This window comes from Natrix helvetica (genome assembly GCF_964273705.1).
Source record: "Natrix helvetica genome assembly, chromosome: 6".
Classification (NCBI taxonomy): Eukaryota; Metazoa; Chordata; class Lepidosauria; order Squamata; family Natricidae; genus Natrix; species Natrix helvetica.
In genome coordinates this window covers 83,837,695-83,980,095 of record NC_138553.1, presented here as the reverse complement: position 1 = coordinate 83,980,095, position 142,401 = coordinate 83,837,695, and the positions used below count along the sequence as shown (strand labels likewise).

General features: G+C 43.8%; 5 protein-coding genes across 8 annotated transcripts in view; 1 reads left to right on the top strand and 4 right to left on the bottom strand.

The window, feature by feature from the left end:
* Positions 1-46,811, bottom strand: part of CAMK1D (calcium/calmodulin dependent protein kinase ID) — a 130,167-nt gene extending 83,356 nt beyond the window's left edge. The window contains exon 1 of one of the 2 annotated variants that reach the window (XM_081957576.1): positions 46,177-46,811. In XM_081957576.1, the coding sequence (XP_081813702.1) occupies positions 46,177-46,271 (95 nt within the window). In that variant the 5' untranslated portion in view covers positions 46,272-46,811. Of the gene's footprint in view, positions 1-7,305; positions 7,481-46,176 lie in introns of those variants that run through there. The other variant, XM_081957577.1, reaches the window with a different exon arrangement.
* A 9,174-nt stretch (positions 46,812-55,985) lies between these two features.
* On the bottom strand, positions 55,986-74,825 carry CDC123 (cell division cycle 123). Of its 2 annotated transcripts, none has more exons than XM_081957571.1 (14): positions 74,684-74,825; positions 73,011-73,112; positions 72,625-72,696; positions 71,590-71,650; positions 71,054-71,086; positions 69,287-69,424; positions 66,745-66,851; positions 65,412-65,460; positions 64,656-64,731; positions 62,518-62,640; positions 62,391-62,419; positions 61,432-61,560; positions 60,547-60,684; positions 55,986-56,169 (listed from the first exon to the last, which is right to left on the bottom strand). In XM_081957571.1, the coding sequence occupies exons 2-14, from the start codon at positions 73,082-73,084 to the stop codon at positions 56,137-56,139; spliced, it is 1,062 nt and encodes a 353-aa protein (XP_081813697.1). In that variant the 5' UTR covers positions 73,085-73,112; positions 74,684-74,825; the 3' UTR covers positions 55,986-56,136. The 2 variants fall into 2 exon arrangements, with proteins under 2 accessions (XP_081813697.1, XP_081813698.1); XM_081957572.1 differs by having other exon boundaries at positions 69,287-69,382; positions 74,684-74,815.
* Positions 74,826-75,225: 400 nt separating this feature from the next.
* NUDT5 (nudix hydrolase 5) lies at positions 75,226-91,249 on the top strand. Its single transcript, XM_081957580.1, has 9 exons — positions 75,226-75,366; positions 80,514-80,622; positions 83,786-83,853; positions 84,288-84,340; positions 85,357-85,464; positions 86,262-86,357; positions 88,051-88,163; positions 90,713-90,764; positions 90,997-91,249. The coding sequence occupies exons 2-9, from the start codon at positions 80,560-80,562 to the stop codon at positions 91,104-91,106; spliced, it is 663 nt and encodes a 220-aa protein (XP_081813706.1). The 5' UTR covers positions 75,226-75,366; positions 80,514-80,559; the 3' UTR covers positions 91,107-91,249.
* Positions 91,250-93,000: 1,751 nt separating this feature from the next.
* SEC61A2 (SEC61 translocon subunit alpha 2) lies at positions 93,001-110,072 on the bottom strand. The gene is made up of 12 exons (XM_081958420.1): positions 109,950-110,072; positions 107,395-107,462; positions 106,205-106,270; positions 104,930-105,008; positions 103,670-103,801; positions 102,713-102,822; positions 100,808-100,961; positions 98,011-98,171; positions 97,542-97,739; positions 95,440-95,631; positions 95,271-95,347; positions 93,001-94,550 (listed from the first exon to the last, which is right to left on the bottom strand). Exons 1-12 carry the CDS (start codon positions 109,954-109,956, stop codon positions 94,364-94,366), a joined length of 1,431 nt encoding a protein of 476 aa, XP_081814546.1. The 5' UTR covers positions 109,957-110,072; the 3' UTR covers positions 93,001-94,363.
* A 2,452-nt stretch (positions 110,073-112,524) lies between these two features.
* On the bottom strand, positions 112,525-135,709 carry DHTKD1 (dehydrogenase E1 and transketolase domain containing 1). Of its 2 annotated transcripts, XM_081957536.1 has the most exons (18): positions 135,502-135,709; positions 133,709-133,864; positions 132,211-132,422; positions 130,198-130,392; positions 129,214-129,483; positions 127,899-128,070; positions 127,052-127,250; positions 125,562-125,874; positions 123,847-123,931; positions 122,824-122,963; positions 121,840-121,990; positions 120,782-120,888; positions 119,384-119,548; positions 117,683-117,765; positions 116,164-116,333; positions 115,643-115,728; positions 114,044-114,186; positions 112,525-113,904 (listed from the first exon to the last, which is right to left on the bottom strand). In XM_081957536.1, the coding sequence occupies exons 1-17, from the start codon at positions 135,671-135,673 to the stop codon at positions 114,085-114,087; spliced, it is 2,778 nt and encodes a 925-aa protein (XP_081813662.1). In that variant the 5' UTR covers positions 135,674-135,709; the 3' UTR covers positions 112,525-113,904; positions 114,044-114,084. The 2 variants fall into 2 exon arrangements, with proteins under 2 accessions (XP_081813662.1, XP_081813661.1); XM_081957535.1 differs by having other exon boundaries at positions 112,525-114,186.
* Positions 135,710-142,401: the final 6,692 nt, after the last annotated feature.

Below are 142,401 nucleotides of genomic sequence, written 5' to 3'. Positions count from 1 at the left end.
TACCATTGTAACTTTCAATAGTCACTAAATTGATGTTATAGAATAACAGAGTTGGAAGGGGACCTTGGAGGTCTTCTAGTCCAACCCCCTGCTTACGCAGGAAACCCTACATTATTTCAGACAAATGGTTGTCCAATCTCTTCTTAAAAACTTCCAGTGTTGGAATAATCCATAACTTCTGGAGGCAAGTAGTTCCACTGTTTAATTGCTCTCACTGCCAGGAAATTTCTCCTTAGTTTTAAGTTGCTTCTCTCCTTGATTAGTTTCCACCCATTGCTTCTTGTTCTGCCCTCAGGTGCCTTGGAGAATAGTTTGACTCCCTCTTCTTTGGGGAAGCCCCTGAGATATTGGAAGACTGCTATCATGTCTCCCCTAATCCTTCTTTTCATTAAACTAGACATACCCAGTTCCTGCAACCATGTTTTAACACTTCATGTGATCCTGATTCTATCCCATTCTTCATATGTTTGTAAGTTGAGAACTATTTGTAAATAAAAAGTGAAAGAGGGGAACTAAAATTACCATCACCTTCTCTAGTATAAGTCTGGGCCAGGAAAAAAAATGTTGAAGGTTTTGTTATTATACATTTATTTCTGGAATCTTTGCACATCTCTTTGCTGGCCTATTTTGAAACCTCGACAGCTGGGCAGCCTAAGCAGCTGGACACGGGCATATTGTGGAGTTTTTCTGATGCCCATCATCTGTTTCGCCCCTCAATTCCAGGTCACCAGCCCAGTCCAGAGAAAGTTTAATAAGCAGATGGGTGTTAGCACCCTTCGCACCCTGAACCACTTCAGAGTATTTGGGACAGCCAAAGTCCAAATCTGTTGAGCATCAAGCTGTTGAAGGAGAGCACCGAAGATCTGATGAAGGAGGGACGGGAAAGGAAAATAGGCAGTGTACCGATACAAAGGGATTGTAAACACCAGAGAAAGTAAGGGGAAAAAATGAACAGAAATGAAGTAAATCCCTCATTCTTTTGGGACACACCTTAGTTAAGTTGTTGAACCAATGCAGTCCGTCATGTAATAGAATAACAGAATTGGAAGGGACCTTGGAGATCTTCTAGTCTAAGCCCTTGCTCAGGCAGGAGACCCTATGCCATTCCAGGCAGATGTTTGTCCAATCTCTTCTTGAAAACCTCCAGTGATGGAGCATTCACAACTTCTGGAGGCAAGAAGTTCCACTGGTTCATTATTCTAACCGTCAGGAAATTTCTCCTTAGTTCTATGTTTACTGACTAACTTTGAGATAAAGAAGATCTACCAGTTCAATCATTGTTAGCAAGCTAGTTGGGGAATGCTGGGAGCTGAAGTCCACCCATCTTAAAGTGGCCAGGTTTGGTAGCCACCGGTCAAGAGGGCTCCCTTCATAATCCCTATTTAAATCCCACCCCAGTCTGGCCTCTCCATGCTATTGATGAAGGATGCTCAAAAGCATCTGCCTTTTAACAAAAGTTGTTATGAGAAATTGTGGCTTTCTTGCAAATGTAATCAGGGCTAGCACTGATGATGTTCCCTAGTTGGGTCATGAAACGTCTGCAAGAAAACCACCAAGCTCAGAGAGCACCAAGGAACCTCACAGCCATTCTCCTCCTCCTCCTCCTCCTCCTCCTCCTCCTCCTCCTCCTCCTCCTCCTCCTCCTCCTCCTCCTCCTCCTCCTCCTCCTCCTCTCCACACACTCCTCTCCACACACCCCTCTCCACACACCTCTCTCCCTTCTAGCACTGATGATGTTCCCCAGTTGGGTCATGAAACGTCTGCAAGAAAACCACCAAGCTCAGAGAGCACCAAAGTCCTTTCATTTCAACCCGGAGCTACAAATATCCTCCTTTATCGGTCGAATTCGGTAGTCAGGCAAAGTGCTACCAGATTCCTTCTGCGGGATCACTTTGGAGCTCCTCCGAAGCGGGGATTGTTCTGCGTCTAATTTTAGGCTTATGTAGCAAAGCTCTCTGTGAAAAGCTCAGGCCAAATCCGCTCGCTGAAATGTAGGCCATCTCACACTATCAGAAGCAGAGGAAGTAACACCAGGAGGAAAACACTACAAAGAGGAGCCAAAAAGTCTTGCCTGCAGCTGTAAAGTCCTAATTTCCTACTGTTGTAGCCCACAAAGGTTGTCCTTAAAGTTGTCGCTCAGCCAAACACAAATGCTCCCAGTGCTTTCTCTCCTCATCGGGTTCGGAAATATTTGGCCCGAGAAAAGGTATCGCCTGATCTATATTTTTATTCGGATATTCATTTATTTCATTCAAGCTTTACAAAGCGTCTGTGGCAGGGTGATAAGAGGGTGACTCAGCCACTTAGAATAAAATTAGCCCTGCTTTTCTTTCCTGGTTCTTCGAATAGGGTTCCAAGCGTAAAAACAAAAAATGGGGGGAAAGTGTAGTTTTGGGAACCTGGATTTTTGGGTGTTTTGAGAGGAGGAGGAAGAGGAAGAGGAATGATGAATTAGAAGGAGAAGGACGAGGAGATGAATTAGAAGGACCAAATGAAGGAGGAGGGAGGAGAGGAATGATGAAGGAGGAGGAGGAGGAGAGGAGTGATGAGGGAGGAGGAGGAGAACTGATGAATTAGAACAGTGGTGGGCAACCTTTTTTTTCAACTGAGCCAAATCTCGCCAAAACCACAATTGAAATTTACTTTGAGAGCCACATTTTTAAAACCGAAAATACATAGGATGGTACACTGTTTTTAGTTTCAATAAGTTTTTATTGAGAATATTCTGCATGCAAGTATCCACATAGGTCGGGAGGATACAAATAACACAACTAATAAAACAAAAACTTTAGAACGATATTATTTATCGATAACGTTAAATTCCGTAAAATTTGCCTTACAATGTAGAGAAAATTACATCCTGACATTGACTGACAAAGTCACAACCACTAATGTGAACATTGGCCTTGCATTTCCTTGGATAGTTTGAGTAAGTCAGGTTTGTATGTTGTTGTTTTTAATTTCATCTCTCTCTTCCACTTTCTTTCTTTTTTTCTTTTTCTTTTTCTTTCTCTCTCTCTCTCTGGCTCTTTGTCTCTCTCTCCCTCCCTCCCCCATCTCTGTCACTCTGGGTGTGTGTGTGTCTGTCTGTCTCTCACTCACTCTGTGTGTGTGTGTGTGTCTGTCTCTGTCTCTCCCTCTGTCTCTCTCCCCTCCCTTCCTCTCTCTCTGTCACTCTGTGTATGTGGGTGTGTCTGTCTCTCACTCATTCACTTAATCACTCACTCTGTGTGTGTCTCTCTCTCTGTCTATCTTTCTCTCCCTCCCTCCCCCTCTCTGTCTCTCTCTGTCTGTGTGTGTGTGTCTGTCTGTCTGTCTGTCTCTCTCTGATTCCCTCCCTCACTCCCTCTCTCTGTTCCTCTCTCTGTCTGTCTTTCTCACACACACACACACACACACACACACACACACACACACACACTGTGGTCACCTTGTTGAGTGTTTCAATCACATTTGAAACACTCAACAACTGGCCTGCATTTATGGTATTTTGCAGCATTCTGCAGTCATAGGACCAAAATTGGTTGTCACTCGCCCGGGCTTTTGCAGAAGCTTCCCTCTGAAGCCCGAGAGGAGGGAGGGGAGCGGACACCCGGCACACAGAAGAGCCGCATTAAAGGGTGTAAAGAGCCGCATGTGGCTCCCGAGCCGCGGGTTGCCCACCACTGAATTAGAAGGATAAAGAGATGAAAGAGGAGGACCAAATGGAGGAGGGAGGAGAAGGAGGACGGAGGAGCAGAGGAATGATGAAGGGGAGGAGGAGAAATGATGAATTAGAAGGAAAAGGATGAGGAGATGAATTAGAACGACCAAATGAAGGAGGAGGAAGAGAGGAATGATGAAGGAGGAGGGAGTGATGAGGAGAAATTATGAATTAGAAGGAGAAGGAGATGAAGGAGGAGGTCCAAATGGAGGAGGAGGAAGAGGAGGAGAGGAATGATGAAGGAGGAGGAGGAGGAGGAGGAGGAGGAGAAGTTACCTGACTATTCAAAGTTACAACGACACTGATGAAAGTGACTTATGACCATATTCCAAATTTACAACCATTGTAGCATCCCTGTGGTCACATGATCAAAATTCAGACACTTGGCAACAGACTCATACTTATGACGGTCGCTGTGTGATCCCTTTTTGCGACCTTCTGACAAGCCAAGTCCATGAGAAAGCCAGATTCACTTAACAACCGTGTGACTGGCTTAACAGCTGCAGTGATTCACCTAACAACTGTGGCAAGAAAGGTCCTAAAATGGGACAAAACTCATTTTGGAAGCCTTTCAAATGGGGCAAAGCAAATGTCTCACTTAGCAACAGAAACTGTGGGCTCAATTATGGCCATAAGTCAAGGATTGCCTGTATTATGTAGCTCTTAGTAAATCCAAGAGGGATTGGACATAAATGTGTGTGTGTATTGGAGAGAGAGAGAAAGAGAAAGAAAGAGAGAGAGAAAGAGAGAAAGAACGATAGAAAAACAGAAAGAAAGAGAGAAAGAGAGAGAGAGAAAGAAAAAAGAAAGAGAAAAAGAGAGAGAGTGAAATAGAAAGAAAGAAAGAAAGAGAGAGAGAAAGAGAGAGAAAGAAAGAAAGAAAGAAAAAGAAAGAGAGAAAGAGAGAGAGAGAGGGAAAGAGAGAGAGGGAAAGAGAAAAGAGAGAGGGAAAGAGAGAATGCATCTTTGACTGCAATTAAAATATCAGATAATATTTTTCAGCCGTTACTCTTCTGCTCTTCAGTCACAATTGCTCTCCTATGCCAGACTGTAAATGTGATGCTTCTGCTACAAGTGAAAAGGCCAAGAATGAGGTAATTATCTGTTTACAGTTCCAGAATCAGGGCTGTAAAAGCAGAATGAAGTTGTTTAGTCTGCGGGAAACAGGGCTGTGTATTCCACTGAAATATTATCCCATCCAATTTGTACTGCAATTGTATTTTTTATGAAACAAGCATGCAGAACTGACTTGGCAACAGGAAAAAATAATAATTAAAGATGTGTAAATGCAAAATACGACCTTATGGAGAAATGTAGAGCTCTTAATCACCCACATATGTTACCCGTTTAAATCAACATCTGTGCTGCCAGGATAATAATAATCTATAGTAGAAAAAAATATTATTAACCTAGGCAACATAGAGCAAACAGATTTGATTGAATATATCCATTGTTGGACGATTTGCACAATTCCTTGTGGCTGCATTAAGTCATTTCCGATGGTGTTACCGACCACAGTTGATAACCCTGGACAGAATGCACGTTAAAGGTTCTACAGCTAGTCCTCAGTTTACGACCAGAATTGGGGCTAGAATTCATAAGTCATAATTCATTGCAATCGTAAGTCGAGCAACGCCTAACCAGACCTAACATTTTATACTGCTTTTTACGGCAGTGGTTAAAGAGAATCTCGCAAATCAACTCTCCCAAATGGGCATTTTATTCCCCCCGTGATTAAACAATAAATTGAGGGTGAGTGTGTATTCTGCTCTTTAACTATGAAATAAGGAACAATATATTCAGTCCTTAAGTCATTACACTCCAGCTACGTCATAACTGATGGATAATAAAAGAACCTCTCTTCGTGTCTTATCCCAAAGGTGCTTTTTTCAGGAGGCAACTGGACTTTCTGTTTTTTTTTCTTTTGAAGACGTTTTGCTTCTTATCCAAGAAGCTTCTTCAGCTCTGACTGGATAGTGGGGAATGTCAGAAGCTTTTTGGATGAGAAGCGAAACGTCTTCAAAAAGAAAAAAACAAGAAAATTCAGTTGCCTCCTGAACAAAGAACCCTTGGGACAAGCCTGACCTGGATGACGGAGAATCTCTACTGACTTTTAGCTATGCAATTTGGGATGGACACCCTCGGAATATTGTGTGAGTAGGAATGGATTTCCAAAGGAAAAAATTGCAGATTACAGGAACCATTTGCACCACTCAGGGGACCCCCAAGGACACAGATAAAACCTCCAGGCGGCCTCAACGACCCTCTAAAAGGATGCAAATGACCAGCTGTCTGCAAGGAGCATAAATCCTTCCCTTCCCCACCATCCAGCCAGAGCTGAAGAAGCTTCTTGAATGAGAAGTGAAAAGTCTTCAAAAAGAAAAAAAAACAAGAAAGTCCAGCTGCCTCCTGAACAAAGCACCCTTGGGACAAGCTTGACCTGGGTGATGGAGAATCTCTACAGACTTCATGTTTTTGATCCATGTTTTTGGATCTACACTTTAAATTCATTTATATAGCTGTACATTTAGAACTCATCTGCACAAATCTCGCTTACAAATCCATTTTAAATCACCAACTGCTTACAATCATCTCTCTCCCCCAACCCAAAAAAATTATACTGAGCCCAAGAGACTACTAGACTATTCCCTTTCCTTCTGAATTCCTTTGCCCCCACACACAGTACGTGCGCGTATATTAAAATCTCGTTTTAACAGATTAATTAGGAGTAGAGTCTATTAGGGTTCCCGAAAGGCTTTTGATTCAGATACATCATCCAGCCAGTGCAAATGACACAAAGGCAGACAAATGATGAGCTTGGTTTATTTGCATAACTGTCATTATGCAAATGCAGCCCTTCCCTTAATGACACGATGACACAACAATATAAATCACGGAAGAATTCGTTCTGTTGCATATGAAATTCATTTTTGATCCCAATGTCTTGAGCTTTTCCTGTCCTGCATCTGAAATATTTTTTCTCCCTTCTTCACCTCGCTAAAGGTTTATTAAATGAATTAAAAGGAATGATAGTGCAAAAACCCAGAAAAATTGTATTTCCAGCTGCCGTAATATCCTGCCGCAATGCATTTAGGAAAATTGCTACTAAAAAGGGGGAAAAAGATGTTTTAAAGCCCTCCAGATTAGGTATAAGTGGATAATTCTTTTGTAATTAATTTTTAGGTAAGCTGAATCATTAGTCAATCGATGTCAATCACCAAATTAATAACCTTAGAAACAAAAGCCCAACATTGTTGAAGTATTTTGAATACACTTGACATAGAAAGGAAGGATTGCTATGCGAGCATATAACCATCTTTTCTGGGAGTTCAAGCCTACATATCTTAAAATTGCTGAGGTGGAGAAATATTATTTTGGTCCACACAAAAACCGTGTCTGAATTTTGTGCTTGAAATGGAAAAGAATGAAACTTTGATTTTGGGTTTTACCAATTAGATTGATAGAATAGAATAACGGAGTTGGAAGGGACCTTGGAGGTCTTCTAGTCCAACCCCTTTTTCAGACAGGAAACCCTATACCATTTCAGACAAATGGTTATCTAATCTCTTCTTCAAAACCTCCAGTGATGGAGCACCCCTTACTTCTGGAGGCAACTTCTGTTCCACTGGTTGATTGTCCTCACTCTTAGGAAGTTTCTCCTTAATTCAGGTTGCTTCTCTCCTTGATTAGTTTCCATCTGTTGCTTCTTGTCCTGCCCTCAAGGAAGCTTCCAGTCACGTATGAGGATTCTCTCAGTTTTTCCTCACAATTATCCAACCAAACAGGTTTGGTAAAAGAATGATTGATTGGCCCAAGGTCATCCAAAGAGCTCCTCTAGCCCATGATGGGCAGGAGAGTGGACCTTTTGTTCCTACTCCCATTTTAACCCCTACACCACAGTGGTTCTCCTATCTGATCCCTCTGCCGTAGCTTCCATTGGAGGACATTTGTCGCTCTGGCTACATACGTGTGTAACTCCCTGTCTTAAAAATGATTGATGGATAAAGGACCTAAAAACAGCCCAGAGAGTTAAATATTAAAACTTGGAAGTTATGTGGGAAAGGCCCAGATGCGATTTGCTCGTGACAAACATTCTCTCCAAATGCAAGCAAATTCAGCAAGGACCTTCAGATTGTGTTCCTTAGCCTCGTAAGCCCCTCTGCTGAACTTCTAAATGTAACACAAACAAATAGCCTTCAGACTAACACAACTGCGGGAGGGAGGGGAGGGAGGAAGGAAGAACGGAAGGAAGCGAAGAATGAAACAAAGATAAAGAAAGAAGGAAAGGAAAGAAAGAGGGAGAGAGAAAGAAAGAGAGAGAAAAAGAAAGAAAAAAGAAAAGAAGGAGAGTGTGTGTGAGAGAGAAAGAAAGAAAGAAAGAAAGAAAGAAAGAAAGAAAAAGAAAAGAGAAAGAGGAAGAAAGAGAGAGAAAGAAAGAAAGAGAAAGAATGAGTGAGAAAGTGTGTGAGAAAGAAAGTGAAAGAAAGGAAGATTAAGAAATAAATAAAAAGAGAAAGAAAGAGAATGAGAGTGAGAAAGTGTGTGAGAAAGAAAGAAAGAAAAAGAGAGAAAGAAAGAGAAAGTGAGAGAGAAAAGAAGAAAAAGAGAAAGAATGAAAAGTAAGTGTGAGAGAGAAAGCATAAGAAAGAAAGAAGAAAGAGAATGAGAGAGAAAGAAAGAGTGTGTGAGAAAGAAACTGCTGGAGGGAGGGGAGGGAGGAAGGAAGGGAAGAATGAGAAAGAGAAAGTGAGAGAGAGAGAGAGAGAGAAATAAGTGTGTGAGAGAAAGCATGAGAAAGAAAGAAAGAAAGAAAGAGAATGAGAGAGAGAAAGAGTGTGTGAGAAAGAAAGAAAAAAGAGAGAAAGAAAAAGTGAGAGATAGAGAAAGAGAGAGAATGAAAAAGTGTGAGAGAGAAAGCATGAGAAAGAAAGAAAGAAAGAAAGAAAGAAAGAAAGAAAGAAAGAAAGAAAGAAAGTCAAAATAACTCCCTGCCCCTAAACTGTCCAGAACCTAAGCCCACATACATCATAATACAACTTGACTTGTTCTGCATATTAACTCAGAAAAAAGCCCCCCCCCCGGTGTCTCGTGGGCCTCGTCTTCGTAACTGCGCATAGAAACATTTCCTCAATTAGCAATTGCCAAATGGATCTGAAACTGTGGAAAAAAGGGGTTTTTCAAAAGCGTCTGGGAGACCCGTCTAACGAAGTACATTTTTCATCCCAGCTCATGAAGTTGCCTCCCTCGGTGAAAGCCATCAATTACGATGATGACAGAAGACGCAAAACCCCAATATCCCCCCTGGTCTCTTTAGCTCCCCTTCTCACTGCAACTTCATAACTTCCAAGAAGGCAGAGCACAAAACAATTAAAACCTTCCCAAAGAGCTCCAGCCTTGAAAAACACTCTGTGACATGTTTCTCTCTCTCTCTCTCTCTCTTTTTATTATTTCTTTCATTTTTCAAATAAAATCATTGTTCCCCAAACTGCATCTGAACCTCTACCAAACAGGGTTTTTTCCCCACCATGCTTTTCATATAGATCACTTTTTAATTAAAGATACTATTTTATTCAGGTTTAAAATGTTGCAAATTTTAGGGAACGAGGCAAAGAAAAAAAAGGGAATTGATAATGTAAGACGAACGAGAGAGAAAGTAGGGAAAAGGTTATAAACTGCAATGGAGCCCAAAATTTATGTTGTCAAGTGAGACATTTGTGAGGTGGGTTTTGCCCCATTTTATGACCTCTCTTGCCACACTTGTTAAGTGAATCATTACAGTTCTTAAGTTAGTAACACAGTTCTTAAGTGAATCTGCATCAGAATCAGAATACAGCTGGAAGGGACCTTGGAGGTCTTCTAGTCCAGCCCACTGCTCAAGCAGGAGATATCATCTAAACCATTCCGGACAAGTGTACAGTCTCTTCTTAAAAGCCTCCAGTGATGAAGCACCCACAACTTCTGGTAGCAAGCTGTTCCATTGATTCTTTGATCTGGGATTACAGAATTACAGAATTGGATGCGACCTTGGAGGTCTTCTAGTCCAACCCTCTGCTCAGGCAGGAAGCCATATATACCATGCCAGACAGATGGCTGTCCAATCTCTTCCAGTGTTGGAGCATTCACATCTTCTGGTGGCAAGTTGTTCCACTGATTAATTGTTCTAACTGTCAGGAAATTTCTCCCCAGTTCTAGGTTGCTTCTCTTCTTGAACTCCAGAAGTTGTGGGTGCTCCATCCCTGAAGGTTTTTAAGAAGAGACTGGACAGCCACCTGGTATAATGTCTCCTGCTTGAGCAGTGGGTTGGACTAGAAGACCTCCAAGGTCCCATCAGGACTCGCCGCCCTGAGTCCTTTTGGAGAAGGGCGGCATATAAATCCAAACAAACAAACAAACAAACAAACAAACAAACAAACAAACAAACATCAAACTCTGTTATTCTGTTATGCTATTATCCTTCCTTCCTTCCTTCCTTCCTTCCTTCCTTCCTTCCTTCCTTCCTTCCTTCCTTCCTTTTCTCCTCCCTCCCACCCTTCTCCATCACTGGAGGGTTTTTTTAGAAGAGATTGGAGAACCATTTGTCTGAAATGGTATAGTGTCTCCTGCTTGAGCAGTGGTTTGGACTGGAAGACCTCCAAGATCCCTTCCAACTCTGTTATGCTATTTTCCTTCCTTCCTTCCTTCCTTCCTCCCTCCCTCCCTCCCTCCCTCCCTTCTCCACCACTGGAGGTTTTTAAGAAGAGATTGGACAACCATCTGTCTGAAATAATATAGGGTTGCCTGCCTGAGCAGAAGGTTGGGCTAGAAGACCTCCAAGGTCCCTTCCAGCTCCATCCTGATTGATAAATGCCATAAACTCTAACTCTTACTTTCAGCGTCCGCTGCATTAAACTGACCTTAGCAAATCTGTCTAAATAAAGAAGAGCTTACATAAAAGAGATCTATAAATGATTCCTGCTTACTTCTCTAAAAGGGAGAAGTCCTTGTGTGAGTGGGCAGCGATTTTAGGACAGCGCCCACAATCCGTTTCAGGGGGGAAATCTTCAACTGGGCTCTTGAATCAGCCTCCTCTAATACCAGCATTGCAAAAAATTAAATATAAAATTAAACAATTAAGAGCATCTCTGGAAATTTAAAGGCAGAAGATTCTCCTGGGGAGGGGGGGGAGCCCAAAACAAAAAATAAACTCACGCTTGAGCAATTTCTCTGGGTGATGCTGGATATTAATAGCACCCTTTTTTAAAGATAGTAAATCGCACCTCCCAACACCCACCTCTTCTTTGAAACCCTGCTAGTCTTCACAAAGATTTTACTCTCCTTGGGAAAGTTTGTGAAAAGGTGTTGGGAGATTGTCCAAGACTGCTGAATATAAACTCGGATAGGTTTTGTATAGCCACGTCTCAGAATAGAATAGAATAGAATAGAATAGAATAGAATAGAATAGAATAGAATAGAATAGAATAGAATAGAATAGGGTTTACATACTAGCTTCATCTACCGTGGTTTCCACCAAGGTCCTCTGTTCCGGCGGGAACAGAGGTTTAATCCTATTGGTCGAAGGGTCTGACAGCTCCCTATAAAAGGGCTGTTGTCAAACTCAACTTTCGCTGGAAGGTTTTCACTTGTTGTACTTCATAAAGAGCTGTTGTTACCATTAAGCCTTTGTGTGCCTATCCATTACCCAATCTAACAAATACAATAGAATAGAACAGAGATATAGATTAGAATAAAATAAAATAAAATAGAATAGAGATATAAAGTAGAATAAAATAGAATAGAGATATAGAGTAGAATAAAATAGAATAGAATGGAATAGAATGGAATGGAATATATAGAATAGAATAGAATAGAATAGAATAGAATAGAATAGAATATAGAGTAGAGTAGAGTAGAATAGAATAAAATAGAATAGAATAGAATAGAATAACAGAGTTCGAAGGGACCTTGGAGGTCTTCTAGTCCAACCCTCCAGGAGTGGGTTGCTATTGGCATTACTGCCTGTTAGGTGCACAAAAAATTATGTTTGGTCCGTACATTTCCCCCCTATAAATAAATACCTGGGCAATGCCAGGTTATCGGCTTGGCTAGTATGGTATAAATAAACGTGTGATCTGGAGAACCTCCAATGTCTTATTCCAAAAGTGACTGATGTTGAACTGATGGGAGGAACTAAAACAATGTTAACCTCAGACAGGGCGAGAGATTCATCCCAGTGGCTGATTTTTGAAGGTCAGGGAAGGCCACAGACTATTAGTCATTTAATTTATCTTCCACGGATTCTTTCTCCCAGAGAGAGAAGAAACCAGACAGATATCTTGGAGGGTTCAGAGCACCATGCAATTTTGGCTGCAGAGAAAGGCACCGTTTGCTGACTTCTCTTGAGTCAGCAAAAGATTTTAGGATGTCCGATTAGGAGGGAAAAATCCTCCCACGCCTGCATGCCAGGAGTCTATTTTTGAAAATGGAGTAAGATGGGGTGGGTAACGAGCACAGGAGTGTGAAAAGCCCTTGGAAGGGGGCAAAAAAGTCAGTCACAAGTAAATGTCACTGCTGAATCAGCTCAGGACCCAGGAATCTAAGCACCGATCTTTAAAAGAAAAGTAATTAGAAAACGGTTGAGATGAAAAACCCACCAGAATAGAATAGAATAGAGAAGAGAAGAGTGAATAGAATAGTAAGTAGAGTAGAGTAGAATAGAATAGAGAAGAATGAATAGAATAGTGAGTAGAGTAGAGTAGAGTAGAGTAGAGTAGAGTAGAGTAGAGTAGAGTAGAGTAGAGTAGAGTAGAGAAGAGTGAATATAATAGTGAGTAGAGTGGAGTAGAATAGAATAGAATGGAAAAGAAAAGAGAAGAGTGAATATAATAGTGAGTAGAGTAGAGTAGAGTAGAATAGAGAAGAGAAGAGTGAATAGAATAGTGAGTAGAATAGAGTAGAGTAGAGTAGAGTAGAGTAGAGTAGAGTAGAATAGAATAGAATAGAATATGGAAGAGAAGAGTGAATAGAATAGTGAGTAGAGTAGAATAGAATAGAATAGAATAGAGAAGAGTGAATAGAATAGTGAGTAGAATAGAGTAGAATAGAATAGAATATGGAAGAGAAGAGTGAATAGAATAGTGAGACCAGTGAGGCGCGTCTCAACGTGAATGACATCGAGCTGGCCATGCCCACCCAGTCACATGACCATCTAACCACGCCCACCCAGCCGCTCGTTAGGCAGATCCTATTAGTGGTCCGCGGGCTTTAAAATTATGAATTTAGTGGTCCCGGAGGTCCAAATGGTTGGTGACCCCTGCTATAAACCAACCTTCATATAGAAGGACAGAAATACACATATTTTTATGGTCTGGGAATGAAAGAGACTGGGAGAAACCATAAAAATAATATTAGCTTCAAGGGAATTTGACATTCTACCAGTTCATTTGGAACAGGGAGCTAAGAATGTGAGGCTGGCTTTCCTGAATTGAAACTAAAAAGAAACTTCGTTGTTGTTGTTGTTTTTTTGGGGGGGAACAAACACCAAAATTAATGTATCCGCCTCAAAAGAGGCCAAATACTCCATTGCTTCTTTTTGCTTGCAAATAACAATTAAATTGAGAGAAAACATTAAAATGTTGCCTTTTCCTTTTAGAGCCATATTCAATAGCTACCAAGGTAGCTGTAGTGGGAAAAATAAGAGGTATTAAGTAAGACTAACAGTTTGTAACCATAATAGACTGGGATGGGAACTTGGAGGTCACCTAATCCAACCCCCTCCTCTCACAGGAGACCTATACTATTTCTGATAGATGGCTGTTCAGTCTCTTGTTAAAAGCCTCCAGTGATGGGGCATTCACAACTTCTGGAGGCAAGTTGCTCCACTGATTAATTGTTCTAACTGTCAGGAAGTTTCTCCTCAGTTCTAGTTGCTTCTCTCCTTGATTAGTTTCCACCCATTGCTTCTTGTTCTACCCTCAGGTGCCTTGGAGAATAGTTTGACTCCCTCTTCTTTGTGGCAACCCCTGAGATATTGGAACAATGCTATCATGTCTCCCCTAGTCCTTCTCTTCATTAGACCAGACATATCCAGTTCCTGCAACCGTTCTTCATATGTTTGAGTCTCCAGTCCCCTAATCCTCTTTCTTGCTCTTCTCTGCACTCTTTCTAGAGTCTCCGCATCTTTTCTACATCGTGGCGACCAAAACTGAATGCGGGATTCCAAGTGTGGCCTTACCAAGGCATTATAAAGTGGTATTAACCCTTCACGTGATCTTGATTCTATCCCTCTGTTGATGCAGCCTAGAACTGGGTTGGCTTTTTTGGATGCTGTCCCACATTGTTAACTCATCTCGTTGTTGTCTCATTCACGGCTTTGAGTTATTTGTTAAAAATAATAAAGGCGGGATAAAATTCTTTTTTTAAAAAAGTTTGAAGATCTATGCGAATAAAGAAGAGACAGAGTCCTCTAGTTATGACCTTGGGAAATCATCCACTCCAATTGTTCTAAGGAAGCCCAATGCCTTTTTCAACCTCTCTTTTAACTGTTTCAAAAGACACACGGACAGTTTAATGCAAATCAGAAACCAGGATGCGCTCCGTCCCTCTTTCAAAAGGAAATGAAATCAACTGTAAAACAGCACCAGTTTTGCATTCAAAAGACACACACCGAAAAAACAACAACCCAAAATAACCTTTTTGCAAATTCATTTTCCTGAGCCGGGAGCGTTTCCTGTCCCACTTAGGACATGAAAATCTTGTTTTCATTGCACAACTGTACTTCCTCTTTCGCAGAATTTTAGAAGGGGAACTAGGCGACAACCTCTTCCATGGGTCAACCTCTCTCTGTCCTTTCCCACATAGGTCCCCTGATGTAGTTTTATTTCCAGGAAACATCCATTCTGCTGGAAAAACGTGGGAAGCTGCACAATTTATTTACACGCAAAACCTTTGCACGAGTTATGCAAAAGACTTTCAAACCAAGCAAAGACCTCATATTAATTGAGCAGGAGGTGTGAACCCACAAAGGAGAAACAGAGGGGTTTCCCCCCCCCCAGGCTTACAATTCCCCCTTTGTAAATTCTACTTCCAGTTGTGGTTGTTGTTGTTGTTGTTTACTTCCAACTAGGCTCGGAGACAAGTCCAACATGGAGAAGCAATCGATGGGATTTTCAGAGGAGAAAAAAATGAAGACCCAAAACATCAAAGCAAAGTGTGTGGGAAGTATAACCACCACATAATCCAAGTTTTTATGTGAATAACCTATGTGATTGTTGAAGGGAAGATGTAGGGGAAGGAGTTGGCAGAAACTGGGGTCGGAGTCAAAAGAGGAAGCAGCCGAGAATCCCTATGTAGCCACAAGCAAACCAATTCCAACTTCCCTTGAATTCCACAGATCCTTCTCTTAACTCCTAACACAAGGCTGTTAAACTCATGGCCCGCGGGCCGGATCCGGCCCGCAATGTGGTCAGATCCAGCCCGCAGGGCCATCCTGGTCTACCCAATGCGAAAAGGAAAGATCAGGCCAGTGTAGCTTCGGCCTGTTCTACTCTGCGCGAAGAGGAAACATGCCAGCAGTGCCATCAAGGTGGCCACGTCCACCCAGGGCCATGCCTACCCAGTTGACCCCCTCCCCCACCAAGGTCAACCACAACCCTGATGTGGCCCTCAATGAAATTGAGTTTGACACCCCTGTCCTAGCAGGTGAGCTGAAAAGATACCTGTGCAAGTAGATTTTTAGAAGTAAATCCGCTTAATTGGGCCTTCTGGGGGGACCTGGTCTTTAACGCCTAACAGCGATACACACAGGGGTGGGATTCAGGCGGTTCGGAGTGGTTTGGATACTAATTTTGCACCTGGTTCGCCGAACTGGTTGAGGATGGACTCACTGGGTCCATCTACCCTTTCCCTCCCATCCCAGGAGTCGCCACGTACCCCGTTAATCATGCCGGGTAAGTACAGGGCCTGCCCGGGGACTCTGGGAGGCTGAAAAATGGGCCTACTGGAAGTTCCGTAAGTCCGGAAACAGGTCCGTTCCCGGCTTCTGGAGGGTCTCCGTAGCCCAGGGGAGGCTGCTTTCATCCTCCGGGAGGCTCAGGGAAAGCCTCCGGAGCAGGGGTGGGTCCTGGCTGTGGCTACTGCCAACTCGCTCAGGGACGTTCCCCGCGCGCGCATGAGCATTACTTTAAAAAAATACTTCTGTGCATGCGCAGAAGCAAAAAACAAGATGGCGGCATCTATGATGCCGCCAAGAGAACCGGTTTGGGGGCATGGCAGGCTGAATTGCTACCTATCAAACCGGTAGGAACCCACCTCTGCTCCGGAGCCTAGGGAGAGTGAAAACTACCCCCTCCCCGTTGTGGTCCAGGAGGCCAAGTAGGCCGTGGCAGAGAACCGGTTGCTAACATTTTTGAATCCCACCCCTGGATACACACTTACATACACACTCACGCAGAGATCGAACTAACGGCAGAGGTTAGAGCTATTGTGATATCTCTCCTAGCAATCCATCCTTCACTTCTAGACTCAGTTCTCCCTGGATTTTTTTTCTTAGCCTACACAGGGATCTTAATTCAGAGTTTATTTCTACCCCGTGATTCGTCTCTTCTAGTTCTTAAAAGCCAGGCTGATTTTTCAGGTTCTTCGGTGGGGGGGGGGGGAGTCCTAACGCATAGCATTGGGCAAGAAAGCGGGGGGGGGGGGGAAACCACACAAAGGGGACTTTGATCAATTCTTCTGGCAGGAAGGTGTCTTGTCAGGAAGGCTTTTATTTTTATCAACGTTAACAAAACAAGGACCTGGGGATTTAAGGCAGCCAAACAATGTCAGAGTAAGGCTATCATCATTAATCAGCAAGCAGACAGGCAGACAGGAACAGGGAGCAAAAAGGAAACTGCAAAACGGAGTTAAGCAGCACTAAAGGGATATGTCTGTGTGTGTGTGTCTGTGTGTTGTATTTGTGTGTTGTATTTGTGCTGATAAATAAATAAAGGGAGACTAGTATAGATCTATTTCAAGCTATTTAGCTCTCATCAGCTAGCTTGAAATAGATCTATACTACTCTCCCTTTATTTATTTATCAGCACAAATACAACACAAATACAACAAAGGCAACATTAAAAATATGGTTTTCTGCCTGGATGGTCTCCTGGAGTGAGCCAAAAGACAAAAAGAGGAAGCAGTGTGTTCCCTCCCATATTTGGGCATACCAGGGGTTGTGACACAATACACACACACAAACACGTATGTATATGTATATATTTCCCTGACAGCGTTATCCTAGTGACTTCAGTGCCCCCAAAATTATTGAGTGCTGGAGAGGAGTAAATAGAAATAGAATAACAGAGTTGGGACCTTGGAGGTCTTCTAGTCCAACTCACTGCCTAGGCAGGAAACCCTGCAGCACTTCAGACAAATGGTTATCCAACATCTTCTTAAAGACTCCCAGTGTTGGAACATTCACAACTTCTGAAGGCAAGTTGTTCCACTGATTCATTGTTCTCACTGTCAGGAAATTTCTCCTCAGTTCTAGGTTGCTTCTCTCCTTCATTAGTTTCCACCCATTGCTTCTTGTCCTGCCTTCAATAACTTGACTCCCTCTTCTTTGTGGTAGCCCCTCATATCTTGGAAGACTGCTCTCATGTCTCACCTAGTCCTCCCACCTGCCCGGACACTTCTGCACATGTGCAGTAGTGTCGCACAGGCAAAGAAGAAAGTACGGGAGGATACCCAAACCGGTAGTAAAAGAATTAGAACCCACCTTCACCTGGGAGGGCGGGGTGGGTGGGTAACCAGTGCGAACTGGCTGAATCCCACCCCTGCCTGAGTCTCCCCTGATTAATTTAAGCAACGTCCAGCCTCCAACAACGCAACCGTTGACCCATGGAGATTAGTTAAAAATAGTCAGCCAGGCACGGAGAAAGCTGCTCTTAAATCCTTTATGCAACTGAAGTTAAAACTCTGACCTAGATGGCCAGATAACGTAAACGACAAAGTATATAATTCAGCCAAACTTGTCCTGATCTGTTAAAAGAAAGCTGCAAAAATTGTAATGGGAGACCCCCCAGCAGGAAATCTTTGCCACTGAACATGGAGACAAAAAACCTGGCACTTTACTTGCATTTGGAAAGGGAATTTAATCACTTCTGTACATTATCCCCCCCCCCCCCCAATATGTCAAGGAACTGAATGCTTCTGCAAAACGTTGGTTAATAAATTTATTACCTAATCTCAGGGAGGCTTGCGAGATTCTTCCAAACGCAACGTTTAAAAAGAAGAAGATTGTGCAGTTATGCCACCAGCAACCATACTGAACAAGAGAATAATATGATGGTATTCAATTCAATAACCCAAGTTAAAGATGTATGTGAGAATAACTAAAATACGCTGAAATATCAATTTGCCAATAAAGGAGAATATTTGCAGTTCAGGGTTGAACTGAGGGGTCTTTTCCAACTTTGTTATATTCCTTCCTTCCTTCCTTCCTTCCTTCCTTCCTTCCTTCCTTCCTTCCTTCCTTCCTTCTTTCTCCCTCACTGGAGGTTTTTAAGAAGAGATTGGACAACCATTTGTCTGTAATGGCAGAGAGTCTCCTGCCTGAGCAGGGGGTTGGACTAGAAGACCTCCAAGGGTCCCTTTCACTTCTTTTATTCTGCTATTTTTCTCATCATATCAAGAGGTCTGCTCAGAACCTACACAGACAATGACCTGCTCCTTCAAGCTTGCTTTTTTGCTTATTTCTACACAATCAAGACCATAAAATATTTCCATATCCTTCTCTTTGTGCTGTATCAACTCCTGTGTGATGCAAATGTATCCCAGCCAATTTATTTGAATGCAAAACATTTCCAAACAGAATCCGTTGCCTATTTTGAATGTCTGCTTACACAACTCCAGTTTTCATTCTACCGGGACAAAAATTGCCCCTCTCCATCAAGCATCGCCTGCCCTATACTACAGGTAGTCCTCGACTTACAACGGTTCGTTTAGTGACCGTTGGAAGTTACGATGGCACTGAAAAAAGTGATTTATGACTGTTTTTCATACTTATGACCACCCCCGCATCCCCACAGCAGGATGTAAATAAATAAATAAACAAGAGTGTGCAGTGATGGATAGCCTCACAAAAGAGATCAATCATAAAGGAGAAACAGATTATTATAAGGTATGGAATGAATGGTATAAATGGTTAGAGGACAGGTGTAAAGCTTAAGGAAAGATTAAATGAAGAAGGGACAGGAGTTAGAAATCAGTAATAAATATGTAGGAATGGAACCGACATGAATGACTGTAACTCAAGAAATGAATGTATTTGTATGTATAAAAACACTGGAATTACATGTATAGATAATGGCATATTGGAGTGGGGGGGAGGGGAAATGCACATATAATGGATGTATACCAATATGGAAATGTTGTATAGAGGAAAACTGTTAAAAGTTGTTTCATTTTTGTTTTAAACAATTATTAAAAATAAAATAAAATGAAATAAAGAAATAAACACATAAAGAAAGGAAGGAAGGAAGGAAGAAAGAAAGAAACAAATAAAATATTTAGAAATGTGGGAAGAATCCCGAGATTGAAACGGGTTGTAAAAATATCAAACAATCAACTAAAGACGTTTTTACGTGGGAGTCTGACTCCCTAAGGGAATTACACTCTTAAACTTCTCACAATAAATAAGCAAAGTTTGACTGGGAGAGCAAAGAGCTAACTTCTCTTAAGGAAACAATACAGTGAGATAGTGGGAATAATACGTCCTTCCATCCACTCCTGAACAGCCTCTTCTATGGTCTTAGTCTAACCCTAATGCTTGAGCCCAGCATTTCTCAAACTTCATAATTTTAAGAAGTGTGGATTTCAATGGTCAGAATTCCCCAGCCATCCATTCCGGGCATTGAAATCCACACATTTTAAAATTGCCAAGTTTGAAAAATATTGCCTTAACCATTATACCCAACTGACTCTTTTTGTATAAACACACCATGCTTATAATGAATCCTCATATTTTTCTATGCTGCACATTGTTTTATGGCCATGTGTATTTGCTTCTTGTTGTTGTTAGTTGCCAAGTCATGACCGATCCATCGCGACCCCATGGACCACATTTCTCCAGGCCTTCCTGTCCTCTACCATCCTCTGGAGTCCATTGAAGCTCACACCGACTGCTTTGGTGACTCCATCCAGCCACCTCCTTCTCTGCCGTCCCCTTCTTCTTCTTTCGCCTCCATCGTTCCCAGCATGAGGCTCTTCTCCAGGGAGTCCTTCTTCCTTCTCATCAGGTGGCCAAAGGATTTGCGCTTCCTCTTCAGGATCTGGCCTTCTAAAGAGCAGTCAGGGTTGATCTCCTCTAAGACTGACCGGTTGGATGGCCTTGCAGTCCAAGGGACTCAATGCAGGAGTCTTCTTCTCCAGCACCAGAGTTCAAAGGCCTCCATTCTTTGGCGCTCAGCCTTCCTTATGGTCCAACTTTCACAGCCATCCATTGCAACTGGGAAAACCATCGCCTTGACTAGTTCTTGCTAGATATACCAATAAACACACTATTCTTTCCAGAAAATGCCTGCAGCCCAACAGATTATATTATTATTATTATTATTTTAAAAATCATACATTTTGCATTTCCAATGGAGCAATTTTGAACTGCAATAATTCCCAGCATGCTTAAAGAAAGAGTGGCATAGAACAGAGCTCCCCAACCTTGGCAACCGTACGACTTGTGGACTTCAACTCCCAGAATTCTTCCTGGCTGAGGAATTCTGGGAGTTGAAGTCCACAAGTCATAAAATTTCCAAAGTTCCAAAGGAGAATCCTGGCCTAGAACCTAAGACAGAATCAGACCGCTTGCCTTCCCCTGGACTATAAATTGCAATCATTTCTTCCTCCAGGATGATGGTTTGGCAGTTAAATTAATCATACTTTGCATGTGTCTCTCCCAGAATTTCTGAACGAGAGGAAGTTACACCCACAACCCACAACAAGAAATGATCCTCAGCTAATCTAGAGGAAAGAGATGTGTTGCTTTACGGCAGTTTTGAAGATTGCCCCAAACAAGATCTTATCAGATCTTCCTCAGCTATCCCAAAGCTGCATTACTTTTCAGGAGGCAACTGGATTTATAATCTTTTTTCTTTGAAGAGGTTTCGCTTTTCATCCAAGAGGCTTCTTCAGCTCTGGGGAACAGAAGGCTGGGGAGCGAAATATCCTGTCGGATCTGAAGAAGCTTCTTGGATGAGAAGCGAAAACTCTTCAAAAGGAAAAAAAAGCCAAGAAAGTTGAGTTGTCTCCTGAAGAAAATCAAAAATGCCTTTGGGACAACCATGACCTGGAGGGCGGAGAATCCCGACAGACTTTTTATCTTCTGCAGCTGTTTTGGCAAGTCTAGGAAGAGAAGTGACATTTCTCCTTCCTTATCTTTCCTCTGCCTCCATTGTTTGTGGTTACCTAGATAACACACACAGAAACGCACACACACACAAGAGGAGACTATGACGTTCCTGGTTGATGTATCTGCAGACAAAGGACATCTGTTTCCATTACCTACCACCCCAGCCTTTATCGTGCTGGATGGGCACACACATGTGTCTCGTCATTCAGCACCTGACGGGACCTGCCATCCTCGGATGATTGAGCCTTGGGCATCACAGCACACCATGCCTTGCAAGCCACCGGTCCTGCCTGCCCCCTGACAGCTGGGACTCTGTTTGAAGGCAACGAAAAGACGGTATCTTGGCAACAGCCTCCGTTCCGATGATGACTAAACGCAGCAAGAATCGGTTTATGACCGGACTCTCGACTCTCAGGAATTGCAGGGGGGAGGGGGGGACTCAATCCAGCCACCCACCAGGCTCCAAAGCAGGAGCTTCTCCACGGAACTTCTCGTCACTTGATCTGATGGTATTTATCTAGATTGTCAACATCATGTTCCAATTGAACAACAGCCAGGAGATGGAAACAGGTCTCCGTTACAATCCCCGACAGAGAGGGGGAGAGAGGGGGGGAGAGAGGGGGGGAGGGAGGGAGACAGAGGAAGAGAAAGAGAGGAAGAGAAAGAGAGGGAGAGGGAGGGAGAGGGAGAGAGAGAGGGAGAAAGAGAGAGAAAGAGAGGGGGTAAGAGGAGGGAGAGAGAGAGAGAGAGAGAGAGAAGATGAAGGCCACAAAGGTAGTGTAAAGTCATATTAGAAGGGGCTAACAAGACTTTTTATGCGATGATTTTCAAATTTAGGAGATACTTGCCATGATTTGCCAAGTCAATAATCTATGGGTCTTTACAACCAGGAAGAAACCCTTCTAAGATTGCAAGCTGGTGTATCTTCTACATACACAATTTACACCATCTTTACAACTGGGAAGAAAACCTAAGATTACAAACTGGTGTATTTTCTAGATACACAATTTATACAGCCTTTACAACTGGGAAGAAAACTTTCTAAGATTACAATCTGGTGTATCTTCTAGGTACATAATTTACACCGTCTTTACAACTGGGAAGAAAACCTTCTAAGATTACAAGCTGGTATATAATCTAGATACACAATTTATACAGTGGGGTGGTTGATTATGTTGCTGATATCCAAACCTCTGCAAGCGATCAGTTTTAGTTGATTTTTGTTGCACAAATCAAAATGTTTTCAGCTTAAGGTGGTTACCCAAAAGACAATGCTACTAAACCCAGATACATCGTTCTGCCCCCGTTCCCACATCCCAAAGCATACCCAAGGGATGAACAGATAAAAGAAAGCTACAAGTTGCAGATAAACTTTCTCTGCAATAACCAACTCTCCCACCTTGTCAATTTAGGACTAACAATCCTTGATGTGTTCAGATTTTTCAGTCAGGCCTGAAATACTGAAGAATCATTTTTAATTGCTGAAAAGTTTCCCAATCTAAGGCTCAACCTCAACCCATCCTGGCCACCCAGCCTCCCATTATTATGTCTTACCTTTATAAAATACTAGCCAATAACCCGGCTTTGCCCAGGTTTTTATGTTTAGGGGGGAAATGTTCGGACCAAACGTAATTTCTAATGTTGGATTTTCCCCCTTACCAGAGGGAAGACCCTTGTGGAGTACTGTGAAGCCGTTACCATGGCAACTCCACTGTGTTGTACAGTAGAAGCCATTTATGGCAGTACAGTAGGAGCCGTTTTAAGGCACAACAGGCTGTATCGTAACAGAATACACACACCGAGGGGTGTTAGCGGTGTCTTACCCCCACAGTATTTGTTTCCAGAGAGTAAGTCATCTGTGTACCAAGTTTGATTGAAAGTGCTCGAGGAGTTCCAGAGTTATGCTGGAACATACACATACAAACACACGCACAGCATTTATAGATAGATAGATAGATGGATGGATGGATGGATGGATGGATGGATGGATGGATGGATGGATGGATGGATGGATAGATTTACACCATATTTTAATTGCCTAAGCAATCTCAAAGACAATTGACATTAAAAACCAATTAACTGTTTAGACCCTTAAAACTTCTGTGATGCAGGTAGAACAGAATGGCTCCGTTTTCTTACTGCACTCTTAACCATATGGCATTTAATTTATTTTCAATAATTCCAGTTTTACCCTCCGTCTAGTGTCGTCGTTATATCTACCTACTCGTTAAAGATTGCACAATTTTGTGCTGTGGTATAAATGTGGGATTCCTTCTTAAAGCCACTTCTTCATTCTCTCTGGGCACTTCTTCTTTCTCTAACTTCAAGAAAAATTAAAAATAGCCACCAAGAAAAAAAATAAAAAAGAGAGAGATTTCAGATTCCCTTAAAGCAGGATCCTTATTCTTGTTTTTGACTGCTAGATACATCCGCTTTAAAACTGGTTTTCTTCCCCTAGAATGAAGTCACTTACGTGTGAGTTGGATGGCTGCGTCAATTTGTTAAATAAATAAATGCATAATAAATACATGATAAATAATTTTGCTGTCCCTGCTCACTTAAAACCATGGAATTTTCTGATTCAAGGGCTAAGAACATTTGACTCGACTCAGGTTTGTTTAAAAAGATCAACACCTTATTAAAATTAATTCCATCTACTGAATATTTGCTTCCCGTATACAAACTGATAACAGACAGTTCTCAACTTACGACCATTCGTTTAGTGACCGTTCCAAGTTATGACGGCACTGAAAAATGGGACACTTTTAAAAAAGGTTTTTCATACTTATGACCATTGCAGCGGCCCCAGGGTACCTAGAACTAAGGAGAAAGTTCCTGACAGTGAGAATAATTAACCAGTGGAGCAACTTGCCACCAGAACCTGTGAAAGCTCCAATACTGGAGCTTTTTAAGAAGAGACTGGACAATCACTTGTGGGAAATGGTATAGGATCTCCTGCTTGAGCAGGGGGTTGGACTAGAAGACCTCCAGGGTCCCTTCTAATTCCGATATGCTGTATTCTATATACGATCAAAATTCAGACGCTTGGCAACTGACTGATACTTACGACGGTTATAGTGTCCTGGGGTCACGTGATCCCCTTTTGCGACCTTCAAAGTCCGCAAAGTCACTTAACAACTTTCTGACTAAGTTAACAACTGCAGTGATTCACTTAACACAGGGGTGTCCAAACTTGGCAACTTTAAGACTTGTGGACTTCAACTCCCAGAATTCCCCAGCCAGCTGGCTGGGGAATTCTGGGAGTTGAAGTCCACAAGTCTTAAAGTTGCCAAGTTTGGACACCCCTGACTTAACAGTAGCAAGAAAGCTCGTAAAATGAGGCAAAGCCCACTTAAGAAATGTCTTGCTTAGCAGCATCAATTATGGACTCAATTATGGTCAAAAGTCAAGGACCATTTAATACAGTTCCTCATGTTGTGGTGACCCCCAACCATAAAATTTTGTGTTTTCCATATATTTTTTTTGTTCCTTTCCCTTTCGTTAATAATTACGTTTGGATGAAATTTTTGAAAACCCCAAGTGAAGAGCTGATTGAAACATAATTGATTAATATAAAATAAATATATTATATTATATTGATATTGGAACGCGGTAAAGTGTGTAAATGTGGTGCAAATGTTGAAATATGTTTCATAAAAACTATTCTAAATGAAAAAAAAAGTAGCATGAAATAAACGTGCAGTATTTTTGAACTAAAAAGAAAAAGAAAGGAAATTATATTAAATGCAACTACTTTTCCCCATGGAAAAGATGTTTTTGGTGCACTTGGAAAGTGAACGCATGGAGAATCCTGCTGATAGAAATATTAAGCTATTCCTCAATATCTTCACATGCTTTCTTTCCCCAAAGTGTTTGCAGAAAGTACTTAGCTGTGAGTGGTGTACCATGACAGCTATTAGCTTATCTGACATCTGTACTTCTCTTTCACGAAACAGAACTTGCCGTGTTTACTTGCACAAAGAAATAGGGCCTCGGGAGAAGCCGTAGCACTTGGACTGGATAAACATTGGCATTTATTATTTGGATGGCTAGGCATATAAGGCAATTGACAGGATAGAAATTGAGAAGAAAATTGGACTGGTTCTGTAGGCAGAAACTTAGAATACAGAATAACAAGAGTTGGAAGGGACCTTGGAGGTCTTCTAGTCCAACCCCCTGCTTAGGCAGGAAACCCTACACCACTTCAGACAAAGGCTTATCCAACATCTTCTTAAAAACGTCTAGTGTTGGCACATTCACTTAAAACTTGGGATGCAAAGTTCATTGGGTTTTCCAACCCAATTCCAAAAGACATTTTGGGTTCAATTGTGGTCATAAGTCAAGGACTACCTGGATGAGAAGGCTTCATGAATTACACTTTGGAGTCTCCAGATTTGCAATCATGTCTGCAGTTTTTTTCTCTGACACACTGCAAACTAAGGCGCTCCTTCTACCATACTGTGATTGTGGGCATGTCCCAGTCAAAAGAGTTCAGGGGTTAAACTATGGAACTCTGTGTAACTGTCCTCACACTGATGATGTAACCAAGTTGGGTAATGAAACGTCTGCAAGCAAACAACCAAGCTCGGAGAGCATCAAGGACACAATCAGTTGTGTTGATGTTTTAATCATGACCTTTTGAACAAGCTTTAATAACCTGACTAAAATATATTTTTAAAAAATATGTACAGCTATTCATAAGAGGAAACCCCACTCCCTTCTAGCACTGATGATGTAGCCTAGTTGGGTAATGAAACTTCTGAGAGCAAACAACCAAGTTCAGAGAGCATCAAAGATTTCTTGGTGGAAGCTACTTAAAGGTTTCCCTCGTACATCTGTACTAGTCGTTCCGGACTCTAGGGGGGCGGTGCTCATCTCTGTTTCAAAGCCGAAGAGCCAGCGCTGTCCGAAGACGTCTCCGTGATCACGTGGCCGGCATGACTCAATGCTGAAGGTGCACGGAACGCTGTTTCCTTCCCACCAAAGGTGGTTTCTATTTTTCTACTTGCATTTTTTACATGCTTTCAAACTGCTAGGTTGGCAGAAGCTGGGACAAGTCACGGGAGCTCACTCCATTACGCATCACTAGGGATTCGAACCGCTGAACTGTTGACCTTTCTGATCGACAAGCTCAGCGTCTTTAGCCACTGAGCCACCGCATCCCTATGGAAGCTACTTACAACCCTCTAAAATTCAGCTTCTCATGTACGGTTCAAATTTACAAGGAATCGGAAGAACGCAGGGAAAGCAAGAAATATTTGCTTTTTTCCCCCTGGCTGGGGAATTCTGGGAGTTGAAGTCCACATATCTTAAAGTTGGATTGACACACTTGCTGTTGGACAGATGCCATAAGCCTCAGTGACACATACAGGAAGTCCTCAACGTATGACCACATTTGAGCCCAGAATTATTGTCATAAGTAGTTACGGACATAAGCCAAGGCATCACATGACTGGATCGAATTCATGAAACAAACACCACCGCCATTAAGTGAGTGGCCTGGTCGTTACGCAAATCCATTTTCCCCAAGGGAAGGGGTTGGGTTTTTTTTGCAGAAACTGAAATAAAATACCAGAAACCAGCAAAAAAAAAACCTGTGCAACTATATTTTCTTTCTGCATCTCAAGGACACTTCGTGGTCTGAGGAAAAAGCTATTTGTTAAAATCTCCAAAAAGTTATTTGAAGTTTTAAGAGAGGGGGGGAGGGAGGGAGGGAGAGGGAGAGGGAGAGGGAGAGGGAGAGAGAGAGAGAGAGAGAGAGAGAGAGAGACTTCATAAAACATAAAAGCAGCAAAAAGCAAGCCCAATTTTTTTTTTAAAAAAAAAGTTCCTTAAACAAGTAAGAAGCTCACTCCCTGATCAATATTTAATCTCTAGCCTTCGGATAGCTCTCCAAATCGAGGCTCTAAATCACTTTTATTTCAAACACCTTGGAAAGAAGTGCCAAAAGTGTCCAGCTGAGAGAGATGAACAAGAAAAACGGTGATTATTTATTTGCCTACTACCTAGAAAACGTATTAACTTTTTTAAAAAAACTGTTAAACAAGTTTATAAAGATCACCGTTTCAGAATAAAAGCTCACTGTCTGTCGGGTATACCAAGGACATACAGGCAGTCCTCGGATTACGACCACAATTGAGCCCAAGATTCATATTGCCAAGTGAGGCGTCTGTTAAGTGAGTTTTGCCCCGTTTTACAACCTTTCTCGGCACAGTTGTAAACGAATCTCTGCGGTTATTAAGTTAGCAACATAGTTGTTAAGTGAATCTGACTTCCCCTTCGACTTTGCTTGTCCGAAGGTCGCAAAAGGGGATCATGTGACATCCTCTCCGAAGACACTGTGACCGTCATAAATAGGAGTCAGTTGCCAAGCGTCCGAATTTTCCCACACATAAATCACTTCTCTGACTGTTTTTGTACCTACTCAGTCAACAATCTAAGTAGCTGTGAAACTGAATAGGCCAAAGCAGGACAAATTCCGGTAGAGAATGTGTTCCCTGAGGATGTAAACGTAAACGCTCAGAAGAAATCACTTTTCATAGATCCAGAGGGACTAGCAACTTGTTCACAATTTGAATTTGGAAAAACAAGCCAAAAGAGAAAATTCAGAAATCCAGTTTCTATGAGCTATTATTCCTTTTCCAAGAACAGACACAACATATCATAAATTGTTTTTAGATATAGATATATAAATAGTGTTTATCTGTTAATGTTATATACTGTATTAGTTAGCATTATAAAACTATACAAATGGTACGTTATATTATTGGGCACCGTGATATTTTACAGCGCTGACTAGAGATTATTAACACTCTGGTGATTTAGATAACTTAAGCCTTTATAGATAAAGAAAGAGGTTATGTCAATATAAATTGTGATTTCTCAGATGTGAAGGTTAAGGTACTTAAAGCTTACATTCAGAGATGGGCATGGAATTTAGAAAGAACTGCAAAGCACTAGAATTATTTGTTACATAATGGAGGTTTCTATCTTAAGCTCCATACTGAATATCAAGGTCTCAACCATATTGTTACTTCTTTTTGTTGTTGTTGTTTAGGGGTGTTAGAAAAAAAGGAATGGAAAGAAAACCTTGAGAAAGTTTTGTGATGTTTTACAAACGGTGGAAAGGAATGGATACTTCCAAGAGAGAAAGACTGAGCCAAGAAAATGATGTTTAGCAAATTTCTGTTCCCATGTTGTGAAGGATCTATTCTCTCTCTCTCTATCTCTCTCTCTATCATCTATCTATCTATCTATCTATCTATCTATCTATCTATCTATCTCTCTATCTCTCTCTCTATTATCTATCTATCTATCTATCTATCTATCATCTATCTATCTATCTATCTATCTATCTATCTATCTATCTATCTATCTATCTATCTATCTAGTTATCTATATCTTTTTTCTGCAATAGATATAGATAGATTGATAGATGATAGATGGTAGATGATAGATGATAGATGATAGATGGATAGATGATTGATAGATAGATAGATGATAGATAGATAGATAGATAGATAGATAGATAGATAGATAGATAGATAGATGATAGATAGATAGATGATAGATAGATAGATAGATAGATAGATAGATAGATAGATAGATAGATAGATAGATAGATAGATATGGATGGAAAGACAGACAGATAGACAGACAGTCAGTCAGTCTAATCCAAGAAACTGGATGGTTCAGTCAGAGTTGAAGGAGCTTCTTGGATGAGAAGTGAAACCTCTTCAAAGAAAACCAGAAAGTCCAGTTGCCTCTTGAAAAAGCACCTTTGGGACAACCCGTTCAAATCTCTAAGCAACCCCCCCTCCCTTCTGGCACTGATGATATTCCCTAGCTGGGTCATGAAACGTCTGCAAGAAAACCACCAAGCTCAGAGAGCACCAAGGACTCCCTCCTGGCAACCCAAATAATTCTCTTCTATAGGCACAAGTCTGTTTGGAGGGACTTTTCTGAAGGCAGAATCCTTGAAAAGCTGGCATTTAGTTGACAAAAAAAATCCCCACAAATATATGAATAATGCAACAATATGCATGTCGGCTTTCATTCAGAAGCAAACTGCCCTTTTATTAGTCTGGGGAGAGACGCATCTCACAGCGAGGCTGTCATTTTGTGATATCGTGTCTTCTAGGAGCAATTTTGTTCAAAACAAACGACTGGATAGCAATTGCTGATGAATAACATTACCCGGTTTTTATGACAGGGACACAAAATGAAGTGTTTCTATTGTCTGGGCTGGAAATGGGTTTTGTGAAGAGCCCCGTGCGAAAAACAGTGGAAGCCACAATGATAAATGGGCATCTCGCTGGTCACTTGTGGAGGAATCTTCTAAAGATTCTCAGTAATTCAATTTTATTATTTTTTTTAATATGGTCACTCCACTCGGCTTAAAAGAATGAAGAAATGGTTGGACAAACTTTGAAGTAGGAAAATAGAATCAAATGGAATGGAATGGAATGGAATGGAACGGAACAGAACAGAACAGAACAGAACAGAACAGAACAGAATAGGAATAGAATAGAATAGAATAGAATAGAATAGAATAGAATAGAATAGAATAGAACAACAGAGTTGGAAGGGACCTTGGAGGTCTTCTAGTCCAACCCCCTGCCTAGACAGAAAACCCTGGCCTATATCATTTCAGACAAATGGTTATCACCCTACATCTTCTTAAAAACTTCCAGTGTTGCAGCATTCACAACCTCTGGAGGCAAGTAGTTCCACTGATTAATTGTTCTCACTGTCAGAAAATTTCTCCCATATATATTTGGAAATAATTCCAAATATATTTCCAAATATATAGTGAAATATAGTGAAATATATATCTCACTAAATTATATATATATTTGGCTCGGGTGACAACCCGTTCAGGCCTGATCTTGTTGAGACAAACGACAATCCAATGAGACAATCAGTATTTAAGTTTCTTTCCTGGGCGACTTCTACTGCATATCTCTGTGAAAAGAGATTAAAGAATGGCTTTTTGTGCTGGTTTCTATATGGGAATTGCATTCCCCTTTTGTTCCTGCAGATAAATCAAGTTCACAAACACACCAGTTTTCTCCTTTGGCGCCTCTTCGTTTGAAGGATGGATTCGTTCTTAGGCAACGTTCAAAAGCACCAACTCAACCGTTGGCCATCCTGAACTAGGGCCGTGCCGGGCTTCAGGTGTGAAGGTGAAAGATATTTTAAAGCACACAAGGATACACACTCAGCCCCTCCCTAACACGTCTTAATCAAAAGCCAACTTTTCTTTAAAAAAAACAACAACAATGCAGGAGATTTAAGGATTTCCCAGACAGAAGATAAAAGAAAACTCCCCGTGGCCAAAGCACACATGTCTGAGCTCAAACCCAAGGCTTAAAAGTCTTTATCGCAACACTTATCGCTTATATATTTCTTCCTTTTTGTTTTTGCACACCGATTTCCTTGTCCGTGTTCTGGGCCAATGCAGTGAGGTGGTTAAAAGTCATGGACCTGGCCTGGAGAAGATTTAATTTAAGTCTACTCTTAGATGGGTTACCTTTGTGCTAGAGGCACACATGCTCAGCTCAAGCCTTCCTTGCAGGGCTGTTGTGGAAAATGAACTGAAAACAAACTGGAGTCCAGAGAGAGAGAGAGAGAGAGAGAGAGAGAGAGAGAGAGAGAGAGAGAGAGAGAGAGAGAGCTATAATGAGGGGAAGGAGGGAAGGGAGGGAAGGGGAAGGAAAAGGAGAAGGTGAAAGAGAAGGGGAGGGAGAGGGAGAAGGAGAAAGAGAGGAAGGAGGAAGGAAGGAGAGGAGGAGGGAGAAGGAGGAGGAGGAAGGGAGGGAGGAGGAGGAAGGAGGAGGAGGAGGAAGGGAGGGAGGAGATGAGAAGAAGGAGAGGGAGGGAGAGAGGAGAGAAGAAGGGGGAGGCAGGGAGGGAGTAGAAGGGGAGGAAGGAAGGAAGGAGAGGGGGAAGGGGGAGGAGGGGGAGGAGGACGGAGGAGGAGGAGGAGGAGAAGGAGAGGAAGGAAGGAAGGAAGGAAGGAGAGGAGAAGGAGAAGGGGAGGGGGAAGGAGGAGGAGGAGGAAGGGAGGGAGAGAAGGAAGGAAGGAAGGTGACTATCAAAATCACTAATTTTATAAAGGTGATCAAACTAATCTTCAGACCAAGCTCAACACCTGGTGCCTTTCTAGACAAACCTACATAGACTTCTTGGCAGCAATACAGAAGCTCTTCGCCACAACAGGCCTTCTTCTGAGCTTCTTCCTAATTTCCCAATTTATCCTGCAGCGCCCGAAAGTCTCTCATCCAAAGGCTAACCATAACTGACCCTGTTTAACCTCAAATCCCAGACAAGGCCAATCCGACTTTTCCATCCGGTCTTCAAGGGACTATTCCAAGTCATGTCCTGAAAAGCTTCTGAAAAGGGAGGAGCAGCTGCCCACCATTCCTCTCTCCATTTGGGCAACACGATTGTTGTGGCCCACCACAGAGTCAGACAGTGAGGAGGTTGGGGAGGAAGATGGGCCAGTCCTGGAGTCTGGGGAAGGCTCTGATGAGGGCTCTGCGTCGGAGGCAGAGAGGGGGCCAGGCCCATCTGGGAGTTATGTGCTGCCTCCGGAGTCAGACGTCAGTGAGGCAGAAGAACAGCTGGAGCCTGTTCCCAGTGTGCGCATGCGTAGAGTTGCCAGACAAAAGGAACAGCTAAAGAACGGGGGAGTACGACTTGGGAGTAAGGCCACAGGTGGATGATGAATGGCCCCTCCCAGAGGGAATAAAAGAGGAGCGAAAGGGGAATGGAGTTTGCAGGACACCATTAGTTCGCTTCATTGATTTGTGACTCTCCGAGACTCCTGGCCAAGTTCTGCAGATTTCAGCCTGGCAGTTCTCCAAGCCTGCAGTTGTGAAATCTCATGAAAGACTGTTTGCTCTAGAGGAATTCCCTTTAACTTAAATAAAAGAGGTTTTATCGGGACAAGGAGTGGGTGATCTTGGGAAGCCTGAAGAAGAATGAACACGTGTCCCGTTGGGCGGAGGAAATGTCAAAAGAGGACTTACAGTCCTCACGATGCAAACCTTGTCTCCATTATATGTGCCCTGTGACAACCTACGCATGTAGGAAAGGGCTGAAGGACACCTACCATTCTTCTTGGTCCTACCTTCTTTCTTTGCTGAAGATCTCTCTGAATCAGTCTGGATACCAAGAAAGAAAATAAGACTCTCCTCATCTTTCAGCCTGATGTGATTCAGATCCCTTAATTTCCTTTGAAAAATTGAACTCGGTGGCAATTAAGAGATCCAATCATCTCCAACACTCTCTACCAACACCGAGGAGGTCAAAGAAGGAAGAGAAATGGTGGGCTGTTGTTGTTTTTTTTCATTCTATGTTGGTAATAAACGCGAAAGTCACTGAATACTTGAATCACAATTGCCTTTTCCTCCTTTTATCGTCATCCGGAACATTCCCTCACGAAGCGCTTAGCAAAACTATTATTTCCCAGAGAAAATCGGCAACAGAGAACAAGTCTCAGCCTCCTGAACAGAAGAAAAAAATAAATAAATCTGAAATAGTGTCCTTGAAATAAGCAAAACCAGAATGAAAGGCAGATAATGAAAGTGGAGAGAGAGAGATAATCTTCCGGTTGCCTTCAAAAAAATATCCTCTTTGTAGACAACCTTGATGGAGAGGAACGTATCCACCCTTCCTTCACCAGGTAGGACGGCACCAATTTATTTATTTAGTTTGTCACTCATGTGCAAGACAACAGGAATAAGAATAAACATGAATAAGAGCACAGGAGATGGGGACGAATAAATGGGGACAGTAGGACAGGGACGGAGGGCACACTGGTGCGCTTATTATGCGCCCCCCTTTTACGGACCTCTTAGGAATGGGGTGAGGTCAACAGTAGATGATTTAAGGTTGAAGATGTGGGGGTTTCAGGAAGTAACAATGGAGTCAAGCAGAGCATTCCAGGCGTTGACCACTCTGTTGCTGAAGTTGTATATTCTGCAATCGAGTTTGGAGCGGTTGACCTTGAGTTTGTATCTATTGTGAGTTTGTGTGTTGTTGTAGTTGAAGCTGAAGAAGTCGTTGACAGGTAGGACATTGTAGCAGATAATTTTGTGAACTACGCTTAGGTCAGACCATAGGTGGCGTATTTCTAGGTTGTCCAAGCCCAAAATTTCAAGCTTGGTGGCTCTCCCTTCTAGCACTGATGATGTTATCTAGTTGGGTCATGAAACGTCTGCAAGAAAACAACCAAGTTCGGAGAGTATCAAGGAGTCCTCATCACATAGGACACTCCAGATAAACATTATTCAACTCTTGATGCCCGTAAACTTCTAACCCAGGAGATTCTTAAAAGAGGAGATCTTAAGAGGACCCACCACCCAGTAGAAGCAAGTTCTGGTCCATCCAAATTTCAGCCATTCATAAAATATACAGGAAGGCACTTCCTTGCTATTTCCTTGGATGAGTTTTTGTCTCTTCCCGATTCCGCAGAGCTGTTTATAAAATGCAAAGAGATAAAGTTGCGGCCAAGAATGGCTTCGTATCCATGACCTCACCGAATTCATCGCAGGAACATCGTCTTCCTTGGGCTATAATTAAAAACAAAGCAGGGACACCTACCAGATGCAGCCGTATCGATGGGCAGCTCTCCAACTCTCGATGGGTCAGGAAAAAAAAATCACAAAGGAACAGGGGGTGCGATTTCGGGAGTAGCCGCATCTCCTCTGACTTTCCTGCCCCATCCTGCTTTTAAAGCATGCTTTTCATGGGGGGAAAAAACCCAGAAAACGATGCTCGTTGGCAAAGCAAATCGGCAACCTCTTGATGTGACAGGAGCAGCAAAGGTGTTAATTTATCATTGTCCAAAATCGCCTGCAGCTCACAACAACCGATGCCTTTTAAATAGCATTTTGCTAGCTGGGAAAAGGTACCATCAAACTCCCTCTGATCTCCAATGTTATGGTATAACATTTACAAGAATGAAGGTTTATTCGCGAGAATGAAGGGTTATTCACAAGAATAAAGGTTTATTCACAAGAATGAAGGGTTATTCGTGAGAATGAAAGTTTATTTGCAAGAATGAAGGTTTATTCGCGAGAATGAAGATTTATTTGTTATTCGAACCAATAGTGGTTTTCCGGCGTGGATTGCTGCAACCGGCAGCGACCCAGGCCTGCCATGGCCCCGAACCGGTTCCCCGGTCTCTTCTCCCACTGCTGGCATGTTTCTGCACATGCGCAGGACAGTTTTCAGTAAACTGCACATGTACAACATGTGGCAGGTGTGTGCTTGAGCGAAGCAAGCAGCACACACACAAAAATTTTGTGTACACTCAAAATGCCTTCCTCAGCAAACCAGTAGTAAACCGATTAGGAACACACCACTGAGCTGCAGCCATGAGTTGACCTCGCTCGCCGCCTCCTGCACCTCAAAAATAATAAGACCTCCCTGAAAACAAGGCCCAGGGCTTATTTCAGGGGTCAAAAGAAAATAAGACCCTGTCTTATTTTCAAGGAAGCACAGTGTGTGTGTGTATATACATATGTTTCCCGGCATTAACGCTGAATAAACGCAGCTCTGTGAGAACCTTGGTTACACAATGTTGTTAGAAGCTTGGTAGGGATTTCAATTTTGACCTTAAGTTGCTTAAGCTGTCTGGGAACAGCTTTTCAGCTTCACGTTGTTTTCATACTTTCAAAAAAATATCAAGTGCAAAATTATGTGCCTATGAAGTAAACGTAAATTTTAATTGTGACTCACTGAATTCATTTCAGTGGCACTGCTAGTAATAACTGGAGGAGCTTGGTTACAATCTATAAAGACCTTCATGGCGGAGGGTCTGTTTAAGGGATCACCTGTATTGTGGGGGGGGAGGGGGTCCCACCCAGTGAGATTGGGCAGGACAGGTATGACTCAGACCCTTCATTCTACTGGGACCTACAGAGCCTTCCTTCTCTGTCCCAGGGTCTCCCACCAGAGACCCTTACAGCTTCTGTCTTGATGAGGTTTAAAAAAATAATGAAAATGTTTTCTCACGGACTTTGGGGAAGGATGGCGGGTCAACCACCGTAGGACGTTTTATAAAGAATTTGTCTTCTGGATGCTGAAGATAGGTAGATGGATGGAAGGATGGATGGATGTAGAGAAAGAGAGAGGGAGGGAGGGAGGGAGAGAAGAGAGAGATGAGAGACAGACAGACAGACAGATGATATGATAGATTGGATGGATGGATGGATGGATGGATGGATGGGTGGGTGGGTGGGTGGGTGGCTAGGTAGGTTGGTAGGTAGGTAGGTAGGTAGGTAGGTAGGTAGGTAGGTAGATGATAGATAGATAGATAGATAGATAGATAGATAGATAGATAGACAGACAGACAGACAAACAGAGGGATAGAGAGAGATACAGAGATTGATAGAGATATAGAAATAGAGATGATGGATAGATATAGAAATATAGATAGGTGGATAGATAGATAGATGATAGATAGATAGATAGATAGATAGATAGATAGATAGATAGATAGATAGATAGATACATAGATAGATACATAGATAGATACATAGATAGATACATAGATACATAGATATGGATGGTTGGATGGATGGATGGATAGATATAGAGAGATACAGAGATTGATAGAGATATAGAAATAGAAAGAGAGATGGTAGATAGATATAGAAATATAGATATAGAAATAGAGAGAGATGATACATAGATAGATAGGCAGGCAGGCAGACGGACAGACAGACAGATAGACAGATAGATAGATAATTATTTATAGGCCAAGTCTGATTGGACACACAAGGAATTTGTCTCCGGTGCAGAAGCTCTCAGTGTACATGCAAAACCATAAAGGTGATGGGTCACAGATCATAAACCATAGTTACAACCATTAATCATAAGGTACAAACAACAAATCATGGGATACCAATAGGAGAAGAAGGTAGGGAAGAGGAAAAGAGGAGAATGGAGAAGATGAGCAGGATCATAGCAATGCAGCCCTTCTCCAGGGGTAAATACCTTTAGGCCTAAGACGGTGCTGTGGGAATTAGGTGTTGAGGGGAGTGATGGCGAAGGGGGAAAACTGCCTTTGCGTCTCAGTTGTTTTGGCACGCGATGCCCTACGGCAGAGTCCTGAGAGGAGACGTTGAAACAGTTTTATGTCCAGGATGTGAGGAGTCTGTACATATTTTCTCAGCCCACTTTTTGGCTTGTGAACTATACAGATCCTCAACGGAAAGCAGTCTGGTTGCAATCAATTTTTCTGCATGGTCGGTTTTCCCACGGTTCTTCCTTGTTTGATGTAAGTCATCTGGAGCTGAGCAGCCGCTAAACCAAGGCTACGCAAACCAGGGTAAATGCCTCCAAATTGAATAAAATTGTTTTTCTTTGGGTAATCCGCACAGTCCAATGACAATGGGCACATTGAAATTGATCCCAATAGAGGAGAATATTTGTAACTCGGGATTGAAATGGGAGTCCTTGGTGCTATCTGAGCTTGGTGGTTTCCTTGTAGATGTTTCATGACCCAACTAGGGAACATCATCAGTGCTAGAAGAGATTGAGGTTTGTGAAGAGGAGAGGGAGGAGGAGGGGGCAAGGAGGGGGAGGAAGATGAAGAGGGTGGAGTCCTTGATGCTCTCTGAGCTTGGTTGTTTTCTTGCAGACATTTCATTACCCAACTAGGTAATATCATCAGTGCTAGAAGGGAGAGAGATTTGCAGAGAGGAGGAGGAGGAGGAGGACTGTAGGACTAAGTATGCTTGTGACTATGTAGGAATTCTAGGCGGCTTCCTCTTTTGACCCCACCCCTTGTTTCTGCCATTCCTTCCTCTACTCTGGGTCTCAGTTGAGAAGATGATAGTAAGGTAGAATGCCCACTGAAGATTTGATTACTACAAACATAGATTTCTTTCCCCATTTAACACCCTAGAACAGGGGTGTCAAACTCAATTTCATTGAGGGACACATCAGTGTAGTGGTTGACCTTGGTGGGCCGGTTGGGCATGGCCAACTGTGTGGGTGTGGCCAACAGGATGGGCGTGGCCATCTTGACACCACTCACTGGGTGTGGCCAACTGGGTGGGCATGGCCAGCTTAACGCCACTCCCCAAACTGCTGGCATGTTTCCTCTTCACATTGGGTAGACCAGTCCGAAGCCACTCTGGCTGGCCCCTTACATTTTCCAGGGTGGCCCTATGGGCCGGATCTGACCAGGGGCCTTGCGTTTAACACCCCTGCCCTAGAAAAAGTGAATGGATAAGCCATCCAACCTTGTAGTTGGTAGCTGATACTTTTTCCATTTCCTGCTCACCTGAGATTCACTTATGAATTGAACCAGTTCAGGATGCCGGACCATCTGAGGTTTAGAGATCGGATGACTGCCCAGGAATACAGTCCCAGCTTCAGAAGTTCTCCAGAAGAACGGGCCACAAGTTGGAGCCTGCTTCTAAACTGGAGAAGGGCAGGCATTTCTCCTAAAGCTCGTGAGTACTTTACAAACTATGAAACCTGACTTTGTTGAGGCAGGAAGATAGGATGATGGATCCAGATAACAAGCTTGTGTAAACACAACTATCGACCTCCAAGCCTGAGAAAATTGCGAGCAAGGGCAGGAGAAACAAACAGGGCGGTGACATGGGTTTGTTCTCACCGACAGACACGTTGTGTACCCAGAGCTTAAATTTTCACTGTAGATCTTCAGCATTATTAGAACTAATTCATATCTACAAAAAAAGTTACTTCTCCACCTGATTTTGCTTCCTAACTGAATGTCCCAACGGTGGTTTTTCCAAAGGGAAACTGGACTTTTTGTTTTGTTTTATGGTGTTGGAGATTCTCGGTCATCCAGGTGATGGTTGTCCCAAAGGTGTTTTTATTCAAGAAGCAATGGATATTTTTTTTCTTGAAGACATTTCGATTCTCATCCGAGAAGCTTCCTCGGTTCTTCTTCTTCGGAACTGGAGAAGCTGCTTGGATGAGAAGTGAAATGTTTTCAAGGAAGTCCAGTTGCCTTGAAAGTCAGCTGAAGAACTGAGGAAGCTTCTTTTGGACTTTCTTGGGGTTTTTTTCTTCGAAAACCTTTCGCTTCTCATCCAAGAAGCTTCCTCGGTTCTTTAGCACTGAAGAAGCTTCTTGAGTGAGAAGCTAAATGTTTTCAAGGAAGAAAACCCCAAAAAGTTCAGTTGCCTTTTGGAAAAAACACCTTTGGGACAGCCATGACGGGGATGACTGAGAATTTCCATAGAAGTTCTCTTGACTCATATTACTCATTCTTTTCTGTAACTGATCATTTCAATTTTCTAGGTTTTGTGGTTTTCTTTCTATGGAAAGAAAACTGAAAGAGTGAATTTTACTCCACCAAGAGTAAAACTGAATTTTACTTTAACAAGAGTAAAACTGAATTTTACTTTAACAAGAGTAAAACTGAATTTTACTTTAACAAGAGTAAAACTTGAATTTTACTTTAACAAGAATAAAACTTGAATTTTCCTTAACAAGAGTAAAACTGAATTTTACTTTAACAAGAGTAAAACTGAATTTTACTTTAACAAGAGTAAAACTGAATTTTACTTTAACAAGAGTAAAACTGAATTTTACTTTAACAAGAATAAAACTTGAATTTTACTTTAACAAGAATAAAACTGAATTTTACTTTAACAAGAGTAAAACTGAATTTTAGTCTAACAAGAGTAAAACTTGAATTTTCCTTAATAAGAGTAAAACTGAATTTTACTTTAACAAGAGTAAAACTGAATTTTAGTCTAACAAGAGTAAAACTGAATTTTACTTTAACAAGAATAAAACTGAATTTTAGTCTAACAAGAGTAAAACTGAATTTTACTTTAACAAGAGTAAAACTGAATTTTAGTCTAACAAGAGTAAAACTTGAATTTTACTTTAACAAGAATAAAACTGAATTTTCCTTAATAAGAGTAAAACTGAATTTTACTTTAACAAGAGTAAAACTTGAATTTTCCTTAATAAGAGTAAAACTGAATTTTACTTTAACAAGAGTAAAACTGAATTTTAGTCTAACAAGAGTAAAACTTGAATTTTCCTTAATAAGAGTAAAACTGAATTTTACTTTAACAAGAGTAAAACTGAATTTTCCTTAATAAGAGTAAAACTGAATTTTAGTCTAACAAGAGTAAAACTGAATTTTACTTTAACAAGAATAAAACTGAATTTTCCTTAATAAGAGTAAAACTGAATTTTACTTTAACAAGAGTAAAACTGAATTTTAGTCTAACAAGAGTAAAACTTGAATTTTACTTTAACAAGAATAAAACTGAATTTTCCTTAATAAGAGTAAAACTGAATTTTACTTTAACAAGAGTAAAACTGAATTTTACTTTAACAAGAGTAAAACTGAATTTTAGTCTAAGAAGAGTAAAACTGAATTTTCCTTAATAAGAGTAAAACTGAATTTTACTCCAACAAAAGTAGAACTGAATTTTATTCCACCAAGAGTAAAAATGCAAGCAGGGGGTTGGACTAGAAGACCTCCAAGGTCCCTTCCAACTCAATTCTATTCTATTACTCTACCAAGAGTAATATCCAGCCTGCCTCCTTCCACAATCAACCCCCTATCTAAATAAAAAATAAAAACAACCAGTGTTTCTAATGTTTATTTTTCCCATCCTGGGGAACAAAGGCCAATGCCTCAGAGAGAAGTTGTAACTTTTTGTCAGCAATTTCCCTTTTTAATTCTTTGAAGATCCGTCAGATGGATGCCATCTGGACTTATCTCCCCGTCCCTCCCAGTCGGTCGCTTAAGCTTATTAACATTTATTTCTCTCCGTTCCTGGGGGGGTTGGGGGGGGGAGCCAGTGAATGCAAGAGCATCTGTTCTCTATCCTCAGCCGTGAAAAATAAAAATAAAGAAGCAATTCAGCTTCGGTGCCCGTTTTTCTTGCTTTTCTTAAATATCTCTGCCTTCCCTTATCAGTTCCCGCATCCAATTTGTGTTTTTATTTGTCTTAAGGCCCTTTGCCAGATGTTCCTCAAAGTTTTCCTCTCTCTCTCTTTTTTTTGTGTGCTTTTTTTACATTGGCTGCCGGGGATTTCTTGCTGATGTTCCTTTTTTCTTCCCTTCGTGCCATGATGGCAACCCTAAGGCACAGATGCTACAGGCGGCAGGCGGAGCCCTCTCTCCGGGCACGCAAGACCTCACCCAGCGAAGCCGCAACGAGGCATGTGCCTCCTGGCAGCCCACTGATTTTTGGTCTCTGCTGTGGAAGCAGGAGATGTGCGCGCATGGGTGGGGGCCAGAGGGTCACACGTGGTGGGGCGGGGGGGGATACGGGGAGCGGTGTTCCCCCCGCAGCCTGTTTTCGGTCCCAAGAGGCTTCAGGGAGGCCTGCTAGGCCCAAAACAGGGCATGGGGGGGTTCGTGTGTGCATGCGCAGGGAGGTGGAGCACACTGCATTGTGGGCATGGGCAATTTTGGCACATGAGGACCAAAAGGTTAACCATCACTGCCTTAGTAGGAGCCTCCAGAAGTTGTGAATGCTCCAACACTGGAAGTTTTTAAGAAGATGTTGGATAACCAAAGTGGTGTAGGGTTTCCTGCCTAAGCAGAGGGGTTGGACTAGAAGACCTCGAAGGTCCCTTCCAACTCTGTTGTTCTATTCTATTCTATTCTATTCTATTCTATTTTATTCTATTCTAGTGACACATAAATTCAAGGGGTTGTTGGAAAAGCAATAATTCCCCCTAACTGACAGTTAGGAATCCTGACATCTTCTTAAACAGCCAGTCCTTGGCTTACAACAATCTGTTTAGTGACCGTTCAAAGTTACAACGGCACTGAAAAAAGCGAGTTACGACCCCTTTTCACATTTACGACCCTTGCTGCATCCCCAGGTTCACGTGATTTATATTCAGATGCTTGGCAACTGACTCGCCTTTACGACGGTCGTAGCATCCCAAAGTCATGTGAGATCAATCTCCTTTGGCAGACCTCCGGAAAAACAAAGTTAACGGCGAGGCCAGATTCATTGTACAACCGTGCGACTCACTTAACAACTGCAGCGATTCACTTAACGAATGTGGCGAGAAACATCGTAAAATGGGGCAAAACTCACGGAACATTTGTCTCCCTTAGCGACAGAAATGTGGAGTTCAGTTGTGATCGCAAGTCAAGAACTTTCTGTGTTTCATAGAATGGTTTTCGACTGTAGCTTGAATAAAGGAATGGAGCCAACGTAGCCTCAAATATGCAGCTTATTTCCAATATGTTTTTTAATTCTTTTGAAAGCATTTCCCCCCTTCCTCAATTTGCTTTTCCTGCACAATATATTTTGCTACTAGCTGGAAATCCTGCCCTCATAAATCATCTCTCTCTCTTCCCTAGCCTTGTCATTTCCCTCATAGTCATCCTCATATTAGGAATGTAAATATTATGCATCCCAAAATTATAAATATTATCTTCTTTCTTTCAAGGGCTTCTCTTCCAACACATGAACAGAGGGGCGAAATATGGATTCCATCCTCTCCGTTGTTCTGCAAACCGAAGATGGGCACACAACACATCACAAACGGAAGCAGGTTTTCCACAACCAGAAATCTCTCTGGATCAGCCATCAGGACCAGCGAATGGGAAGACGGCTCCCCATTAGTCACCCGTATTGTGACAACTTTCCCCCAAAGTTTCACAAAATCACCATGGCAATCCCAAAACTTCGAATGACGTCACGCCAAGGCTCACCGAAACCCAGAGGAAACTGTCAGCTATTCTTAGAATCCTCAACCAGAGTTCACAACAACACAAAAAGCACGTTCTTTGGCCCTTCTTTTAAAATAAAGCTAAATATGATGATAGAGAGAGGGGGAGGGGAGGTATAGAAATAAAGATATAGAGATAGATGATAGATAGATATAATGATATAGAGAAAGCAATGGATGGAAACAAATCAAGGAGAGAAGCAACCTAGAACTAAGGAGAAATTTCCTGACAGTTAGAACAATGAATCAGTGGAACAACTTGCCACCAGAGGTTGTGAGAGCTCCATCACGGGAGGCTTTTAAGAAGAGATATAAGGTCTCCTGCTTGAGCAAGGGGCTGGACTAGAAGACCTCCAAGGTGCCATCCCACTCTCTTACTCTGTCATTCTGTTTTACTTTTATCTTCCTTCTTTTTTCCTTCCCCCCTCCCTTTCTTTTATCCTATCCCTTCCTTCCTTTCTTCCTCCCTCCCTCTCTTTCATCCTATCCCTTCTTTCTTTCCTCCCTCCCTCCTTCTCTCTTTCATCCTATCCCTTCTTTCTTTCCTCCCTCCCTCTCTCTTTCATCCTATCCCTTCTATCCTTCCTTCCTCACCCCCTTTCTTTCATCCTATCCTTTCCTCCCTCCTTCTCTCTTTCATCCTATCCCTTCTTTCTTTCCTCCCTCCCTCTCTCTTTCATCCTATCCCTTCTATCCTTCCTTCCTCACCCCCTTTCTTTCATCCTATCCTTTCCTCCCTCCCTCCCTCTCTTTCATCCTATCCCTTCTTTCTTTCCTCCCTTTCTTTCATCCTATCCCTTCCTTCCTTCCCTCCTTCCTCCTTCCTTCCCTCCCTTCTCCATCACTGGAGGTTCCCTTTGACTGAAATCGCAGAGGCTCTCCCGCTTCGACCTCCAAGGGCCCCTTCCCAGTCCGTTAAAGGAAGATCCTGAAGTAAAGTGCCAAAACTATTCAACTGGCAATTCTAAGCATGAAATAAGCTGCCCTCTATAAATCAATAATTTAAAAAAAGAGAATCTGAGAGGAATCCTGAGGCTGGGTTGACATGATGATACCGTATGTAATTTTATGGGATTCTCAGCCGGATTTTGGAAGGAAAGAAAGAGATGAGATGTTAACCATAAAGCCCTCCCCCCAACCCCAAACCCAACCCCATGATTGACAGAGTATTTGGGGAGCATTATAAAAGCCACACATTCTTTGGATTAGAGGCTCAGGGGCTAAGACGCTGAGCTTGTCGATCAGAAAAGTCGGTGGTTCGGAGGTTCAAATCCCTAGCGCCGCCTAACGGAGTGAGCTCCCGTGACTTATCCCAGCTTCTGCCAACCTAGCAGTTCGAAAGCACGTTAAAAATGCAAGTAGAAAAACAGGGACCACCTTTGGTGGGAAGGGCGTTCTGTGCACCTTTGGCATTGAGTCATGCCGGCCACATGACCACGGAGACGTCTTTGGACAGCGCCGGCTCTTCGGCTTTAAAACGGAGATGAGCAGCGCCCCCTAGAGTCGGGAACGACTAGCACATATGTGCGAGTGGAACCTTTACCTTTTACCTGTATAAAAGCCACACCTTCTTCAGACCAACCACAAAATCCATGGTCTCAGGTTTCCTAGGTGATTTCTGATCTAAATTCTCTTTGGGTCGTCTTTGGCTTAATCCGGATTATGAGATGAAGCAGGTGGGATGACTCAACACGATTTAAAATAGGCATTTCCTTCAGTGGGGAAATCCTCCTTCTGTATCAGCCAAACTTTCCTCCTTTGGCCCTGCCTTTCACCCCAAAGGATCACCGTTCGATCAAAAACACACCCCTAAAAACAAGGATCGTTGCCAATCCTGCCTTTGGGCTGTAAAGCGTAAAGTACAATGGGAAAGGAGAACAATTAATGGCGCAAAGCGCTTGGTCGCGTTCTAGATTGATCTGGTCATCTTTGGGACAAAGTACCACAAAGCCCATGATTCCTGGTTTTCCGGGCCTTGCCGAGAACCATCATCATTGGATAAGCAAAGCAAGGACACTGTCCCCAAATCCAGTGGTCCCTGGGTGGTCATCCCCAGCCCCAATCATCTAGAAGGGCTCACCTGACGGACCAACTCGGAGAATAACAGAGTTGGAAGGGATCTTGGAGGTCTTCTAGACCAACCCCCAAGCAGGAGATCTATACCAGCAATGGTTAGCCTTTTGGTGCACATCTGCGCACAATCCCAAAATGCAATTCGAGCGTCCCCCATACATGTGCCCGGGTTCCCGCCCCCTTGCCCATTTTTGGCTTCCAGGTTGGTACAGGAAGCCTACCAGGCCCAAAATGGGGCTTGGGCCTCACGCAGTACCCCATGCCCCATTTCGGTTTCCAGGTTGGTGCAGGAGGCGAACCCCCAAAATGCAATGAGAGTGCCCCCCCCCCCGGCACACGCGCCCTGCCCCACCCTCCTACGCGCGTGCATGGCAGAGACCCAAAAACCAGCTGGCCAGTAGGAGGCACACACGCATTCGTGGTGGAACTAGGCTGGGGCGAAGGCTGGCATCTCCGCAGAGAGAGCTCTGCTTGCCCCTTGCGGCACGAGTGTACACAGGGTCTCCATGCCAGGCCTACAAGGTCCCTTCCATCTCTGTTAATCTATATTCATCCCCCCCATCGCCGTTACTACGACTGAGCGAGCTTCCACGGATACTTCGGTGGTCCACTAGGGCTTTTCCCGATGCCCGGCCGGAAGAATATTTTGCCACTGCTGGATTCGTGGTTTTAATCGCGTCTTATCCGCCCTGCCCCCAGGTGAAATCCCCGCCAGGGTGGCCACGATGCCAAGGAAATTGCAATCAAAGCCTCCATTTTGCTAATCTTTTTATCCGAGCATTATAAATAAAAGGGGGGGGGGGAGGGAGGGAGAAAGTATTCCGGCAAGAAGAGTGAAGCCGGGTGGACAAAAGAGATCCCGTCTCCCCTCCTCTCCTTGCGGCTCCACTTGCTATGAATAGATCCTGTTGTCAGATTCAGGAGGATGCAAAATCTGCAGCTCCCCTTTGAAATCCCGGCTCTATAAATACGGACAGCTGACATTCCTGGTTTGTATTAGCCAGGGTTGCATTCTCCCCCCCCCCCACCTCGCCATGGGTCCAAGAATCTTCTTCCTTGTGAAACCATCCACCACACGCGTAGTCCTTGACTTACGACTTCAAGCGAGCCCTGCCTTCCCGTCGCTAAAAAGCAAGAAATTTGTTCAGGCCCATTTTACGACTTCCCTCGCCGCCGTCCTTAAGGGAAGTCCCGCGGGTGTTAAAGTAGGAACGTGAATCCAGTTTCTGATGACGCGGCCCCGTGGGACACCGCCACCGTCATAAAAGCGAGTCATTTGTCATTATCTGAATGTAAATCACACAATACCCCACCCCCCCCCGGGAAGCTGGAACAGTTGTTAACGGTGAAAATGGCTGTAGGTCACCTTTTTCCAGGGCTGTTGTGACTTCAAACGGCCACTAAGCGAACTGTCGTAAGTCGAGGACTAACTGCATTCTACAAGAGACCTTCCACGTGGGCAGAGGAACAGCCAGTCCCCCCCCCAGACATCAAAGCCCACTTTCTTATGACTGTTTCCAAAAGGACTCTCCGTCGCCAATGCCCCCCCCCCACCTTCTCTGCACAAAACACCAGTTGGTGAAACAACCAGCGTGGTGTCCAGTCCGCACAAACCAACACAACAAGGAACACACCTCCTGCCCACAATGGACCAACCCCTCCACGCCAGCTCTGGACAAACAGAGGACAGTTGGCCGGAACAGGTGCAGGGGGGGGGACGAGACACATGGAGAGAGACTCTCTGCCTTATCCTCCGGGAGGAAGGTGAGGAGAACAACCTTTAGAGATTTGGCTACATAAACTGGCCTTCTTCGCTTGGCGCAGAGAGGCACAGCAAGGACACACCAGCCTGTGTGAGAGCTCAACAACTCAACCTAAACAAGAGGGGGAGCCCAAGCCCACCTTAAAGCAGGTTGAAGGCAGGAAGACAGGTGGCTCTGGTCCACCACTGGTGGTGCTGAGGAAGCCTCCCAGATGCCTCCTCCCGTTGGCTTCCCCCAAGGGGGACCTGGTGGACATTGGGTGGGACATCTCCCCCCCCCCCCACAGGGCTACGTTGGGTGGGGAAGGGAGGGGCTGAGAGGAGGTGGGAGAGGCGACCCCCCTCCTTCTCCAGAATGAAGGGTCGGGGGTCTCCTTCCAGGGGAAGGGGATTTTTCCACCCACCCCGTCCCACCTGGCCAAGCGCTGGTCGGAACAGGGACCCCCTTACACCCAACTCCAGCGCTGACCCCTGCCCGCCTCTCCCCCTCCCCTCCCCAGTGGACACCCCGCGCCCACCCCTCTGGTCCCCCAAGGATGGCGAGAGGCGCCCCGCACTTACGTCCCCAGGGTCTCCTTGAAGGCGAAGATGCGGCCGATGTCCTCGGCGGGCTTCTTCCAGGACGAGCCGCGCGTCTCGCCGTTCTCCTGGGCCATGGCCGCGGCGGAGGAGCCGAGGGAGCCGGCGGGCGGGCGAGGCGAGGGGGGCGCCAGCCGCTAGCGGCTTTTGCTTTCTCTTCTGCGCGGAGCCCTCCGGGTTCTTCCTGGCAGGCGGTCCGGAGCTCCTCTCCGGCTAAACTTGGACAGTTTCCCGGTCCTTTTCCTTCCTTCCTCTGTCTTCTTTCCTTCTTTCTTTTTCCCCTCCTGTCTTCTTTTCTCTTTCCCTCCTTCCTCCCCTCTCTCCTCTCGTCTTCTTCCCTTTCTTTCCCGCTCCTGCTTTTCACGCCATCCTCCCTCTCTCCCTCCCTCTCTCTCGGCTTGGTGGGGTGTCAAAGGGGGTGGGGGGAGAAGAGGCGTGCCCCCCTCCTAGGAGGCTGGAGGAGGAGGAGGAGGAGGAAAGGGAAAGAAAGAGAAAGTCGCTTTCCCTTCTTCGCCTGCCTGCGCTTTGCAGCGAGAGTGAACTTTCCCTGGGAAGCGCGCGGCGCCCTCGCTTGGCTCCAGATGGGCGGGGGGAGCTGTGCCTCTAGGCGCCTCTGTGTGTGTGTGAGTGTGTGAGTCAGTGTCTCTGGTTGTGTTGGTGTGTGTGTGTACGTGCCTCCCTCTCTGTGTGTGTAGGAGGGCAAGTGAGAGCGCAGCCGAGGGCGACCCTCTCCCCCTGCCCTCCGGCGGCTGCAGCTCCAGGGCCCCCGCTGGCATTGCAGGGCGAGGGCTGGGGGGGGGGGCTGAGTTGTTATGGTAATGGGGGAGGGAGGAGACGCCTTTTGCTTTCTTTCATCCTCTTCCCCCCTCCCTCCCTCCCCCTCCCTCATCCCGCTTGCAAAGCCCGCTCCCCCTCCTCCTCCCCCTCTCCCCCCCCCCCCCGTTCCCCTTGCGAAGCGGCCCGCCACAAATTCGCATTGCACCAGCCGGGTCCCTTCCTTCCTTCCCCTCTCTTCTTCTCTTCCTCCCTTCCTTTTTCCTTCCTTCCTCCATCCCTCATTTTTTTTCTTTCCAACCTTCCTCCCGCGCTCTCCTTTTTTTCCTTTCTTCCTCCCTCCCTCCCTTCTCTTCCTCCCTCTTTTCCCTTTTTCCTTTCTTCCTCCCTCCCTTCCTTCTTTTCCTCCCTCTTTTTCCTTTCTTCCTCCATCTCTTTTTCCCTTCCTCCTTTCCCTTCCTTCCTCCCTTCCTTCCCTTTTTCTTCCTTTCTCCCTCCCTTCTTCTCTTCCTCCCTCCCTTCTTCCCTCCCCCTTTTCCTTTCTTCCTCCATCTCTTTTTCCCTTCCTCCTTTCCCTTCCTTCCTCCTCCCTCCTTCTCTTCCTCCATTCCTCCCTCTCTCCCCCTTCCCTTTTTTCCCTTCCTCCCTTCCCTCCTTCCGGCCAGTGGGGAGGCGAGAGGCCGCGGCAACGGGCTTGGCAAGCCGGGCGCGGAGCCGCGGGGCCAACTATGCGACAACCGGCCCGCAGTCGGGATTGCCTGGCCAGGAAGACGGCTCCGGTTTGCAACGGTGCGGCCGCGGGGGAGAGCCGGCCTGGGCTCCCTCACCGCCACCAAAGACGGGGGTCCTTCAGCCAAAACCCCTCCTATCCCCAAACACATCGGCGGTTTGAATCCCTACTACAGGTCTCCTGCGTTAGCAGGGGGTTGGACTAGATGACCTCCAAGGTCCCTTCCAATGTTGCTGTTTACTGTTTACCTGTGCGATTGGGGGGAAAGTCATCAGCTGGGCCACCCCCCCCCCCCACAAGTGACCAAAGGAACAGCTGGCTCTTCTCTGGTTCAAAAAACTACTTCCCCCCCCCCCCTTCCTCTTTTTACAATTAATCCACAGGAGATGTTTGTCTTCCTACTTAGAGGCTCCAAATCGATAAAAAGGTAGACTAAATGATCTCAAGGGGTCCCGAATAGAGCAACCGAATATCTCATCTATCCTGCTTTCCTCTCCACTACACACTACAGCTGGGGTTTGCCCCGTTTTAACCCTGGTTGCCCACTCCCGGGGGTCTCCCACCTGCTGTGAATCACAAGCAGCCACCTGCACAATTGGGATTTACACACCGCCTCTTCTGCTACTACAGAGTGGTTGGGGCCTCCAGAGCATCAGTGCAAAAAAAGAGGCCTGTGCAATATTTAGTAAATTGCCCCCTTACTCATCTGGGTTCACTGTGAATTCATTCCTGGCTGGGATTAATTGTGGTTAAACTGCAAGGATTTTGCTGCCTTGAAGGACATAATCACCCAAAAAAGAAATCCCAGCTGCAATGCAGCTCATACTTCAGGGTGACAATTTCATTTGTCTGCAGCTGGCACAGTTGGTAAACCGTGGTTTAACGTTTGGCAGGGGCACCTCTGGCCAGTTGATTTATTTAATACAGCATTCATTTCTTTAATAAAGTGATTATTGATTTAACAAAGCAACTGATTTAAGAAAGCAGCGTTAAAGAGACAGGATGAAGCTCACTGAAAAAATAGATGGTTTCCCCCACAATTATCTGAATATATATAGTCCCCGACTTAACAGTTCACTTAGTGACTGTTCCGAGTTACAACGGCACTGGGAAAAGGGACATAGGGCTATTTTTCACACTTACGACCATTGGAGCCATCCCTGGGGTTTCAGGTAATCAAAATTCAGATGCTTGGCCACTGACTCATATTTATGACGGTCACATCATCCCAGGGTCATGTGATCCTCTTTTCACGACCTTTGGACCAGCAAAGTCAACTGGAAAGCCAGATTCACTTAACAACCGGGTGACCAACTTAATAACTGCAGTGATTCACTTAACAACTGTAGTGAGAAAGGTCATGAAATGGGACAAAACTCAAAACTTAAATGACTCGCTCAGCGATGGAAATTTTGATCACGCGATTGTAGGGATGCTGCAATGGTCATAAGTGTGAAAAATGGTCATGAGTCACTTTCTTCAGAGTCATTGTAATTTCAAATGGTCATTAAACGAGTCAAGGGCCCCCTGTACTACCATTCAAATCTTCCAGTCTCTGGATCAAAATCCACAAAACTTTGTCTTTTACCTGTAAATTACCTTAAAGGAGGAAGAGGAATACTAGAGTTTTTGTCCAGAGAGGTCATAGGTTAGATTTGAAAGCTGAGCAAACAGGAGAAGCACCTCTTAAGGCTGAACTAAGTTCCCAGGAAAGATTTAGCAGCTGAAAAAGATTAATTCCCAAGAATGAGACTGCATGCATTTCAAATACTCACACCTGGCTAAGAAAGCTTAACAGGATAACAAAGTTGGAAGGGACCTTGGAGGTCTTCTAGTCCAACCCCCTGCTCAGTGCAGGAAACCTATACCATTCCAGACAAATGGTTGTCCAACCTCTTCTTAAAAACCTCCAGCATTGGAGCACTCAAAACTTCTGGAGGCAACTTCTGTTCCACTGATTAATTGTTCTCACTGTCAGGAAATGTCTCCTTATTTCTAGATTGCTTCTCTCTTTGATTAACAGATTTAACAGTTGGAAGGGACCTTGTAGGTCATCTAGTCCAACCCCCTCCCTCAAGCAGGAGACCCTACACCATTTCTGATAAATGCCAGTCCAGTCGCTTCTTGAAAACTTCCAGGGATGAAACTCCCACAACTTCTGTTCCATGGTTGATTGTTCTCACGGTCAGAAAGTTCCTCCTTATTCCCAGATTCAATCTCTCCTTGGTCAGTTTTCATCCATTATTCCTTGTCTGGCATTCGGGTGCCTTGGAAAATAGCTTGACCCCCTTCCTCTCTGTGGCAGCCCCTCAAATATTGGAAGACTGCTCTCATGTCTCCCCTGGTCCTTCTCTTCACTGGACCAGACAGACCCAGTTGCCGCAACCGTTCTCATGTTTTAGCCTCCAGTCCCCTCATCATCCTGGTTGCTCTTCTCTGCACTCTTTCTAAAGTCTCAACATCTTTTTTATAGTGTGGGGACCGAAACTGGATGCAGGATTCCAAGTGTGGCCTTGCTAAAAGCTTTGTAGAGTCATATTAGTACCTCACCTGATCTTGATTGTATCCCTCTGTTAATGCAATTTAAGATTGCATGAGCTTCTTTGTCTTCCATCCGTGGCTTCTTGTCCTGCCTGCAGGCGCTTTAGAGAATAGCTTGACCCCCTCTTCTTTGGGGCAGCCCTTCAAACAGTGGAACACTGCTATCCCCATGTCCTTCTTTTCATTAAGCTAGACATCCCCAATTCTTGCAACAGTTCTTTGTAATGTTTTAGCCTTCCAGTCCCTTTCAAACACCCAAATAGTTCTGTTCCATTATTTTCAAAATGTTCCCCATGTCCTATCATTTTGGAAATGCACTCTGCGCCATCGGTGTCTGCACTGCCACTTTTCCGTATGAGAAAATTGACCTGTTCTGATTTTGCAAAATTGTGGTGTTTTTTTTAAACCCAGAAACTGAGTTTATAGTGAAGTTCAGCCAGTTAGCTAACACTGCCCCCTGGTGGACGCCAGCCAATTTTGTTTTCTTTAAGTCTCTTCTTATGCTGGGTTATTAATCAGAAGCGGGTAATAAAAACAATATAGTTGTGCCTGTATTAAAAGTCATTTGGCTATTAATATAACACCAGGATAAATACACCAAGGTATTACATTGTAACTGGAATGAATGAATCAGGGTCTTTTGCTTGGCTTTTATGATTGCAACCTGGTCTAAGAAGCATTGGGTTATAATTAAATATGTTTTCACCCACCTGCGCTAAAACAGAATAATTACATCAAAAAAGCTCCCTGTAGAATTCCTGCATCAATTCCTCACTTTATTTAACTTTTGTCTCTTCAATTCTGAAGACTGGTCCTTCTTTCAAAAATTGAATTACAGCGAAAGGCCAGCCTATTATTCCCACTGATTCTGTATTACGTGGGAAATGCACTCTTTAAAAAAAAAAAAAATACATGTTTGATTGCTTGGCTATTGCTTGGCAGAGATGGCAGCAGAGTCGGGCAGTGAGGAGGTTGGGGAGGAACATGGGCAGGTCTGGGGAAGGCTCGGACAAGGGCTCTGCATCAGAGGCAGAGAGAGGGCCAGGGCCGTCTGACAGTTATCAGCTGCCTTCAGAGTCAGAGATCACTGGGGCAGAGGAACAGCTGGAGCCTGTTCCCAGTGTGCACATGCGCTGAGCTGCCAGAATGCAAGAACAATTAAGAAAACAGGGTTGACTTGGGAGTAAGGCTTGGAGATTATTGGCTCCTCCCATAAGACATAAAAGAAGAGCGAACGGGAGGTGAGTTCAGGAAGCAACTAGTTCATCTGGTCGGTTCAAGCTTTAAAAAGTTATGTTTGACTCTATGCTGAGTTTGGCCTTGCTCTGCATTGGGCAATTGGGTCTCTGGCAGCATTCCCAGGGAGATAAGATGGGTGTTTTATCAACATTCCCCTGAAAAACTGTGGCAACTCAAGCAGACATCTGTCGGACTCTTCACAGACTGTTTGTGAAGCCTTGCAGACTGTTAATGATCATAATTTACATCCGTATAAACTAAGATTGTGATTTATGCTTTCTCGGGAAGCCTAGGTCAGAATAACGCGATACATAAAATTCCACATGTACACACCAAGCGTGTGCATCATGTGTTTTCTAATCAAGAAACACGTCATAAATTTGGACTTGCAGCTATCAAGGTTTTGGAAAACAGAACGAGAGAACAATCCTATAAAATGTTTAAAAGAGCAGGATGGGGAAGACTATGGATGCCTGGGAAGTTTGAATTCAGAAGAAGTCTCCAGAGAATATCATGGACCTCATTTGACCAACCTCCCGAAGGGCGGAAGGATAAGTCAACCTTGAGCCGGTCAGGATCAAACTGCTGGCAATCAGCAGAGCTAACCTGCAATACTGCATTCTAACCCCTGCGCCACCACAGCTTTTTAATTGAGAGTTCAACCCTTGGGAGCAGCAGATATTTCTTTCCTGGGGCGCAAAGAAGAGGAAAAAAAACATCTGCTGTGAACTTCACATGGGAAGGGCATCCGGCCGGCAAATGTTCAACTCCATCCAGTCGCCCTGATTCTACCTCGAATTAAGGGATGACCAGGTCGTAAAAGGGGGTTTTCATGTGCTGTGCCATGCCTACAGCCGTGGAGGCAACGCAAACCTGCCAGAGAGAAGGTCGATGGGAATATTGCAAGTGCGTCTGAGCAACCCCCAGGCGACAAAGGAAAACTTTGTAGAGCCACTTCCTCCTTGAACTGAAGGACTATCGGCGTTGAGCCAACGGCAACTTGGTGCTAATAACCTCAACTGTGTTTGAAAGAGCGATGCAGATTAAGAAATTTTGGGCTCCCATAACCCTTGGATTAAAAAGTGCCTGGGACTTTCTTGTGTGCAGTGTGTTAGCGACACAATGGAGCATGACTGTTCCTTCTGACTCATTGCAGGCGTTGTGAACTGCCCCCACCCCTACCCCCGAGCTTAATCCAGGTTGATTGTCCACTCCTGCTGAGTTATTGAAGAGAAAGGAACAATTTAGAAAACTCAAGTCTTTCTTTCTTAAATATACAGGCTGTGACTTGCCCGCCAGGTTGCCTGCATATAATTACGTTTTATTTATCAAGCTTGCTGTGCAAATTGTGAATATAAGTTACTGCAGAAAAAAAATTTACAGGGGGAAAAAAGAATTTGCCAAATACTCCAGCGGAAAGCAGTAAAACTAGATTGATTGGACTTTAAAACGTAAAGGATCCCCTCGCACATATGCGCTAGTCGTTCCTGACTTTAGGGGGTGGTGCTCATCTCCGTTTCAAAGCCGAAGAGCCAGCGCTGTCTGAAGACATTTCCGTGGTCATGTGGCTGGCATGACTCGATGCCAAAGGCGCACGAAACGCTGTTACCTTCCCACCAAAGGTGGTCCCTATTTTTCTACTTTTTAGGTGCTTTCAAACTGCTAGATTGGCAGAAGCTGGGACAAGTCACGGGAGCTCACTCCGTTATGTGGCACTAGGGATTCAAACCACCAACCTTTCTGATTGACAAGCTCAGCATCTTAGCCACTGAGCCACAGCGTCCCTCTAGTCTGAGGAAGGCGTGGCTTTTATAATGCTCCCCAAATACTCCGTCACTAGGTAACATCATCAATGCTAGTAGTGAGTGGGGTTTGCAGGGCGGATGAGGACTGGAGGGGTCCTTGGTGCCCTCTGAGCTTAGTTCTTTTCTTGCAGACGTTTCATGACCCAACTAGGTAACATCATCAGTGCTAGAAGAGTGTAGGGTTTGCTCCCTGTCCATATCCAGTTGCTGATTGTTCATTGATTAGGCTACTTGACATTTTGTCAGGAGTTAATCCCTGCTTATCTGTTTTTCCGGCTGCCTCTACCGTTATTCTTTAGTCCAATTCATAGAGATTTGTGAGCATTATTATAAAGCACATTTGAACCCCACTTCCTTCCTGAATTAAACTAAACTCTAGCTGAAAAACTCACCACAAACGAACCCAATTAACGGAGGCAGTTTTAATTATTAAGTCAATAGGCATCAGAACAGCACGGCCTGCATCCAACAAGGCTCCAGCCCACTTGGAAGAAAAGTGTTATAATTGCTAATTAATCATCAGTTGTACTTTCTTCTCCATTTCCTTTCCTTCAGAGCAGCCAGTGCAGAGTTCGCCCCCTCTTTGCTACCGTAACTCAGTGTGTCTGATCGACGTACCTCCTGCGCCTGTTCCCAGTTTTCGCTTTGGAGCTTCCATCTTTCTGAAAGTGCTAAACGAGCTGCTACAGCACACAGCTTCCGTATTATAAGGCATCGCCTATTTTGGGGGGTGGGGAGGAAGAATCAAGGCCACCTTTAACATTTTGGGTGGGGTAGGTGGCCGAGCCAGCCGTGTGCGGCAGCAGCCAAAAAAAGCTGGTACAATCCTTGGCTGTCTCAACCGGTTCGCAACCCCCCCGCATGCACTGCTCAATGTAAATTGTTCTTTGCGCACGCACGGACACTAAAATCCAAAATGGCAGCAGCCCAGCAGCGGCGAGGGAACCGGATCGGGGCCATGGCAGGCCTGCGTCGCTGCCGGTTGTGCGACCCTGGCCTGAATTTCACTACCTGTTCGGCCAAACCGGACCGAACCAGGAACAACCCACCTCTGGTGTGGGGCATGTTCCCCCCTCCCCACCCCGGGAAATGGCAGGGACCGGCTGTGCACACGGTTAAATATTTTCAGGGGAGGATTTATTTTAGTGCATGCACTCAAAAGGCCGATTGGGCTTATTATCCGGGGAGGGCTTATTTTCGGGGAAACAGGGTGTTATTTATTATTGAACCATGAAACTCTCTCTTCTTTTCTCCATTATCTTCCGTACTGCTGTTTTCCAAGGTAGATGCCCACAGGGAGCGTAGAGAGATATAATTACGCCGTGCCCATGGAAAATTTTAAGAAGGCAAATTGTGGCTGGGGAATAAATTAACAATCAACCCTGCCGAGCGTTTGCACTTTTGGCTATCACTTTCCGACTTAATTGTTTGTGAGGCAGTCGGGATATTGTTGCCTAAGATGACTCCATAAATCTTTAATTAAATATAATCAAAGATAATCAAAAGATTCATTCTTCTTCTACGTTCTCTGCATCCACAGACTGTCGTAGGGAAAACTGTTGGCTGGGAGATTCGTTTTTTTGCAAATAGAGGTAGTCCTCCACTTACAACCGTTCATTTAATGACGGCACTGAAGAAAGGGATGCTTAATGACACAATTTCATGAAACGTGCCTGGCAAGTCCTTTGATAACCTGAGGTCGGCGAGAACCTCTTGGGGAGCAGCACAAAATGATCTGTGATCCAGCTACTTAAGTAGCTACTTAAAATATTAACCCTAACCCCCCAAACCCATTTCCCCAGACGACGGTTTACACTCAGTAGCAAATCAGGGGAAGTGACTGTTTCTTAGTGCTTCTCTGGGTGCTGAAATCAGAGAATTTTGCAGTGAAAAATTGAATTTAGTCCGAGAGAGAAATTAAGAATGATTGGGCTCAACTGTGGTCTACCTGCATTCATTACGGATATCTTTAATTCCCTGTATCACTGGGGGCTGGACTAGATGATCAGGGGACTGGAGGCTAAAACATATGAAGAACAGTTGCAGGAACTGGGTATGTCTAGTTTAATAGAAAGAAGGACATGATAGCAGTCTTCCAATATCTCAGGGGATGCCACAAAGAAGAGGGAGTCCAGCTATTCTCCAAAGCACCTGAAGGCAGGACAAGAAGCAATGGGTGGAAACTAATCAAGGAGAGAAGCAACTTAGAACTGAAGAGAAATTTCCTGACAGTGAGAACAATCAACCAGTGGAACAGAATTTGCCTCCAGAAGTTGTGAATGCCCCAACACTGGAAGTTTTAAAGAAGATGCTGGATAACCATTTGTCTGGAACGGTATAAGGTTTCCTGCCTAAGCAGGGGGTTGGACTAGAAGACCTCCAAGGTCCCTGCCAACTCTGTCATTCTATTTCTTCTATCGCCTTTAAAGAAGGCAAGATTTTCCCACGCCTCTTGGCCGGACCACAAATAGTATCCAACTATTAGTAAATTATATCTGACGCTTGGTGCTGGTTCCCATTTTATGCGCAGCCTTTTGTCTTTGGCTGATATGATGTCCTTTCTAAAAGACAGAATATTATCCACCCCACCATCAATGGGAAACCTGAAAGAACCGCAAAAACCAAACACTGAGAAACGAAATATACAGACTTAGAGGGAGAGAACCTGAGTCCCATCGGTGGATTTCTTATTTCCCAAGCAATTTTTGTCTAATGAGGTGAAAACATCTTTATTCATTAAAGGATTATGCAATATTTAGCATCGCCTTCCTTCTGGGAAGTTCTTACTCAGAACTGCTATAGTTAACATCCTATTTTTCTGGATGGCCTCCTTTCCGTTTTTTCATTTTATCCTCATGTTTCGTCATCCTCTGGCTGATTTCTTTTCTGGTTGAAAAAACAACAACACAAAAATTGGAGTGAATATTTTATGGATTTATTCATAAAAAACGTACTATTTTGTTATTTCAGTCTTACTCCAGGGGACATGGAAGGAATCAGGCTAGGAACTAGGAGAAGTGAGTTCTAGGTCTGCTTTGGAATGGAAGTCGATTGGGTGACTTTGGGCCAATCACCAGGAGACGTTGAGTTCTAGTTCTGCCTTAGGCACAAAGTCAACTGGGTGACTTTGGGCCAATCGATAGGAGACGGAGAGTTCTAGTCCCACCTTAGGCATGAATGGGTGACTTTGGGCCAATCACCAGGGGACTGTGAGTTCTAGTCCTGCCTTAGGCATGAAAGCCAACTCGGTGACTTTGGACCAATCACCAGAAGATGGGGAGTTCTAGTTACATTTTGGCATAAAAGCCAGCTGGGTGACTTTGGGCCAATCAACAGGAGACGGGGAGTTCTAGTCCTGCCTTAGGCACAAAAGTCGACTGGGTGACTTTGGGCCGATCGCAAACAGAGTCGTTGTGGGAAACAAGAGCAGGAAGGAGCATTATGTAAATATTTAACAGCCTTGAGTTGCTTATAAAAAATAACAAAGCTTAAGACGTAAATTAATAAAGCTACAAAAAATAAATCACCACATGAGGAGCTTGGCCTGAGAGAACACGGCTCTCCCAAAACTTCCCAGGGAGAAAGCTGAACCTTCCTTCTCTTAACTCCATTTTCTGAACCACCCTAACAACGTTGCACAGACCGAGAAATTTAACGGATTTGTGGAGACCTCAAGAAGAAAACAATATAAAAACCGCTAGTCGAATGAAGAACCAATAACCTCAGTCGCCAGAATGACCGTTAGGAATCAAAGGATCAGATAAGGAACCAAGAGAAGAAGAGATCAAAAAAAATCTTGGACTGTGCAGAAATGAACAGGTTAACGTTGAGAATAAAGGATAAAGAGGAACCGGAGTACTTCAAGACATGGGGAAGATTCTATGATTGGCTAGAGAAATTTAGAAAAGAAAGCAAGAGAGAGATATAGAAACCAGATGACACGGTATTAAATGAAAAGGGGGGGGGGAATAGAAAAGGAAGAATTAAAAGTATACCTTTATGAATGAGACATAGATAAAAATAGGTAGGGTATGATAATGAAGAAAAGGGAATGGGAAATGATAAGCACAAAATTGTATCTGGGCTTGCGGGAATACCATCCCGCAAATACACCAGTTGAGAGATGAAAAGAGATAACCACAACAACAGAAAAGGAAAGGAAGAGAGGAGGAGGAGAGGAGAAGAGAGGAAAGGGGAGAGAAGGAAGAAAGAGGAAAGGAGAGGAAGGAGGGAATGGAGAGAAAGAGAAGGAGAGAGGGTAGGAGGAGAAGAGAGGAAAGGGGAGAGAAGGAAGAAAGAGGAAAGGAGAGGAAGGAGGGAAGGGAGAGAAAGAGAAGGAGAGAGGGTAGGAGGAGGAGAGAGGAAGGGAGAGAAGGAAGAAAGAGGAAAGGAGAGGAAGGAGGGAAGGGAGAGAAGGAGAAGGAGAGAGGGTAGGAAGAGAAGAGAGGAAAGGGGAGAGAAGGAAGAAAGAGGAAAGGAGAGGAAGGAGGGAAGGGAGAGAAAGAGAAGGAGAGAGGGTAGGAGGAGGAGAGAGGAAGGGAGAGAAGGAAGAAAGAGGAAAGGAGAGGAAGGAGGGAAGGGCTAGAAAGAGGAGAGAGGGTAGGAGGAGGAGAGAGGAAGGGAGGAGTAGGGGAGAGGCAAGGGAAGAAGGAAAGGGAAAGGAGAGGAGGAAGGAAGGAAGTAGAGAAGGGAGGGAAGGGAGAAAAGAAAAGAAAAAATAGGGAGGTGATAATACAAAACGGGAGTATGGGATGGTAAGAAAAGCAACCCAGAAAGTATAATTTAACATTTTATAGGGGGAAGCAATTAGATAAAAGTGATAAAAAATATAAATAAGAACTATAACTCTGTGAATGTATTACCTGCAACTGTATGTAAGATAATACAAATTTTAAAAAACTCTTTTTAAAAAAAGAACTCAGGTGATTATTTTTGACCAAGCCGTATTGATGGACCCCAATGCATCGTTGATGATTATTTTATTACAATTATTGTCCGTCCATCCTACTGCTGGCTGGTTTTCCAATGTTAAAAAGATTTTTAAAAAATTATACGAAACCTTTTACACAGCACAAAGTAAACCCCATAAAAAGATAAAAATAATCCACTCTAACTTTAGGGCTCCTGACATTGTAGAGTTGTGTGAGACCACCGGACAACCAATCAAATGTTCACAAAGGAACAATTTTTCTACACTAGTAAGAATTGGTAATTTCCCTGCTATGGTCCTTTCATCCATCTCTAAAAAGCTCCAGAAAGCCTCAGTGGGGAAGGCTACAGCTTACATGGACAACTCCTCGTGCTTTAAATTAAAATATCTGTAGGCTAAATATTTAGTTCCACTCTCAAGAAGTTGTTTGCAAAATTTCTAAGCGTTGGCTGCCCTTTGATTGGAATCAGGGTTGTATAAATACACAAAACACACTGTGGGAGCACTGGGAGCAATGGATGTTTCTTCATTTGCAATGCTTGAGGTTGGATTTGTTTAAGGTTTCCGACCATTCATCGTGGACTTAAGCAGCATAAAAGGGTTCCATAAAATCTTTTTTCCAAGTGAGGTTTTAATCTTGGCCGATTCCAAGTCCTCCTTAGCTGTTATAAAAGCAAAAGAGCTTTGAAAAGTCAGGCAATAGACTGAGGCAAAATTCTGTGGTTTTCTACTACCTTTGATTTTCTGCAAATTAGTTTCTAACCTTTTAGAGGGATAAAAGTACAGAGACTGTATTTTGGAGAGCTGAAAATGATTTGCGAAAAGGTGTCTATATCCACCCTTGGTTTCACTCTAAGGTGCATCCAAAAACATAAATTTTGCAACTGTTTCCTTGGGAAAAGTAATCAACTGACCTGAAAGATAATCCAGAGATTTGAGTATATTTTTCTAAAATGCCAAGTTATAAATGTTTAAGTTGTGACAGGAACTTGCAGGGAAACTGATATATTTCCATCACAAAGTTCCAATCTTATAAATTATATCAGTGTTTCTCAATCCTTGGCAACTTTAAATTCCATGGACTTCAACTCCCAGAATTCCCCAGCCAGTATGATGGGAGTTGAAATCCACACAAGCAAATTGGGGAATTCTGGGAGTTGAGTTGACATCCAGACAAGCTGACTGGGGGATTCTGGGAGTTGAAGTCCAGACACGCTGACTGGGGGATTCTGGGAGTTGAGTTGACATCCAGACAAGCTGACTGGGGGATTCTGGGAGTTGAGTTGACATTCAGACAAGCTGACTGGGGGATTCTGGGAGTTGAAGTCCAGACAGACTGGGGGATTCTGGGAGTTGAAGTCCAGACACGCTGACTGGGGGATTCTGGGAGTTGAGTTGACATCCAGACAAGCTGACTGGGGGATTCTGGGAGTTGAGTTGACATCCAGACAAGCTGACTGGGGGATTCTGGGAGTTGAAGTCCAGACAGACTGGGGGATTCTGGGAGTTGAAGTCCAGACACGCTGACTGGGGGATTCTGGGAGTTGAGTTGACATCCAGACAAGCTGACTGGGGGATTCTGGGAGTTGAAGTCCAGACACGCTGACTGGGGGATTCTGGGAGTTGAGTTGACATCCAGACAAGCTGACTGGGGGATTCTGGGAGTTGAAGTCCAGACACGCTGACTGGGGGATTCTGGGAGTTGAGTTGACATCCAGACAAGCTGACTGGGGGATTCTGGGAGTTGAAGTCCAGACATGCTGACTGGGGGATTCTGGGAGTTGAGTTGACATCCAGACAAGCTGACTGGGGGATTCTGGGAGTTGAAGTCCAGACACGCTGACTGGGGGATTCTGGGAGTTGAGTTGACATCCAGACAAGCTGACTGGGGGATTCTGGGAGTTGAAGTCCAGACACGCTGACTGGGGGATTCTGGGAGTTGAAGTCCACACATCTAAAAGTTGCCAAGGTTGAGAAACATTGGAATATAGACAGGGGGAGTGAATAGAATTCTAGTCGAATATTACAAACAATATTACCATTGTGTTGTGACAGTGGGCTCCAAGTACCAGGCACTGCATGCCAATTTGAGTGTATCAATCACCTCCTTCATTGTAATGCTTTAAAAACAAAAAACCTTTTTATATATTTCACTGAATTGTCTAAAAATCTGGTCAGTGGAAACCTAGTGGGAGGTGAGGCTGAATGTATGAACACCCTCAATCTTCTGCAAAGGTGGGTTTCAAGAATCCCTAGCAGGATGACGTTTTATATCCCAAAAGATCATGTCAAAAAGATAACCCCCCTCCATCACCCTCTCCAAATATGCTTACCAGCTTGAGCAGGTCAATTAATTTGTGGACATCTTCTCCCGTGGAGAGATCTACAAAATCTTTGGGTAATCTGTAGCTCAGATACGGACTCGGCTGGACGGTGAGGTTGCTGTTTGTGCAACGGAAGGATGGAGATTCCTAATTGGAAAGAGAAGAGCAAAATCGAGAAAGATCGGCTCACTTATTTCCTTGAAAATTGGTTTGGTATTAATTGGCTAATCGATGCCATCTAAAATACTCATATATCACAGTTTCTCTTCAACATTCGTTTCCATCCATTGTTTCTTCTCCTGCCTTCTGGTGTTTGGGACAAATAGGTTGATCCATTCTTCTTTGGGGAAGCCCCTAAAATATTGGAATATTGACATGATAGTCGTGTTCTAATGTTTCAGGGGCTGCCCCAAAGGAGAAGAGGGAATCAAGCTATTCTCCAAAGCACCTGAGGGCAGAACAAGAAGCAATGGGTGGAAACAAATCAAGGGGAGAAGCAGCCTAGAACTAAGGAGGAATTTCCCAACAATGAGAACAATTAACAGCTTGCCTCCAGAAGTTGTGAAAAACCTCCAACACTGGAGGTCTTTAAGAAGAGATTGGACACTCATTTGTCCGAAATTGTATAGGTCTTCTGCTTGAGCAGGGGGCTTTTTTCATTCTTTTGTTCCTTTCTTTCTTTCCTTCCTTCCTTTCTTTCTTTCTCTTCCTTTCCTCCCTCCCTTCCTCCCTCTCTCTCCACACAGTAATTCTGGGCAGAGTTTTAATTTTTTTAAAAAAGTAAAATGTCAATGCCTAGCAAAATCAGAAAAGCTGGCTTAATTACATGCATGCCTGTATATAGATGTATCCTATCTTTAAAAAAAAAATCCTCCACTTGTTCTGTTCTCTTACCTCTTCCATTGCTGCTCCTTCAGTCTGGTCACTTTTCAAACTGTTTCCAGTCCTGATTTCTTCCCACGTAAAGAGCAGAGAATCTGTTACTTCACCGAATGGATTAAAATCAATGAGCCAAACTCTGCCCTGGAGAAGGATGGCAAGAGTCAAAATGTTAACTATCCCTATGTAGATAGCATAAAATAAAACAACAATAGCACAATTTCCTTTTCAGATCAAAGGTTCTGATTGTTAGGACACCAATTCCACGTAAATCTGGATTGCTACTATTGTGTAGATAACCCAAATGGCCTTTTCTTCTCCTCATTTCATCTTCATTGTGAACTCGTGAGGGATTGCCTTAGATCTTTTCTCAAGTTTGCTTCATTTGTCTGGGTACAAGCCCTGCTTATCTGACCGCTGCCTTAGTAGCCGCTCTTCCTCCTGCCTTCAAGGCCATTCCTTATTTCCTCTGTAATTGTTCTGACCAACATCATCCACCTGTGGCCTTCCTCCCAAGCCGATCCCTGTTCTTTAGCCGTTCCCTTCGTCTGGCAACTCTGCGCATGCGCACATCGGGAACAGGCTCCAGCTGTTCTTCTGCCTCACTGATGTCTGACTCCGAAGGCAGCTGATAACTATCGGACGGCCCTGGCCCCCTCTCTGCCTCCAACACAGAGCTCTCATCAGAGCCTTCCCCAGACTCCAGGACTGGCCCAGGTTCCTCCCCAACCCTCCTCACTGTCCGAATCTGCCATCAGCTCCTCTGGCAGGCCACAACAGTAATATCGGTTTCTTCTGAGATACGTTTTTGGGCTATCTGGTTTTTCCACCCTCCTCCACTTAGTGACCAATTCAGTGTTTTTAAGATCAGACCCGGCTGACTAGCTACTGCCAATCTCTTGGGAGAAAATCAGGGCCTTAATTATATACCTTCGTAACCATCAGCATGGGTATAGAAGAGAAAGCTCACTTACCATACTGTCCCTGTAGACATCAAATACAACTGAAAAGGAAGAGGGGGGGAAGCAAAGTAGGAAAAGTGAGCATCCTTGTAACTGTTAGAAAATACCCGCATCTTATTAAAATGAAAATGGCACTCACAATCCTCATCCAAAAATTTATACTGTATGTGTTTCGTGAAAAAATCCTGAATGCATCTGCAAATCTCCTCTTTCTGTTTAGAGATATGTTCGTAGTACTGAGTGTAGTCTCGTTGAGATATACCTGGAAGACAAATTATATTCATTATCATTTTTATTCCTCTTGCTGACGTCCTTGGAATTAAAGCACAGTGGTAGAATATGAGCTCCAATGATACCATGCTTTTTGTTGATCAATAAAATAAAATAAAAGAACTGAACCTGCTTAGATCTTACCATATTTTTCAGAGTATAAGAGACTCCGAAGTATAAGACGCACCGAGCTTTTGGGGAGGAAAACAAGGGGGAAAAAATCTGCCTCTGCCTCCCAGCAATTTGCCTCCTTGCAACAAACAGCAAACAGTACAGACAATATACACTGTTTGTAGTGTTACATTTCAGACTATACTTGTAATGACCTCCCCCCCCCCGACATTAGGACAACAACCGATCTCCGCTCCTTCCGCACGAAACTCAAGACCCACCTGTTCCAACTAGCCGGCCTGGCCTGAATTATAGCTATTCTAATCCCTCTGGATAAAATTTTAAATTAGGTTTGACTTTGGGTGTTTTAATTGTTTTTTAATTGCTTTTTGCTGTTTTTAATTAATTGATTATTTATTTATTATGTGTTGTATAATGCTTTTTGTATATCTCCTCCTTGTTATTTATTTGTTATGTAGTAAATTGTACGCCGCCCCGAGTCCCTTGGTGGAGAGGGTGCGGCATATAAAATGGATTAATAAATAAATAAATAAAATAAATACAGATGCTGTTAAAATTGATGTGGGTTTCTGGAAGTATCGTTATTCTCTGCTATTTAAAAGAAGATGCAATAGCACTGGGCCTCTTCAGATCAAGCATTTATTTTAAAAAGCTTCTTCATTTTGTTAAGTTGTCTAGAACAATAATAAAGCAGTCTTTAAAAAATAAGTCTAATCATTTGAACATTCTATAGGCATTTATAGTTGTTGACTTACCTCCTTGCAGCAAACAGCCTGATTAGCACAAGAAAAAAAATCTGCCTCCCAGCAATTTGCCTCCTGCAGCAAACAGCAAGTTTCACTTTCAGTTTAAGTGCCTCCCGATCATCAGCTGTTTCAGGCTGCAGGGATTGTCATAGCCTATTGCAAGCCCCATTTTCCCCATTTGCTGCAAGGAGGCAAATTGATGGGAGGCAGAGGCCGAAGGGTGGGGGGGTGTGGGGCTACATTCAGTGTATAAGACACAACCAAATTTTCACCCTCTTTTAGGGGGGAAAGGGTGCGTCTTATATTCCGAAAAATAATTTATTCTAATTAATTACATTCGGAAGGCCCCAAACATTTCCTCTTACAGAATTGTTGTAACACATGGTAATTCTGATTACTAAACCCATCATTTTCTATTAATGATCCCATAATCCCTTGTGGGGTGAAGTCTGGGCAACTGAATGCAACTGAGTGTTTGCTGGCCGGATGCCCTTTCCTGTCGCCAGTGCCGAGTTTTGTTCGGCAGATATATTCCCATTGTGCCCAGAGAGAGAAATATCTGCCTCCACCTAGGATCAAACTCACAGCCTCCTAATTGTGAGGCAAGAGCACCACCTGTAGGCCACCGCAGCACTCCATGTCACTGAAAGCATCACACATTGCCCTAAACACAAACTCAAATGGGAAAATAGCCAAATTAAGGAAAAGTAGACTCCTTCCAATTACAAAAATACAGGTAGTCCTCAAATTACAACAGTTCATTTAGTGACTGTTGGAAGTTACAACGGCACGGAAAAAATGGACTTATGACCATTTTTCACACTTACGACCGTTGTGACTAACTTAACGACCGCAGGGATTCACTTAGCAAACGTGTCACTAACTTAACAACCACTGTGACTTCGCAACCGGGGATGAGAAAGGTCGCAAGACGGAGCGAAACTCACTTAAGAACTGTCTCGCTTAGCAACGGAAATCTGGGGTCCAATTGTGGTCCTCAGTCAAAGACTACCTGTAAATTTAATATGCAGTCTCACATTGTGAAATGCGGGAGAGTCGCAATAAAAATACTTAGAAAAGCTTTTAGAGGGGCAGCAGAGGATAAAGGAGCTTTTACTGATAAACTCACCAATAAGTTTGTTTTCCTTCACAAAACACCTAAACTCTGCGCCAGGAATCAATTCACACCATTTTCGGAGGACAAGCTGAGGGAAGGGGAAAGAACAATTCTGATTAACTGGCGCAAAAAAACACCAACACTTTCACCTTAAGGAAAGAAAATATTAAATACTAGTTGATAACTTGACATTGCCCGGGTATTTATTTATAGGGGGAAAAATGTCCAGATCAAACGTAATTTCTAATGTTGGATTTTCCCCCTTATGAGAGGGAGCCCCCTTGTGGAGGACTGTGAAGCCGTTACTATGGCAACTCCACTGCGCTGTACAGTAGAAGCCATTTTACAGCAGTACAGTAGAAGCCGTTTTAAGGCACAACAGGCTGTATCTTAACAGAACACCCACCCCGAGGAGTGTTAAGGGTGTCTTATCCCGGCAGATTTTTTCTCCAGAGAGTAAGTCATCTGTGTACCAAGTTTGGTTGAAAGTGCTCAAGGAGTTCCAGAGTTATGCTGGAAAATATACACACAGAGACACACATTTTTATATAGAGAGTATTATATATTAAATATCTATCGTATCAATCTGTTCATACGTCTATCTATCCTCTATTAAATTTATTAAATATTAATTATCTATTAGATATCTCTCTATCATATCCATCTCTTTCTCTCTCTCTCTCTCATTTATTTTTCTCCCATGGAACTTGGAGGACTTTTGTGCTAGGTTCAAAATGCTGCCCTAGGAAGAGCTTCTGTCGCGCTTACTTCATAATTCAAAGCAGGGTCAGGGGAATCATCGTTGCAATGGATAAACCTAGAGGAAGAAACACGTGTGATAGATTTGCAAATATGTCTTTAACAGCCACAAAGATGAGCAACTGATTGCGACAGGTGCCTCAGTGACACACTCACCCCTTGCTAACAGTGTTAACGAGCATGGAACCAAATCAACTGACAAGAGCAAACACCACCCCTCCTACTGATGATGTTACTTAGTTGGGTCATGAAACGTCTCCAAGAAAACCACCAAGCTCAGAGAGCACAAAGGACCCCACAGTCCTCCTCCTCCTTATATTATAGGAGTATAATCTCTCCCATTTTCCCATTTCCATTGTATTTTATTGGCACTGTTAAATGATCAAATTTTCCCCCTGCAGCTGAACAGAGCCTGTGGGGTTTTCCTTTCCTTCTTTTTAATTTATAAACCTATTTGAGTAACTAAATGAAGAATGAAAGCCAATTTTCACCTGTTCAGCACTTCCCTTTCTTAATCCAATTAGCATTCATCATTTTCACTTTCAGGGGATTATTGGCACTTAATCAATACTGAAACTAATGGATGTTTAACCGGATCAGGATATCTATTTATTTCGGACTCTTACCAGATACATTCATGTGGACATGGAATGGATCTTTAAATAAAAGGGGAAAACGTACGACTATACCGCGTGGAAATTAAAATGTAATCTGGATGCATAAGAACAATCTCTACAAAAGCTCATTGTTTGCGCATCACTAAGATGCAGAAATTGGCTACAAAAACCCCAGGTAACACTTTTGTAAAGGAACCTAGATGTAGGAGATGACCAGGTTAGGCCAATAAAGAATTCTATTTCTATTTCTATTCTTATTCTATTCTATTCCTATTCCATTCTTATCCCTTATTCTATTCTGTTCTGTTCTATTCTATTCTATATTCATTCCATTCTTCTCTTCCATTCCATTCATTATATACTCTATTATTTCCTTTTCTATTCTATTCTATTCTATTCTATTCTATTCTATTCTATTCTATTCTATTCTATTCCATTCCATTCCATTCCATTCTACTTTACTCTCATCCATTGTTTTTGTCCTGTCTTCTCTTCAGGTGCTTTGGAGAATAAATTGACCTCCTCCTCCTCTTTGTGGCAGCCCCTCAAATCCTGGAAGACTGCTATCATGTCATCCCTTAGTCCTTCTTTTCGCTAGACTGGCCAAACCCAATTCCTGCAACCGTTCTTCATATGTTTTTGGTCTCCAGGAGTGACAAAGGAAGAAAAGCAACATATTGGGACTTTTTCTAACCTCCCTGTTCAGAGGGGCAGATCCAACTTACGGCTGAGTGAAGTCGCGAGTAATGAAATCCGAACTTTTCAAAAGCAGGAAAATGTCACTGAGGCTGTCGCATTTCAGGGAATTATTCATGGCGATCCAGTAGGCGTCCTAAAGAAAACGGAATGCATTTATTTCAGACATGCTTTCAACAGGAAGTCCTCGACTGACGACCACAATTGAGTCCCAAATTTATGTTGCTAAGTGAGACATGTGTCTTGCCCCATTTTTAGGACCTTCCTTGCCACACGTGATCTCCACTTGCAACCTCCAACAAGCAAACTCAGTGGGAGAAGCTTGGTTTTCATTTAACAATGGCGGGATTCACTTAAGGACTGTGGTGATTTGCTTAACAACCGTGGCATAGAAAGTTGTAAAATTGGACATAATTCTATCTAACAACTGCCTGGCTTAACCATGGAAATTCCTGTTCCCATTGTGGTCGGTACGTTGAAGATTACCTATCCAGATCTAGATTTGTCTGCAAGACGTAGAGAGTGAGGAGGAACCTGGGCCAGTCCTGGAGTCAGGGGAAGGCTCTGATGAGGGCTCTGAGTCGGAGGCAGAGAGGGGGACAGGGCCATATGCCAGTTATCAGCTGCCTGGAGTCAGAGATCAGTGAGGCAGAAGAACAGCTGGAGCCTGTTCCCAGTGTGTGCATGCGCAGAGTTGCCAGACGAAGGGAACAGCTAAAGAATAGGGGTCGACTTGGGAGTAAGGCCACAGGTGGACGATGAATGGCCCCTCCCAGAGGACATAAAAGAGGAGCGGAAGGGGAGTGGAGTTTGCAAGAGACAATCAGTTCGCTTCATTGGTTCATAACTCCCCGAGACTCCTGGCCAAGTTCTGCAGAGATCGGCCTGGCAGCTCTCCAAGCCAGAGAAGGTCTGTGACTGTAAATCCTCCCTTGAAAGACTTTGCTGGGTGTGAATGAGCAGAATTCACAATAAATTAATAAAAGGGGTTTTCGTCGGGACAAGGAGTTGGCTTCATTGCTCTTGGGAAGCCTCGGTCTGAACAGAACTTCAGGATTAAAATGTGATTATATGAGATTCTTCAGAAGCAGCTCCTTATTACAGGTCTGCAAGGAATGGTACTTAATGTACTGCAAAAAAAGCCGACAATTTAAATAGCAAAGAAAAAGCAACTTCTTTGTTGACATACATTGCAAAGGACTCAGCGGGAGACCGCTTGGTCTTTTCAAGCCCTGATTTTATCTCTGCTTTCCCAAAAATGATTCCCGCTGAAGTCAATCAGGCTCCCATCAAAGGGAGATTTGGAGGGCGGCACCTTCGGGCCAAATTAATTGTCCAATTTCTTTAGATGTCTTGGTTCTGCACCGCAGTAACTCATTCAGGAGGTTGCACAGGCCAAACGCTTAAAACTTTCCCTTAAATCTCCTTAATGCCACTGAAAATGTACAAGGCTTTGTTCAAGGCAGTGGATTTATGCTGGTTTGTAGGGTAAACTGAGATTTTAGCAGATTAGAACAGCTGGGTCCTTTTGAACCACACAAGTTGTAGAATCGCAGGTGGCATTCGCCATCTGACATTCAGTTTCTTTTAATGTTGGGCAGAGGGAGAAGTTTTGCAAAGGAAAGGCCTAAAACTTAACATGTATGCTTTAAAATCCAGAACTTAGAACTTAAAATGTCTGCTCCAAAATTCAGAAGCATTTTTCTCCACGGAACCTTTCTGAACAATTGAGATGCATCTTCTCCACTTAAGTACAGATGGTCCTCAACTTATGACCACAATGGAGGCCAAAACATTTGTTGCTAAGTGAGACATTTGTTATGTGAGTTTTGCCGCATTTTCCCACATTTTTATGTGTCAAAGTGATTAAGTGAATGGCTGAAGTTGTTAAGTTAGTCACACGGTTGTTAAGTGAATCTGGCTTCTCCGTTGAAGGTCGCAAAAGGGGATCACGTGACTCCAGGACCACTGCGACGGTCATAAATATGAATCCATTGTCAAGCACCTAAATTTTGATCACCTCACTATGGGGAGGCTTAAAAGGGTGGTAAGTGTGAAAAAGGGGCGTACGTCACTTTTTCCAGTGCCGTTGTAACTTTGAAGTGTCATTAAATGAACGGTCGTAAGTCAAAGACTATCAGTACCATCTAAAAATGAAGTCTCATGTTGGAGACTCTATTATCCCCACTAAAATTAATACAATAATAGGGAGAGCCTGGTAGATTTTTATTCTCAATAGATCTTGGCTTATTCTTGGCTGAATAAATCTTGACTGCAAATCTGAACAGAACTTGCAGTGAAATATTTGATTCTGTCTCCGTCAATTCTCAAAGATACAAGAAACTGGAGTGTTATTATATTCTCCTTCTAAAACTGCAGATTAAAATTAAATCATGTTCTTTTAAAAATGCCCTGTCAAGAGGGGAACTTGTCCCAAACAAGTTTGGATAAAGAAGCAAAACTTTTCAAGGAAAACCCCCCAAGAAACTCATGAAAGTGAAAATATAATTTGCAGGAACACATCTCCGAGGTTCTTGGTATAAATTTGCCCTTAAATTAAATTCAAATTACCCTTGGAGCGCTCCAGTTAAGCTTCGGAAAAACGCTGCCTCCCAAGGAATGGATCGCCTCTTCAACTTTAAGGGAAAATTCAGGAAATTCTGGTGCCTGGAAAAACCACCAAAGAACAACTATTTCTAGAAACAAAAGCTAAGGAAAACAATATTCCGGGAGAAACAACATTATATTGCGTATAATGGTTGCATATAAGCCAAATGTTTACAAAAACATCTCCAGCACAGATGCTTTAAACAAATTAGGATCTCAAAAAACATTCTCAAAACACTTTATTTGGCAATATTTGGATTTGAAAGCTCTGGATTTTTAAAAGCCTAGCAGAACTAACACACAATTTAATCTCACTTTTCTTGCAGATGTTTCATTATCCAAACTACATTTCATCAGCACGGATGTTACCTAGTTGGGTAATGAAACATCTGCAAGGAAACAACCAAAATCGAGAGCCCCAAGGATCTCTCATTTCAAACCCTGAGCTACAAATTAACCGGATTGCTAAATAGTCATTTTTGGACATCGGATGTTGCAACAAGAAGATAAATGAATGGATTTCTCACAGTTTTAAATCACAGGACTACTAAAGTTTGATCGGTATGTTGGATGTTTATTTCATTATTTTCTTTGAAATACACTTGTCTGCGTTAAGAATGACTTGGAGGTGAACTTTAATTTCTAACTTAGGAGAAAGTTCAGCACCAGATAAAACCCAAGAAAAAAATGTTTGGCATTTGCTGTCCTATAACTCAAGACTTATTGGGTAATGTAGATCTCCTCAATTAGACACAAGGACAGTTTTTTTCCACATGCCATCCCTCTGCTAAACAACTGATTCCCACAACACTGTCAAACTATTTATTAAGACCGTATTACTATTCTTTTTCTCATCTTTCCTAATACCTATCTTCTTTCCTACTTAGGACTATAACTTTGTCACTTGCACCTTTACGACTTCTACTCTTTCATTTAATTTCCTAGGACAAATTATGTTGATTGCTTATTCAGTATCCCATGATTTATCACTAAGTGTTGTATCTTATGATTTATGATGCACGTATTTTTATGATGACTATGGTCATGACTTATCACTTATAGCTTTTATGTACACCGAGAGCTTTTGCACCGAACACACATTCCTTGTGTGTCCAATCACACTTGGCCAATAAAGAATTCTATTCTATTTCTATTTTATTCATTGTCTATATTCTATTCTATTTTACATATTCTACATTCTCTTCTCAAAAAAGATTCTATTCTATTGTATTCTATATCCCTATTCTATATCCCTATCCTATCCTATTCTCCATCCCTATTCTATTCTATTTTATTCCCCATCCCTATTCTATTCTATTCTTCATCCTTATTCTATTCTATTCTCCATCCCTATTCTGTTTTCCACCCCATTCTATTCTATTCTCCATCCCTATTCTATTCTATTCTCCATCCTTATTCTATTCTATTCTCCATCCTTATTCTATTCTATTCTCCATCCCTATTCTATTCTATTCTATTCTATATCCCTATTCTATTCTATTTTCCATCCTTATTCTATTCTATTCTCCATCCCTATTCTATTTTCCACCCCTATTCTATTCTATTTTATTCCCATCCCTATTCTATTCTATTCTATTCTCCATCCCTATTCTATTCTCCATCCCTATTCTATTTTCCACCCCTGTTCTATTCTATTCTATTCTATTCTCCATCCCTATTCTATTCTATTCTATTCCTATTCAAAAAATAATTGAATACAGAGGTACTTACTGTAAGTGTTGTTGTATTTTCATCATCAGACCACTGAAGAAAAGGAGACCAGAAACGAGTTATTTTTGATTGAGATGTGACTATTGACAGTTGTTTAATTGGGACTAATTAAATGATTGTGAATAGGTTCAAATGTTTACGGGGATTCTCAGGCGTCCAGGGCCACAGGTCAACTGGACTTTTCTTTGTTATATTTTCCTTGAAGACATTTCTCTTCTCATCCAAGAGGTTCTCACTGGATGCAGCCCACACCTGACCCATCCCAAGACCCTCACCTGGCGTGACCTCCCCATCACAAGACCCATTGACCACACAAAGCCCTTATCAGTAGAACACCACTGACACCGACCTCACCTAAACTCACTGAAGATGTTACATAGCCTGGTAATAAAATGTTCAGAAACCAACCCACAAACTCAGAGAAGGAATCTCCATCCTCACTTATGGAAAAGATACGGAATTCCAGTACGAGGGGCGATTTATCCGACAACCCAGAGACCAAAAAAAAAAGTTATAGTATCAAGGTTTCTACCAACCACAGCTTCTTCTGCCTCTTCCTCATCCTCCCCATCTTGGCTTACGGTTCGGGGATCTTCTCTAAATAAGAAACCAGAAAGTGAAACTCTTTTGATGATCAAATCCTAAAGTTTTAGGATAGCCTTTTATAACATTTGAGGCCCCAAAATACAATCTTTAAGAACAAAAAAACTCTGGAAAAACCTCGAGATGAAAGCGATCTCTTTTGGCCAATTAATACTATTTTTTTCAATTAAAAATGACGATGTCCATGTTCAAGCAGGAAATTGCAGGAAATTGTTATTATAGGGGGAAAAAAACCACTTAGTGAGATGATTAAAAAGGGAGGCGGTGGCTCAGTGGCTAAGAAGCTGAGCTTGTCGATCAGAAAAGTCGGCAGTTCAGCAGTTCGAATCCCAAGCGCCACATAACGGAGTGAGCTCTTGTTCCTTGTCCCAGCTTCTGCCAACCTAGCAGTTGGAAAGCAGGTAAAAAATGCAAGTAGAAAAACAGGAACCACCTTTGGTGGGAAGGGAACAGCGTTCCGTGCGCCTTCGGTGTTTCGTCATGCCGGCCACATGACCACGGAGACGTCTTCAGACAGCGCTGGCTCTTCGGCTTTGAAACGGAGATGAGCACCGCCCCCTAGGGTCAGGAACGACTAGTACATATGTGCAAGGGGAACCTTTACATTTACCTTATGATGATTAAAGATTGGGGGAATGTTCCAAATTGTTGCTTCACTGAAAAACTCGTTTAGAAGGAGGTGTGCATGCGTGCTAGAATCCGGAATTTTGGCTTTTCCGGAACGTGGTTGCGACATGCCTGTTATGATGTTTCAGTGCAACTTTTTCGGCACTTGGTTTGCCAAAAAGGTTTGCCATCACTTGTATATAGTATTATATTTTACTCTACTATTTTTTACTCTATGCTTAAAGGCACAACGATCATTGAAAAGAAGAGAAAAAGAGCCTCCATATTAGGAAAGATCAGATAAACCCACAAATCATTATTTTTTAAAAATAGATCTTAATCTTTCAAGAACAATTTCTCACCTGCCAGAAACGACCAGAGTTCCATCATCTAGCAAATAATCTTTGACATTCTGTGGGATTGGAAGGACAACACTAAAATGGAAAAAAGGGTTAAAACAAAATAATTTTAGAGAGCTTATAAATCTGAAGGCACAGCAATCGGAAGTCCCAAAGGTGCTTTTGCAAGAGGCGACTGGATTTCGTTTTTCTCTTAAGAGGTTTTGCTTCCCATCCGAGTAGCTTCTTCAGTTCTAGCGTCCACCATTCAGTCAGAACTGAAGAAGTTTCTCGGATGAGAAGCAAAACCTCTTCAAAGAAAAACCAGGAAGTCCAGCTGCCTCTTCTTGAAAAAGCACCTTTGAGACAAGCCCTCTATTTAATTCAAGGTAAAAATCAGTCTCGGGTACCTGCGGATGGTCTGCCTCTTGAAACGAGGATACCAGGAAGAGAACTGACAGTTGAGTATCTGTTCTTTCTTCATCTTGGTATTCAAAAGACGACGGTCAGCTCTGCATTGAAAGGAAGCAACACAACTTAACATTTGATGACAAGGGAAGACAACTATTTCACCCCGTTCCTTAAAGGCAGAAGGACCGAATAGTGACACTTTCCTTTCTTTTAACATTTTACTAAATGCCGAATATTTTACACCATGTTGCCGGCATCTATGGGAAGGGTATGTTTTAAAGAAGACCAAAGCATTGTTCTTTGGGGTTGAGATTTTATTTCCCTAGCTAGCCAGGGAAATATCCTCAGCTTTCATTTTTGAACCTGTGTATCTCAAAAGTGTTTTTTTTCACTTGTAAGTATCAGGAATTCTGGCAATGTTGGCTCACTGTTCCAGCTGGCTCAGGAACTCTGGGAGTTGAAGTCCAGAGGCCATAGAGAGGCCATACCTGCCCACCCCTGTACTAGTCACAAAACGGCCGGTCTCAATCCGAATCCCTCCTTCCAATCCCTGCCGCTATACCAAAGCTCCCCCTCCCCAACTGCTCTCCTCCCCCTTCTTCTTCCCTTCCTATTCTCCTCCTCCTCCTCCGTCTTCATCTTCCCTTCCTTTCTTCTTTTCCCACTCTTTTCCTTCCATTCATCTCAGTGTGGGTGTGTGATTAGGTACATATACATACACATCTACATATATACGTGTGTGTACATGTTTGTGCATGGGTGAATGTGTGCATACACATATATTCACACATGCACACATGCAGGTACTCACACACACACACACACTAAATTTGACATTGAGTCTTTATTAATTAGCCCTTGGGGCATAAATCGTTTTTTTATTCCAATTTCATTTTAAATTGCTTTTGTCAAATTTTAGTAATTTGTTTTTGGAACTTTGCACATTCATATGCATACTCATATATGTGCGTGTACTTGTGTGTGTGTGTGTGTATGTGTATGTATGTATGTATATATATATATATATATATATATATATATATATATATATATATATATATATATATATATATATATATATATATATATATATATATATATATATATATATATATATATATATATATATATATATATATATATATATATATATATATATATATATATATATCTGCCTATGTTATGTATTTGTGTGTGAATATACATATGTATATGCATACTCATACCTGTGTGTTATGTGTGCGTATACATATATGCGTCTTATACTCCGAAAAATACGGTACACATACACACACAAACACACTGAAATGAATGGAAGGACATATACACATGTATATGCATGTTGTGTGTTTGTGTGTGAATATATGTATGTCTTTGTGTCTGTCTGTCTGTCTGTGTGTATATGTATATTCATATATGTGTGTGTGTGTACCTATATGTGTGTTGTATGTGTGTGTACATGTATGAAGTGTGTTGTGTGTTGTGTGTTGTGTTGTCACCATCAGCTTATTCGCTTATTGTAATTGGCAAACCTAGCACACGCAGAGAGACCACCCAACAGCAACAAGCGCTGCAACCCAGACACGTGTCCGTAGCAAGACACGTGTCTGCGTCGCGTGCATTCACACGCCCTGCCCTGCCCGCCTTCGCTCCTCCGTCTCATTTATTTTACCTGCTACTCCATCGTCCCAGCTGCTCCTGGAGGATCCGACCAATCGAAGAGCGCGGCAGGCGGGGCTTCAAGCCTTCTCTTTCTTATTGGCTAAGGGATTGTCCTTCGACCTGCACCGCCCTCCAGGGAAAGCCGGAAGAAGCTGGCAAGTGACAGGCGTTTCTGTGAGCCAATCAGCGGCAGAGGATGTATCTCGGTCGGTCATGTAGAGAAAAGTCCTTAGAAACCTTATAAACGGAACTTCAGGATTGTATAACACCGAGTGCTTGATTTCGGCTCTGAAACAGAACCAGAACATCATTTCAATCTTTACTGAAACAATATCAGGACACATATCCTATTTAAGTTAAAGAAAGGAATGACAATCACCATAAAATAACCTCATAGACAAATTGAGAACGACTCACCAATTTCGTTGTATTTAACTACAACGACAATAAAGATTATACTTACTCTAACTTTCCTATCTCTAGGCTCCCCCGTCGCGCTTCCAAACGAGCGTCAGGCGTACAAAGTCACTCGCCCGGGCGCATGCGCGACAGAGTCGGCCACCTAGAGGGCTGAGACCGTCGGACGGTCTCCCTCATCTCGAGGGTTCGGCGAGCTCCCTGCCGCTCTCAGCCAATCAGCGGAGCGGAACGGAACGCAGCGGAGAGAATCTTCGGCTCCTGCTCCGGAAAACGGTGAGCAGCGGAGGGGTCAGAGGCGTCCTCCTGCCGCCAACTCGCGAGTCTCGCAGGAGGGAAGAGGCTAGCAGCTCTTGTTAGGGCTGATGCAGAGAGAAATTGAGCATGTGCAGAGTGCCTGTGCTGCTGCTGAGCTCCTGACTTGCCCTGCACCATGCATATTGTTAGAGTGGCTTGCAAAGTGCACAGATTAACCCCTATTTTCCAAGCTCAGCAACTTTCAGATAAGTGGACTTCAACTCCCAGAATTCCCCAGTGGGGGATTCTGGGAATTGAACTCCATTTAAAGTTTCTAGACCTTAAGAAATCTGGATTTTTTTAACGGCATGGTTACAGCCTGGCTCATTTTCCTTTTTTCTTCTGTTTTGTCCAGTCCACCAGTTAGCTGGTGTCTCTAACCATTAACAAAAATAACATATTCAAAATATATTCTTGAAGGTGTATATGAACCAATATGAATCAATGTTGGCTATTTGCTTTTATTACGAATTGCTTATGTTACTATATAATTGCTACTGATTAAACCAATATTTGCTGATATGATATACTGCTAGAAATCATTTATTAAGAATTAAGCTTTGTTATTGGCTTCTGCTTATCTTATTGTATACTGTCAGAAATGAGTTGTTTTCTAGCAAATTGTAACCTTAATACTGGATGGCATTACTGCAAATGTTATCTCACTGCTGCCTCTCCCTTCTATTCTTGGCTTCAAAGCTGGGCACATTCTTGAAAACACAGAAGAAATTGTTACCCGGGAATATCAGGCCCCATAGATAAAGGAACCAAACGAGGGAGTTTTCCGGGCTCATAAATCCTTAAAGCACTCTGATGAAAATCAACTTGGCAAAGGGGGGCTGCCACCCCCTACTCAAGGCCATAGGAATCCTCCATAGAGAAGGTAGACAGAGACAGGAGCTTGAACAAAAGAAGGACTTTTGGTAATGACTTTTTGTCTCTGATTGGAAAAAACTTTGTTTCTGTCTGCCTAAAATGTATATAATACCCTGAGCCCCTCTTGCAGGGGGCGGCTATTCCTTACATGCATCTGTTTGTATGTTTTTGGTTATACTTTTGCCACCCAGCTTTTGCGATGGCCATAAATAAAAGCTAATATTTTTTGCAAGCCTCGTCTGGGGTCTCCACTCTCTTTGGCATTTCAGTGGCTCCGGGAAACTTCTGGGACTTTAAATGCTGATATTTGATTTACATTTTTTCCAAATATATTTCAAAATAACATTCCCTCCAAAGTCCAGTTCACTGGTCTAATTTAAGGCTAATTGTTTAAAAACAATACTTTCACCCATTATCCATCAAAAAAACCTGGCCCTTTTATCCCTTCTAAACTTTTTTTACAACCAATTTTTTTTGGCTAAGAGTTTTTAAATCTTTGAATCTTTTTTTTCCTTTATAGTATTAAAGGAACAGAAAGCAAAGGAGAAGGGGGAAGAAGGGATGGGGAGAATTTGCCTTTCCTTTTTCCCTTCTTTGAGACGTTAATTAATCACGCAAATGTAATTCGTGTAAGACATGAATTAATAATACAGACGCAAAAAAATTAGAAATTCCAAAGAGAACACTGCGTAAAAGGAAAGAGAGTATTTCTTTTTGTTGGACAAACTTAAGCAAAAAGTAATAATACTTTTAAAAGTTCCATTTAAAAAAAAAATCAAATGAACCCCCACTGACTTGGTGCCTTTAAAAAAGATTTTAAAAAAGAAGAAATAGAGATAATTGGCATCTTTCCCTTGAAAACTAATTATTCTGAACTTTAAATAGCTTTATCGAAAATAATTTGCAGGGTGCTGTCGCTTCATACAAAGCATTAGGAAATTACTTTTTTTACTGTTTAATTAAATTGGATACTAATTAGATCAGCCGCTTGTAACCTATGAAATGTTGTTATCAGTTACTCTTACATAATGTATCCTGTAGATTTCAGCTGAAGGGAAGCGTGGCTTACCTTGTTTCAACTCAAAACTCCTAAAATCAGCAAAGTGGGAAATTTCCACTTGTAGAAAGTGTCATTGTATTGTCCCTTAGTACCATAACTGGAAATAAAAAAAAACTCTGAATGTTTAAATCTGTGATTTATTTCTAATTGGCTTTAGACGTTGCCCTGGTATTTATTTATAGGGGGGAAATGTCCAGACGAAACGTAATTTATAACGTTGGATTTTCCCCCTTACCAGAGGGAGCCCCCTTGTGGAGTACTGTGAAGCTGTTACCATGGGCAACTTCACTGCGCTGTACAGTAGAAGCCATTTTATACCAGTACAGTAGAAGCCATTTTAAGGCACAACAGACTGTATCTTAACAGAACACCCCCCCCCCCAAGGGGTGTTAGGGGTGTCTTACCCCCACAGTATTTGTTTCCAGAGAGTAAGTCATCTGTGTACCAAGTTTGGTTGAAATTGCTCAAGGCGTTCCAGAGTTATGGTGGAAAACACAGAGAGAGAGAGAGAGAGACATTTTTACATATATAGATAGTTGTCCATGTCAAAGATTGCCATTAAAGGCTAAAACGACCATTAAATGTTAACACTTGTATGACATAAATTAAATGAACAAAAAAAAAGGACAAAACTATTGGATGGATGGATGGAAAAGGACAGCCCTTTGTTTCAGAAAGCTGCCCTTTAGATGGATCAATAGATTTATTTTTCAGAAAGTGCGTTTGGTCCTTTATTTTGTTTGTTTAATTTATATTGTACAAGTGTGATCACAGAATGCATGGTTTAATTGCAGAAATCCTTTTTAATACCCGTTTCTTATAACTTTATTATAACCATACGCTTTCTATTTATTTTTTTATTGCACCATGTCTTTTTCGCAAAGTTTTTCTTGGTTTTGCTCTTGTATTTTTCTCTGCAAAGTTATGGGCGTAATAATCACCTTCTAGACTTTTTCTGCCCTTAACAAACCTCTTTCAGATTTGCCCTTTTGTTCAGGCACCTTGTCTTCTTCTGCAAGGAAATAGGGTCATCGCAGCTGTATCATGGCTTTGTCAGAAAATATTACGTTGCAGCTAAAAGGTGGAGTAATATCCAATACACCAGGGGTGTCCAAACTTGGCAACTTTAAGACTTGTGGACTTCAACTCCCAGCTCTGCTGGCTGGGGAATTCTGGGAGTTGAAGTCCACAAGTCTTAAAGTTGCCAAGTTTGGACACCCCTGCAATACACAATGGATAGGCCAAAAAATAAATAAATAAAATAAAACCAAGGACACGGACAACCCTGCTAAAATCAAAACATTCTAGCTTTCTAAACTTATAAACATTGATAAGAATCACAGGATCGTTTTCACTCATTCGATCCAGAGTTTTCCGAGATCACGTTGGGTTAGAAAAAAGTTTGCAGGACTTTGGCCTCGTGGAAGGTCATTGCACTCTCAATTGTTGTCCAAGACAGCAGATTGTCCTCTGTAGACCTCAGTGAGTTACCTTTAGTCTGCCTAAAGTCGCAACCTATTTTCCGCAGAGCTGAAATTTCCGATTAACCCTGATTTAACCAGTCTCCAAAACCCCTTATTAAGTTGGCCCTTGACTTACGACCTTAACTGAGCCCCAAATTTTCTGGCGCTAAGTGAGACAAGAGCTTTGCCCCATTCCCCAACCTTTCTTGCCGCGGTTGTTGAATGAATTGTGGCCATTGTTAAGTGAGTCCCACGGTCTTGTTGAATGAATCTGGCTTCCCCGTTGACTTTGCTCGTCCGAAGGTCGCAAAAGGGGATCGCGTGACCCACAAAGCAACCGTCATAAATATGAGCCGGTTTCCAAGAGTCTGAATTTGGATCACATAACCACGGTGATGCTACAACGGTGTGAAAAATGGTCATACTGTAAGTCAGTTTTTTTCCAGTGTTGTTGAAACTTCATACAGGCACTAAGTGAACTGTTGTAAGTCAAGGACAACCTTGTACTAGGCTGTCCCTAATTGCTCAAAAAGGGTGACACAATTTCTTGCCATTTTGGAAAAAAAATGTGTAAGAACAATTGTGCAAATCCCAAAAAGACCTAATATATCATACAGAATGATAATAAGATATCAAGCTAATCAAGGAGAGAAGCAACTTAGAACTAAGGAGAAATTTCCTGACAGTGAGAACAATTAATCAGGGAACAACTTGCCTCCAGAAGTTGTGAATGCTCCAACACTGGAAAGGTTTAGGAAGACATTGGACAACCATTTGTCTGAAGTGGTGCAGGGTTTCCTGCCTAGGCAGGGGGTTGGACTAGAAGACCTCCAAGGTTCCTTCCAATGCTGTTATTCTATTCCATTCCATTCCATTCTATTCTATTCTATTCTATTCTTCTATCACACATAACCCCTCTCTAAATTTCCTCTCCAATGATGCTGTTATAGTACCATATGTGGAATTTTTTTAAAAAATTAAAAACTGCCGTCCAACCCATAAAAAAAAGCTTCTCATCCTTCATTTAGCACCTTTGAATTTTAGATAAATTAAGATTCATGACCAAAGACAGAAACTTTCTTTTAATATTACTCCTGGCAGCTGTGAACTTCTACATATTAAAAAGAAAAAAGAAAATCAGAACAAGGAAGGTTCTCTTTCCTTAAGTTTTTTATTTTTATTTCTCACCCATACATTCACAAATATACAATGTTATAACTCTTATTAACAAGGTGTGTTATCTTTTAACATTTACAACAATATTTCTAACAATTCTATTGATCGTTGATCGTATTGTTATAAATGTTGGTAACAATATCAACATTTCTAACAATATCTTCGGGATGGCTTTTCTACCATCCCGTACATCCATCATCGATCCTCTTTTCAATGCATCAAAAGGGGTTGAAAATCATGAAGTCATCACATTGCAATCCCAATTTCTAATTTTGCACGTGAGTGATACATGTTGCCATCCCTTTGCGCTGCTTTCTTTTAGCAACCTATTTGCTCGTATCGATCGACTTTCGTTTAGGATTAGGACAGGATCAGGGCAAATCGGCTGATTGTTTCCCCCCCCCCCCCCCTCTGTCCATCCAACCAACATCCCCACTTGACTTCAGGCGACAGTTTGTTAATATTTGTTAATATTTGCTGATGGTTTGTCAACGGGGCATGAAAAGGATGAATGGCCAGACGTGATGACAAATATTGACTTTGGTTTGTAGAAAAGTGAACTTTGTGCTGAGAAGGAGAAACGGACATTTCCTGAAAATGGAAAAAGAAGCATCTGTGGAAGCCTTAAAATCTGCCCAAGAGACCATCATCAAAGAAGAGGTGAGTGGGGTTTAATGGGGTCATTTTTACGCCAGCAATCAATGTTAGGTTATATACAATAGCAGAGTTGGAAGGGACCTTGGAGGTCTTCTAGTTCAACCTCCTGGCTAGGCAGGAAACCCTGTACCGTTTCAGACAAATGGCTATCCAACATCTTCTTAAAGACTTCCAGTGTTGGGGCATTCACAACTTCTGGAGGCAACTTCTGTTCCACTGATTAATTGATTAAATTTCTCCTTAATTCTAAGTTGCTTCTCTCCTTAATTAGTTTCCACCCATTGCTTCTTGTTCTACCCTCAGGTGCCTTGGAGAATAGTTTGACTCCCTCCTCTTTGGGGCAACCCCTGAGATATTGGAACATTGCTATCATGTCTCCCCTATTCTTTCTTTCTCTTAAGCTAAACATACCCAGTTCCTGCAACCGTTCTTCATATGTTTTAGTCTCCAGTCCCCTAATCATCTTTGTTGCTCTTCTCTGCACTCTTTCTAGAGTCTCCACATCTTTTTTACATCGTGGCGACCAGAACTGAATGCAGTATTCCAAGTGTAGCCTTACCAAAGCATTATAAAGTGGTGTTAACACTTCACGTGATCTTGATTCTATCCCTCTGTTGATGCAGCCTAAAACTGTGTTGACTTTTTTGGCAACACAGTTCTAGGTTCAAGAAGACCACCGTTGTTTTATTCCTTAGGGGTTTTTGTTTTGTGCAAATGTGTTACGGGTTGTTCTGCCGTTGTTAAGTTAGTAACCCGGTTGATAAGTGAATTTGGCTTCCCCTTGGACTTTGTGAGAAGGTCGCAAAGCAGGATGATATGACTCCGGGACACTGTGACTGTTATAAATACGAGTCAGTTGCCAAGCATCTGAATTTCGATTGTGTGACCACAGGGATGCATAAACGGTCGTAAGTGTGAAAAACCTAGGATTTCAGGGGCCTTGTTACTTCGATCAGTCACTAAATGAACTGTTGTAAGTTGAGGACCACCTCTATGTCCCACTGTGAAAGTGGCCCTTTCAGATGATACACATAAATATTTCTTTACCTTCAGTGGCCTTTCAATCCTACGCTTTGTTAGAATATGAGTTTGGACCTCAGAAAATGACTTCACCATGTACCTCTGGAGGTTCCAGAAGTCCTAATGAAACTCCACACCTGTGGCCTTCCTAGAACATGTCTGAACATTGGTGAAACCATCATTCTGCCCAGGTTAAGAGAGTAACTGTCAGTGAAAAAATATGAGCTCCGTCTTTGTAAAAGCAAGCTTGGAGATGCATTTAAAACCAATGGCTTGGTTCGCATTGAAGACGTTACAGTCGCATTAGGTGAGTTCTGGATATTGGTAATCGAGGGTCAGCTGACATGTGAGGAATTTGGGAAAGTGCTAATGAAGGATAATAATATTTTTTGCTCTTCCTCTGCACTGCTCATAAAATCAAATTTGCATTGAAGAAGAGCTGTGTAAGCTCACCAAGGAGAGAAGCAACCTAGAACTAAGGAGAAATTTCATGGCAGGGAGGACAATTAACCAGTGGAACAGCTTGCCACCAGAAGTTGTGGTTGCTCCAACATTGGAAGCTTTTAAGAAGACATTGGACAACCATTTGACTAAAGTGGTGTAGGGTTTCCTGCCTGAGCAGGGGGTTGGACTAGAAGTCCTCCAAGGTCCCTTCCAATTTTGTTACGCTGTCTTCCTTCCTTCCTTCCTTCCTTCCTTCCTTCCTTCCTTCCTTCCTTCCTTCCCTCCCTCCCTCCCTCCCTCCCTCCCTCCCTCCCTCATCACTGGAGGCTTTTAAGAAGAGACTGGACAGTCAGTTGTCTGAAATGGTATAGGGTTTCCTACTTGAGCAGAGGGTTAGACTAGAAAACCTCCAAGGTCCCTTCCGACTCTTACTCTGTGGCCATTCAAATGTTCCTCAAGAAACTTATATAGTTGTACGACACAAGCCATAAAGACATATTGAGAATTGTCAAGACAAACGATGCCATGAATTAATGCCTGCTGTTGCTATTGATAATTGTGTATTTTGCATCCTTTGTGCCAATACATGGTGTCACTTTTTCCCTTCGTTCACCGTTCCCTGCATCGTTTGATCATAAGACTTAGTCTCACATAAGCCAGCCTAAAATTACAGCTCCTTCCTTTTTATGTCTGTGGAAATTCTTAACCATCCAAAATTTGTCCCAAATATGCTTTTTTCCAAAAGGCGACAGAAATTCCTTTGTTTTTTCTTGAAGACGTTTCGCTTCTCGTCCAAGAAGCTTCTTCACTTCTGACTTCGGTCAGAACTGAAGAAGCTTCTTGGACGAGAAGCGAAGCGTCTTAGGGGGAAAACAAAAGTCCAGGTGCCTTTTCTGGGGAAAATAAAAAGCACCTTTGGGGTTTCTTCCTTTTAATTCTTTTGCTGATTTCTCCTCTTTTTTTCCCCCTCTTGAGCTGGAAAAAAATCCTCACCGCTGTTGATCTTCGGTTTTTAATCTTGATTCTTCTCAATCCATGATTTCACCTCTGCTTTCCTTTCCTGATTCTTCTCTCTCTTTCTCTCTCTTTTAATCCCAAATATAAATTCTCCTGGCTTGCAAGAACGTAAGGATTTCCCTCCCCTCCCATTCAAAGTTTATAAGAAGGAACACGGAGAGAATAGCTAACTTCCTTGGTGATGTAAGACATCATAAGAATAGCAACAGGCATCGTAACCCAAAAACAATCCTATAATTTAGAACACGCTACTTTTTTGAAGCATCTCCTGCATTTTAAGGTAAGACTAAAAATAAAAAAAATATGTTTTCCTTAAGTGTGCTTTGGCTGTAAATGTTTTTTTTTGGGGGGAAAGTCAATTTTTTAAGCATCGTTGAGTTTTTGAAAGTCAAAAGTTGTGTTGAACCTTTGTGGTATCATTATTTGAGCAGAGTGTGGTTGGCAAAATACCATATTTGATTGGATGTAATTCACATTTAGTTCATCTTATTCCTCCCCAGTAAATGTATTTTCTTAGTTTGTCCGTTTAGGTTAGAGCATATTAAAAATTAGAATATGTTACACGCTTGAATATCTCTGGAGTCTGTGGTCTTCCATTGGCAATGTGACGCAACCCCTATGCTTGGTTGCGGTTAGCCATGCATTGACCATGGTTTAATTGATGTTTTTGTCCCCCTCTTTTCAGACCATTACTCAAAGAAAATGGGTGAAGCTGGACCAAACCACTTACGTTGACCCAACTGGACAAACAAGGTAGCCGTCTTGTCTTTTATTCAGTCCAGGAATTAAGAACTAGGGTTAGTCCTTGGCTTATGACCACAATAGACTGCAAACCTTCTGGTTTTTAAAATTTTTAATTTTAAACACATAAAACAAAACAAAAACATGAATTAAAACAACAAAGGAATAAAAGGTTCCATCATACAGCAGTTCCATATTGGTATGTCTTTTACAATTGATGTTTTTCCTTCTATATATACATATCTTATATTCGTGGTCCCCTTATTCTTTATTTATTTATGTACACCATTCCATATTTATTTGTACTGAACTGTTTATATCAGAATATTTTTCAAAGGGAAAAAAAAAGCAGAATGAATTTATCAAAATGACATTATCCCTGACAGCTTTTGAAAGTAATAATCCGGGTTCTACTATTTATCTTCTTTTTTTGTCATTTTGAACAGAATATGGGAATCGGTAAAACGCACCACCAGGAAAGAAGGAGGTTCAGCTGATGGTAAGCCAACTTTCCTTACTGTGCGGGTCAAAAAAAATCCCCCCTCCCCAATTACTGCTGAATGAGAAAATCGGACAAGGTGTATTACATAGGTAAGAAAGAAGGAATCCGTCCTAGCACTGATGATGTCACTTAGTTGGGTAATGAGACGTCTGCAAGGAAACCACCAAGCTCAGAGAGCACCAAAACCCCACAGTTCTCTTCCTCCTCCTCCTCTTCCTCCAAACCCATTCCCTTCTAGCACTGATGATGTTACCTAGTTGGGCAATGGGACGTCTGCAAGAAAACCACCAAACTCAGAGAGCACCAAGGACACAAATCAGCGCAAATGGGAAAATTGGCTCTGTGGAGAAACCTGTTTGGTGCAAACTTGGTTAAATGTTAGGTTTGTGGATAGACCCTGCCCTCAATTGGTCTGGGAAGGTGTCTGCAGAGGCCTTCTCCAGCTTTCGAGAAGGGGGAAAGGGCACCTAGAGGGGTAGAAACTCGAAAAAACTGGTGTTTGAAACCAAAGTAGCATCGCAGGATAACCCTGGAGGGGAATTCTTAGACTCCGGAGGTCGTGGTTCAAAGCGACACTCATTTTAGAAACCCCCTGGGATGTACACAAACACACTCTCTTTGGCGACAGCCACGGCCCAAGAGGCTGGGAAAGAGGGAGAACCTCCCCAAGTTATCTTGAAGTTCCTTCGACAAAGGAGGGGATAAGATGCGTTTTAATACAAGGTGGATTTGTCCTGTAGACAAAAGCCCATTAATTGTTCCCCTTGATCCGTTTGATTCAAAGCCAGTTTTATTTGTGAACTGGGTTAGATGCAAAGAGAGCAACTGGTCACCCTCCCCCCCCCCCCCCCAAGGGACCTTTGCCAGCCGAGACGGATAAGGCCACGGCTGCCCTGCGTGGCTCCTCCAGATCCTCTCTGGATTGCTCTGGTTGTGGATGAGCATGGAACCTTTGGCTGTTTTGGGCACCTCCTGTGATGCTGTTTTTCCCGGCTTCTGCTCTCGGTTGTCAGGTGTGGCTGTCATTCCGGTGCTGCAACGGACCCTCCACTACGACTGCATGGTCCTGGTGAAACAATTCCGGCCCCCCCTGGGAGCCTATTGCCTGGAATTCCCCGCAGGTAGGAGATCAGAGGGTCTTTGGGCTTCATAATTGGGGCGAGAAGGCCTTCCTTTCCCTTCCCTCTTCTTCCTTCCCCTCTTCCTCCTTTCCTTTCCTTTTTTTCTCTTCTTCCTTTCCTTCCTTTTCCTCTTCCTCCTTTCCTTTCCTTTTTTTCTCTTCTTCCTTTCCTTCCGTTTCCTCTTCCTCCTTTTCTTTCCTCTTATTTCCTTCTCTCTTCCTCTTTTCCTTTCCTTTTTCCTCTTCTTCCTTTCCTATCCTCTTTTCCTTTTCCTCTTTTTCCTTTCCTTTCCTTTCTTTTTCCCTCTTCCTTTCCTTTTTCCTCTTCCTCCTTTCCTTCTTCCTTTCCCTTCCTTTTTCCTCTTCTTCCTCTTTCATTTTTCCTTTCCTTCTTCCTTTCCTTTCCTCCATGTCTCTTTTCTCCCCTCCCTTCCTTTTTCCTCATTTCCCTTTCTTTCCTTTCCTCTTCTTCCCTTCTTTCCTTTTTTTTCCTCTTCTTCTTTTCCTTTCCTTTCTTTCCTTTCCATTTTCCTCTTCTTCCATTTCTTTCCTCCATGTCTTTTCTCCTTTCTCTCCTTTCCTTCCCTCCATGTCTCTTTTCCCCCTTCCCTTCCTTTTTCCTTTCCTCCCCTTCCTCTCCCCCTTCTCCTCTCCTTTCCTGTGTCCCCCCCCCCCCAATGTATCTCTCTTGAAGCTAAGAGGCCCCCACTTTGCTTTAAGCTCCGATGGCCCCGCGGTGTCCCTTCCGTTCTTTTGGATGGAGCTGCCTGTAACTCAAGTTGTCTGTTTGCCCTGCAGGTCTCATTGACAGCAATGAAACTCCCGAGACAGCCGCCCTACGCGAACTGGAAGAAGAGACAGGTTACAAAGGGGACATCCTGGAATGCTCTCCAGGTAGGCTTTGGGTTTTGTCTTCACGGTTGAAAAAGAAGAAGGTCCTTGGTGCCCTCTGACCTTTGGTGGTTTTCTTGCAGATGTTTCATGACCCAAATAGGTGACCTCATCAATGCTCTAGATGTCTCACACTGATGATGTTACCTAGTTGGGTCATGAAACATCTGCAACAAAACCACCAAGCTCCGAAAGCACCAAGGACCCATCAGTCCTCCTCCTCCTTTTCTTCCTCCTCCTCTTCCTCTTCCTCCTCCAATCCCATTCCCTTCTAGTACTGATGATGGCTTAGAACCAGTGGCTAAGATGCTGAAAGGTTGGTAGTTCGGCAATTCGAATCCTGAGCGCCGTGTAATGAAGTGAGCTCCCGTTCCTTGTCCCAGCTTCTGCCAACCTAGTTCAAAATCATGTAAAAAATGCAAGTAGAAAAATAGGAACCACCTTTGGTGGAAAGGGAATAGCGTTCCGTGCGCCTTCAGCGTTGAGTCATGCCGGCCACATGACCACGGAGACATCTTCGGACAGCGCTGGCTCTTCGGCTTTGAAACGGAGATGAGCACCGCCCCCTAGAGTCGGGAACGACTAGCAGATGTATGTGTGAGGGGAACCTTTACCTTTAGGATAGATCTATTTCAAGCCATTTATCTCTTGTCAGCTAGCCATACCCTTTCTGGGATTCGAACCTGGGCTGCTTGCATATATTAGGTAGATGTATTAACCTCTAAGCCACGGGCTCGCCTCGCTTTGTCGGCTGCACCAGGGGAAAGATTGAGCATTTTTTTTTGTTTATTACTGAGAGGTCCTGCAGGATAAGAAGCAGATCTCTTGGAGAAAGTCTACCCATCCAGTTACTTAAGATTACTGCCCCCTTAATAGCACTTAATTAGTCCAATTAAATCCAGGTGATTATGTTTCTAAATCGGGAAACGGGTATTGTTGACAGGAGAAAGTTGGTGATTTCATGCTAGACGTGTTGAAGAGGTAGGAATAAGAGTTTTCTGAAGCGGAATACAGCTGGAAGGGACCTTGGAGGTCTTCCAGTCCAACCCCCTGCTCAAGAAGGAGACCCTATACTATTTCAGACAAGGGGTTGTCCAATCTCTTCTTAAAAACCTCCAGTGGTGGAGGGAGGGAGGGAAGGAGGAAGGAAGGAAGGAAGGAAGGAAGGAAGGAAGGAAGGAAAACAGCATAACAAAATAATAAGAGTTTGAAGGGACATTGGAGGTCTTCTAGTCCAACCCCGTTTAAGAAAGAGAGCCTGTACCATTTCAAACAAATGTTTGTCCAGTCCCTTCTTATACACCTCCAGTGATGGAACACCTACAACTTCTGGTGGCAAGTTGTTCCATGGTTAATTGTCCTTACTGTTAGGAAGTTTCTCCTTAATTCCAGTTCACTTCTCTCCTGGGTTAATTTTGATCTCACGATCACGGTAGATGGTGCAAAGATTGTAACTGTAAAAAAGAGGCCATACGTCCCTTTTTTCAGTGCCGTTGTGACTTTGAACGGTCCCTAAACGAACCATTGTAAGTCGAGGGCTACCCGTAGGCCGATAAAATAAGAGAATGGCTGTGCGTACTTTCTCAAGATCCCGGGAAGGACTTGCACAAAAAGATGTGTAATTTTTTCCCCCATGAATGAGGGGAGAATGATTTGTTTCTTTTCTGTGTAACTGAATGTCAATGCTTTTCCGTAGCTTTGTGCTTAGATCCTGGGCTGACAAATTGTGCGTCACACATTGCGACCGTCACCATCAACGGAGACCTCCCGGTCAATCTGAAGCCGAAACAAAAGCCCGGTGGGTATTTTGTTAACTTTCCTTTCCTTTTTTCCTTCTCCCAAATGAACATTTCCGAGGTCCGTGAAGATCCGATGGTTTTTGATTAATTTTGGGGTGTTTTTATTGGGGATCTCTAGTTGGATCTTAAACTTGCCACGGACGCACCTCGATATCGAAGTATGGCTGAATCAATGAGCTATGGATCTTGTAAAACTCCCAGATCATCTTCTTTTAATGATGAATGGAGTTGAGTGTTGAGTGGCTGGATGCCTTTCCTGTCACCAGAGCAGAGTTTTGTTCAGCAGATATAATCTCATTGTGCCCAGAGAGAGAAATAGCTGCCTCTACTTAGGATCGAACTCACAGCCTCCTGATGGTGAGGCGAGAGCTCCACTGTACCACTCTTATAAAACTCCCAGATCTGGCCCTAAATATCCCACAGACCACTTGGTGGCAGCAGAGATACAGAATAGGCTTAATCTTTGCTGCCACCTAGTGGACGATCGTCTTTTTGCAGTCCGGGTTCTGCAGTGCTAATTCTCCAATCCTTTGCATACCCGATAGCCTTCGTTTAATGACCTTTCAAAGTTACAACGGCACTGAAAGAAGTGACTTAGCACCGTTTTTTCACACTTACGACCACTGTGGCCATCCCCACGGGCTTATTATTTACCACGAGCAGTTTGCAAATGGAGCTTTTGGAGGCTGTTTGAGAGGCGCTCCATTTGAGAGGATGTGTGGAGGCCGAGGGGTAGGGGCCAGCAGGTGGGTGGGGCTACATTCAGTGTATAAGGTGCACCCAAATTTTCACCCTTTTTAGGGGACGGACGGACTGTGTCTTATACTCCAAAAAACACGCTATTCATTTATTTAGCCATGTTTATGTAGTGCATCTTGGAGGTGGTGACCCTTTGAGAGGTGCATGCAATGAAATTTCATTTGTAATGCACGCCGATCAATACGCATTCAAAGTGACAATAAAGTTATTCTAAGATGCCAAAATATATTCGGGTGCGCGGAAATACCACCCCAAGGAAACATAAATTGAGATTTGAAAGAGACACCTATAACAACAGAAAAGGAGAGGAAGAGAAGAGAGGACAGGAGAGGGGAGAAGAAAGAGGAAAGGAGAGGAAGGCAGGGAGGGATAGAAAGAGAAGGAGAGAAGGGTAGGAAGGGGAAGGGGAAGAGTAGGAGTAGGGGAGAGAGAAGGGAAGAAGGAAAGGGAAGGAGAGGAGAAAGGACGAAAGTAGAGAAGGGAGGGAGGGAGAAAAGTAAGGGAAAAGAAGGGGTCAAAACAGGCAGATGGGATGGTAAATAAAGCAACTCAATTATAATGAATATATTATAACCTTTTAAATGGAATAACAAATGCATAAGAATGACAAATGTAAAGAAGAAGAACTATATGAATGTATACCTATAATTGTATGTAAGAGGATAAAAAATAAAATAAAAATTGCAAAAAAAAAGAGAGCTTATCCTAAATTCTCTAACTTCGAACACCAAAGGCGTAGGGTTGTGTTTAACGCTCTTTGTGAGAGAGCTCTGCCCTTGTGCAAATATACACAACCGTCCAGACTTACCGAGGTCTTATTTTGGTGACATTTATGTTCTGTTTCTCCCCTACAGAGGAAGGAGGTACGTTACCTTGCTCCGTTCCTTTTTGGCTGGGAACCCAAGATGAATAATCTCAATTTCCTTCCGAGTTCCAGCATCGGGTTCGAATTCGCTCGTCTTTTGCAGTCGCTAATATCCTTCGTCATCAGAAATTGTGTATTTTTTGAGGTCGTCTTGCGCCTCATTGGTCTTTGTTAGCAACTGGATAAAATGCATGAACAGGTAGTCCTCGACTTACGACGTTCATTTAGTGACGGTCTGAATTTGCGACGGCACTGAAAAAAGTGAGTTGTGGCCATTTTTCACACTTACAACCGTTGCAGCCCGGGGTCATGTGATCAAAACTCAAGATGCTTTGCAACTGACTCATATTTATGACGGTCACAGAGTCCCGGGGTCACGTGATCCTCTTTTGTGACTATCTGACCAGCAAAATCAATGGAGAAGCCAAATTCGCTTAACAACCATCTTACTAACTGAACAATTGCAGTGATTCGCTTAACAACGGTGACAAGAAAGGTCATACAACGGGGCCAAACTGACTGAACAACTGCCTTGCTTAGCCACAGAAATCTGGGGCTCAATTGTGGTCGTAAGTCGAGGACTACTTGTATATAGGGATCAGGGGGAATACAATTTTTTTTTAAAATGTTGATTCTAACTGGTTGGGGAGATCCAGCTTCCTGCAGATGTTTTTGCCTTGGTGATGAAACCTCTGCACGAAAACCACCAAGCTCAGAGAGCATCGAAGAGGCCACCAGTTCAAACCCCAAGCTACAAATATTCTCATTTATTGGTCCACTTCATAAGGGGCGACTGAAAGATTGTGTCCTTTGAGATGCTAAAAGGGGCAAAAATGACATTTGGGGAATAAACGAAATCAGTGTGATGGAGGATGGCATTAATTCCATCACCTCCAGGGTTTTCGTTTTGTTGTTTTTTCTTTTCCTCTTCAGAGTTTGTGGAAGTCGTTACGCTACCAAAGAATGATTTAATGCAGAGAATTGAAGGTAAGGAAGTATGGAAAGGTTGTTTGAGATGAAGCTCCCTTGCAAGGGTCAACTTACTGAAATGGTATGTAGCCTTTCCTGCTTGAGCAGGGGGCTGGACTAGAAGACCTCCAAGGTCCTTTCCAACTTTGTTATTCTGTTATGCTGTTTTCCTTCCTTCCTTAAGGGAGGCTTAAAGTTGACAGTGTTGGAGACCCCTGGACTCGTATGTGTCCTTGTGTGTTTTTTACAGAACTGGTGGCCGAGGAACACCTGGTTGTGGATGCTAAGCTCTACGCTTACGCCCTGGCCCTCAGGCACGCCACCGACCAGCCCTTCCAGGTGCCCTTCATGAAGTTCTAGGGGAACGCCCCGTTCTAGAACTCCCAAGACCGAGGATTTCGCACCAAGCTCTTTCCCCGCACAAGAATTTTTTTTATTACTTTTAATTCAACTTCACTGGAATCGTCGGTGGAAAAAAATAAAAATAATGTCTTCTTACCGTCTTCCAGCCTATTGTGGTTCTTGAATGGATTGTTGGGTTGAGTAGTTGGCGGCCAAAACGGTGTGTTGTATCTTGGCTTGCCTTGGCCGACTCTCTTATTATCAAAAGAGAAGCTCTTGGGACTTCATCCGTGCTTGTCTTCTCTTTCCTGGACAGTGCAGGGAAGAGGTCCCATCTGTTCTGACCGAGACTTCCCGAGAGCATGCAGCAAACTCCTTGTCCTGACAAAAACTCCTTTTATTAATTTCCTGTGAATTCTGTTTGTTCACTTCCACCAAAGTCTTTCAAGGGAGGATTTACAGTCACAGTCCTTCTCTGGCTTGGAGAGCTGCCAGCCCAATATCTGCAGAACTTGGCAAGGAATCTCGGAGAGTCACGAACCAATGAAGCAAACTAATGGTCTCTCCTGCAAACTCCACTCCCCTTTCGCTCCTCTTTTATTTCCTCTGGGAGGGGCCATTCATCATCCACCTGTGGCCTTCCTCCCAAGTCGACCCCTGTTCTTTAGCTCTTCCCTTCATCTGGCAACTCTGCGCATGCGCACACTGGGAACAGGCTCCAGCTGTTCTTCTGCCTCACTGATGTCCTATCCGAAGGCAGCTGATAACTGGCATACGGCTCTGGTCCCCTCTCTGCCTCCGACACAGAGCCCTCATCCGAGCCTTCCCCAGACTCCAGGACTGGCCCAGGTTCCTCCCCAACCTCCTCACTGTCCGAATCTGCTGCCAGCTCCACTGGCCACTGGTGGGCCACAAAAAGTTTTGTAAGTTTTTTTTATGCATTTGAAACCCCGTTTTTACTGGAAAACTCAGAGTGAATTTTGTTAAGCATTGGAGATACCTCTCTCTCTCTCTCTCTCTCTCTCCGTCTTGCAGACAAATCTAGATACGGGCAGGTAATCTTTGACGTAACAACCACAACAGCGACTGAAATTCCCATTGCCGAGCCAGGCGGTTGTTAGACAGAGTTACACTCAATTTTGCGACCTTCTGTGTCATGGTTGTTAAGCGAATCACCAGTCCTTAAGTGAAACCCGCCAATGTTCACCACCATCTTCCTGATGGACCCACAAGCAGACATTTCAGAGGTCTTGAGAGTTGCAGGTCATCCGAGGCTGCCCATAAGGAGAAATCCGGTGTGGTGACTGATGGGTTGGCCTCCAAGTCGGAGGAGATCCTGGTTCCTCTTCAGCCATGGAAGTTCTCTGGAGGACTTTGGAGAGTCCCAGCCCAGCCTACGTGACAGGATAGCTCAGCGCGGGGGAGAAACTGGAAGGACTCACGGCCCTGAGCACAAGTAGTCTGCGATTTACGACCACATTTGACTCCAAAATTTATGTTGCTAAGCGAGACAGTTAAGTGACTTCCGCCTCGTCTTACGACCTCCCTTGCCAAAGTTGTTCAGCGAATCACTCCCGTTGTTAACACAATTGTCAAGCGAATCCGACTTCCCCGTTGACTTCGCTTGTCAGAAGGCCGCAAAATCACGTGAAACTGCCCTGCCCCCCATGGACGTTGCAACCGTCGTAAATACGAGTCAGTCGTCCACATTCTGATCTGGTGACATTTGGGGATGTTACAACAGCGTGTAAAAAATGGTTGTGGGTCACTTTTTTCAGTGTTGTTGCAACTTTGGTCACCAAACGAGCCGCCGTTAAGCCGAGGGCTCTCTGTGTACATGCCCCCTTTTCACTTCAGTTACAGGGAAGTCATCTTATGAAGAGGAAGAAGGGAAAAAAAGCAAGGATAAGTTTTTAATTAAATAACTTTTAATGTCTGATGTTTTACAGGGGGCTACGATGCCCCAAAGAAACACAACAAGGGCTCGGTTTCTTCTCAACACAAGCCCCTTGAAGACCAACAACTTTGCTCAGCTGTGGGTTGTTGTTTTAATGTACTGTGAAAAAAATACGCGAGTGTGAAATTGGAAGCAGCTCAGGGTCCCTCTTCCCTGCTCACCTCCCCAGTCCAAAAGACCCCAGGCTCACAACGTGACGGGGGGGGGGGGAGAGAGAGGGAGGGGTGGAGCCTGGGCCGTCCATCAGATGGAGCGTCAACAGCCTTCAGGTCTGGAGGTGGCTGATGAGGAAGAGGAGGAAAAGCTGGGTCCAGTGCCTGACGCATGGATGCGCAGAAGGCAGAGGAGAGGAGAGAAGTGGAAATCTATGGGCAGGTCCTTGGGACGGAAGAGCCACCGGTGCTAGCCCCGTTCTAACTCTGGGGATAAAAAGCAGGAGGCGGAGATGAATAGGCGTGGCAGACAACTACTCATCTTCCGACTGGTGGGACCTGTTAGCCTGCGGTGAGAGAGAAACTTTTTGCCGGGGCTGCTGGCGCTCCAAATTAAGGAATCTTTTGAGTTCATTTCAGAGGGTTTGTTGTGTTTGGGCGGCTGGGTCAGAACAGATGTTCTCCGAAGGGTTTGGCAGAAACTTGAATTCTCTTCATCTGGGTTCTACCATCCTTCACATTTCCGTGGGAGCGAAGTCACAAACATGGCCGTCGACACAACCTCCCACCCTCAGCTTCGGAGGGGAGGCGGCGGCTTGGCGGCTTGAGATACCTGCTCCAAAGAGGGGCTTAAGTGGCAAGGAGGAGAGGGAGGGGTTTTGTTTTTCCTTTGAATATAGAAAAAGAAATTTATGATAAAATATAGATTTCAAGGAAGGAAGGGGATCTATTTTTTATTATTATTTTAAATAAGCTCTAAGCCGTTGGGGGCAATTCGGAAATCTTTGCAACGGGATGTGCGTAGATATGTTTGCACGCCCACCAAGTGTGCAAAAGTGCAACAAAATGGCCACCCGCCACTCTTCCCTCGAGGGCCGGAGAGGAGAGAATTATGTGTTCCAAACTTACAGGCCACACGCGGGAGAAAGAGAGTTATAATTTTTTGGATTATTATTATTATTTTTAAACCAAGACAATGTAAACTTTTGATTCTTTTAAGGCAGCCAGCTCTGACGTTGGGCAGAGGCCCATTTAGGAACAAATGGGGTGACTCGTTTCAAAAAAAAAAGGGGGGGGGGATTAAATCAAAATGGCATTATTGGATTCGGGCGAGGTGGAAGGACATTCTTCTCCTTTTGTCACAAGCCAGGCGAATGCCGGTCTGTTTAGAAAAACAACGCCCCCACGCCTCCAACTTCGGCCTGTTCTTTGACAAAGATCTCGAAATATTGGTAAATGATCGTGACCGCCAGCAGAATCCCAGTGCCGGAGCCGATGGCCCCCAGGAAATCAGCCAGGACCGAGAGCGCCCCGATACACAACCCTCCGAAGGCAGCTGCTGTCGGGATGTACCTAAAGGGAAACAAAATTAAACAAAATTCCTGTTTAATGGAAATCTGCTCCTTTTTGTGGTGGGGTGCTTGGAATTCCTGAACGTTCTGTTTAGCCGGGAGAGAAAGATCCAGCTTAGAAAGTGGAGGTGTAACGTGACGTGAGTTGCGTTGCCACCACATGTGCCTGAAAGTTCCCAATTTCCTAATGTTATTTTACTTTCTTTTTTTTATAATTGCCTTGAAGGCTGGTCTTTGACTTACGACCGCAATAGAGCCCAAAGTTTTTAAGGCTAAGGGAGGAGGGGTCCTTAGAGCTCTCTGAGCTGGGTGCTTTCCTTGCAGACATTTAATTGCCAAACTAGGTAATGTCATCAGTGCTAGAAGGGAGTGGGGTTTGCAGGGAGGAGGAGAAAGACGACTATGGGGTCCTTGGTGCTCTCTGAATGTGGTAGTTTTCTTACAGACGTTTCATTACCCAACTAGGTAACATCATCAGTGCTTGAAGGGAATGGGGTTGGTGTAGGGAGTGAGGAGGAGGAGGACTGTGGGGTCCTTGGTGCTCTGAGGTTGGTGGTTTTCTTGCAGACATTTAGTTACCCGATTAGGTAACATCATAAGTGCTAGCAACTAGCATTGATGTTTTTACCTAGTTTGGGTCAGTCTTCAACCCCTCCCCTCCCCCAGCTGAGGGGGCACCAAGGACCCCTCCTCAAGTTGAACTATTGGGTGGTCTCCTTACCGGTTTAATTCATGGACCATGGATGTGTCTCGGTGCCCCCTCATCACCATTTGCTGCTCTTTCAGTTGCTTGGCGACCTGCAACGATACCTGGGTGTCAAAGGGAGGATCCCAGGCAAGGTGCCGTGGGGGCGGTGGAGGGGGGGGGGAAGAGACAGCAAACCACCTACGTCTTTGGCTGAAGATCCGGACACTTCGATCCACGTCTTGGAGAAAAAGGCACAAGAGCCCAGCATAAATATAATATACACCATCACATGGACCGGATCCTCAAAGATGGCCCCCATGGATTCCGGGGGGGAGAGGTAATAGCAGAGACCCCCCACCGGATAGGAGCGTGCTGGGCCGCCCCCGCTAACGTCCTGGGAAGGAAGGAGAGTGAAAAAGTTTTAGTTTTAAAGTTTTAAAAATACATATTTTGATTTATTGCATATTGAGGGATGAAGACATACTATATTCTACAGGCACTTTCCATTGGGAACACAAAAGAAGCTTTCTATATGTACATTCTATTTATTTTTTAAAATCCAAAGGCATGGTAATTTTTTTTCTTTTTTCTTAGCCCACCCCCCTTCCTTTTATCAAATATCATGCAATTAAGAGGGGAAGGAAAATTTTCACACAACATTACCTAACAATAAAACCAATGTTTGTTATCAAGTATATAGTCAATAAGGGATCAATCAAAACCCATCTTTAAATAAGTACCATATTTTTCAGAGTATAAGACGCTCTTTCTCTCCCTCCCCCCAAGAAGCTGATAATTTGGGTGCGTCTTATACTCCGAATGTACTTTTTTTGAAGATTTTTTTTCAGTCTTATACTCCGAATGTACTTTTTCGAAGGTTTTTTTTTCAGCCCAAATGAGGTACTAATGAGTGCCCTCATTAGCACCTCATTAGGGCTGAAAAAAAGCTTTCAATATTTTTGCTGTAGCATACTGTTGGAAAAATTTCCCACGTTCCAGCTTGGAGAGGCCAAAATTCCTATCGGCTATCAGCTTTCTCAATGGTTTCCTTCAGGCAAGCACTGGTCTGGTTTGTTGATTCAGCTTTGTTGCATTTTTGCCAGGCGTGAAGTGCTTTTGGCTGAATGGCCAGACATCTAGTTAACCTTATTAAGAGTTTCCCTGGCTGACTGGGGAAAGAAAAAAGTGGCAAAAAGTGTCGTTTTATTATACTATTGTGTTTGCTCGCTTTTCTGGTGTTATGGGAATAAAAATGAACACCTGGTAGGCAGAATTTTCTTCCTTCCTATTTTTCTCCCCAAAAACTAAGGTGCGTCTTATACGCCGGTATGTCTTATACTCCGAAAATATGGTATATTATACTACCCAACTGATCAATTTTCACCAGAAGGGGACACCAGCCAACCCTGCACAATATTGCTCTGTCTAGCGCCCAACCACCCCTGCTAACGTCCTGGGAAGGAAGGAGAGAGTGAAAAATGTGAGTTTTCATGTAGACTCAAGTAAAACATTTCTGCTTTGAAGGTGCTGCAGGTAGTCCTCGAGTTATGACCGGAATGGAGCCCAAAGTTTGCTTTGCTAAGTGAGGTGCTTGTTGAGCTTTGCCCCGTTTCACGAACCTTTTTTTGTCAATGGTGTTAAGTGAATCAAGCGGTCGTTAAGCAAAGCCACTGACTTTCCTGGTCGGAAAGTTGCCAAAGGGAAATCACGTGACTCCGGGGAATGCTGCAGCCGTCATAAATATGAGCCAGTTGCCAAAGTGTCTGAATTTGGGTCAGGTGACCATGGGGATGTTTGCAGAGGTCGTAAGTGTGGAAAACGGTCATAAGCTTCCTTTTTCAGTGTCGTAACTTTGCACGGCCACTAAACAAATAGCTGCATCGGCTTATAACGGTTCATTAGAGTGTCCGTTCAAAGTTACAATGGCACTGGAAAAAGTGACTTAGGACCGCTTTTCATACTTACGACCGTTACAGCATTCCCCACGCTCACACGATCAAAATTCGGACGCTTGGCAGCTGACCTGTATTTGTGATGGTCACCACGTCCTGAGGGGGTGGGGGGGTGGGGTGACACATGATCCCTTTTTGTGAACTTCTGACCAGCCAAGTCAAGGGGGAAGCCAGATTCACTTATTGACTGTGTGACTAATTCAACAACTGCAGAGATTCACTTAACAACAGTGGCAAGAAAAGCCATAGAAAACTCATTTAACCAATGTCTCGCTTAGCAATGGAAATTGGAGGGGTGCGGTCATTAAGCCGAGGACTGAAGCCTGCATTGCAGGAAGAGCTGGCTACTCACCGCCCACTGGCCGAGTAAATTGACCAGGAAGTTGCCGCTGAAGCGCACGGACAGCATCTGCGAAATGACGTACAGGTTGGACACTAAGGCGGACTGGAGGATGATGGGGATGTTGGAGGTATAAAATAGCTTGATGGGGTAGCTGCTGTACTGACCCCGGTAGCGGGCAGACTTGATCGGGAGATCAACTCGGAATCCCTGCGGGGGAGAAGCGGAAGAAAAAGGGATCGTGGCTGGCAAGCGGGTCTCGAAGACGCAGAAACCGAGAAGGTCTTCGGGACTTTGGACCACTTGATTGCCCGGAAGATCCCGCAACTAAGCGGAAACGTTTCAGCGCACTTCCTCCAGTTCTTAACGCAACTTATTTTATTTATTTATTAATTAGATTTCTAGACCACCCCCTCTCCCCGGAGGGACTAGGGGCAACATTCCACCCCCCAAACGCCCCGCTTCCCCGGATGCCCCTTACCTGAAAGTATATGACTACGGCAAAGACAAAGACGGTCGCGATCAGGTTCATGAGATTTGGCAGGTTCTGGCGGTAGAAGGCTTCCCGCAGAGCGCGGACTTTGTCGGTGCGCGTTGCCAAGAGGTGGAACAAGGCAATGACGGCCCCCTCGAATTCCGTACCTGGATGGAACCCAAAACCCCCACAAATCAGGCTGTGGCCGTGGCAACAACTCTGTCGTACGAGCACCGCAAAGACAGCCGAAGGGAATTCATGCAGGACTCAAGAAAGAAAAGGAACAAAATGGGAATTACAGGAAGTTCTCGACTTACAAACAGTTCATTTAATGGCCGCTTGAAGTTACGATGGCCCCGAAAAAAAGGGTGATTCACACTGACGATTGCCACGGCAGCATCCCCGTGGCCAGGTGATCAAAATTCAGACGCTTGGCAACTGACTCGTACTTACGACGAGTCCCGGGGTTCACAGGAATCCACTTTTGAGACTTTTTGATTGGCAAAATCATTGGGGAAGGCAGATTCACTGAACCACCTTAACAGCTGAAGTGTTTCACTTAACAGCCGTGGCAAGGAAGGTCGTCAAATGGGGCAAAAGCTCACTTGGCAAATCTCTCGCTCACTCAGTGGCAGGAATTTCGAGCTGCGTTGTGGTGGTAAAGTCGAGGACTACCTGAACTGGGGTGCTGTCATTATTGAACGACACGGACTTGGTAAGTTTAAAATGAATTGTGCTGAAAGCCTTAAAGTCGTTTTTTTCCCCCCTGAGACACACCAAGCAAAATTTCATGCAAAACCCATGTAGTGAATAAACGAGGCTGTACACGCATGCAAATCCTCCCAGGCAATATGGACAAATTCTCATGACCAGCACCGAGAAACACAAGTGGGGTATCAAGGCAGGTCTTCCAGAATATTCCTTTGGGGATGCCCTAACCCGGTCCCTGCTTCCTCAGCATACTCAAGAGGCAACCCCTTACTTTAACACCCCCCCTGGAGGCTAAAACATACGAAGCGCAGTTGAAGGAATTGGATCTGTCGAGTTTGATATAAAGAAAGACTAGGGAAGAGATGATAGCTGTCAGTCCTGCAGCCCTCTTTTCCTTTGGATCTTTGGCCTGCTGCACTTTCTATTATTCTACTATGCATTTTCAATTGGGGAAATGGGAGGGGGGAATGTACGGAGTTAGATGATATGTAGCCATAACAACATTCTTTCTAGAAAGCCAAGGTCATCCTTTGTCTCTGCACTTTTGCACCTGACCGGATCTGGATGGGTGGAAGCTGCCAGCGTGGCAGTGGGAGATTGGACCATGGGATGGACTTGTGGGTGTGGGGGCAGGATCTTGAACTTTCAACTGGGCGGGGGAAACCGGGAAGCTTTCAGATTCGGGTTTTCCCAGATGTGCCAACGTGGCTCTCTTCATCAATTGGAACTTTGAGGAATCCTTTGCCTCGGACTCTGATTTACCTGGGGAGGCTATTTGGAACCCCGACAGAAGGGTTTATATTCCTTGCAGATAGCTAGTCATTTGCATCCTTTTAGAGCAGTGATGGAGAACCTTTTCGGCACCGTGTGCCAAACTAGATCGTGCCAGCATGCACACACCGGAGCGCCAGAAACCCGAAAAACAGCTGGCCAGTGTGTGCATACCTGTTTTTTGATGGTTTTGAGCTGTTTTTTGGCCTGTTTTTCACACCCCTAGGTTTGTAGTTCACGCAGTTGTCGTACAGAGGTTGAGAATCACCCCCCTGAGTTCATTCTGGTAGCCCGGAATTTGGGAGGGTTTCTGGAACGGGGGAACACCCACCTAGTTAAGGGGGAAAAAAACCCTTGCCACCTTCTGCCCAGGTGCGAAGGAAAGATGGCCAACGTGTTCTCCAGATTATCTTTCTTTTTTGCAAGACAGAGCGATCTATACCAGGGTTTTTCAGACTTTTCTAGGCTGTGGACCTTGGTTGGGGAAAAACAAAAATCCTGCCTGCTTGATTCAAGAGATGAAACTTTAGGGAGGGAAAATGGGTTGTGTCCAATTCACTTGGAAGTGTAGGATCCTCTAGAACAGTTTGTAGGTTCCTCTAAAACGCAATTTGTATGATCCCCTAGAACAGAGTTTGTAGGGTCCTCTAGAACGCAGCCTGTAGGGTTCTCTAAATGCAGTTTGAAGAGTCCATAGAACATAGCTTGTAGCATCCCCTAGAACAGTTTGTAGGGTCATATTGAACACATTCTGTAGGGTTCTCTAAATGTAGTTTGTAGAGTCCCCTAGAACATAGTTTGTAGGGTCATCTAGAACACCATTTGCAGGTCATCGAGAACAGTTTGTAGGGCCATCTAGAAACAGTTTGTAGAGTCCCATAGAACATAAGTTTATAGGGTTCCCTAAATGCAGTTTGCAGGATCTTCTACCAGTGTAGTGTGTCCTAGAACAGAGTTTGTAGGGCCATCTAGAAGATTTTGTAAGTTCTCTAAATGCAGTCTGTAGGATCATCTAGAACAGTATGTAGGGTTATCTAGAACACAGTTTGTAAGGTTCTCCAAATGTTGTTTATGGGGTACCCTAGAATGCAGTTTGTAGGGTCATCTAGAAAAGTTTGTAAATTCTCTAAATGCAGTTTGTAGGGTCATCTAGAACACTGTACGGCTCTCTAAGTGCAGTTTGTAGGGTGCCCTAGAACACCGTTTGAAAACCCCCGATCTGGAGCCACCTCTTGTGTCCGGTTCTAGGCTGCTCCCCGCCACAGGCTGACCAAGCATGCAACCGACCAAGGCATCAGCCGTGAGGAAGAAAGTACTGTACCTCTGCCCGTGTTAATGGTGGTGGGGCTAAAGGCCTTCCAAACTATGGTCTCACAGATGTTGGTGGCAATGAAGAGGGAAATGCCGGATCCCAAGCCATAGCCTTTCTGGAGAAGCTCATCAAGCAGTAGGACTATCAAGCCAGCAACAAACAACTGTGGAGGGGGGGGGGGAAGTCCAAAAGATCCATAACTCTGTGCCCCCTTCTCCCCAAAAACCCTCCCACTTTGCTCATAAGTCAAGTCCCTTCGCCCTGGCCTTCACTTGCCCTGCCGACGTTTCTCCCACGGATGCCACAGTCCCGAGTTAGAGCTAAGAACTAAGAAAAGCCAAATCTTGATTCGTATGGAACACAGATAGTCCTTGACTTACAATGGTTCACTTAGTGACCATTCAAAGTTACAACGGCACTGGGAAAAAGGGACTCGGGACCATTTGTTATACTTACGACCTTTGTCTGAACGCTCTGACATTTTGATTAAAGAAAGTTTTGTTAATTCCAGAAGTTCCATGGGATTTTTTTTTTTTTTTGGCAAAACTTCTGTCCTTTCAAAGCTCTTTTTTTTTTTGGTGGATATCTAATCCTAACCCTTCGGTAGCACATAATAAATGGTAAAAAATAGCAAAGAGAACAATTTTTTACACTACTCTTAAGAATTCCTACAACACAAAATTCTAGGTTTAGTGCGTATACACAAAGGTTAGGTTACTTTGATTTTTTTTTTTAATGCCACTGGTTTTTCGGCTGATGCCTTACAAAGGACGGATAAAATTAATTTTATTTGACCTGGGGGAGCAATTCATTAATTCACAACATCAACACTTTCCTTCTGTTATACTGAAATTTACAAATTGGCCACTGTGTTTAAGGATTTCAGAGAAAACCCAAGCAAGATATACAACTGTACAACTCTGTTAAATCAAATTCATCCAGAATACATGTCTATTTTTAAAACGATCTGAAAAAAATTAAACTTACTTGCCTAGAAAGTATTTTGGGGGGAAAAAAAGCATCGCTCATGTGCCTTACAACAGGTGAGCAAAGTTTTTAACCTGCAGTTTTTACCACTTTTAAACTTGTATTTTAACTTTCCTTCCTTCTTTCAGCCTCATGAACCATTTGACATTTGATTTGAACACTTTTATTATTTTAAGGAGTAAAAGATAAAAAATTAAGCATCCCAAAGTTTCTTTTTTTTTAATCCATGAATTCAGAAGAGAAAAAAGATCAGAGGTAGACACGACAACATGAATTTTCTGTAGCTGCTATCGGTGGCGTTAAGAGAACTAAATTGAAATGATTTTTCTACTTTGAAACATGACTGCTTACAGAAGATCAGACAAAATGATGCCATCCAGAGTCTGGGACACCCAGGTAGTCCTTGACATTTTTGCTTAGTGGCTATTTGAAATTACGACGGTATTGAAAAAAGTGACTTCGAACTGTTTTCACACTTATGGCTATTGCAGAATCCCCATATTCACATGGTCAAAATTGGCAACCGGCTCATAGTTATGACGGTCGCAGGGTCCCCTGGGGTTTTGCGACCGTCTGACGAGCAGATCAACGGGAGGGGGGGAGCCAGATTCACATAACGACTGTGGGACTGACTTAAAGACTGCAGGGATTCAGTTAACAACCGTGGTGAGGGAAGTCGCAAAATGGAGCAAAAGTCACTTCGCAAATGTTTCACTTAGCGCGAGAAATTTTGGGCTCGATTGTGGTCGTAACTGGAGGACTACCTGTACGTATCTTGTCGCTTTCAAATCGTCCCGACTTCTTGCGCCTGGCATCAAAACCCTCCCCACCTCCTGGCCCTACGGATACACTGGAAGCTACCCAGACATCTTAAGAAGGGCCAGGGATAAGAGAATCCGGGGTATTTGGTGTGATTGAAGGACGTACCTGGATTATAATCAGAAGACAGATTCCGGCCCCCATTTCGGAGGGGTCCCCGTACATCCCCGTCATGACGTATACGATCGCCTGGCCAATGGTAATAATCATGCCGAACACTGAAACAAGGGAACTGAGAGTTATGGTCCCAGAGAAGAGAGCAAGCGCAACGCAGGATTGGCGTAAGGGATGCTAGGTGCTTGCAGACGTTTCATGACCCAACTGGGTAACATCATCAGTGCTAGAAGGGAGGGGGGTTTGTGGAGTAGAGGAGGAGAAGGACTGTGGGGTCCTTGGTGCTCTCTGAACTTGGTTGCTTTCTTGAAGACATTTCATTACCCAACTAAGTAACATCATCAGTGCTAGAAGGCGGTGGTGTTTGCACAGTGGAGCAGGAGGAGAGTAAGGTCCTTGGCAGAATGGAGTTTGCAGAGAGGAGGAGGAGGAAGAGGGAAAGAAGAAGAGTGAGAAGAAGCAGTAGAGGAAAAGGAGAAGAAGAAGAATAGGAGGATAAGAAGAGAAGGAGGGGAAAAGAAGAAGAAAAGGAGGAGGAAGAGGAACAGGAAGGAGGAGGAGGAGGAGAAGAGGAGGAGGAGAAGAGGAGTGGGAGGAGGAGTACTGCCGTGTCCTTGGTGCTCCCTAAGCATGGTGGTTTTCTTGCAGACGTCTAGACGTCAGGACCCAACTAGGTAACATCTTCAGTGCTTGAAAGGAGCGGTGTTATACCGCATATAAACAGAGAGCAAACCCTACTCCCTCGTTAGCACTGAAGATGTTACCTAGTTGGGCCACGAAACGTCTAAAAGAAAACCACCCAGCTCAGCCAGCGACAGGAGCGCCACAACGGTGCCCCCCCCCCCCCCCTGTTATAACCACACAGGCTGAAGCAGGGAGTTTGCTGCATTTGCTAAGGGGAGGGAAAAGACCAAAGGAAGCTTCCATCCAGGACCCAGAATTAATGCTCACACTTCTGAGCGCCGTTGAACAGGGCCCGGTCTTTCGGGGTGTCGCCCACTTCAATGATCTTGGCTCCAGCCAGGAGCTGCATGATGAGGCCGGAGGTCACGATGGGGGAGATGCCCAACTCCATTAAAGTGCCTGTAGGAGGGAGGGAGGGAGGGAGGGAGGGAGGGAGGGAGGGAGGGAGGAAAAGGAACAGAAAGGAAGGAAGGAAGGAAGGGAGGGAGGGAGGGAGGGAGGGAGGGAGGAAGAAAGGGAGGGAGGGAGGGAGGAAGGGAGGGAGGGAGGAAGGGAGGGAGGGAGGGAGGGAGGAAGGAAGAGAAGGAAGGAAGGAAGGAAGGGAGGGAGGGAGGGAGGAAAAGGAACAGAAAGGAAGGAAGGAAGGAAGAGAAGGAGGGAGGGAGGGAGGGAGGGAGGAAGAGAAGGAGGGAGGGAGGGAGGAAGGAAGGAAGAAAGGGAGGGAGGGAGGGAGGGAGGGAGGAAAAGGAACAGAAAGGAAGGAAGGAAGGAAGAGAAGGAGGGAGGGAGGGAGGGAGGGAGGAAGGAAGAGAAGGAGGGAGGGAGGGAGGGAGGGAGGGAGGAAGGGAGGAAGGGAAGGAAGGAAAGGGGGGAATTGGATTTTTAATAGTGGTCAAATATTCTTAATCATGTCCCTGTGGACAATTCCGGGAGTTGGAAGTCCACCCCTCTTAACGTCGCCAAGGGTTGAGAAACACGGCTCTGGATTTTAATTCTCCTTGCTCTTACGTCCATTCATAGTTACGGGTAGTCCTCGACTTACCAGTTCATTTAGGGACCGTTCAAAGTTGCAACGACACTGGAAAATGTGTCTTAGGTCCGTTTTTCATACTTACGGCCTTCCCCAGGGTCCCGCAATCAAAATTCAGATGCTTGGCAAATGATTCATATTTATGACGGTTATGTGACCCAACCTTCTGACAAGCCAAGTCAATGGGGAATCTAGGTTCACTGGAGAAATGGCTGTCCAGTACCTTCTTAAAAGCTTTTAAGTATTGGAACATCCACCACTTCTGGTGGCAAGCTGTTCCACTGATTAACTGCCCTCATTGTTAGGAAGTGTCTCCTTATTTCTATGTTGAATCTCTCCTTGATGAGTTTCCACCCATTGCTTCTTGTCCTGCCTTCAGGTGCTTTGGAGAATAGCTTGACTCCCTCTTCTTTGGGGCAGCCCCTCAAACATTGTTACCCTGGTCCTTCTTTTCATTAAACGAGACATACGCTAGATGTAAAGTGAAGCCCACCAACCTCTGTTTGATGCAAGGATGACTCTCATCCAGTAGAAGGGATCCGCAGAGTCTGAGGACATTATTCCGAATAAGGGTATCTACAGGAGTCATAACAAAATTAAGCATGAATGAAAATAGAAGGCAAAGGTGAGAAAGGCGCATAAAAAGACTGAATCGTTTCAGACCAAGGGTCCCCAAACCTGGCAACTTTAAAACTTGTGGACTTCAACTCCCAGAATTCTCCATCCAGCTGGATGGAGAATTCTGGGAACTGAAGTCCACAAGTCTTAAAGATGCCAAGTTTGAAGGTATCTGTTTTAGACAAAAAAAAGTGTGTTCTGTTAAAATGCAGCCTGTTGTGCCTTAAAATGGCTTCTACTGTACTGTTGTAAAATGGATTCTATTGTACAGCGCAGTGGAGTTGCCATGGTAACGGCGTGACAGTACTCCACAAGGGGGCTCCCGCTGGTAAGGGGGAAAATCCAACATTAGAAATTATGCTTGATCTGGGATTATTTTTGAGGACAAATGTGTGGATTAGGGGGGGGGGGGAACGGGCAATGCCGGGTTATCATCTAGTGTAGGATAAAACAGTGAAATGCAAATAAATAATTCAAATGTTTTCTCCTAATCCTCAGTTTCCCAGGACAGATGTCAGTTGACTATCAAGCCTTATGATGAATCAGCCACTCAAATCTCCTGGACCCTTTCTGGTTTTTTACCAGCAACCATACTGAATGAATGAATGCTGCTATATACAGATAGTGCCCGATTTACAACAGTTCATTTAGTGACCGTTTGAAGTTACGACGGCACCGAAAACAGTGGCTTACGGCCTGTTTTTCAAAGTTACGAAAGTTACATTTTCAAATGCAGCATCCGTGGTCACGGGATCGAAATTCAGGCGCTTGCCAACCTGATTCATATTTATGACGGTTTCAGTGTCCAGGGGTCCCCCTTTTGTGGCAAGCAAAGTCAACGGGGGGGGGGAGATTCACTTAACGACCGGGTGACGAACGTATCAACTGCAGGGATTCGCTTAGTAACAGTGGCGAGAAAGGTCGCAAAACGGGGCACATCTCCCTTCACAAAGGTCCCGCTTAGCGAGAGAAATTTTGCGCTCACTTGTGGTCGTAATTCGAGGACTACCTGCATGAATGCCAAAGGGCTTCCGCAGCAGAACGTACAACCTCCAGTGCTATTGATTATCTGAGAACATCAGGCAGACCGTAAGTTGGTCTGATAGAAGATGAATATACAAAGAATCTCGGCCTATATTGAGGTCAATTCTTACCTGGCAGCATACTAAAAAAATGAAGAGGGTGATAGCTGTCCATAAAACTTTCTCTCTGAACTGAATCTGCAAAGCACAAGATAATAAAACCAAGTTAACCAACACCGATTGTTCAGGACAGCAAAATGAAATCTCCCTGTCTGTGGAGTTTCTCAGTCATCCCCGTCATGGTTGTCCCAAAGGTGCTTTTTTTTTTCTTCAAGGGGCAACTGGACTTTCTGTTTTTTCTTTGAAGACGTTTCACTTCTCATCCAAGAAGCTTCTTCTGCACTGATTGGATGGTGGGGAAGGGGGAAAGTGTCAGTCCTGCATCAATCTTTTCCTTTGGACCTTTGGCCTGCCACACTTTCTATTATTCTACTACCCATTTTCTATGGTGGGAAAGGGGGGGGGGATTGTATGGAGTTAGATGCTATGTAGCCATAACAAAATTCTTTCTAGAAAGCCAAGGTCATCCTTTGTCTTTGAATCATCTGGACCTGGCCGGAATTGGATGGGAGGAATCTGTCTTCGTGGCAGTGGGAGATTGGACCATGGGATGGACTTGTGGGTGTGGGGGCAAGATCTTGGACTTTCAGCTGGGTGGGAAAACCAGGAAACTTTCAGATTCGGGTTTCCCCAGATGTGCCAACGTGGCTCTCTTCATCAATGGGAACTTCGAGCAACACTTTGCCTTGGACTCTGATTTACTTTTGGATGCTATTTGGAACCCCGACAGAAGGGTTTATATTCCTTGCAGATAGCTAGTCGTTTGCATGCTTTTAGAGCAGTGATGGAGGGCCATTTTTTGCTCATTTTTGCCTCCCCCCAGCCCCCAGGAGCTTTCTACAAGCCTCCTAGAGGCTATGTGTGCCCTTTTTTGGACAAAAAACGCGCCATTTTTGGGAGGTCTGTAGAGTGCAAAACCTTTTTTTAATTTGCCTCTTCAAAATCTTGGTGCGTCTTATACTCTGAAAAATACGGTAGTGAAATCTGTTTGCACACACACACACACTCAGAAATAAGCAGAATTTACTTTCAGACATACTTAGCACTATGTACCCAAACTCCCATGATCTCCTTTTGATGTTTGAAAATTACAGACACAGCGCTCAAATTTCCCACGTCTTCTATCCACACCCTGATTTCCTAGAATTTTAGACTTAAAACGCGTTCCGTAAATGTTGCAGAAGCAAAGTCAAGCCGCTTACTTTTCTTTCAGGCTTCTGGATTTCGGGCAAAACGGCGCAGAAGGGCTTAATGAGTTCCAGAAATTTGACTGTGGAAGAAAGAAAAAGGAAAAAAAAGGCACGATATACGTTACGGCGACAATAGAAGCGAGAATAAAAGTACAGAACGTGCAAAGTATTAATTGGTCGAGGGAGCCTGTCTTAACTGCCTGCAAATATTTGTCTCGCTTTCATGCCACAAAACAGGACTGGGTCAATTTTGAGCATCATTTGATGTTCAGAAATTTGAGCCCCAAATTTTTGTTGCTAAGGTCGTAAAAGGGGATCACATGACCCCAGAACACTGCGACCGTCATAAATATGAATCAGTTGACAAGCATCCAAATGTGAATCGTTTTGCCGTGAGGATGCTGCAATGGTCGTAAGTATGAAAAACAGTCATAAGTCACTCTTTCAATGCCATTATAACTTTGGGCACTAAATGAACTGCTATTATTCAAGAACTACCGGTATAAGAAATGGTTTTTATCGGTCTGTAAGAAAGGATGCATCAGTAGCAGTTAAATGATGTTTTATGATTTAGTCACATCCAAAGCAATTTTCTCATTTTATTATTTCTCATTCCTCACTCACCCAAATAAATATTTCTGCACAAATTGTCCCTCTCATCAGAACAATTAGATATAGATTTGTGTTTGTTTGTTTGTTTTTATTGGATTTATATGCTGCCCTTCTCCCAAAGGACTCAGGGCGGCGTACAACATTAAAAAACACACATCCCAAAAGTTAAAAATTTATGGACGGTGTTTCCCGAAAGCTTTATGAGGCAAAATATTTGCTAGCTTTAAGTAACAAATACTTAAGTGCAAATCTTATTGCTAATTTTATGAAAGACCAAACTTTTCCCAATCTTATTTCAGCTTTGGGGAAAGTTGAAACAAACACAAGAGTGTTTTGTGTGAAGAATTGAGGGACCCAACAGAGGCTGGGAATGGAAACTGGTAGAATCCACAATTGTTGGTTGCAGTTGATTGTATTAAACGTAGAAGAAGTCATGCCAAGAAATGTCATGCATTTGAGAAGAACCTATTACCTCTAGCTAAATCCTGCAACATCCACACATTTAAAAGCAGATTATGTTTGCCTAGGGTCACTCGTGCAACTACAAATCCCTGCAACCGTATGATTTACAGTGAGTCGTGACTCCATCTCTACCAAACACCTGAGATATTTCCCACTGGCAACGCTCACTCAGATGTGACACCTTGCAACAACCAATGTTGTCATCGTGAACAACCTGAGCAAATGAGAGAGCTGCTTTTACTTCCTATTTTGCATCCCTCTCTGAGCCTAGCAACAGGGCGGGAAGCAGCCTCATGCACAGGTGGGAGAGGAGGGAAGGGTTAACAAAAAGGAGATAGGTCTGTAGTTTTTGGGGAGAATGGGCTTTGGAGGTAAGGACCCCAATATTGGGCCTGGGCATCCAAGGGTGACAGCTTAAGTGGCAGCAGTGGCTGCTGTATCAGGAAGAAGGGAAGGGGGAAGCAGAGAAGGAAGGAAGAAGAGAAAAGAAGGAAGGGATGGAAGGATAGAGGGAAGAAGGAAAGGAAGGAAGGAGATTGGGAAGGGAGAAGGGAGGAAGGAGAGAGGGAAGGAAGGAAGGAAGGAGAGAGGGAGGGAGGAAGAAGGGAAAAAAGAGAGGAAGGAAGGAAAGGGATGGACATGGCTGGAAGGATGGATAGAAGGAAGGAAGGAAGGAGAGGAATGAAAGAAGGGAGGGAGGAAGTAAGGGAACTATACTCCCAGGTATCTCTTAGCCTAGCTCTCCAGGTCAATACCAGGAACTTATGCAACTACAAAACGTACATTGGGGGGGGGGGGGGAACAGGACACAGGACCAAGCAACCCTCCAGCAAGAAACAAGCACAGGGGGAGGAGGGGTCAAATACCAGCAATGCACTACATAATGCAGGGGGGGGGGCTGGATACTAAGGAGCCACATGGGGGGGGGGGGGCTTTAACTTTGCAACCCACCTAAGCAGCCCCTGATTCCACCTTTGCAACATCCTGGGTTTCCCCCACCCCACCCCCACCTCTCTTCTTCCTTTCCCCCCTCCCTCCTCCTTCGCATTCCCTCTTTTTTCTTCCCTCCCTCCCTTTCTCCTTCCCATTCCCTCCTTTCTTTCCCCCCTTTTCCCCTCCCTCCTTTTCCTCTCCAATTCTCCTCCCTCCCTCTTTTCTTTTCCTTCCTCCCCTCCTCTTTTTCATCTCTCCCTCCTTCCTTCCTTTCCCTTTTTCTTCCTCCCTCCCTCCCTTTTCCTCTCCAATTCTCCTTCCATTCCCTTTTCTTTTCCTTCCTCCCCTCCTCTTTTTCATCTCTCCCTCCTTCCTTCCTTTCCCCCTCCCTCCCTCCTTCTTCCCATTCCCTCTTTTCTTTTCCTTCCTCCCCTCCTCTTCTCCTCCTTCCCTCCTTTTCATCCCTCCCTCCCCCCCCCAGAGGGTCTCCCATGGCCATGGAGGGAGCGAGGGGCCCCCAGGGAGGAAAGCGGGGCCCCCCGGCCGGCCCTTCCACTCACTGCCCATGCTGGCTCCGGCGGGCTCCGGCGGGCGGACAGGCGGCGGCTGCAGCGGCTCCCCTTCCCCGCCTCCTCGCCGCTCCAGAGGCTGCCGGCCTCGGCCCACGTGACCCACGTGACGTCTTAAGCGGCGCGACGAGGCGGGACTCGCCGCTCCCGCTAGAGGGCGCACGGACCGAACCAACGACGCCGGAGCGCGGGGGGGGGATTTCTCATCCAACACCCCCCAAACTCCGCCCTGGATGGGCCGTTCCTCTCCCTCTGCAAGCAGCACAGCGCAATACAGGCGGTGCTCGACTTGCAACCGCTTCGTTTAGTAACCGTGGCGAGCCCTTTGCAAGCAGGCAGTGCGGGCAGGCGGTCCTCGACTTACAACCGTTCGTTTAGTGACCGTCACGAGTCCTTGAAACACAGGCAGCACGGACAGCCGGTCCTCGGCTTACAACAGTTCGTTTAGTGACCGAAGTTACAGCGGCACTGAAAAAGTGACTTATGACCGCTTTTCACACTTACGACCGTTGCAGCATCCTCCCCCCAGTCACGTGATCACGTCAGCCGCTTGGCAACTGACTCATCTTTATGACGGTCGCAGTGTCCTCGGGGCCACATAATCCTCTTGGGCGACCTTCCGACAAGCAAAGACAACTGGGAAGCCTGATTCACTTAGCAACCGGGTTAATAACTGAACAACTGTGGAGATTCACTTAATGACTGCAGCCAGAAAGGTGGTAAAATGGGACAAAGCTCACTTAACAAGTGTCTCGCTTAGCAACAGAAATCTTGGGCTCCATTTGTGGATGTTTTAAGTCGAGGACTACCTGTACTGTGCCAGGCTGAGGATGATGGGAGGGGGTGTTCACTTATGTCTTAAGGAGGGGAGATGAACAGAAGGAAGGAAGGAAGGAAGGAAGGAAGGAAGGAAGGAAGGAAGGAAGGAAGGAGACTGGCTGCATCGGATGGAGAAAGGATCCCCTCGGTTTGTGCAGCATCAAATGCGCTTTTAAAAAACAAATGAATCTTTGCAGAGGGTCTCAAGTGGCTCTTCTGCCCCTCTGAATTCTTCCTCGCATCGCATCCGGTTTTCATCACCATTTTATTTTCTCAGCATCCAGGTGTCAGCTGTTCCATCCATCCATCCATCCATCCATCCATCCATTCAATACATCTTCCTTGAGTGGCTTGCAAACTTAAAAATGCATATAAACAAACAGCAAAAAAAAAAAAAAAAAAGTGACGAAACCCAGGCGAAACACATTAAATTTAAAAAAACAAAAACAAAATGTAACCATAAAATGTAAAACGTATCTCTAGAAAGTATCTATCTTTCTGCATTTAAATGTAACGTTATTTATTTATTTATTTATTGTGAACTGGCAGGAGTCAAGATTCTCCTCCGTTTATCAAGATTTAAAAAAAAAAACTTTTGATCTATTTTTGAGCCCAAGAAAACAAAGCCAGCTGGCAAATAACCATTTATTTATTTATTTATTTTGCCCTGCTGGGCTGCAAGTTCGGCAGGCAGCCTGCCATTGCCTTAGCTTTGATATTTATGGCCTTCCTGGTATTTACAACCTGGTGCCTAAAGCGAGTCTAAAAAAAATAAAAAGGCTGAGTTTTAAATCTAAAGCAGCAAATCTGGGAAGGCAGACGGATTCCTGGTTGTTTTGTGCTTTTTGGCAGGGTGGGAAGGCCGTAAAATAAATAGATTCAGGAAGGGGACCATCAAAGTGACTCTACTTTGGAAACAAACTTATAATGCCAGCACTGCAAATATTCTTGTTTTTTTTTCCAGTATGTGCGAAGACTACAAGGACTGGTGCGGTGGCCTAGAGGTGGCGCTCTCGCCTCACAATCAGGAGGCTGTGAGTTTGATCCTAAGTAGAGGCAGATATTTCTCTCTCTGGGCACAATGAGATTATATCTGCTGAATATAACTCAGCATTGGCGACAGGGAAGGGCATCCGGCCAGTAAAATACTCTGCTAGCTCCATTCAGTTGCTCAGACTCCACCCGGCAAGGGATTATGGGGTCCTTAAAAGAAAGTAAGTTGTGTTTAGACTACAGGTAATTCTCGACTTACAACCACCTCATATACAGGTAGTCCTTGACTTACAACAGTTCATTTAGTGACTGTTCAGGAACTAGAAAAAAGTGACATATATGACCATTTCCCACACTTATGACTGTTGCAATATCCGTCACGTGATCAAAATGCAGATGCTTGGCTCCTGACTCACATTTATGATGGTCGCAATGTCCTCTTGACGAGCAATGGGGAAGACCGATTCGCTTAACAGCCAGGTTACTCACTTAGCAACTACAGTGATTCACTTAACAACTGTGGCAAGAAAGGTCGTAAAACGGGGCCAAACTCAGATAACGGATGTCTCACTTAAGAACGGAAGTTTTTGGCTCAATTGTGGTCGTAAATAAAATACAGGTCATAATAGCTGTAGTTTTATGCTCAAGGGACAAAAAATGAGAAACAATAGGACAAGTTTTCTGCTTATCAGTTAGACATAAAAAAACCTCAGCTTTTCATTATTAAAATAAGAGAAAGATTCAAGACTCCACGTAACTTTGATGTTCCAGTTTTATTACAGTGCCTTGCCTTGATATTCAAGGCCATGTCTTTGCTTCTCTCTGAAAAAGAGTTATAGCAACAGCAGTAAAAACCAGTTTTTCTTCAAGCAAAAAACAAGGGAGCCATCTGTCAAGGATGCTTTAATTTGGAATATTTTTTGTTAAACAGGAGTTGGATTTAGTGGCAATTTTCAATTCAAGAACTTGGTCCAAAGAGAATTTTCTTTGCCCTGGTGGCCCTTCCCTCTTCTCCAAACTTAAAATCATCCTTGAGAAATCCCTTTCAGCCCCAAATCAGTAAAGATACAACGATTTCTGGGATCAGAAAGATTCCAGGCAATAAAGAAACAGAAAATGTGTTTGGGGAGTGCAATAAACATTTATTGCACTTTATTGCGCTTTGGAAACGCAAAAAGATTTGAAAAGAAATCAATTGTCACAGTTCCTAAAACAGTTTGGTTGCAGGTACAGAAAATGCAATTAAGGCAGTCACAGCAAAACAAATAAAAGAGGAAAAATTGTATTTTACATAATTTCATAATAAAGAACATCAATTTAATCCCGTTTTATAGATGTGAGAACAGAACCTACTTATAATTCATCAAACAATGGCAGTTTCCCTTTATTTTTTCACTACTTCAATTCTCCTCACAAAAAAAAATCTGTCTATGTGGTTGATAAGACTCAACATTGACTAGATGCCAAAAAATAAAATAAAATTCATAATAAATTTCAAATTTAAGGAACCAGTGAAGATGACGCTGAAAATATTTCTACTTTGGACCATGGCTGTAAAATGTATGGCTTCATATTTAAGTACATCATACAATAAATTTAAGGCTGGCACACAGCACCCAAATATATAGAAGACATTAATTTATACACACACAATTTTTTTTTCTGAAAAGAATTGTTCAGCGATATTATTCCACTGTCTGGAATCCAAAATGACGTAGCCCAGATTTAATTTTTTTATTTACTGATGGAGCTTTTAGAAGATGGTTAAAGTGCACACATATCACAGCTCTATGTACAATAATCCCTGTATTTAAAAAATTCCCTGATTTACTGCTGTTTACAAACACCTAGCCTTGTTGTGAAAAGCAGATCAAGTGAATATTGAATTCTGTAGTCTCGGAAAAGCTACTTTTAAGAAATTCTTTGAGAAATTCATCCTGGGATTTTTTTTTTAAAAAATGGAAAATACTAAATCCTGCAGTTTGGTTTTTAACGCTGCTTTGTAATACGATTTAAGAACTTCTATAACAATCATCGTACGAATGGTCTCTTCCCCACGCTCACCCATCGGTGCGAAGGAGAAATGGAAACCGGTTCAAATCCCAGGAATTTGCAAGTTGGCAAAATTTGATATCTGCAGGAAAAGGGAGAGGAAAACTCCGTTTTCTAACTCCGCTTCAGCCAAATTCACTTTGGCAGCAAATTATACCTCGAGAGTAAAAGAGTCTTTGAGTTTCTGATTATTGTTATTATTATTATTTTGCTTTCCAGACCTCGTGGTTAACAGCAAAAATCCCCACAATGGGTTACGTCTTCAAGCAAACGTTTCGGCGAGGAGTTTTTGCTGCTGCTTCTGGTGCAGGACTCCGATGCCCACGGCGGGAGCTGGTAAGGCGGGTCGGCTGACAAGAGAGAGCTGGGAGGAAGTCCAAAAGAGGCAACGTCAAACCCTGATCCCTTCTTTTCAACTGGGGTTAGAGAGATGGTGGAGATTCGGGTTGCAATTCTGCAGGCAGGTATGTCACTCTGAGTACACCAGAGGTGGGTTCCTACCGTTTTGGACCGGTTCAGACGAGTAGGTAGTAACTTGGCCTTCCACGCCCCCAAACCGGTTCTATCGGCAGTGCCGCCATCTTGATTTTCAGTTCTGTGTATGCGCTGAACAACCTTCATTGAAAAATGTATTTCTTTTTCTTTTCTAATGTGTGCATGCACAGACCTTTTGAGGTGCAAATGTGCACGCACGGCGAGCAAAAGTTTTTGCACTACAAACCGGCAGTAAGGTCGGAAGGAACCCACTCCTGGAGTAACCCCCCCCCCTCACATTTTGTAAACATTTAAGTCTTATCTTTTCATGTGACAACACTGAAGAAATGACACTCGGCTACAATGCAAAGTAGTGAGTATACAAGTTGTATAACGGTGTACAGTAAGTGTGCTGTCCCCTCAAAATAACGCAACCCAGAGCCATGAATGTCTAAACTGCGGGCAACAAAAGTGAGTACACCTCTAAGTGATAATGTCCAAATGGGGCCCAAAGGGTCAATATTTTATGTTGATTGCTTGTTTAGCATTCCTGTGACTGTCACTAAAGGTTGTCTCTTAGGATGTAGGATGAATGTATTTTATGAGGATTGTGATCATGATTTATTACTTGGTTGCTTGTACGTACACTGAGAGCTTCTGCACTGGAGACAAATTCCTTGTGTGTCCAATCACACTTGGCCAATAAAGAATTCCATTCTGTTCTATTCTCTATTCCATTCCATTCCATTCCATATTTCTTTTCTCTTCTCTTCCATTCCATTCCTTATTTCTTTTCTATTCTATTCAATTCCATTCTATTCTATTCTCTATTCCATTCCATATTTCTATTCTATTCTATTCCATTCCATTCCATTCTATTCTCTATTCCATTCCATTCCATTCTCTATTCCATTCCATTCCATTTCATATTTCTATTATTCTATTCTATTCTCTATTCTATTCCATATTTCTATTTTATTCGATTCAATCTCCTATTCTATTCTATTCCATTCCATTCCCTATTCTATTCTATTCCACTCTACTCTATTCCATTCATTCCATATTTCTATTCTATTCTATTCTATTCTATTCTCTATTCCATTCCATTCCATATTTCTCTACTCTTCTCTATTCTACCCTACTCTATTCTGTTTTTCTATTCTGTTTCTACATTCTGTTGTGTTCTGTTCTTCTCTATTAATAATTTCTATTGTGATGTTTTGATAGCTTTGTCTTTTGCGAGGAGGGTGGATTTTTCTTTTAAGTTTTGTCCTTTGTATTTTAACTTTGTCTTGAACAAAATAAAAATATATATTAAAAAAAGAAAGAAATCCTGAAATGTTTACCTTACAAGCCAGTTGCTTTTCAAACCTTGGGGCCACAAATGTCCAGGGCCCCATATTCTGAGGTTCTTCCTGACTCCAGACGAAAGCTGCGGAACAAGGGACACATTTGAAAGTTCGCTTAGCCCAAAAGGAAGCAACTTTGATTCTTTTGGTTGGTTTAAAGTCTGAAGCTCCGTTTTGACTCTGTGCTCTGGGTGGCCTTGCCAAGCTAATTGTCAATTAGGTCTCTGGCAGCGTTTCATGGGAGATAAAGGTGGGTGCTTATCAGCCTTATCCCGAAAGACTTTGGCAGACTACTGTCGGACTCTTCACAAACTGTTGGTGACTCATTACGGGCTGTGAATGAACATAATTCACAGCCTTTGAAATATAAAGATGGTTTTTGGGACTAAACGTGTGCTTTTTACTGTCTCAGGAAGCCTAGGCCAGAACAATCACGTCACCACAGGGATGTTGCAACGGTCATAACTCACAAGTCAATTTGTTTCAGTGCCATTGTAACTGACATGGAATCTACTAACCTTTGGCGTTAGTGAACTTGTTCATCTCTTCTCGCAGAGGTTCGAGAGGGAAAGGACACAATTCTTCTAACCTCACAATGGCAGTGTTGTGCTTCTTCTCTTCTAGAAGCTCTCGGTGTTTGGCCAAAGTGTAATAATGCTTGCCAGAACAGAGAATCACCTTGCTGACGCTAAAGAGAAGGAAGAACAAGATAATTTCAAATACAGAGAGCCAAGGAAAGCAATCAATCAACCAGACTAGAACTGGAAGGGACCTTGGAGGTCTTCTAGTCCAACCCCCTCCTCAAGCAGGAGATTCTAAATAATTTGAGATAAGTGGCTGTCTAGTCTCTTCTTAAAAAGCTCCAGTGATGGAGCACACACAACTTCTGGTGGCGAGCTGTTCCACTGGTTAATTGCCCTCATTGTTAGGAATTTTCTCCTTAGCTCCAGGTTGGTTCTCGCCTTGATTAGTTTCCATCTGTTATTTCTTGCCTTGCCTGATGGTGCTTTGGAGAATAAGTTAGAATAGAATAGAATAGAAGAGAAGAGAAGAGAAGAGAAGAGAAGAGAGAATAAAATAGAGAATAGAATAGAGAATAAAACAGAATAGAATTAGAATAGAGCTGGAAGGGACCTTGGAGGTCTTCTAGTCCAGCCCCCTGCTCAAGCAGGAGAACCTATTCTATATCAGATAAGTGACTGTCTAGAGTCTCTAGACTTCCTAAAAACCTCCAGGAATGGAGCACGATTTCTGGTGGCGAGCTGTTCCACTGGTTAATTGTCCTCACTGTTAGGAAGTTTCTCCTTAATTCCAGGTTGCTTCTCTCCTTGATTAGTTTCCATTCATTTTATCTTGTCCTGCCCTGGGCTGCTTTGGAGAATAGGTTGACCCCCTTCTTCTTTGTGGCAGCCCCTCAAATCAACCAACTAAGCAAGCAATCAACCAATCAATCAACCAAGCAAGCAAGCAATCAACCAACTAATCAATCAATTGACCAACCAACCAACCAACCAACCAACCAACCATCCATCCATCCATCCATCCAACCATCCATCCATCCATCCAACCAACCAACCATCCATCCATCCAACCATCCATCCATCCATCCAACCATCCATCCAACCAACCATCCATCCATCCATCCATCCATCCATCCATCCATCCATCCAACCATCCATCCATCCATCCATCCATCCATCCATCCATCCATCCATCCATCCATCCATCCATCCATCCAACCAACCATCCATCCAACCAACCAACCATCCATCCATCCATCCATCCATCCATCCATCCATCCATCCATCCATCCATCCATCCATCCATCCATCCATCCATCCATCCATCCATCCAACCATCCATCCATCCATCCAACCAACCATCCATCCATCCATCCATCCATCCATCCAACCAACCAACCAACTAACCATCCATCCATCCATCCATCCATCCATCCATCCATCCATCCATCCATCCATCCATCCAATCAACCATCCAACCAACCAACAACACTAAATACATAAATAATCAAGTTACCTTTTAGGATCCACTGTTGAATCACCAATGACAGGTCTGAAGGTGGTTCCGGGGGCCATTTCTAGTAAGCTTGAGACCGCAGTCTAGGCAATGAATAAGGCGGGAAAATATATAAATACTATAGACAGGTATTTACTTTAGTTGGCTTACAAAAGTTTGTTTAATGACCGTTCAAAGTTACAACAGCACTGGAAAATGTGACAGGACCGATTTTCACACTTACGACCGTTGCAGCCTCCCCATGGTCACGTGATCAAAATTCAGGCGCTTAGCAACTGATTCGTATTTATGACGGTCACAGTGTCCTGGGGTCACGTGATCCCCTTTTGCGACCTTCTGAGGAGCAAAATCCACAAGGGAACTGGGTTCACTTAACAGCCGCATTGATTCCCTTAAGAACCGTGGCAAGCAAAAGGGGGCAAAACTCACTTAACGAATGTTTCACTTAACAACAAAAATGTGGGGCTCTATTGCGGTCGTAAGTCGAGGACTACCTGTCCCAAAAGAGCCCCCTCTGTTTCTTTGGTAAAGAATCTCCTCTTTTTCTCTCCGTTAAGGTTATTATCCTCTTTATTCTCTGCACGAGCTCCGGGCAATGAAACTCAAAAGAAAATTCAACCACGGCTGTCGTAAAGTGAGTGCTACCACCATCTTTAAGCGAGCCCATTGTCCTCAATGTATTTTTTTTCTTGCCTGAAATTGGACGTAAAATCCAAATTCTGGCAAAAACAAAAAAACCTTATGAATTGCAGTTGTGTGACTTCAGGATGATAAAAACAGCCGCAAACACAGTTTGGCTGCCAAGCACCCAAGTGATGTGAAAATCGCAGCTGTCATTACTTTGAATTTGGTAAGCATAAAAGTATAACAGGGTTTGCGGAAATACCATCCCGAAAATACACCAGTTCAAAGTTGAAAAGAGATAACCACAGCAACAGAAAAGGAAAGGAAGAGAGGAGGAGGAGAGAGGAAAGGGGAGAGAAGGAAGAAAGAGGAAAGGAGAGGAAAGGGAGAGAAAGAGAAGGAGAGAGGAGAGGAGGAGAGAGGAAAAGGGGGGAAGGAAGAAAGAGGAAAGGAGAGGAAGGAGAGAAGAGATAGAAAGAGAAAGAGAGAGGGTAGGAGAAGGAAAAGGAAGAGAGGGTAGGGGAGAGGCAAGGGAAGAAGGAAAGGGAAAGGAGAGGAGGAAGGAAGGAAGTAGAGAAGGGAGGGAAGGGAGAAAAGAAAAGAAAAAATAGGGAGGTGATAATACCAAACGGGAGTATGGGATGGTAAGCAAAGCAACTCAGAATGTATATTTTAACCTTTTATATGGAAAAAACAAATATGTAAAAGTGATAAAGATAAATAAGAACAATAACTATGTGACTGTATACCTGTAACTATATATAAGAGAATAAAAGTAAAAAAGTTTATTTTTTTAAAAAAAGAACTTCGAATTTGGGTCGTCACTACTTTTGAGGGAGTCTGCTGTAACTTTAAAAGGTTGATGGAGCTGTTGGTCGTAAGTCAAGGACTGCCCATCAAGCAGAGGTCTCCAAACTTAGAAACTTTTAAGACTGGTGGACTTCAACTCCCGGAATTCTTCTGCTGGTGAATTCTGGGAATTGAAGTCCCCAACTGTTAAAAGATCCCCCCCCCCTTGTCGTAAAGAAATGAAAAGAGGAAGGAGCGGTCACCCCACCAGGAATCCTTTCTACGCACAGGTAAGCGAAGGAGAGTTTTGGGCGACACCACAATGAGGGGTTTCCGGAAATTCCGAACCATCTGCCTCCGAAGTAAGTGGAAATACTGCGCCGGGGTGGTTGGGTGGACCACGGACATATTCACGTGGTCGCCATCGATCCCTTCCTCCGAGCTATCGCACATCTGTGGGGAAATAGAAAACCACCACATTTGACCAGGGGCCTGCAGCCTTGGCCCCTTTAAGACTTGTGGACTTCGACTCCCAGAATCCTCTCTGGATTTTCCCCAGAATTCCGGCTCCTCCCACGACGGCTGAGGAATTCTGGGAATCGAAGTCCGCAAGTCTTCAAGGGGCCCAGGTTGGAGATCCTTGCTTTAAAACATGTCCTTCGTGGGTGTTGTGGTCCACCAGTGGAGCTGGGGGCAGATTCGGACAGTGAGGAGGTTGGGGAGGAACCTGGGCCAGTCCTGGAGTCTGGAGAAGTCTCGGACGAGGGCTCTGTGTCGGAGGCAGAGAGGGGGCCAGGGCCGTATGCCTGTTATCAGCTGCCTTCACAGTCAGACATCAGTGGGGCAGAAGAACAGCTGGAGCCTGTTCCCAGTGTGCGCATGCGCAGAGCTGCCAGACGAAGGGAAGAGCTAAAGAACAAGGGTCGACTTGGGAGTAAAGGTAGATGGTGAATGTCCCCTCATACAGGGAATAAAGAGGAGCAAAAGGGGAGTGGAGTTTGCAGGAGACAATGAGTTCAATTCATATTAGGGGGAAGTTCTGTTCCTGACTTCTTGCCAAGGAATTGCTGCTACAGCTTGGCATTTGGAAGATATCGGCCTGGCAGCTCTCCAAGCCTGATAAGGTCTGTGCTTGTTAATTCACCCTTGAAAGACTGTTGGCCGGGACTTTGCTGGATGTGAATGAGAGGAATTCACACGAGCTTAATAAAAAGGGGGTTTTCTCGGGACAAGGAGTCTGCTTCGTGCTTTTGGGGGGAGCCTAGGTCAGAACAATGGGATTCAGAATACAGGAAGTCCTCGATTTACAGCAATTCGTTTAGTAACCGTTCGGAGTGACAACGGCGCTGAAAAAAGTGACTCAGGACCGGTTTTTTAAACAGTTATGACCATTGCAGTGTCCAAGGTTCACGTGAGTCCCTTTCGGCGACTTTCGGACGAGCGGAGTCAGAAATGGGGAAAACCAGATTCACTTAACGACTGCGGCGAGAAAAGTCGTTAAACAGGGCAAAACACACAACAGATTTTCACTTAGCAACTCAAAGTCAATCGTGGTCGTAAGTTGAGGACTACTGTACCATGAATAAACACAGGGACGGGAGATATTTAAGGAGGGGTTTTTTTGGGGGGGGGTTGCAGAGACACGAAACGGAAGACATCTGGATGGCAGATGTCGCCTCTGGCTACCTGCAAGAACCGTTCGATCCGGCAAGAAGAATGTTCCGGTCCAGCTCCATCGTAGCCGTGTGGGAGGAGGACCACGAGTCCGCTCTGCAGGAGCCACTTGGCTTCTCCTGTAGACGAGAAGTTATCCCATGTCAATAAATGACACCCCTCTTTTAGCTCTGCCAGATAGCCTGCAGGGAGCCTCCCTTGACGGACAACTATCGGCTTAGCTGCCATTTCACACATTGAATTAAATCCCATGCCCTTCTGGCACTGATGACGTTACCTAGTTGGGTCGTGAAATGTCTCCCAGAAAGCAACCAAGCTCAGAGAGCACCAAGGACCCCACAGTCCTTTTCCTCCTCCCTCCTCCTCCCTGCAAACCCCACTCCTGGCACTGATGATGTTACCTAGTTGGGTCATGAAATGATGTCCAAGAAATAACCAAGCTCAGAGACCACCAAGGACCCCACATTTCAACCCTGAACTATAAACATTATCTTCTATCAAGAGCCCTCCCCCTCCTCTGCAAATCCCTCCACCATCTAGCACTGATGATGTTACCTAGTTGGGTCATGAAACGTCTGCAAGTAAACCATCAAACTCAGAGAGCACCAAGGACCCTACAATTGTCTTTCTTCCTCCTCTTCTTCCCCCTCCCCCTCCCAAACCCCACACTCCCTTCTAGCATTGATGTTGTTCCCTAGTTGGGTCATGAGATGTCTGCAAGTAAACCACCAAACTCAGAGAGCACCAGGGACCCCACAGTCATCGTCACCCTCCTCCTCCACAACCCCTCCTTCCCTTGTAGCATTGATGCTGTTCCCTAGTTGGGTCATGAAACGTCTCCAAGAAAACAACCAAGCTGAGAGAGCACCAAGGACCCTCACAGCCATTCTCCTCCTCCTCCTCCTCCTCCTCCATTCTAGCACTGATGCTATTCCCTAGTGGGGTCATGAAACATCTGCAAGGAAGCAACCAAGCTCAGAGAGCACCAAGGGCCTTCGTTTCAACCCTGAGCTCCAAATATTCTCTTCTACGCTGTATGTTTTCTGTCCCAAGAGTCCTCCGAGTCTCACCTCCAGAGATAAAGGTATCAAAGATGATCTGAGCCCCGTTGAAGAAATCCCCAAACTGAGCCTCCCAAATGGGCAAGAGGTTGGGGCTGTCGATGCTCATCCCGTACTCAAAGCCCAGCACCGCTTCTTCCGACAGGGGGCTGTTGCTCACCTAAGGGAGAACGGGAGAGATGGGGAAACGGAGGATTTGCAGGAAACAGGCCCCTCCGAACACACACACACAAAGCGAAATATTGGAGCTTATGGATGGATGGGTGGAAGGAAGTGAAGAGGAAGAGAGAAAGGAGGAAGGAGAAAAGGAAGGAAAGAAAGGAGGTTATGGATGGATGGATGGATGGATGGATAGATGGAAGGACACGGAGGGATGACACTGATGGAGGGATGGAGGGATGGACCGGATGATACGGATGGATGGAAGGAAAGAAGAAGTGAAGAGGAAGAGAGAAGGAAGGAAGGAGAAAAGGAAGGAAAGAAAGGATATGGATGGATGGATTGATGGATGGATGGTCTTCTTCTCTCTCTCCCTTTCCCTCTCTTTCTCCCTCTTTCTTTCTTTCTCTCTGTTCTCTCTCTCCCTTTCTTTCTTCTCTCTCTCTCTTTCTTTTTTCTCTTTCCCTTTCTTTCTCTTTCTTTCTCTCTCTGTCTTTCCCTTTCTCTTCTCTCTTCATTTCTCTTTCTCTTTTTATATTCTGTCTCCCTTTTTTTCTTTATCTCTTTCTCTTTTCTCTCTCTTTCTCTCTCTCTCTCTCTCTCTCTCTCTCTCTTTCTGTGTATTATCTGAAACTTTGTGTACTGCAAGTTTGATGAGCAGCGTGGAAAGCAAATTACAACACAATATTCCCACGTGCTCCCAGAGAGCAAGCTAACGTGCGATGACCTGGGAATAAGCCTCATTTGAGCCAGGGGGTTTTGCTCCCCAGAATGTCCCAGTGTGAAGTCCACGCGAGGCAGTGTAGGCGGTGAAGTCCAAGCTCCCTTCCTCACCTCAAGGAAGCCCTTCTGATCTGCAGACATATGGTTCAAAGGGATGTGGGTGTCCCCCGTCTCTTGACAAACCAGCATGGCATGTCTCTGGCTGAAGGTTCCCCGACCGACGTCTTGCCCGCTCAGACGAAGGTTAAAACCTTGGTGGAAAGCAAATCTATGGTGAGAATTGATAACCATGTGAAAGATTCAGAAGGGGGAAGACCTCGCTTCTTCCTAAGGACTTCTATACCTATCTCCAGGTCTGTTTTGTCTTCTCCTTCTGGCTAAAACAAGAGATTGTCTAGTTCTCCTAACACTGGGTAGATCTAAATATCTCTCTTGGCCTATTTATAAGGGGGTGGTGGTGTTGGTTTAATGCCAAGTCAACACTGAGGGATCCTTGTTTAATGACCACTCGTGGTCAACCTTCTCAGGCGGATCAGACAGGAAATATATCCAGATGAGCTAATTCTACTTTATTGTAAAGGTAAAGGTTCACCTCGCACATGTGTGCTAATTGTTCTTGATTCTAGGGGGGGGGGTGCTGATCTCCGTTTCAAAGCCAAAGAGCCAGCGCTGTCCGAAGACGTCTCCGTGGTCATGTGGCCGGCATGACTCAACACTGAAGGCGCATGGAACGCTGTTCCCTTCCCACCAAAGGTGGTTCCTATTTTTCTATTTGCCTTTTTGCTTTCGAATTGCTAGGTTGGCAGAAGCTGGGACAGGTCACTGGAGCTCACTCCGTTACGCAGTGCTAGGGATTTGAACTGCCAGCCTTTCTGATCGACAAGCTCAGCGTCTTAGCCCCTGAGCCACTGCGTCCCTTTAAAGGAACATTAGCAGAATCTTGCAAGTGTACAAACATCCCACCGTCTCTTTTACAGCCTGAGAAATGAGGAGACCTCCCCAGCAGAGGTGCTTTTTCAGGAGGAAACTGGACTTCCTGCCAAGGACTTTGCCAAGTGGACGTATACATTTTCCCATTTATGTTTACTTTCCTGGCTTCAAAGCAGACGCAACTTTGATGTTTTAAAGACCTACCTTGACACAGAAGGGAACCAAACGCTAATGCTTCAGCAGTGGCCCAGTCTAACTTCACACCTTCCTCCATCTTCAGCACTCGTGACTGCATGCCCAACACAGAACAGAGCAGGAACAGAACAAAGCAGGAACAGGAGGAGCAGGACAGAACAGGAACGGGAACAGAACAGGAACGGGACAGGAACAGAACAGAACAAAACAGGAACAAGAGGAGCAGGACGGAACAAGAACGGGAAAGGGAACAGACCAGAATAGGAACAGACCAGGAACAGAATGGAACAAAACAGGAACAGAGGAGCAGGACAGAACAGGAACAGAATAGAATGGAACAGGAGCAGGAGCAGAACAGAATAAAAGAGGAACAGGAGGAGCAGGACAGAACGGGAACCGGAACAGAACAGGAACAGAACAGGAATAAAGCAGGAGCAGCAGGACGGAACAGGAACGGGGACAGACCAAAACAGGAACAGAACAGGAACAGAACAGAACAAAACAGGAGGAGCAGGACAGAACGGGAACGGGAACAGAACAGGAACAAAGCAGGAGCAGCAGGATGGAACAGGAACGGGAACAGACCAGAACGGGAACAGACCAGAGATAAACGCAAATCATTATTTTGTTACGTCAACTTCCGAAAGGTCCAAGGATTTCGTGCTTAATGTTTGCAGAAAAACTAAGCAATCTGCCTATGGCTGCATATGGTGGGGAAACAGGCGCCCGCACACACTCCATAACTTCATTGTGTATTACATGCACACCGTAACCTGTACATAATCTCTGCCAGTTGCACAATGGAGTAAGGCTCAACCACTTGAATGGGACTTTCTGGTTCGAATGCGGTCCTAAAATCCTGCCTGTTTTTAAGCTTAGTTTCCTTTTTAAGATAAGGACAGATGAAATAGGAAGCATTCAAGGGGATGGTTTGTTCCTCCCATTCCTGCTGTTAGTTTAAAAAACTAACATTATTTAACGATATTTTTATCCGAAACACAATGCCTCACGTACTGTCTTAAAAGCCATAAAGCATTTTTTTTATTTCAAATATCATGGAACAGCAATCCCAAAAGTGCTTTTCCAAAAGGCCAATAACTGGACTTTGTTTTTCCTTGAAAACCTTCCTTCAGAACTGAAGAAGCCTCCTGCGGATGAGAAGCGAAACCTCTTCAAGGAAAAAACCCAGAAAGTCCAGTTGCCTTGAAAGTCAGCTGAAGAACTGGAGAAGCTTCTTGGAGGAGAAGCGAAACGTTTTCTAAAGAAAAAGAAAAGCCAGAAAGTCCCGTTGCCTTTTGAGGAAGCACTTTTAGGACAACCTGGGCTGACGGAGAATCTCCTCAGATATGGAATAACAATCGCGAGTTTTACAAAACACATTTTTGCCTCACAATCCAATACTTGAAATAAATGAATTACAACAAGTAGGCAACTGACTCATATTTATGACGGTCGCAATGTCCTGCGCTCACACCATCCCCTTTTATGACCTTCTGACCTGCAAAGTCAATGAGGGAAGGCCAATTCATTTAACAACCGGGTTACTAACTTAACGACTAGGGCGATTCGCTTAACAACCGTGGTGAGAAAGGTTGTAAAATGAGGCAATCCCTCTCTTAACCAATGTCTCGCTTAGCCACAGAGCCTTTGGGCGCCATTGTGGCCATAAGGACTGCCTGTCACAATCTTCTGGGGGCCTAGAGTTGTATTTGAGGATGTCGAACCTGAGCATGTGTCTTCAGGATGTGGTTGTGCAGTTGTAATTCTTCAGGCACTTCCACCGACTTGACCCCGACATACTGGAGGAGTGGCAGAGGAACGCCTGTGTCCCACGTTGTGACCCTCGGTGTGGGGTCCACCAGGCCGCTCCAGTGGGCCTGGAGGTTGGGGCAGGGAGGAGCATACATCGCCATGGTGGAGAGATGCTCGTTGAGCTTGGAGTAATAGGAAGTTTTTATCTCCGCTATTTCCTGCTCGGTTGTAAGTCCCTTGGCCACCAGGCCCTCTGCGTAAGTATCCGGGATGCTTTTCCGGGATCTATCCAGCAAAACGAGACACAAAAACGCACAACATGAGGTTTTATTTCCCAAACCATTTCTCAGCCATTTTAAGATGCATGGATTTCAATTCCCAACCATCATTTCTCTATCTTACCTATTTTAAGATGTATGGATTTCAATTCCCAGAATCCCCCACCGTCGTATCTCAATCTTAGCCATTTTAAATTATATGTATTTTAATTCCCAGAATCTCCCACCATCATTTCTCAATCTTAGCTGTTTTAAGATATATGGATTTCAATTCCCAAAATACCCCATCGTATCTCAATCTCAAGATATATGGATCTCAGTTCCCAGAATCCCCCACTCATCGTTTCCCAATCTTAGCCATTTTAAATTATATGTATTTTAATTCCCAGAATCCCCCACCATCATATCTGAATCGTAGCTATTTTAAATTATGTATTTTAATTCCCAGAATCATCCACCATCTCAATTGTAGCTATTTTAAATTATATGTATTTTAATTCCCACAATTCCCATCGTATCTCAATCGTAGCTATTTTAAATTATATGTATTTAATTCCCAGAATCATCCACCATCTCAATTGTAGCTATTTTAAATTATATGTATTTTAATTCCCACAATTCCCATCGTATCTCAATCGTAGCTATTTTAAATTATATGTATTTAATTCCCAGAATCCCCCACCATCATATCTCAATCGTAGCTATTTTAAATTATGTATTTTAATTCTCAGAATTCCCATCGTATCTCAATCGTAGCTATTTTAAATTATATGCATTTTAATTCCCAGAATCCCCCACCATCATATCTCAATCGTAGCTATTTTAAATTATATGTATTTTAATTCCCAGAATTCCCATCGTATCTCAATCGTAGCTATTCTAAATTGTACGCATTTAATTCCCAGAATTCCCCACCGTCGTATCTCAAACTCAGCCAGTTTTAAGACGTGTGGATTTCTGGGAAGGCTGGCTGGGGAATTCTGGGAATTGAAGTCCACACTTAGAAACCAATTTTAAAAATCCCTTTTTTATGACCCCGTCATCACCGGAACCCTGCAAGTGTGAAAAACAATTCGAATTCAAGGGTCTCCAACGGATGGTCCTCTGTCTTCTTCTCAAAGTCAACTGATAAGGATGAGGTGCTTCCGTGGTCAACAGCTCTTCCGGTTGGAATTAAGCGTTACCTGATTATTTTATACATGGTGGGGTTGGTGAAAGAGGGCTCATCGAGTTCATTGTGACCCCACTGCCGATAGCAGAGGAGGTCCACAATCACATCCTTCCGGAAGAGTCGCTGGTACTCCACCGCCAGTCGGGCAGCTCTGAGAACCTCTTCTGGGTCGTCTCCATTCACGTGGACAACAGCACAGCCGACTATCTTACCTAACATGGTGGAGAGAGAGAGAGAGAAGAAGAAGAAGAAGAAGACATACCAAAGAGGACTCCACGAAACATAATTCTCTGAGAACGACTGGTCAGGTAGAACTCCAGTTTTGAGGAGTTTCCTCCTTCCTATTCAGGAACAAAACTACAAAATCATCTGTAACCATCATGATTCTAGATGGACATCAATTGAAAACCAGGATCCGCGAACACCTTCTGGCCGTCAAAACGCCAGGATCCCAAATCCTTAATCATTTATTTTATTTTATTTTATTTATTTTATTATTTTGACTTCTTAGTCGCCCCCTCTCCCCCAAGGGACTCGGGGCGACGTACACCAGCAGCGGTTACAACGATACAATACAATATGGAGGAGGTGGAACAATAAATAAATAAATTACAATAATTTAAAACAATTAAAAACCCCAATAATAGTTAAAGTTAAAAATTAAAATTAAAAATGCCCACCCACCACAAGATCCTCACTTGACACACCCACACCTGACCATCACAATACGCAGGGATCAATTGTCCTCTTTAGATTCTGCACGCATTGAGCTATGGGGGATTTCACACATTCAGCGTCCGAGTCCGATTCCAGATTTCTGCATTTTTAAGCAATTCTTTTCGGAGCCCAACGAGACCTACCGATATCGCTACAATACAGAGAGGACCTTCCTCGCTCCGCCGGGGTGGTGTAGCCCAGTTGGTTATTTACGATGAGGTGAACGCTTCCCCCGATTCTGAAATGGGGTAGGTTGGAAAGGGTAAATGTTTCCGGAACAATCCCTTGGCCAGAGAACGAAGCATCTCCGTGAACCTGTATCCCAAAGATAAAAATGGTGTCGATCACAAAAAACTGATAAAGCCTTAACAGTTGAGCCTCCTTCCAAAAGATGGCTTTCAGAATACAAAATAACAGAGTTGGAAGGTCCTCCTCCTAGCAATTTGCCTCCTTGCAGCAAACGGGGAAAATGGGGCTTGCGGAGGCTGCAATAGGCTATGGCAATCCCTGCAGCCTGAAACAGCTGATGATCGGGAGGCGCTTAAACTGAAAGTGAAACTTGCTGTTTGCTCCAGGAGGCAAATTGCTGGGAGGCAGATTTTTTTTCTTGTGCTAATCAGGCTGTTTGCTGCAAGGAGGTAAGTCAATAACTATAAATGCCGATAGAATGTTCAAATGATTAGACTTATTTTTTAAAGAAGCTTTTAAAAATAAATGCTTGATCTGAAGAGGCCCAGTGCTATTGTATCTTCTTTTAAATAGCAGAGAATAACTATACTTCCAGAAAGCACATCAATTTTAACAGCTTCTGTACAAGTATAGTTTGAAATGTAACAGTGTCTTGCTGTCTAATTAGACCCTGACTTAGTAATGTTTGTAGATCTATTTAAATAATTGGGAGGAGCTAGTGTGACTAGATTTAAGAAAACTTTCTGGCATTAATATACTGCAATAATGTACATTTCTCCAAATCTTTGCTATTTCTGTGGGCCAGGCACACATGGATAGAAACACACTACAAACAGTGTATATTGTCTGTACTGTTTGCTGTTTGTTGCAAGGAGGCAATTTGATGGGAGGCAGAGGCGGATTTTTTCCCCTTGTTTTCCTTCCCAAAAAGCTAGGTGCGTCTTATACTTCGGAGCGTCTTATACTCTGAAAAATATAGTAGTCTTAGCATTGAAAACTCCTGGAGAAGCCCAGAGCAATAATTGCTCCTCCATTATCATTTTAATCATCAGCTAAGCAACATAATTTGTTTAATTCCTCTGGCATCCCTTGTTTTGTCTCTCACCTGGGGGAAAAAACAAGAACAGGCAGAGTCTAGTTTTTGCAATGTCTCTTACGCCCTCGGAGCACGGTTGAAACTTTAAACTCTCCCATCTATCCGTCCCTCCCTTCTTCCCATTTCTTGTTCCTATTTTATTTATTTTTTTGGCTGGGAATTTCTCCAAATACCTGCAGGCAAATGACTTTATCTCCCGGCCGAGCCGAACTGGCTAAGGAGTAATCCCCATCCGACAACGTTTGCTGCCTCCCTCGAGTTTTGCCGACCGCCACGGGGTTGATGGCTTCCAGGTGGGAAGGGTTCGGCAACAGGATGATGTGAATCGGGCGGTGAGAGCCAAAGTCCAGCTCCACCGAGGCCGTGAGGTGGGAGAGGACGTCTCCGATGGCAGCGGAGTTCTCCGGGAATTCGCTCAAGCCTTGCATCTTACGGAACATCAGCTTTGGGCGGGAAAGCAAGAAGAGAATGGCAGGTGACTCACCTCCGCGGTTCTGAATCATGAAAAAATTTCTTGCAGGACTACCAGATTCTGCAACAGCTTTGTTCCCTTGGCCGTCCATCTGGTAAACACGCAAGATTCGTTTTTCTCGCCATCTACATGTATGCATCCGGACTAGACCGTGTTCTTTCTCTCTGTCATAGAATATATGCATTGTTTTGTATTTATTTATTCATTTTGTCATGATTATGTGGTGTGCATTGGAGGTGGTGACCCTTTGAGAGCTGCATGCAGAGAATTTTCATTTTAATGTATGCTGATTAGTGTACATTGAAAGTGACAATAAAGTTATTATTCTGTTCTGTTGTTTTGTTTTGTTCCATTCCCTATTCTCTCTTCTCTTCTCTTCTCCCTTCCCTTCCCTTTCTTTCCTTCTATTCTATTCCATATCTTCTCTTCTTTTTCCCCTCCCTTATTCTATCCTATCTTATCTATTCTATCCTATCCTCTATATTCCATATTCCATTCCATTTTCTATTCTATTCTTCTTTCTATTATATTCTATATTCTATTCTCTATTCTGTTCTCTATTCTATCCTATCCTATCCTATCTTATCCTATCCTATTCTATTCTAATTCTATTCTATTCTATGCTATTCTAATTCCATTCTATTCTATTCTCTATTCCTGTTTAAAAACCCACCCCTTTCCTCACCTCGGGTGGGAAGTGAAGGAGGCCTGTGAGGAGATTAAGTCTTCCCCGGTGTGGCATCCCGAGGACGATGTCCGTTACGCCGCTATACGAGGACATCTTCAGCAATTCATGGAAGAAGCCCATCATGCTCTCCGCCCCTTCACCCCCGTAGCGCTTCACTGTGGCAAACTTGGTGGCTAGGAAGCGATCAAACTCCTGTGAAAAGTAAAACCTTGGAGTTAGGGATTTAACTCACTTCATTGGCTACCCTAGCTTCTAATATACAGGCAGTCCTCGACTTACAACCATTCGCTTAGTGACTGTTCAAAGTTACGATGGCACTGAAAAAGTGAGTTACGACCATTTTTCAAACTTAGAAATCTCCCCATGATCACGTGATTCAAATTCAGACGCTTGGCAAATGACTCATAGTTATGACGGTCGCAGTGTCCCGGGATCATGTGACCCCATTTTGCAACCTTCTGGCAAACAAAGCCAATGGGGGATGACGGATTCATTTAATGACCGTGTTACTAACTTTACAACTGCAGTGATTTGCTTACCAACCGTGGCAAGGAAGGTCGTAAAATGGGGCAAAATTCACTTAGCAACTTTCTCACTTTGGGGCTCCATTGTGGTCATAAGTCAAGGACCCACTGGGCTCAGTGCTAAAGATGAAATTGTACAGCCTATCAGCTCTTGATCAGAATATAATATATATATTTTTAAAAGGATATATAGAATAAAGAAGAAAGCCTAAAATAATTTTAGACTCTTTCCCACCTCTTTAAATTTAATCCTATATTTTTACAGGATGTTTGACATTTATACTAGCCTGGTGTTCTGACCGAGGCTTCCCAAGAACATGAAATAAACTCCTTGTCCCGAGAAAAACCCCTTTTATTAATTTATTGTGAATTCTGCTCATCCACATCCAGCAAAGTCTTTCAAGGGAGGATTTACAGTCACAGACCTTCTCTGGCTTGGAGAGCTGCCAGGCCGATATCTGCAGCACTTGGCAAGGAGTCTCAGAGAGTCACAAACCAATTAAGTGAACTAATTGCCTCCTGCAAACTCCACTCCCCCTTCGCTCCTCTTTTCTTTCCTCTGGGAGGGGCCATTCATCGTCCACCCAAGTCGACCCCTGAAATGATATTTGTTATCTAGGCCATCTTTCTGGTAAACTCCTATGATTCAGTTTTCCTCGCCATGTACATATATACCTCTGAACTAGACTGTGCTGTTTCTCTGTGTCATGTAATATATATGCATATGCATATTTTTTATTTACTTATTGGTTTTCTTGTCATGTTTATGTACTATATACTGTAGGTGGCGAGTCTTTGAGAGCGGTATGCAGAGAAATGTCATTTTAATGTATGCCAATTAGCACACATTCAAAGTGACAATAAAGTTATTCAGTCTATCAATAAGACAGCCGACCTTAACCTGCTCTCTGGAAATCGGGTGTTTTTCAAACCAACGTCCTCAGTTCCTCCTGGTTGTGGAGAGGTTGATTCATTGGACTTTGTACACTGTTCACGCAGTCACCCCTGGGCCAGTATAAATACACAGTGCGCTAATTTGAACCTCAAACAAATTTTTGGCGCTTATCTTCTGTATTTCTGTAATAAGGCTGAGATCAGCACGGACTATATTGACTTTGCTCTACAAACCCCAAGAGATAGATAGATGATATAGATAGATAGATAGATAGATAGATAGATAGATAGATAGATAGATAGATAGATGATAGATAGATAGATAGATAGATAAAGATAGATGATAGATATAGAAAGATATATGATAGATATAGAAAGATAGATAGATAGATAGAGATGATAGATAGATAGAGATGATAGATAGATAGATAGATAGAGATAGAGATAGAGATAGAGATAGAGAGAGAGAGAGAGAGAGAGAGAGAGAGAGAGGACAGGAACAGAGATAAGAGATACTTCTACACTCAACTGTGCAATTAGTATAATGGATATTTTTTCTTTATTTCAATGAGCACACATGCCTACAATGCACCTGAGATTCTAGCATGATCTTGGACAAATACTTTTTCTCTTCGGTAGTAAAAGCTTCTTGCTTCAGTTCCTCAAACCGTTTGGCCATCCACTCCTTCTCTTGCATGCTGGACAGCTGGCTGGTTTCTATGGAGATATGTCCACAGAAGATGTCCTCCAGGTAAGACAAAACATCTTCGAGCGAGGCTTCGTCCTTCCCCATGTTCAAAAGCCCTGAAGTGGAAGGAAGGAAAAGAAAGATGGAAAGAAGGAAGGAAAGAAGGAAAGAAAGAAGGAAAGAGGGAAGGAAGGGAAGGAAAGAAAGGAAAGGAAGGAAGGAAATAAGGAGGGAAGGAAAGAAAGAAGGGAGGAAAGAGGGAAGGAAGGAAGGAAGGAAAGGAAGAAAGAAGGAAGGAAGGAGGGAAGGAAGGGAAGGAAGGAAAGAAAGAAGGTAAAGAAGGAAGGAAGGACGGAAGAAAGAAAGAAAGAAAGAAAGAAAGAAAGAAAGGAAGGAAGGAAGGAAGGAAGGAAGGAAGAAAGAAAAGCCATTCACCGGTGTTCAACCATCGAAGATTCCAACAGTAACACAAATGTTCTCCTTGCAAAACTTTCAGCTGAGTTTGACTCTGGTGGAGTTTATAGGCCTATTGATGGCAACCTAAGAGAGCCAATTTAGTCCAGTGGTTAAGACACCTAGAAACTAGGAGATAGAGAGGGACTTTGGGCCAATCACCAGGAGACCGGGAGTTCTACTCCCGCCGTAGCCATGAAAGCTAACTGGGTGACTTTGGGCCAGTCCTACTCTCTTAGCCCAACCCACCTCACAGGGACGTTTTTGCAGGAAAAACAGGAGGAAGATGTTTTGGATTTATTCACCACCTTAAGTCGTTTATACAAAAATAATAAAGGTGGGATATACATCAATAAAATAACATACAATACGGAATAGTTTGCCATTACTCTGTTTTGGAATTATTATTATTATTTTTCATTTTCTCAGTCTAGGTTCCAGCTTTAGGGTTTCCTGGTGAATTTCACCCATGTACAATCAGGGTCAACTCTGCTTAACTTCTCCATTCTAAGATCTTCCACCAAAGCCATTTCTGACTGGGTACGGTAAAGGTTTCCCTCGCACATATGTGCTAATTGTTCCTGACTCTAGGGGGCGGTGTTCATCTCCGTTTCAAAGCCGAAGAGCCAGCGCTGTCCAAAGACGGCTCTGTGGCCATTTGGCCGGCATGACTCAACGCGGAAGGCGCATGGAACGCTGTTCCCTTCCCACCAAAGGTGGTTCCTGTTTTTCTACTTGCATTTTTTACATGCTTTCGAACTGCTAGGTTGGCAGAAGCTGGGACAAATGGGAGCTCACTCCGTTACGCAGCGCTAGGGATTCGAACCGCCGAACTGGTGACCTTTCCGATCGACAAGCTCAGCGTTTAAGCCACTGAGCCACCACGTCCCTTTATTCTGACTGGGATACAACTGTAAAAAAGGCCCACACCACAATGATTTAACGTTACCTGCTGTATTGAAAGGACCTTGTAAGGTTTCCGTCAACACCTGAATTTCTGGCACCGCCTCCATCACAGCCTGGCCAGTAAAGAGAGGATTGATTTTGGCAGCTTTGTGGCCATGTTCATGGTACGCCGTCACTAAACGAGCCAGTCCATGGTCGGCTGCAAATTAAAGAGAAGGGTAATTTTAGTGTTTGTCCAAAAACGCTAGCAAAAAATGATGCTTATCACATTTACGACCGTTACTGCCTCCCTGTGGTCACATGATCAAAATTCAGACACTTGGCAACCGACTCGTATTTATGACGGTCGCAGTGTCCCGGGGTCACATGATCCCCTTTTGCAACCTTCTAACAAGCAAAGCGAATGGGGAAGCCCGGTTCACTTAACAACCGTGTTACTAACCTAACGACTGTAATGATTCCCTTAGCATCGGTGGCAAGAAAGATTGTGCCGTAAAATGGGGCAAAGTTCACCTAACAACTGTCTCACTTAACAACAGAAATTTGGGGCTCGATTGTGGCCATAAATTGAGAGATTTATCTGTATTGCTTCAGAATTCTGAAATATTAAAAATTCTGGGATATCTAAAAAAAATGTAAAAAGCAAAATATAGATTCCCGCTGGTTGTTTGAATGCCTACCGACACAGATCCCTTCACTGAGCCCACTGTATCTAATAAAGAGATGGCTTTACTATTTTAATGTGAATATTTGTTTATAGCATTCATAACTCATCACCAGCAGCTGCTTAATTTTAGGAGGTACATCACAGCTTATTTTTCAGTTCAAAATTCTTCCCTGTCTTGAAGCTTCAAGAAAGTTTCAACTTATTGTTGGACTTTTTAGAGGCTCAGCATCATTGCTGGACAACTATAATTTAGATAAAGGTTCCCCTCGCACATATGTGCTAGTCGTTCCCCACTCTAGGGGATCCCTGATCTGCCAGTATGGTGATGATCAAGTCACTTTCATCCGCATTCCTTTGAAGTTCAACTTTATAGAGGCTGGGTAATTATAATAATAATCAAAAGCTAGCTTTCAGGGGAGGAGGGGCAGAAGGAAGAGCACAGCTGGTATTACAAGGATGTCAAGCTATCTGGCCTGGAGAGATAACTAGGAACTCAAGCCATTCTCCTCCTCCTCCTCTCCCTTCCTCTCTTCCTTTTTCTCTTCCTTCCCCCCTCCGCATCCCCTTCCTTCTTTCATCTCTTTTCTTCCTTCCCTTTCTCCTCCTGTCTTCCTTCCTTCCTTCCCTTTCTCCTCTTCCTTCTTTCTACTCCTCCCCTCCCTTCTTTTCCTTTCTCTTCAGGTCTTCCTTCCTTCTACTCATCCCCTCCCTCACTTCCTCTTTGTCATTCCTATTTCCTTCCTCCCTTCCTCTCTGTCATTCCTATTTCCTTCCTTCCTTCGCAATTCCCATTTCTTTCCTTCCTTCCTTCCATCCTTCCTTCCTCTCTGTCATTCCTATTTCCTTCCTTCTTTCCTCTGTCATTCCTATTTCCTTCCTCCTTTCCTCTCTGTCATTCCAATTTCCTTCCTTCCTTTCTATAATTCCTATTTCCTTCCTTCCCTCTTCCCTTCCTCTCTTATTCCTATTTCCTCCCTCCCTTCCTCTCTGTCATTCCTTCCTTCCTTCTTTCCTCTCTGTCATTCCTATTTCCTTCCTTCCTTCCTTCCCTCCCTCCCGATCCTCACAGTGGGGGCGCCTGCAAGCCCCCTCCTCCCTCCCCTCCGCTGTGCCTGCAGGAGAAGCCCCACAGCCCCCTCCTCCTGGGCATCCCCCCCCCCCCGTTCCACCTGCTGGACGCCAGGATGCCGCTCGCTCGGCGCCCCCGCGGGGCTCCTGTTCTGCTTGGCCGGGCTTGTAGCCGTAGACGCCGCGCTCGCTGTGGTAGCCGGCGCGGCCCCGGGGCCAGCGGGCCAGCAGCGGCCTCCAGCCGGCCAAGCAACGCGCAGCCATCGCGGCCATCCGGCTCGGCTGGTCCCGGGGAGAGAGAGGCGGCGCCCCGCCTCCCCCGACAACGCCCCCGGCCCCCATTGGGGGAGACGGGGAGGAGGGGACGGAGGACACGCCCACAGGGGATGCGGGGGGAGGGGGGGAGGGGCAGGGCAGCCCCTTCTCCGCTCTGGCCAGCCCTGCAAAAGGCAACAAGTTTGCATCAAATGTTTGCATCATTACAAAGTTTCCATCGAGGAGAGGAGAGGAGAATGGAATGAATATAGAATAGAATAGAAATAGAAGAAGAAATAATAGAGAATAGAGAATATAATAAACGGAAGGGAAGGGAAGAGAAGAGGAGAGGAGAATGGAATGAATATAGAATAGAACAGAAATAGAAGAAGAAATAATAGAGAATAGAGAATATAATAAAACGGAAGGGAAGGGGAAAAAGAGGAGAGGAGAGGAGAGGAAAATTGAATTAATATAGTATAGAATAGAAATAGAATAAGCAATAATAGTGAATAGAGAATATACGTAATAAATGGAACGGGAAAAGGAGAAGAATGGAATGAATATAAAATAGAACAGAAACAGAATAAGAAATAATAGAGAATGAATGAATATAGGATAGAATACAATACAATAATTTATTGTCCAACTGTGGTTGGACACACAAGGAATTTGTCTTTGGAGCAGATGCTCTCGGTGTACAAAAAAAGACAAGATACATTTGTCAAGAATCATCAGGTACAACACTTAATAGATAGTCATAGGGTAGAAATAAGCAATCAGGAAGCAATCAATATCAATATAAATAATAAGGAGACAAGCCACAAAGTTACAGTCCTGCAGTCATAAGTGGGAGGAGATGGGTGAGAGGAACGATGAGAAGAATAATAGTAGTGCAGACTTAGTAAACAATTTGACAGTGTTGTGGGGATTATTTGTTTAGCAGAGTGATGGCGTTTGGGGAAAAACTGTCCTTGTGTCCAGTTGTCCTGGTGTGCAGTGGCCTATAGTGTCGTTTTGAGGGTAGGAGTTGAAACAGTCTATGTCCAGGATGCGAGGGGTCTGTAGATATTTTCATGACTCCTGCAGTGTATAGGTCCTCAAGAGAAGGCAGGTTGGCATCTAATACTTCTAATTGCTATTTCTGTATCATCAAATTTTCTTGATGTAGGTAGTCCTTGATTTACGGCCACCACAGAGGCCAACATATCTGTTGCTAAGCGAAACGGTTGTTCAGCATGCCACAGAATTTCATTTTAGTGTATGCCAATTAGTGTACATTCAAAGTGACAATAAGGTAACGGTAAAGGTTCTCCTGGCACATACGTGCTAGTCGTTCCTGACTCTAGGGGGCGGTGCTCATCCCTGTTTCAAAGCTGAAGAGCCAGTGCTGTCCGAAGACGTCTCCGTGATCATGTGGCCAGCATGACTCAATGCCGAAGGCGTATGGAACATTGTTTCCTTCCCACCAAAGGTGGTTCCTATTTTTCTACTTGCATTTTGTACGTGCTTTCAAACTGCTACCGTATTTCCTCGAAAATAAGACAGCGTCTTATTTTCTTTTGAACCTCGAAATATGACCCTGGCCTTATTATCAGGGGTCGGGGGGGTGGGGTTATTATTTTCGGAGGTGGGCGAGAAGTGAGGCGTGCCTCTTACCTTTCCAGCTCCGTCGCGTTCCTTGCCATTGTGTCCAGGGAAGCTGTTGATTTAAAAAAAAACTTTCTTGTGAGTTCAAGAAGTTTGAACATGGTAGGTTGGCAGAAGCTGGGACAAGTAACGGGAGCTCAATCCGTTACGTGGCGCTAGATGTTCGAACCACCAAACTGCCGATCTTTCTGATTGACAGGCTCAGCGCCTTAGCCACTGAGCCACCGCATCCCAAAATGACAATAAATTTACTGTAAAAATTATTCTAAGTGAATCCCTAACCATAAGAGTACCCGACCACCTGCATCCAGCTGGGCTGAGAAAGTGGGGTCCCTACCAAAGACGCCCCTTCAGCTTCCACAGCTGGGTGGGGGTGGGTGGGAATTCAAGAATCTACATATTCTTGGTCCAAGCAATATTGTCCCACTATTCACTTTGTTCTAAGAACACCAGAATAATTTATTTGTTTTTCTTCCTACACTCAACTGTTCAATTTGAATAATGGATTTTTTTTTCTCTTTTTCAATTTGGCTTCAAATAGGTTTAATGAAAAGAAGGAATATGTTAGCAGTCTTCCAATATTTAAGGGGCTTCCCCAAAGAAGAAAGGGGGGGGGGTCAACATGTTTTCCAAAGCATCAGAAGGCAGCAGAAGAAACAATGGATGGAAACCAACCAACATAGAGAAACAACATAGAACTAAGGAGAAACTTCCTGACAGTGAAGGCAATTAACCAGTGGAATAGCTTGCCACCAGAAGATGTGAATGCTCCAACACTTGAAGTTTTCAAACAAAGAGATTGGACCATCCTTTGTCTAAAATGGTATAAGGTCTCAGTTATGATATTATACAGGATGTCCTCAACTTACAATAGTTCAATTAGTGACCGTTAAAATTACAACAGTGACTCGTGGCCAATTTTTACATTTAAAACCTTCCTAGCATCCCTATAATCATGTGATCAAAATTCAGATGTTTGTTCAACACTGATCTTGCTAAGAGACATTTATTAAGTGAGTTTTGCCCCTTTTTATGACTCTTCTTGCCACGTTGTTAAGCGAATCACTGCAGCATTAAATGAATAACCCAGTTGTTAGGTGACTCCGGCTTCCCCATTGACTTTGCTCGTCAGAAGGTGACCAAAGCGTAACCCCGGGACATTGCAACCATCATAAATATGAATCCGTTCCCAAGCGTCTGAATTTTGATCACGTGACCGTCGGGATGCTGCAATGGTCATAAGTGTGAAAAATGCTCATAAGTCATTTTTTTCAGTGCTGGTGTAACTTTGAAAGGTTGAATGAAGGCAAAAGATTTTTAGTGGAATGATTTCACACTAAACAAAATAAACTGAGGATTATCTATATAGTCATCCAGATTTTGCAGCTAATTATTTATTTATTTATTTATTTTATTGAACTTATTAGTCGCCCGCTCTCCCCACAGGGACTCGGGGCGACGTACAGAGCAATAATCAAGATAGCACCATATATCGTGCAGAGGAGGTAAAAATAAGTCCATAAATAAGCATACTTACAAAATTTAAAACCCCAAAAATATTAAACTCTAAAAACTTTAAAAAACAAAATTTCCCATTATAAAATGACCTAGGGGTGGCAAGATTGTAACGTTATGCCAGGCCGGCTTGACAAAACAGGTAGGTCTTCAGCTTCATACGGAAGGAGCGAAGGTCGGTTGTTGTCCGGATGTCTGGGGGGAGGTCATTCCAAAGGGTAGGGCCCACCACAGAGAAGGCCCTACTCCTGGGCACCGCCCTCTGGCACTCTCTAGAGGACGGCACCCGGAGTAGCCCCTCTCTGTGTGAGCGAATGGGTCGCAGGGATGTATGGGGCAGGACGCGATCCCGCAGGTAACTGGGCCCTGTGCCATGGAGCGCTTTGAAGATGGTAACCAGTACCTTGAAGCGCACCCGGTAGGCCACAGGAAGCCAGTGCAGCTCGCGCAGGATAGGTGTTATATGGGAGAATCTCGATCTCCCCATAATAACCCGCGCGGCTGCATTCTGGACCAACTGCAGTCTCCGGGCGCACCTCAAGGGGAGCCCCATGTAGAGAGCGTTACAGTAGTCCAGGCGGGACGTCACCAGCGCGTGAGTGACTGTGCGCAAGGCCTCCCGGTCCAAAAGGGGCCGCAACTGGCGCACCAGGCGAACCTGGTGGAACGCCCCCCTTGCCACGGCCGCCACGTGATCTTCTAAGGTCAGCCGATCGTCAAGGAGGACGCCCAAGTTGCGCGCCCCTTCCACCGGGGCTAATTGCTCATCCCCGATGGTCAGCGATGGAATATGCTGATTGAATCGGGAAGCCGGGAACCACAGCCACTCTGTCTTGGAGGGGTTGAGCCTGAGCCTGTTGTCATCCATCCAGACCCGTACGGCTTCCAGACACCGGGCCATCACTTCGACAGCCTCGTTGGGGTGGTTTGGGGTGGAAATGTACAACTGAGTATCATCAGCGTACAGATGGTAACTCACCCCAAAACCACGGATGATCTCGCCCAGCGGCTTCATATATATGTTGAACAGGAGAGGCGAGAGGATCGACCCCTGTGGGACCCCACAAATGAGGGGCCTTGCGGTCGACCTCTGCTCCCCCGTCAACACACATTGCGTCCGGCCAGAGAGGTAGGAGCGGAACCACCGTAGCACGGTGCCTCCAACCCCCAACCCCTCCAGCCGGCGCAATAGGATACCATGGTCACAACCCCCATCCTTTGCCCTCCAGAGATCATCCACCAACGCGACCAAGGCCGTCTCCGTGCTGTGACCGGGTCGGAAGCCGGACTGGCGCGGGTCTAGATAATCAGCTTCCTCCAGGTGGCGCGGAAACTGCTGAGCCACCACACTCTCAACAACCTTCGCTAAAAAAGGAAGGTTGGAGACAGGACGATAATTTGCTAGCTCCTTTGGGTCCAGAGAAGGCTTCTTGAGCAGGGGCCTGACCACCGCCTCTTTCAAGGCGGCAGGCATCAGGCCCTCCCCCAACGAAGCGTTCACCAGTCCCAGTAGCCAGCCTCGTGAGCCCTCCCAGGAGGCCAGCACCAACCAGGAGGGGCACGGGTCCAGTAAACATGTGGTGGCCCGCAGTTGCCCGCGCAACCTGTCCAAATCTTCGATGACAACAGGGTCAAACTCCTCCCAGCATGATCTCTCAAGACTAGTCTCGGACGTCCCCACTGGAGCACTGGAGTGGGTCCAACCTCTCCGGATATGATCGATTTTATCCTGCAGGAACTCTCCAAATTCCTCTGCCCTGCCCTGCAATGGGGGGTCCCGCTGCTCCTGTGACAGAAGGGAGCGGGTCACCCGAAACAGGGCGGCAGGGCGGTTCTCTGCGGACGCTATAAGAGTGGCACAATACTGACGTTTGGCCACTCTTATTGCCACAAGGTAGGTCCTTATGTAGGCTCTTACCTGTAATTAATATACATTCACGTTACGTTACCACTACCAATTACAATTAATTGTAAATTGAATGTGCTAGAATATATCTTGGGTTTCTTTGGGGGACGGAGAGGGAATTTTTCTATCCTCATTTCTAGCTTGTTTTATATTACATTAAAACAATATTTAAGTTTTGCTTTAAACTCTACCAGCTACCTAGGGTCATTGGCTTAACACAGCACACTATTAATTGGGAAAAAAAACTTTCATTGATTTCTTGATATTCCAAATTAATACCACTTTTCCCCAAAAATAAGACAGGGTCTTTTTTTTTTTGACCCCTGAAAATAACGCTTGGCCTTATTTTCAGGGAGGTCTTATAATTTTTGAGGTGCTGAAGGCAGAGAGAGTAGCCACCTCATGGCTGCTGCTGTGTTGCAATATTTTAAGGGAGGATTTATTTTAGCACATGCGCTCAAAAGCCCGATTGGGCTTTTTATCCGGGGAGGGCTTATTTTCGGGGAAACAGGGTACCTGATTTAATTTGCATTTCTGACAGAATTATGGTAGAGCAAGAATTGTAAGTGGCAGTGAGATCATTGTTTTGCTCCTCCAATTCAACACTATAAACAGCTGAGCCCATTAACTGGCAAAATATTCTGTTTAATTACGCCTTTTAAGGCAATGTTCCCAGGGAGTTTTGCATATCCAGTTTTCCAGTTTCTGGGGAAAAAAAATCTTCCAACCCAATCTCCCAACAGTTATCATATTTCACAAGCTCTGAAAGCTGATTTTGATCCCAGATGTGGATCTATTATTGCTGTCACTGACCCCCTCATTTTTTTTGTTCTTTGTTATATCTGTGTTGTTTGTGCATTTGGTTATTTAAAAAAAAACTTCTATATTCTATTATCTATATCATCCAGAATCCATAAGGATTGGGTGGCTTTAAAATTCAAGTAAATAAGAATAAACATTGGAAGTACAATCCTGCCAAGGGTAGGGTATGTATCAGGATTACAAGCCAGTTGCCCTCGGAGACAAGTAAATGTTTACGTGGTAATTACAGCTATACTATAGCTTACCTTTAATAACATCAACATTTCTCATTTCTTTCTTCGTTGTTTATATTGTGGATGGACCAGCCACAGGTAGTAAGTACAATGGAGTTGCAGTGCCGGCACAATGTGTAACATGTTCACACTGGTGTAATAAGCCTGGGTGTTTGTTAATATGATTTAGTGGGTTAGGGATATTTTTTCTTCTCCTTTTTGTCTTCACTGTGAGTTTGTATTGTGTTGGTGGGGATGCACTGAGGGAGCTCAACCAATCTCATTGCACATATGTTGTGCACTGACAATAAAGTATTATTATTATTATTTGTATTTGTACTCTGCAATTTTTCTGCATCCACATATTAAATGTGAAACAGTTTCGACTTTGTTGTTGCAAAGTCGGCAGTTTGGATTGTCAGTGGATTATTATTATCATCATCATTATTATAATAAAATCTTTCTTTCAGCAATAAGAAAATGTATGCATAAACCCAATTCCAACTGGGTTTCATTAAAACCAAGACACCTACAATACCTATAGCCTGATCTTTATCCAGAAGTACTTGATTAAATCTACTGAAATCTATGAAAATATAAACTTTGGTTTGCTTAAGAGCAGAAGAGAACAGAACAACAGT

What these genes read in the sequence shown, in the direction of transcription:
- DHTKD1 (XM_081957535.1), bottom strand. Translation starts at nt 135,673, where the DNA reads ATGGCCGCGATGGCTGCGCGTTGCTTGGCCGGCTGGAGGCCGCTGCTG. An exon ending in TGGTTCCCTTCTGTGTCAAG is followed by an intron (nt 122,964 to 123,846) that starts GTAGGTCTTTAA and finishes CTTTCCACCAAG; the next exon opens with GTTTTAACCTTCGTCTGAGC. An exon ending in GGATCGAACGGTTCTTGCAG is followed by an intron (nt 119,549 to 120,781) that starts GTAGCCAGAGGC and finishes ATTTCCCCACAG; the next exon opens with ATGTGCGATAGCTCGGAGGA.
- CDC123 (XM_081957571.1), bottom strand. Translation starts at nt 73,084, where the DNA reads ATGAAGAAAGAACAGATACTCAACTGTCAGTTCTCTTCCTGGTATCCT. An exon ending in ACTCTGGTCGTTTCTGGCAG is followed by an intron (nt 71,651 to 72,624) that starts GTGAGAAATTGT and finishes TTTCTTATTTAG; the next exon opens with AGAAGATCCCCGAACCGTAA. An exon ending in TAATTGACCTGCTCAAGCTG is followed by an intron (nt 56,170 to 60,546) that starts GTAAGCATATTT and finishes TTTTTCAACCAG; the next exon opens with AAAAGAAATCAGCCAGAGGA.
- NUDT5 (XM_081957580.1), top strand. Translation starts at nt 80,560, where the DNA reads ATGGAAAAAGAAGCATCTGTGGAAGCCTTAAAATCTGCCCAAGAGACC. An exon ending in AGAAGGAGGTTCAGCTGATG is followed by an intron (nt 84,341 to 85,356) that starts GTAAGCCAACTT and finishes CTCGGTTGTCAG; the next exon opens with GTGTGGCTGTCATTCCGGTG. An exon ending in CATCCTGGAATGCTCTCCAG is followed by an intron (nt 86,358 to 88,050) that starts GTAGGCTTTGGG and finishes GCTTTTCCGTAG; the next exon opens with CTTTGTGCTTAGATCCTGGG.
- SEC61A2 (XM_081958420.1), bottom strand. An exon ending in TCCAGAAGCCTGAAAGAAAA is followed by an intron (nt 106,271 to 107,394) that starts GTAAGCGGCTTG and finishes TGTGCTTTGCAG; the next exon opens with ATTCAGTTCAGAGAGAAAGT. An exon ending in ATGGTCCATGAATTAAACCG is followed by an intron (nt 94,551 to 95,270) that starts GTAAGGAGACCA and finishes GTTTCCCTTTAG; the next exon opens with GTACATCCCGACAGCAGCTG.